Here is a 144,179-nt window from a genome sequence, read left to right as displayed (position 1 = left end):
CTTTAAAAATCCCATCAAAAACTACTGTGTCAATTTTGCCTTCAAACACCTTCCCTAACCGCTCTCTCATGGCTCAGCATCCATTCCCCTTATTATTCTTGTAAAGTGCTTTAAGGCATCTAGTATGCTCATGGAGCTATTTGTTTCCCCTTTTTATTTTCGCTCCTTTCTCTCTCTCTGTATGTCAGTATGGCTGTCTTTAGACTTAGTTTATTATCTGTTTCTTTTTCCTCATCCCTTCGCTCTCTGTCCTTCTGTAAACCTCTACTCTCCATTTTCCACTCTCTCTATGGTTGACACAATTTCTGACTCCTTATCCTGGTATGGCGCTTTCTCTCTTTCTTTCTCGGCTCAAGGCTTTGACACTCTTAATAGCCACAGAATTGCCATTGCCACTTCCTGGGTATAAATAACTGTATGCGAGTTTGGGTTTTGAGCAGGGAGCTCAGGCTCAAAGAGAGTGGGTGCTGGGAGAGGAGAGAGAGCCAGAGCCCAGAAGCACCTCTACTCAAAACAGATGTTCTTTCTGGATCTTGAGCCATTGCCTCACAGTAGTAGTACATTTGGCAGCTCCTACAAAACGTAGGACAAAACAGAAACCAGGAATTGAAAGAGAGCAATAAATTGAATTCTAGGGTGGAAGTGATAAAGAGATAAGGCCATACATAGCTTACTTTGTTTTATTTTGTCATTAAAAATTAAATTTAATCCTCTAAAATTACCCACCAGAAGATCTTAGTTTCAGTACCTCAACATAAAATGCACACTTCTGGTTTGGGCCCAACACTGAGCGTTTGGGACCACCGAAAAAAAAGAAAATCCAGCATGAAAATTTATCACAGAGTAATAACGCAAAACAACAAATTAGCAAACATGTACTTCAACTAAATATTTAGACAAAAGAACCTCAATTCTTCCAATCATATGTGCACAGAACATCTTCTTGGCAAGACTTGACAGTGCAACTAAACTATGATTCCATGTCCAACCCTGTCCCTTCCAATCTTACACCACTAGAATTTCTCCATCAGCTTCCTCGAGTCCTCATCAAGCTTAGCTCCTCTAAGACCCATTCTCAATATCACAATACCATAAAACCCATCCCTTGACTGAACAATGCTTAACGACTTTGTCAGCCACTGTTCCACCGCTCTTCAAAACTGCTGTCATCACCCCCCCTCCTCAAAAATGCCCACTCATAACTGCTCGGTTCTCCCTAAGAATAGCTGTATCTCCAACCTCCCTTTCCCATTTAAGTGTGTTGTCAGCACCCATGTGTTGTCACCACCCATCTCCATGCCCACTTATCCAATCAGCCCCCCTGTACGAACCCCCCAATCTGGCGGTCACCCTTGCCCGCATAACTGAGACAATACTGGTCAAAGTCACTATGGATAATTTTAGTAACTGCCACCATGGCGTGTTACACTTGTCCCCTTGACATCTCCATCGTGTCGACAGGGTTGACCATCAGCTTCTCTCGTCTGTCATTCACATCATCACGCACTTTGTTCCACCCCCAACTAACTTGGCAGCACAACTATTGCAATGGCTTCTTCTCCTACCCCTGCATTAGGAGTTTCTCATCCTGGGCACCATCCTGTTCTTAGTCTATATGGTGCCCCTCGCTGGCACCATGCATTGGCTTTCATATATCTACAGACAACACCCAACTCTACCATTCTATCACCACACAAGACTACATGCCACCGTGATTTTTTGTTGCATAATTTTTTGCATCATTGAGAAACTGTTGCAACTGATGACAACAAATTTTGAATACTCTGCAACATCAAGTGGGAGATGATCCAGAATTTCCTCCAACTTATCAGCAAGACCAAAACAAAGTTTTGGCATCTCCATAAACTCCACATCGCCCCAGACTCTGTGCCTGTCCCTAGCTGTTTGCTCAAGCTGAACGTGATGTTTCACAACCTAGGTGTGAACTGAGCTTCAAACTTTATATCCTATACATCACATACAACACCCATTTCAACATAGGAATTGCTAGACGAAAAAGGACCAAAGTCCATCTATTTCACTTTCTACCATCCTGGTAGTTGCAAGATTCAACGATAATGGAATTGTTGGCTGTTAGCGGATTTCCTGCGGTTACAGTCACAACAAAGGGTTGTTAGTCTGGCAACAATAACCTCCACTTAATTCAGGCCCAAGTGGTTATAAACAACAAACTTTAATATATACTGACTAATAACAGAACCTTTTTTAATACAACTGTTCTACAGTATTAAATGGCGAGCAATTAATAAAACCTGTTTTCTTCACAAAGTCTCGTTCAAGTTGGTCAGACTTCTAACCTTTGTGGATCACCGTTACAGCAAATGGACTTCAGACTGTCCCAAGAGCATTCTAACTTTGAGGAAACAAATCTCATTCTTATATAATTTGGCTACCTTGGGCTGCACCTACGCGTACACATAGGTGCACGTTTGTTGAGGCCACGTATTTAGGTGTTTATCCCACTTCTAATCTTTCGACCTTCAGCTCTGTTCTACACGCTTTGTTTATTGTATTTTAAACGCGTAGGCCAAGTAGCCTTGCAGGCTTTCATATATGGTGCCTTAGCAACTGCCCCCTTATCTCACTTTCGGCTGTCTCTTGACCCGACTGTTTATCATTCTCTGTCTTTTGAGTTTCCAAACTGGCTTTGTTCATATATTTCCCCTTTCCTCCACATTGGCTCTCTGGCTAAAATGCTAAAGCAAAGCATGCTGGGATACTTTGACCATTTAAGCCACTTCAAAATATTCTAACATTGACTAATCATGGCAATCAATCTCTATCAATTAGACTACAACAGATCCAGACATGACACGAGGAAAATCCCTGTGGTGGAACTTTGGGAACCATTGGTCCAGTCACCTGTTCCTCCCAAGCCTGATACATTTACCACACATCGTGCCTCAAATTACACATAAACTGTACCCCAAAATATTATTTTCTGAAAGGAATCTATCTAATTAGCATTTGAATTAATCAATACTGACTGCTTCCACTGTCTCCCTAGGGAGCCTGTTCCATAGATTGATTACACATTCATTAAATATTGTTTCTGCAGAGTACATCTTGATTAACTCTAGGCTTGACTTCTTCAACTGCCTCCTTGATGCCCTCTCATGCTCCAACCTACGTAAACTGTAAATTGTTAAAAACTTAATTGCCCAGATCCTATCCTGCAGCTTCACTCCCCTATCACGCCTTCCCTCATCAACCTCCAACAGATCTGTCACCCAACAGACTGAATTCCTAATTCTTATTTGCAAATCCCTCCAGTTGGCTCAACATGGATTACAAGATATGGTAGGGGTGGGATGGATGAGAGGCAAAGGAATAGGAGGTGGAAAGAACCCAGAGCCCAGGCTGTTCACAGCCCTAGTGAGTTGTAGCATGCTGTTTGTAGAACAATATTGTTGGAGCTAAGTTTGTGCTTTTTTGGGGGAACTTTTCATTTTGTGTTAAATGCAATTTTAAGATTTATACGAAGGTGGAATTGTCATTGTGGGTGTATTCTTGGGTGATTTTATTTGCTAGAATGCAATTGCTTGATTTGTTTTAGTAAAAATGGAAGAGATAATTCAAATTGGGCAGAAGGCTTTTGGGTAATATGACTGGTGAATAACAAAAGTTTGAAAAAAAAGAGAAAAAGACAAGATTAACCAACTAATTAAAAAAACTGATCAAAGGCTCAACAGTCACGGCACAGACAGCAGACAATTTAACATCAAGATGTGGATCTGCATTGAACAGAACAAGCAGTGGGAGTGAGATTAATGATCAAAAAGCAGGAGATAGGGGCCTATGACTACTTATCAGAGGGAGATGAATCAAAACAGGTCACACATTTAAACTGCAGTGTGTGTTGGACTCAAGTCCCAAGTTGTAAATGCAGGGGAGAGATAACAGACAGGGAAATGCTGCAGTGACTGACGCCTCTCTGTGCCTCTGGTTTCATCAGTGCCGATAAGAGTAAAAGGCATGTATATAGACATTATTAAAAGAAACTCTTACCATTCCTATCAATAATACAAGGAGGTTAGTGCAGTAACTTCACTGATACCTCCACCAGCCTGTAACTTCCATCCACAACTGGCAGAAGCTTCGAGAAAAAACAAATTTAAAGAGGCCCAACTCCGGCCCAGGGGCACTCACTTCAACCCGAGGGGCGATTATTATTATTATTTAAATTTTGTCTGAGGAGGAAGGGGAGAGGGGGGGAGCTTCGAGAGTGAGTGCCTGACGGAGACTTAACTCGGAGTAACAGCATCTCCCTGGGAACCGCACTCGGTCTCACCTCCGAGCGGCCATCACCGCACAGCCCCGGCCACTGCGCTTGCGCGGCCGCGCTGCACGCCGGGACTTGTAGTCGGCGGCTGGTTTTTGAATGGACGGAGCGGGTAAGGAGAACTACAATAACCAGCGGCCTGTGTGGGTACAGAATGAGGTTCAGAAACAAGGCAATCTTTGAAGAGGCGGAGCTGTGAAGCAGTTCCAACTCACCCTCTTTTCCTGAACGATCACCTAAATTTAAAAAATATGTATACTTAATTCATTGGTATATTTTTTATCAAACAGAATAAAGGTTCACTGGTATAAATACAAGTTGTTGTTGTTGTTGGTAACACTCTCGGTTCTGGGTCAGAAGGTAGTGGGTTCAAGTCCCACTCCAGAGGCTTGAGCACAAAATCTAGACTGACACCTTAGTGCAGTACTGAGGGAGTGCTGCACTGTCGGAGGTGCTGTCTTTCGGATGAGACGAGACCGAGGACCCTGCCCTCTCAGGTGGACATAGGAACAGGAGTAGGCCATTCAGTCCCTCGAGCCTGTTCTGCCATTCAATGAGATCACGGTTGATCTGCGATCAAACTCCATATACCTTTGTCTTCGGCCAATATCCCTTAATACCTTTGGTTAACAAAAAGTTATCAATCACCGATTTAAAATTAACAATTGGCCTAGCATAAATTGCCGTTTGCGGAAGAGAGGTCCAAACTTCTACCACCCTTTGTGTGTAGAAGTGTTTCCTAATTTCACTCCTGAAAGGTCTGGCTCTAATTTTTAGACTATGCCCCCTAGTCCAAGAATCCCCAACCAGTGGAAATAGTTTCTCTCTATCTACCCTATCTGTTCCCCTTAATATCCTAAAGACTTTGATCAGATCACCTCTTAACCTTCTAAATTCTAGGGAAAACAACCATAATTTGGGTAATCTTTCCTCGTAACTTAACCCTTGACGTCCGGGTATCATTCTGGTAAACCTACCCTGAGCTCCCTCCAAGACCAAAATATCCTTCCTAAGGTGTGGTGCCCAGAACTGCGCACAGTATTCCAGGTGTGGTCTAACCAGGGTTTTGTATAACTGCAGCATATCATGTACACCTTTGTACTCTAGTCCTCTAGATATAAAGGCCAACATTCTATTGGCCTTTTTGATTATTTTCTGTACCTGTTCCTGACATTTTAATGATCTATGTACCTGAACCCCCAAGTCTCTTTGGACATCCACTATTTTTAGCTATTCAACATTTAGAAAGTACCCTGCTCTATCCTTTTTAGGTCCAAAGTGGATGACCTCACATTTGCTTACATTGAAATCCATTTGCCACAGTTATGCCATTCACTTAATCTATCAATATCCCTATGTAATTTTATGCTTTCATCTACACTGCCGACACATAAAAGATACCACGGCACTATTTCGCAGAAGAGCAGGGGAGTTCTCTCCAGTGTTCTGCCAATACTTATACCTCAACCAATATCACAAAAGCAGATTATCTGGTCATTATCACATCACTGTTTGTGGGAGCTTGCTATGCGTAATTTGGCTGCCGCATTTCCTACATTACTACAGTGACAACACTTCAAAAGTACTTCATTGGCTGCAACTCGTTTTGGATTCCCTGAATTTGTGAAAGGTGCTATATAAATGCATGTCTTTCTTTTCACCCTGTTGGTCTGAATTTTTATGTGTTTGTCACACTCTACTTTGTGAGTATAGTATAGTGTGTATGACAACTAGTTTCGTTCTTTGCTTGATGATTTGCTAACGACACAGGCTGAAGAAAGCACATGCACTGTGTACCAGTGACTTCTTGTCAATGTGCTTGGTGGTCTATTTGGTAAACCAAGTTCATAACCTGCTGTCCATTGTATTTAGATAATCTACTTCTGTCTCTAAAATAGTGTCTCCCATTCCATCTGTACCCAGAGAGGAAACACATGACAGAAACCAAAATACAAGAGGCTCAAGACACTGCCCTGTTGCACTTTCATTACACACACTTTTTTGTTGTTGTTTCTATCTCATGTAGGTAGAGGAAGTGGATTTTTCATTTTCTTGAAGTTCAAACACATCACCATGAGTTCCTGCAGCTGTAGAAATTCAGAAAAGGAGGATAACTCAGCACTAATTAGCAATCTGACGCAGGCAAGTGTTGGTGTGGGAAATGGAAAATGTCACACTCTTGCATTAGGGGGTACTGTTCAGAGGTTAAAGTGGAAGGTATGTTGTTGAGGCAAAGTACAGGGAGTTCTATTCTGCATTTTAACCCATGTTATACCCAGTCTGGGAATGTTTGATGTGGAAGAGTATGGAGGACTTTACTTTGCATCAAATCTGTGCTAGACATGAACTGGGGGTGCTTAACAGAACAATACTTATTAACCTCCCATCTTTTTCGGAAGGTACTGAGGTGCAATACCCAAGTGGCCATTCATCAGGTGTGAGCTGAAACAAAAAGTGTTGTCATTTTATTTGACCATAAAGCTCATTGCTGAATCAATCCATAAAACAGCAAATGTCCATACATGTCCATTTTCTCGAAAGGATCACTGGATAGTGATCAATACTGGGCGACCTAACTGATTTCCTTCTTTCTAACCTTGGAGCATTGAGGTCAATTGTAGTGCCCCAGCATCAAGCTAGCTGAGGCCAGCTAACTTAGCAAAGACCAGGGATAGAGAAAGAAAAGAAGGACTTGCATTTATACAGTACCTTTCAAGACCTCAGGACATCCCAAAGCGCTTTACAACCAATGAAGTACTTTTTGAAGTGCTGTCACCGTTATAATGTAGGAAACATGGCAACCAATTTGCACACAGCAAGCTCCTACAAACAGCAATGAGATATTGACCAGATAATCTGATTTAGCGATGTTGGTTGAGGGATAAATATTGGCCAGGGAGAACTTCCCTGCTCTTCTTTGAGAAGGTGCCATGGGATCTTTTACATCCACTTGAGAGGGCAGACGGGGCCTTGGTTCATCTGAAAGACGGCACCTCCTACTGTGCAGCACTCCCTCAGTGCTGTACTGGGGGGTGTCTGCCTGAATTATGTGCTCAAATCTCTGGAGTGGGACTTGAACCCACAAACTTCTGACTCGGAGATGAGAGCTGAGCCACAGCTGAGAGAGCCTGGGACCTTCCAGGGTTGTATGGTTTAGTATGACATTAGGCAGTCATACTAGGCTATGGGCAGAGTCCTTTTGTGGTGAGATATTGTTGACAGTAAAAAAAAAATACATTAAAATTCTATGGGAGAGGCTTGGCAAGATATGCCCTGCCTCCCTCTTCATCTGCAGTTCTGAAAGCTGGCTGGCTTTGCATGCAGCATGTTGGAAAATATTAACTTACATCAAACTAATACTTCAAGGGTGCCCGCAGGCCTGTGGGAATAGACGCTTGTACATGCAGCGTGATGCGGATGCCTTTGATTTATAGATCACACGACGGGCCTCTGCACTGGGTGGGGGGATTTAATTACTTTTGTACGTAATTCCATATCTTCTTTCCAGTAATAAAGATTAAATGAGAAGCATTCTGCAGTGTTGTTGCAAAGAGCTGTGACAAATAAGACTTTTCTGAGGGTGCTGGGCAAACACCTGGAGCTGATAATAACTAAAGAGGGAGACACTAATACCTGAAATGGAACAGAGATTAAATAGCAACACATCTTGCAGTAATGAAGCTTATTTCTCCAGTTCAGAAATGCAGATTATAAATTCATGCTGATTTGAAACAAACATAAAAAAAGACTGCTGACAAAAGCACATTGTTTAATGACATCTTGGCTGTACAAATTTGAAGAGGATAGTATTCCTCAGTGCAGTCTTCTTTTCTTCAGCTGAGGCTTTTTTTCTTCACCTGACCGTGCTAGCTTCAGTGGCGCTATTCAAAGAAAAGCCGGGAGTTCACCCAGTGTCCAACATTCCTCCCTCAACAAAAAAGGTTTGATAGAATAAATGAGGAGAAACTGTTTCCTTATCAGTAACCAGAAGACACAGATTTAAGGTAATTGGCGAAAGAACCGGGGGGATATGAGGAGAATTTGTTTTACATGGTGAGCTGTTGTGATCTGGAACACATTGCCTAAAAGGGTGGTGGAAGTAGATTCAATAGTAACTTTTAAAAGGGAATTGGATATATAATTGAAAGGGAAAAATTGAAGGGCTACAGGAAAAGAGCAGGGGAGTGGGACTAATTGGATGGTGTAAAGTCTGTGGGTTGTATAGCGAAGTAATACACAGACTACAAGAGTAACTTTAACAGGACTTTACTATTCGAAGGTCAGGGTGAATCTGCCCAATAAATTCTGCCACAGCACTTATATACCGGTGTGGTCACCACCGGTATTACAGTATACATCAGCCAACATAAAGTAGTGCAACACCTAAAATAGTTCTCTTAAAGGTGGACGGTTACATACAATAGTTCTCTTAAAGGTAGAACGGTTACATACACTACAATCCTCCCTTTTTAGCTTACAACATACTTATTCTCCATTAAACATACATGTATTCAACTTCATGTAAAACAATTCACAGATATAGTCTCTGTGGAAAACAGTTCACAATTTCAGTCTCTGTGGAAAACAGTTCACAGATTTAGTCTCTGTGGAGGCGTCTCCTGTGCTTCTTAACTCAGTCCGGACAACGCCTCCGTGGGGTAGCAGTTCCCGGTGGTGTAGTCGGTTCACGTTGCTGGAGTGACTCATCCAATAGTCCTTCCCTAAACTTAACAGCTTGAACTTCCGTCACTTCTGAACCAGCATTGCTGACTTTTAAAAACCACTGGATTCCTTGGGAAGTTTTTCTACTTCCAACTGATTTGGCTCCATTCGGAGGGAGCACGTGCGTGGTCTGGTAGAGGTGATAATGGTTCAGATGGTCATTATTTTCTGCTTCGTCTTTTCCTTTTCTGCTTCTTGGAGACTCTCTGGGCTCCACTGTCAGCTGCCAGCTGCCTGCACAGTTCCTCCCGTAGTAGCGCCACCATCTCCCGATGTTCCTTAGACTTTTTGTGATTCATCAAGGTTTCTGCACTTTGGGAGTTTTCATCACAAGCTGGGCAGAATAGGTCCTCGTAATATTCGGTGTCGCTCAACAGGTCATGGTAATATTCGGTGTCGTCCTGAGCTAAGCCAGCGGGAGGGTCTTCTATTTCCTCTCTACCCAGCTGGATGTTAGCCAACTTTTGTTCCAAATCCTGACATCTTTCCTGAAGAGACTTCTTCATGTGTTCAGCTTCATCCCGCTTTCCTGGGCTTCCTGCAAGTCTTTTACTAATGACATCATTTGTGATTTCAATACTTCAACTTCATTCGGAGATTGATTGATCGGACTATTCAATCCCTCTACTGAAGTAGCTGTTTCAGCATTCTGTTGTTCTGCATTGACGTGAGTCAGCGTACTTTCGGCCTCCAAGAGCGGCTCTGCTGCAGTCTTCTCAGTCTGTGTTGCCACCTCAGCTATTTCAATAACTTTTGAGAGTTCCGAACCCCTTTTCTTTGAAGATTGAGGCTCGTGTTCAAGTTTTTCCCATTTCAGGGTCTTGTCCCTCAGCATATGAAGAAGTTGGCTGACTGTTAACTCTTCTGCCATCATCCGTTTCCCATTAGCTGCAGGGCTGTTTATAAACTTGCCCTGGGGCTCCTTTGCTGTTTCTACTTTGCCATCATCCGCAGCCTCCACCATTCGAATTTCCACAAATGAATCGTCCGGTGATGCTGCACCCAACTTCAGTAGGAGCTCGGAAGTCATGTCGACCAAATCAGCCTTTTCTGCCTGCAACCTGCTAACAAGCGCCTTCAGTTGCTGCACATCTTGTTCCACCAGATTAGAGCACGCACCTTCAGAACCCGAATCAGCTTTGATTCGTTTGGCCTCCTCTCGCAGACGGTTTGTGCGCTCCTGCTCCCTTTTCTCCCTCAGCTGCTTCTGTTGTCTTTCCAGATTCTCCCATTCGGTGTCATAGAACTTTTTCATTGCTTTCATCTCTTGTTCGAGACGGCAACTCAATTGCTCTAATTGCTGTCGTAATTTGAAATAAGTTTGAGTTCGAGCTCGGTGTTCCTCAGTAATGTATATGTCTGTAAACTGAACAGACTCAGAATCCTCTGTCAAACTATGTTGTTGCTGTTCAGTGGAGTTCTGTTCTGCAACTTTGTTCTCCTCTGGAGCATAAGCCTTTATGCACACCTTCGTTTTTCCAACCTTAGTCAGCAAGTCCATTTTAGCCTTGTCTTTCATACTTGGGTTGGACTTATCGTCATCCGTTTCAGAGTCTGAGCTGATTGTCTGCACCGAGTCCTCACTCGTTATTGCTTTTAGGTAGTGCCATTCCATGTCTATTTTCTTGATCCACTCCCATCCTAGAAGTGGTGGTCCTCCCTCAGGTAGTACATATAAGTCCATTCCTGGGTGTTCTTTGCCCCTGTCTCTCACCTTGACTCTTATCTTTCCCATGGGGTATACTTTATGCCCCATGTATGTCTGCAATACGAACTTGGTATCTCTCAAGGGTATATGTGAGAATAGCCGGTTGTAATCCCTTCGATTTATGACTGATAGGGCTGATCCAGTGTCCAACTCCATTTTTACTTGGACTCCAGCTATTTTTAGCATGACCCAGATAGTTTGTAGGTCAGCTTCCTTACTCACATTGTGAATTCTCAGACTACCCAGTTCCTGGCCGTTTGGGTCTGAATCCGAATTCTGTTCGTCTGAACTCTTCTCAGCCACCTTGTGTACTTTGTTGTACTTTTCCTGTGATGGCTTTTTTTGGTTGTTGGTCTTCTTTCCTGACCGGCATACTTTAGCTATGTGCCCCAGTTTGCCACATTTTCGACATTCCTGGTTTTTAAACCAGCATTGGTTCTGGTCATGTGTTGTCTTCCCACAACGATAACATTTCGTTGTACCCGAAGTAATTTGATCCACACTGAGTACCGCTGCCTTTAGCTGCATTTCCGCAGTTCCTTTCGCTGCGGCTTCGTGTGATGCTGCAATAAGGACAGCCCTATCAAGTGTAATGTCGTTCTCTTCGAGCAGTCGCTTTTGCGTTCCTTCCTTCGACAACCCGCACACGAACTTGTCTCGCAATGCCTCTGTCAGATTTCCTCCAAACTGGCAGTATTTCGCTAATCTATGCAGTTCGACCAAGTATTCCGCGTTGCTTTCCTCTTTCCGTTGCGTTCTCGCATAAAATTTGAATCGTTCCGCCAACATCAGCGGTGTGGGGTTCAAGTGATCCTTCAGAACAGCAACAATATTAGCGAAGGTCTGATCCGCCGGTTTAGCTGGTGATAGAAGATGCCTCAATAGCCCGTATGTCTTCGCCCCCATTGCGTTTAATAAGGTGAGAGCTTTATCATCATCATCTATTTTATTGGCCTCACAATATATCTCGATACGTTCTACGTACGTGGCCCAATCTTCCACCTCGGCATCGAAGTTGTTGATGTTACCATGCTTAGGCATCTTCACTATCTCTCACTATCTCTCTGCGAAACAACAGAATTTCTCTTTAACTTTTTAACTTTTCCTCTTTTTTTTAAAAAAAATGGCGGTTTCCCGCGCTTGTCTTCTTCCCCGCCTCCGAAAATGGCGGTTTCCCGCGCTTGTCTTCTTCTGGTGGGAGGGTAAGCTTTGCCCTCGGGCGCCGACCGCTGGTTTACGGGGTTTGCGGTCTGTGCGCCGGCTTCAGTTTATTCTGAAGCGCGCGCTAGAAAAGCCGATCGCGTTCCTTGTTCCCCCCCCCTTCTTCTTTTCGGCAGGGGCAACCGGCGCTGGGGACAACCAGTTGGCGTCGGACAGATCCAGCTCCTGGTCCTTCACGGCAGCTGCTGTGAGCCGCTGGCCGGAACCTCGCTCGGTCTCTCTCTCGGGCTCTGTCTCTCCCGCTCGCGCGGCTCTCGCTCGCTCTTTCTCGGGCTCTGTCTCTCCCGCTTGCGCGGCTCTCGCTCGCTCTCTCTCGGGCTCTGTCTCTCCCGCTCGCGCGGCTCTCCCTCAGCAGCTTTAAACGCCTCTCCCAGACCTCCCGCAGTCCGGTCCTTTCCTCCCCGGCTGCGGCTACGTTCTCCGCGGTTTATTTATTTTATATCGTCCCGCGCCTTACGATCCGGTCGCAGCGCTTCGTGGCCTCAATCACTGTCTGGCCTTTTTCACCCCAATCGCGCCTCCCAGCTTCTCGCAGTCCGGTGCTTTCCTCCCCGGCTGCGGCTGAGTTCTCCGTGGCTTATTTATTTTTATATCTTCCCGCGCCTTACGATCCCGGTCGCAGCGCCTCGTGGTCGTGGTAGTTGTCCGGCCTTTTTCGCCGTTGTGGTCTAGCCGTCTCACGACGCTCCCCAGCCCGCTTGTACCGCGGCTTCTGCTCCACGCTGCCCCAGTCTCAGCACCTCTGGGCCCGACTTCTGTCCGGCTCCTTTCCCCCTCGACCGTGGTCGAGTGCACCGCCCTTATCCTCCGTTTATTTGTTTCTATTTTCCCTTTACTCACAGTCACCGTGGCCGACTTGCCTCTCGTGTTGATCGGCTCACTCACCACCGTGGCAGAAGGGACAATCCGTGCCTGTTGCTGATGGAAGACTTCGTGTTTGAAATCTTCCTCCTTTCTTGGTCTGCAGACTCGAGTTTTCTCTCAGCAAAACGACGAGGGTGGGTGCCTCTTCTCGACGCTCGTTTACTTCTTCAGAAGTATTGTTGCCGCAGGGTAAGATCGAACTCGTCGCCACTGTAAAGTCTGTGGGTTGTATAGCGAAGTAATACACAGACTACAAGAGTAACTTTAACAGGACTTTACTATTCGAAGGTCAGGGCGAATCTGCCCAATAAATTCTGCCACAGCACTTATATACCGGTGTGGTCACCACCGGTATTACAGTATACATCAGCCAACATAAAGTAGTGCAACACCTAAAATAGTTCTCTTAAAGGTGGACGGTTACATACAATAGTTCTCTTAAAGGTAGAACGGTTACATACACTACAGATGGCTCTTTCAAAGAGCTGGCATTGGCACGATGGGCCAAATGGCCTCCTTCTGTGCTGTATCGTTCTATGTAACAACACCACCAAAAACAGATGGCAGCAGGATTTTGGGCAACAAGATGCCACTGCCAGGGACCCGAACAAACGGTCCCCAGCAGTCAGGTAAATGTGTAGGAGGGGCTATTCCTCGGATGAGAGGGCATCTCTGTTAATGCAGCACTTCTTCAGTACTGCATTGAAGTATTAGTCCTTGATTATGTGCACTGGTCTCTGGAGTGGGATTTGAACTCACAACCTTCTGACTCAAAGGTGAGAGTGCTACCACAGAGCCAAGGTTGACACCTAAGGTCGCTAGACCAGCTCCCAGTCTGTTGAGCCCCCAGTCTCAGCTGCGAGTAGGTACCAAGCGGAAGTCAGATATGTCCCTTGTGGCATGGGGAAAATTGGAAGGCCTTTATAAAATGTGTGCCGCTCAGCTATTGGCTAAGATCTTTCTCATCCTTGATTTCAAAACCCTCCACGGCCTCTCCCCTCTCTATCTCTGTAACACCCTCCAGCCCTACAACTTTCCGAGATCTCTGCAATCCTCCAATTCTGGCTTCCTGTGCATCGCCGATTTTCATTGCTCCACCATTGGCAGCCGTCTAGGTCCTAAGCTCTGGAATTCCCTCCCTATACTTCTCCACCTCTTTACCTCTCTCTTCCTTGAAGATGCGCCTTAAAACCTACCTCTTTGACCAAGCTTTTTGTCACCTGTCCTGATATCTCCTCATGTGGCTTGGTGTCAAATTTTATCTGATAACGCTCCTGTGAAACAAACACCTTATGACGTTTTACTACGTTAAAGGTGCTATATAAATGCACATTGTTGTTGTAAGAGTTGGTAGCCTTGGATCAGGTGCCAGGGTCCACCTCTCCACCATGGTAGATGTTTGTGCTGAGAAAACCTACAACGGTGCAAATGGAGAGCAAATATAAAAATAAGTCAAGCTGGAGATTAACATAGCCCATGGGAAAGCAAAAAAAAGACATGCATTTTTTACCTTACACTGAATGACAAGTGAAACTAAGCAAGGCAGAACTACTCTGAATCTAGTGCATAATTTTCCATACTGATGAGTTTTTGATGTGATTGCAGCCATTGACATCCTGCAGAGAGGAGTGCGCTAAATTGCTCATAGTAAATCGTGCATCCATATTACATTACTTTTAGTCCCTTTTAGTTATGTACCTTAAATTTGGATTAATATTGAACTAATCACTGAGATTTAATGGACTCTATGTTCTGCTTTCAGATCACTGATTAAACATGTTTGTTTTAAAAATCTGCCTGTGCCTTTAACTATTTGGTTCATAGAATGATACAGCACCGAAGAAGGCCATTCAGCCCGTCATGCCTGTGCCGACTCTTTAAAAGAGCTATCCAATGAGTCCCGCTCCCCTATAGAATCATACAGCACAGAAGGAGGCCTATTCTCATGTTAAAAATGTAAGAAGTCACACGACACCAGGTTATAGTCCAACAGCTTTATTTGAAATCACAAGCTTTCGGAGCGCTGCTCCTTCTTCAGGTGAAGTGGAGAAATGCATAAAGACACAGCTTATATAGTCAGAGGATCATGTCAGATGTTTACAGGTAACCTTTCCAACTGCCATTTATCACACCTCGGCAGAGAGATAATCACAGCAGTCAAAGGTGTGAATGGTGTCCAAACAGGTCAGTCAGGGAAACATTACGTCAAAGAACAATGAGGTGGGGTCACAAGGGGTCAAATATTGCAGATGCTGGGGTCTGTATGAAAAACAAAAAAAGACAAAAAACATTTTTTTTGGCTGGAAATCACAGCAGGTCCGGCCGCATCTGTGTAGAGAGAACAAGCCAATGTCGACTCGAGTCTGGATGACCCTGCATCAGGTGGGGTTACATGTAGCGTGACATGAACCCAAGATCTCGGTTAAGGCCGTCCTCATGGGTGCGGAACTTGGCTATCAGTTTCTGCTCGACGATTTTGCGTTGTCGTGTGTCTCGAAGGCCACCTTGGAGAATGCTTACCCGAAGATCGGAGGCTGAATGTCCTTGACTGCTGAAGTGTTCCCCGACTGGGAGGGAACACTCCTGCCTGGTGATTGTTGCGTGGTGTCCGTTCATCCGTTGTCGCAGTGTCTGCATGGTCTCGCCGATGTACCATGCTCCGGGGCATCCTTTCCTGCAACGTATGAGGTAGACAACGTTGGCTGAGTCACATGAGTATGTACCATGTACCTGGTGGGTGGTGTCCTCACGTGTGATGATGGTATCTGTGTTGATGATCTGGCATGTCTTGCAGTGGTTGCTGTGGCAGGGTTGTGTGGTGTCGTGGTCGCTGTTCTCCTGAAAGCTGGGTAATTTGCTGCGAACGATGGTCTGTTTGAGGTTAGGCGGCTGTTTGAAAGCGAGTAGTGGAGGCGTGGGGATGGCCTTAGCGAGGTGTTCGTCGTCATCGATGACATGTTGAAGGCTGCGAAGAACATGGCGTAGTTTCTCCGCTACGGGGAAGTACTGGACGACGAAGGGTACTCTGTTGGTTGTGTCCCGTGTTTGTCTTCTGAGGAGGTCTATGCGATTTTTCGCTGTGGCCCGTCGGAACTGTCGATCGACGAGTCGAGCGTCATATCCCGTTCTTACAAGGGCGTCTTTCAGTGTCTGTAGGTGTCCATCGCGTTCCTCCTCATCTGAGCAGATGAGGAGGAACGCGATGAACACCTACAGACACTGAAAGACGCCCTTGTAAGAACGGGATATGACGCTCGACTCGTCGATCGACAGTTCCGATGGGCCACAGCGAAAAATCGCATAGACCTCCTCAGAAGACAAACACGGGACACAACCAACAGAGTACCCTTCGTCGTCCAGTACTTCCCCGTAGCGGAGAAACTACGCCATGTTCTTCGCAGCCTTCAACATGTCATCGATGACGACGAACACCTCACTAAGGCCATCCCCACGCCTCCACTACTCGCTTTCAAACAGCCGCCTAACCTCAAACAGACCATCGTTCGCAGCAAATTACCCAGCTTTCAGGAGAACAGCGACCACGACACCACACAACCCTGCCACAGCAACCTCTGCAAGACATGCCAGATCATCAACACAGATACCATCATCACACGTGAGGACACCACCCACCAGGTACATGGTACATACTCATGTGACTCGGCCAACGTTGTCTACCTCATATGTTGCAGGAAAGGATGCCCCGGAGCATGGTACATCGGCGAGACCATGCAGACACTGCGACAACGGATGAACGGACACCGCGCAACAATCACCAGGCAGGAGTGTTCCCTCCCAGTCGGGGAACACTTCAGCAGTCAAGGACATTCAGCCTCCGATCTTCGGGTAAGCATTCTCCAAGGTGGCCTTCGAGACACACGACAACGCAAAATCATCGAGCAGAAACTGATAGCCAAGTTCCGCACCCATGAGGACGGCCTTAACCGAGATCTTGGGTTCATGTCACGCTACATGTAACCCCACCTGATGCAGGGTCATCCAGACTCGAGTCGACATTGGCTTGTTCTCTCTACACAGATGCGGCCGGACCTGCTGTGATTTCCAGCCAAAAAAAATGTTTTTTGTCTGTTTTTTTGTTTTTCATACAGACCCCAGCATCTGCAATATTTGACCCCTTGTGACCCCACCTCATTGTTCTTTGATGTAATGTTTCCCTGACTGACCTGTTTGGACACCATTCACACCTTTGACTGCTGTGATTATCTCTCTGCCGAGGTGTGATAAATGGCAGTTGGAAAGGTTACCTGTAAACATCTGACATGATTCTCTGACTATATAAGCTGTGTCTTTATGCATTTCTCCACTTCACCTGAAGAAGGAGCAGCGCTCCGAAAGCTTGTGATTTCAAATAAAGCTGTTGGACTATAACCTGGTGTCGTGTGACTTCTTACATTTGTCCACCCCAGTCCAACTCCGGCATCTCCACACCATGTTAAAAATAACTGGCTTATTTTAATCGAGTTAATGATAGGGTTAAAACACACCAGACTGGAATTTAACGAATGTAGCACACAGAGCAAATAAAACCCCTTTGTTTCTTTTTACTGTTGTCTGAATTTGTATCAACATTTTACATGAATAAAGATCACAAGATGAGACAATAAAGCCACCTTTTCACGGCTCGACCAGGAATCGGATTATGTGAAGCTCATTAATAGATTACAATTTGGCATTACAATGTGAAATGGTGGACTCAGGCGGACACTCAGGGAAGCTATCAGATCATCAAAATTTAATTGGGTCCCTTGCCTGTGGCCACAGGGCTCTATGATGCAGGTTTGCATGCATAATCCACCAGCCAGTTCAGATGAGTAATCGCACAGGGTTTTGCACTGCTGCTCTATCCACGCTTTAAACTTTGGTTTTTGACATGTCCATAATGAATGCTCATGGGGCTTTGCTCAATAATTAATGGTAGCCGAGAACACACTAGGGCCGATTCTCTGGCTTCCATCGTCATGGCAACACGATGCTGCTCTTCAGGTGCCATTAGCATAGGAGATGTGACCTCTGACGAGTTCAGCTTCATGTAAACATTCAAGCAATCTTCCCCTGGTTCACAGGGAGCGCACTGGCGGCAATGGGTGTCAACCAGTGTGATCATCACTGCAATAAAACTGCTCTACCCATTGACCTGCCAGCAATTTTCTAAAAAATTCTGTTTTTCTATTCTTCCTACCAAAGTGAATAACCTCACATTTTCCCACATTAAACTCCATCTGCCACCTTGAAGGAATTCAGCGACTTGTTGTCCACCACACGGGACGACAGCTTGTTCCAGAGGTCCACTATTCTCTGGGAATAGAACCACCTCCTGACATTGTCCCTAGATCTGGCCTTGTACAACTTAAAATTGTGACACCTGGTCCTCCCTAACCTATTTATTGGAACAAACTGTCAACTGGAACACAATCTATTCTCTTCATCATCTCCCAGCTCTTTTATTTACAAGGCTATGGCCTGCCTGCAGCAAGGGCCTCAAACACCTTACGAAACCCAGGAGTTAAAATCATGGCTGGCAAGAGCATAGTGCCAAGCCGGAGGGCAGGATGCTGCCCCTATTTTAATCCCCACACATCCCGTTCGCATTGGACATGTGGGGGTTAAAATCAGCCTTAATATGTAAACTGTGTTTATTGGCTGCATTTTAAAAAAAAATTATTCTCAGGATATGGGCATCACTAGCAAGGCCAGCATTTATTGCCCATCTCTAGTTGCCCTTGAGAAGGTGGTGGTGGGCCTTCTTCTTGAACCACTGTAGGCTATGTGGTGAAGGTGCTCCCACCGTGTTGTTAGGTAGGGAGTTCCAGGATTTTGACCCTACAATGATGAAAGAATGGTGATATATGTACAAGTCAGAATGGTGTATGATTTGGAGGGTAACGTGGAGGTGTTTGTGCACCCATGCACCTGCTGCCCTTGTCCTTCTAGATGGTGGAGGTCGCAGGCTTGGGAGGTGTTGTTGAAGAAGCCTTGGTGAATGGCTGCAATGTGTACTATAAATAGGACACACTGCAGCCACAGTATGCCGGTTATGGAGGGAATGGATATTATTGAATCATACAGTACAGAAGGAGGCCATTTGGCCCATCATGCCTGTGTCAGCTCTTTGAAAGAGCTATCCAATTAGTCTCACTCTACTGCTCTTTCCCCATAGCCCTTCAATTTTTCCCTTCAAGTATACATCCAATTCCCTTTTGAAAGTTACTATTGAATCTGCTTCCACCACCCTTTCAGGCAGTGCATTCCAGATTGTAACAACTCGCTATGTAAAAAAAAAAATTCTCCTCATAATCACCCCTGGTTCTTTTGCCAATCACCTTAAATCTGAGTCCTCTGGTTACCGACCCTCCTGCCAGTGGAAATATTTACTTCTTATTTACTCTATCAAAACTGTCATCATTTTGAACACCTCCATTAAATCTCCCCTTAACCTTCTCTGCTCTCAGGAGAACAACCCCAGCTTCTCTAGTCTCTCCATATAACTGAGATCCCCCATCCCTGTTGTCATTCTGGTAAATCTCCTCTGCACCCTCTCCAAGGCTCTGTCAAAGACTTTGGAAAGCAGCATGTGGAACAGGAACAATATGATTTTGAATGAAATCCCCTGTGCTTCACTTGTACTCACAGGCAGAACAAATTCATTCTTGTTTGTTTTTGAAGTGTGATGCCTTGGGGAACTTTCAGTGAGGAAGTGGAACCCTTTATTGTTAAAACAGTCATTGTGATCTCTATTTTTATACCGCACATGTGGTTGAGGGAACCATGGAGATGGCCTTAATATTTCCATGTTTACGATGTGATATAAAATGCAAATGTTCTTCTTTAATTATAATATCAATTAGATTTTAAAATGTGTAGTATACCACTTCCAGATGGCCCAATGGGTAAATGCTCCTGATCGCTATCCATTGACTCCTGGTGGGAACTACATATGAATAGACATTGTGCCAGCCAAGGCTCAGTTGGTAGCACTCGTCTGAGTCAGTAGGTTGTGGATTTAAATCCCACTCCAGGGACTTGAGCACAAAACCTAGGCTGACACTCCCAGTGTGGTACTGAGGGAGTGCTGCACGGTTGGAAGTGTCATCTTTCACATGAAACGCTAAACCAAGGCCCCGTCTGCTCTCTCAGGTGGATGTAAAAGATCACATGATACTATTTGAAGAAGAGCAGAGGAGTTCTCCCTGGTGTCCTGGCCAATATTTATTCTTCACCCAACATTGCCAAAAACAGATTGCTGTTATGGGACCGTGCTTTGCTCAAATTGGCTGCCGCGTTTACTTCATTACAACAGTCACTACACTTCAAAAGTACTGCATTAGTTGTAAAGTGATTTTGGGAGCGCTAAGGTCGTGAAAGGCACTATATAAATGAAGTCTTTCTTTCATGTAAACAGGCCACAGCGCACGGGGCCCACTCTATTTACCTCTTCTCCCTCTGTTCCCATATTCCCTTCTCCCTCTTGTATGCATCAAGTCTCTCCTTAATAACATCAATTGACCAGAAACATTAACTCTGTTTCTCTCTCCTGCTGCCTGACATGCTGAGTATTTCCAGAATTTTCTGTTTTTATTCTAGGCTATCTGTGACAGCCATGGTTCAGTGGTAGCACTCTCTCCTCTGAGTCAGAAGGTTGTGGATTCAAGTCTCACTCCAGAGACTTGAGCACAAAATCTAGGCTCCAGTGCAGTACTGAGGGAGTGCTGCACTGTCGGATGTGCTGTCTATTGGGTGAGATGTTAAACTGCGGCACTGTCTGCTCTCTCATATTATGTCCGTGTGTAATTGAGACACGGACTGCAGGAGTTGGTTATAACAGGTCTTTACTGAGTGGAGACAAACTGGAACTAACTATGCAAAGTTACTACACAGGCTTATATACAGGGGTGGTCACTACTGGCACTGCAGTATACAGGGGCTGCAGAATATAGTTCCTTCTGCAAAGTACATACACTACAATTCTCCCCTTTTAGCTAAACAGTACATAACATTCAATTAATAATTAAATAACATATTTACAATTACAGTTGTCATACACATTAGCTGAAGTTAAGCAATTATAAGTTCAGTCTTTGAGGAGGCTTCCTGATTCTGTCTGGATAACGCCTCTTTGGGGTATCAGGTTCTTCTGGCAGAGTTGATTCGGAATCAACGTTGTTGTTGGGTTCGTCTGCTTCCAATATTCCCGATTCTGAGGTAGATGCAATTGGTACTTCGGTTTCATCACCAGGTGTATCGGATCATGGTGTGGAATTGACGTTTTCCAGTGACTCTAGAATCTGGTCAGCATGGCGTCTTACAATGCTCTCTCCAACATCCACGGTATACATTAGAGGTCCTTGCCGTGTACAGATCGTTCCTGGCTGCCATTTCTCTGTGCGGTAGTCCCGGGCCAAAACTGGTTGACCTATCTTAAAACTCCTGGTCGGCCTTTCATTCATATTCTGAAACTGCCCGTTCTCCACATCTCTTCTGATGTTTGGCTTAACCAAATCCAAGTGGCATCGTAGTCTTCGATTGAAGAACATCATGGCTGGAGTTTGGTTGGTAACCGCATGTGTCGCATTCCGGTAGGCAAACAAGAAGTTATCCACCTTGTGTTGTAGGGGTATGTCTTCATTACACATTGCCTTGATAGCCTTCTTGAATGTCTGAACGAACCTCTCAGCCAATCCATTGGTGGCTGGATGATATGGGGCGGATGTGTAATGCTTAACACCATTGTTCTTTAAGAACCTCCGGAACTCTTCAGACACAAACTGTGGTCCATTGTTGGAGCAAATCTGTTCAGGCAGCCCATTTCTGGCGAATATGGTTCGTAAGACTGTGATAGTTTTTTCTGTGGTGGTTGAGGACATTTTTATTACCTCTGGCCACTTTGAATGTGCATCCACCGCAATTAAAAACATCGAGTCCATAAATGGACCAGCAAAATCAATGTGCACCCTTTGCCATGGAGATGAGGGCCACTCCCATGGATGTAGAGGGGCTTGTGGTGGGGCGTTTTGGACCTTTTGGCATCCTGTACAGCTCTTGGTCATCTCTTCGATTTCTCTATCGATTCCCGGCCACCACACAAACGCTCTGGCTAAGTCCTTCATTTTTACCCCTCCCAGATGACCCTCATGAAGCTCATTGAGCACTCTATCCTTCAATTTGGGTGGAATTACTACTCTGGATCCACACATCAAGGTTCCTCTGCACGCTGACAGCTGTTCTCTTCTCGGCGAGAATGCTGGCAACAGTGGTTCGCCATGTGCTGGCCATCCCTTCACCGTTAAATCATAGACCCAGGAGAGTGTCGGGTCATTTCGTGTTTCCTTTTCTATGTTTGCATTCGTCACAGGTAGACATTCGACTATGGTCGAGTGGAATATCTCCACTGGATCCACTGCAGGTGCTTCTTCCACCGTCGGCAACGGTAGGCGCGACAATCCATCAGCATTCCCATGCTGTTTAGTTCCTTTGTACTCGATGTCATATTGGTGTGCCCCTAGGAAAAGGGACCACCTCTGTAGCCGTTGTGCTGTCATTATCGGGACGCCCTTCTGAGGGTTGAAAATGGAGACAAGAGGTTGATGATCAGTTAGTAGAGTAAATTTCTGACCGTGCAGGTAGTGATTGAACTTCTTCACCCCCCACACCAGGCTGAGGGCCTCTCTGTCAATCTGGGCGTAGTTACGCTCAGCTGAAGTTAACGAGCGTGACGCAAAAGCTATCGGCCTCTCTGAACCATCAAGGAATTTATGTGACAGTACCGCTCCAATGCCGTAGGGAGACGCATCACACGCCAGTCTTATCGGTAGTGATGGGTTGTAGTGAGCCAATACTTCTCTTGAAGTGATTAGGTCTTTACTCTTCTGAAAGGCCCGCTTACATTCATCGCTCCATTTCCATGCTACTCCAGTTTGTAGTAGGGCGTTCAGTGGGTGCAGAATTGTGGACAAATTCGGCAAAAACTTATGATAGTAATTCACCAATCCGAGGAATGGCCTCAGTTGCGACACATTTTCAGGTGCTGGAGCCTTAACTGCCACTTCAATTTTGTCAGGGGACTTATGTAACCCCTCTTCATCAATCACGTGGCCACAATACGATATCTGTTTCTTAAAAAACTCGCACTTGGGGCGATTGGCTCGTAGCCCATGTTCTCTTAGTCTAGTGAGCACCTGCTCTAGGTTGGCAAGGTGTTCACTGTCATCTTCACCTGTCACTAGGATGTCGTCCAAGTAACACTGAGTCCCCGGAATCCCTTGCAGGACTTGTTCCATCGCTCTTTGCCATATCGCCGGAGCTGATGCTACTCCGAATACCAGTCGATTATACTGGTAAAGACCTTTGTGAGTGTTTATCGCGAGATACTTCCTAAAGGATTCTTCAACCTCCATCTGCAAATATGCTTGTGCTAGGTCAATTTTTGTAAAACGCTTCCCTCCAGATAGTGAGGCGAAAATATCTTCTATCCTCGGGAGAGGATATTGTACTGTGTGAAGGACTGGGTTCACCGTCACCTTGAAGTCCCCACAGATGCAAACCTTCCTTGGCTCCTCAGACTTATTGTTTAACGTTTTCTTCATGACAGGAACGATGGGTGTCGCCCACTCGCTCCAGTCTACCTTAGATAACACGCCTGCATTCTCCAGATTCTCCAGCTCTGCCTCGACGGCTGGGCGAATTGCATATGGTACCGGTCTTGCTTTGAAAAACTTGGGAATTGCATTCTCTTCTATTTTTATCGAGGCGGTTACGCCTTTAAGCATGCCCAGTTCTTGTTGAAATACCTCTTTGGTGTTAGCTAAGATTTTTGACAATCGTCCAGGTGTGACGTCGTCATCCTTTTTACCAGCCACCGTCAGTGCCTGAATGGAGTGCCAGTCTAAACTTATCTTTCTGATCCATTCACGTCCCAATAACGGTGGTCCACCATCTTGCAGTATGTACAGATACAATTTCTGTATTTCCTTGCCGTTGTATTCGACAGGCACCCTTATTTTCCCTCTGGGGTATACTTTTTGCCCCGTATACGTCTTCAAGACAATGGATGTCTCTTTCAAAGGTATGTGTGAGAATAGCCGCTCGTAGTCTTGTCGATTCATGATGGTCAGGGCTGATCCTGTATCCAATTCCATTTTGACTTGGGACCCTGCTATCGTGAGGGTGACCCAAATGGTTCGGTGATCCTCTTTTGCGATTACGTTGTGAAGTTTGAGACAGCTTAGCCTCTTGTTCCTGGATTCACTATCGCTCATCTGGTCTTCGGAACTACTGTCCGTCATCTTTTGTACTTTCCTGTATTGTTCCTTAGTAGCCTTTTTGTTGTCGTTAGTCTTCTTCCCAGACCTGCAAACTCGTGCAATGTGTCCCATCTTTCCGCATTGCCTGCATATTTTGTCCTTGGACCAGCAGTCCTTCTGGTCATGGGTTGTTCTGCTGCAGCGATAACATTTTTCAAATCCCCGTGTCATTTCGTGGGTGCCGTATTCCTGTGGCTTTTGCTGTATTTCCGCAGCTCCCCTTGCTGCTGCTTCGTTCGATACTGCCACGCTGAAAGCCTTATCTAGCGTCAGCTCTTTTTCTGAGAGGAACCTCTTCTGGGTTGCTTCACTCAGGAGTCCACAGACAAATTTGTCCCGTAGAGTATCTGTCAGTCCTGCTCCGAACTGGCAGTGCTTTGATAGCTTGCGTAGTTCCGTAAGATAATCAGCATTGCTCTCATCTTTATGCTGATTTCTCCTGTGGAATTTAAATCTTTCTGCTATCAGCAGCGGTGTAGGATTTAGGTGTTCCTGTAGGATATCAACAATTTCGTTAAAACTCTTCGCCATCGGTTTGGCTGGAGTGATCAGGTTCCACAATAGGCCGTACGTTCTTGCGCCCATTAAGTTTAGTAGTACCGATGCCTTTTTCTCATCGGCTACTTCGTTTGCCTCGCAATATACTTCGACTCTTTCCACATACGTGGTCCAGTCTTCTATTGCATTATCGAAGGCAGTGATATTGCCAGTCTTCGGCATCTTGGAAATCTAAGATGGTGCCTCCCGCGCTTTCCGTCTTCCCCGCTGCTGCTAGTGCTGTTGCTGGCGTTTTATGCCTTGATGGCGACGCCCTATGGTCTTCGCGCACTTCCCCCCGTGCTGCTGCTAACGCCGCTCTCCGCGGTTCCCGTGGCAAACTGCAGCTCCTCGTGGCTTTCTGCACTTCTAATTTCTTTTATTTCCCCGTCGTCGGAGCAACCCTATGGGACACTTTCCTACCTCTTCTCGGGTCTGTACGCTGCCCGGCTTCGTAGCACCGGCTGCGCCCTGTGTGCTCCACCCTCTCTCTCTCTCTCTCTCTCCTCTTCCCGACAACGCTGCTCGGCCCCGTTGAAAAGCCACCCGATCGAGCTCTAGCCCGCCGCAGCCCAGGAAGGATCAGTGTACTACCTGCCACCAGCCCGCTTAGCTGGAACACCATCGACAGGATAACCAAGCCCTGCTCTTGACAGCCTCTCCTGCAAATCTTCAACTCCGATGAATCAGAGGCGGTTGCCCATGGTCGACGCCCGTTTCTTCTGTTTGTTTTATTTATTTTTTTCTTTCTTCCTTCTGGCCTCGACCTCTGACAACTTCGCTTCAGGGATGGATCCCCATGAGGTGGTGCAGACTGTAGGTAAGTTCGGATCTGCTCGTCGCCAGTATTATGTCCGTGTGTAATTGAGACACGGACTGCAGGAGTTGGTTATAACAGGTCTTTACTGAGTGGTGACAAACTGGAACTAACTATGCAAAGTTACTACACAGGCTTATATACAGGGGTGGTCACTACTGGTACTGCAGTATACAGGGGCTGCAAAATATAGTCCCTTCTGCAAAGTACATACACTACATCTCAGATTAACTAACTATGCTTGTGTAAGAATTCATCACACTTCTTTTCCGAATGTCTATCTTTACAATTTGCAAGAAATTGAATAGAAAAATTTAAAACAAAGGTCCATTTATTGACAATTGTCATCTCACTGTCAATAGTGCCAGACCTGAGCTAACCTTCACCGAGGGCCCTTGGCCCTAATGAAGGCCTCTTGCACAGTCCGGGTCACCAGAGCTGAGGGGATCGGCAGTGGTCTCTCATTACTGCGGGAGCATCGACTTCAGTCGCCGCTGATGAGGCTATCGCCATGGCAACTGGCTGCACAAGTTGAGCAGAGCACGGGAACTGTCGGAATAGCACAGTCGGCAGATCAGTCATTTCTTAATCAAGACTCATTTAGAAGGAGACCTTTGCTCGGGCTAGGTGGACTCTTGGACATGGAGCAGCCCGCTTGCTTCAAGCTGCGCCGTGCTCAGAGGTTACGTGCCTCCAAAGTACCTTGCTGCCTGTTATTTATGCAGATGCCTGGCTTACGCTCATGCCCTTCTGCTGCTACGTTTACAATAAGCAGCAGCTTCGACATATTCGCTGCATCCTATAGACTCCACGAAACAGGTCTGGGTGGCAGAGGTTCAGGACCAGCGAGCCTCAAGTGATGGTAAAAGAGGAGTCTGAATGCATTTCCACCCTGTGGAGTTGTGGACCTGTGAAAAGACTCCAGATAATACAATTAATGCCGTCTCAATAAACACCTTACAAAAGATTAGCAATGGTTTTGAACAAATAGGAGCAGGCATTCTATTTTTTTGAACCCACGCATTACCACTAGTGCTAAAAATAGCGTCATTTGGGAAAATCTAGACTATAGATCGAGGTGTTCCCACCATAAATGGAGGGAAAGCGGGGCATTTCAATTGTGACATCAATGCCTTCATTTAAATTGTTACATCAATGCCTTCATTTAAATTGTGACATCAATACCTTCATTTAAATTGTGACATCAATGTCTTCATTTAAATTGTGACATCAATACCTTCATTTAAATTGTGCCATCAATGTCTTCAATTAAATTGTGACATCACAATGCCCTCATTTAAATTGTGACATCAATGCCTTAATTTAAATTGTGACATCACAATGCCTTCATTTTAATTGTGACATCAATGCCTTCAGTTAAATTGTGACATCAATGCCTTCATTTAAATTGTGACATCAATGCCTTCATTTAAATTGTGACATCATAATACCTTCATTTCAATTGTGACATCAATGCCTTCATTTAAATATTGACAACAATGCTTTCATTTAAATTGTGACATCAATGCCTTCATTTAAATTGTGACATCAATGCCTTCATTTAAATTGTGACATCAATGCCTTCATTTAAATTGTGACATCAATACCTTCATTTAAATTGTGACATCAATGTCTTCAATTAAATTGTGACATCAATGCCTTCATTTAAATTGTGACATCAATGTCTTCAATTAAATTGTGATATCACAATGCCTTCATTTAAATTGTGACATCAATGCCTTCATTTAAATTGTGACATCAATGTCTTCAATTAAATTGTGACATCACAATGCCTTCATTTAAATTGTGACATCAATGCCTTCATTTAAAAATTGTGACATCACAATGCCTTCATTTTAATTGTGACATCAATGCCTTCATTTTAATTGTGACATCAATGCCTTCATTTAAATTCTGACATCAATGCCTTCATTTAAATTGTGACATCAATGCCTTCATTTAAATTGTGACATCATAATACCTTCATTTCAATTGTGACATCAATGCCTTCATTTAAATTGTGACAACAATGCTTTCATTTAAATTGTGACATCAATGCCTTCATTTAAATTGTGACATCAATGCTTTCATTTAAATTGTGACATCACAATGCCTTCATTTAAATTGTGACATCAATGCTTTCATTTAAATTGTGACATCAATGCCTCCCACCTATTAATTGTGATATCACAATGCATGCATTGAATTGTGCCACCACAAGGCCTCCCTCCCCATCGCTCCACCCTGCCCTGCGACAGCCATCCCAGAATCTTTTTTTTTAATTCATTGATGGGATGTGGGCGTCGCTGGCTGGCTAGGCCTGCATTTAGTGCCCATCCCTAATTGCCCTTGAGAAGATGGTGGTGAGCCGCCTTCTTGAACCGCTGCAGTCCATATGGTGTAGGTACACCCACAATGCTGTTAGGAAGGGAGTTCCAGGATTTTGGCCCAGCAACAGTGAAGGAACGGCGATACAGTTCCAAGTCAGGATGTTGTGTGGCGTGGAGGGGAACTTGTAGGTGGTGATGTTCCCATACGTCTGCTGCCCTTGTCCTTCTAAGTGGTAGAGGTCGCGGGTTTGGAAGGTGCTGTTGAAGGAGCTTTGGCGAGTTGCTGCAGTGCATCTTGTAGATGGTACACACTGCAGCCACAGTGCGCCGGTGGTGGAGGGAGTGAATGTTGAAGGTGGTGAATGGAGTGCCAATCAAGCGGGCTGCTTTATCTTGAATGGTGTCGAGCTTCTTGAGTGTTGTTGGAGCTGCACTCATCCAGGCAAGTGGAGAGTATTCCATCACACTCCTGACTTGTGCCTTGTAGATGGTGGAAAGGCTTTGGGGAGTCAGGAGGTGAGACATATAACCTGGTGTATCAGCACCCCAGTCACGTTTGTGGCGAACTTATGGTGGGAGCCCACTGGAACGGTGCTTTTATTTATTGGGATGATTATAAAGAGAATTTTTTTAAATTCATTTTCGGGATGTGGATATCGCTAGCAAGGCTGGCATTTATTTCCTATCCCTTGTTACCCTGAGAAGGTAGTGATGGGCCTCCTTTTAACGGTTTTAATATAACTGAGTGACTTGCTCAACCACTTCAGAGTGACAGTTAAGAGTCAACCACTTTGGTGTGGTACTGGAGTCACATATAGGCTCAGACTAGGTAGGAACGACAGTTTTCCTTTCCTAAATTATTTCCCTATTAATGATATACCCGTTGCATTTGCATGACAATCAGAAAGCTTCATGGTCACTTTTACTAGCTTTCTATTTCCAGATTTTTAAAAATTGAATTCAAATTCTCAACCTGGTAGGGTGGGATTTGAACTCGCACGTTTTACAATTATTAGTCCAGTAACATTACCACTAGACTACAGTACCCATAATTCTTTTTCTTCTTAGGCAGTCCCTCGGAACCGAGGATCACTCGCTTCCACACTAAAAATGAGTTCTCAGGTGACTGATGAGTCCAATGCAGGACCTACAGTCTCTGTCACAGGTGGGGCAGACGGTGGTTGAAGGGGTGGGTGGGTGGGGTGCTTGGGTTGACGTGCCCTCCTTCTGCTGTTTGTGCTTGGCTTCCGCTTGCTCCCGGCGAAGAGACTCGAGGTGTTCGGCACCTTCCCGGATGCTTTTCCTCCACTTTGCGCAGTCTTGGGCCAGGGATTCCCAGGTGTCTGTGGGGATGTTGCACTTTTTCATAGAGGCTTTGAGGGTGAACTTGAAGTGTTTCCTCTGCCCACCTGGGGCTCTCTTGCCGTGTCGGAGCTCTGAGTAGAGGGCTTGTTTTGGAAGTCTCGTATCGGGCATGCGGATGATGTGGCCCGTCCATCGGAGCTGATCGAGCGTGGTCAAAGCTTCGATGCTGGGGACATTAGCCTGAGCGAGAACACTGACGTTGGTACATAGAAATATAGAAGATAGGACCAGGAGTAGGCCATTCGGCCCCTCGAGCCTGCTCCGCCATTCAATGCGATCATGGCTGATCATCCAAATTCAGTACCCTGTCCCTGCTTTCTCCCCATACCCTTTGATCCCTTTAGCCTTAAGAAATATATCCAACTCCTTCTTGAATATATTTAATGAATTGGCCTCTACTGCCTTCTGTGGTAGAGAATTCCACAGGTTCACCACTCCCTGGGTGAAGAAATTCCTCCTCATTTCTGTCCTAAATGGCTTACCCCTTATCTTTAGACTGTGACACCTGGTTCTGGATTCCCCGACCATCGGGAACATCCTTCCTGCATCTAGTCTGTCCAGTCCTGTCAGAATTTTATAAGTTTCAATGAGATCCCCTCTCATTCTTCTAAACTCCAGCGAGTATAAGCCCAATCGACCCAATCTCTCCTCATACGTCATTCCTGCCATCCCAGGTATCAGCCTGGTGAATCTTCGCTGAACTCTTTCCATGGCAAGAACACCCTTCCTCAGATAAGGTGACCAAAACTGCACACAATACTCAAGATGTGGTCTCACCAAGGCCCTGTACAACTGCAGCAAGACATCCTTGTTCCTGTACTCAAACCCCCTCGCTACGAAGGCCAACATATCATTTGCCTTCTTAACCGCCTGCTGCACCTGCATGCTTACCTTCAGCGACTGGTGCACAAGGACACCCAGGTCTCGTTGCACTTCCCCTTCTCCCAATCTATTGCCATTCAGATAATCTGCCTTCCTGTTTTTGCCACCAAAGTGGATAACCTCACATTTATCCACGTTATATTGCATCTGCCATGCTTCTGCCCAATCACCCAACCTGTCCAAATCATCCTGGAGTTTCTCGGCATCCTCCTCACAGCACACACGCCCACCCAGCTTTGTGTCGTCTGCAAACTTGGAGATATTACATCTAGTTCCCTTGTCTAGATCATTAATATATATTGTGAATAGCTGGGGTCCAAGGATCAATCCCTGCGGTACCCCACTAGTCACTGCCTGCCACTTGGAAAAAGACCCGTTTATTCCAACTCTTTGCTTTCTGTCTGCCAACCAGTTCTCTATCCAAGTCAATACCTTGCCCCCAATCCCATGTGCCTTAACTTTACACGCTAATCTCTTATGCGGGACCTTATTGAAAGCCTCTGAAAGTCCAGATACACCACATCCACTAGTTCTCCCTTATCTATTTTACCAGTTACATCCTCAAAAAATTCCAGTAGATTAGTCAAGCACGATTTACCTTTTGTGAATCCATGTTGACTTTGTCCGATCCTGTCACTGTTTTTCAAGTGCTCTGCTATTACATCTTTTATAATAGGCTCTAGCATTTTCCCCACTACCGATGTCAGGCTTACCGGTCTGTAATTCCCCGTTTTCTCTCTACCACCTTTTTTGAATAGTGGGGTTACATTAGCTACCCTCCAATCCATGGGTACTGTTCCAGATTCCATCGAATGTTGGAAGATGATCAGCAATGCATCTACTATTTCCGGGGCCACTTCCTTAAGTACCCTAGGCAATATGAAGGAGCAGTCAACCAAGCAAATGGGGTGCTGAACTATACTGTTAATGCAGTGAAATATAAGTTGGAGGTGTCAGCTGTGGTTCAGTGGTAGCACTCTTGCTTGAGTCAGAAAGTTGTGAGTTCATAGTCCCACTCCAGAGACTTGAGCACAAAATATAGGCTAACACTCCAGTACAGTATTGAGGAAATGCTGCACTGTCGGAGGTGCCATCTTTCAGATTAGACGTTAAACCAAGGCCCGGTCGGCCCTCTCAAGTGGACTTAAAGATCCCACAGCACTATTCAACAAAGAGCAGGGGAGTTCTCCCCGATGTTCTGGTCAATATTTATCTCTCAACCAGCATCACTAAAAAACAGTTAATCTGGTCATTATCACTTTGCTGTTTGTGGAACCTTGTTGTGCGCCAATTGACGTTTCCTACATTACAACAATGACTCAGAAGTACTTAATTCGACACTGCTATCAAGCTGCACTTACTCACCAATAACCTGCTCACTGATGCCCAGTTTGGGTTCCGCCAAGACCACTCGGCTCCCGAACTCATTATAGCTTTGCTCCAAACATGGACAAAAGAGCTGAATTCCAGAGGTGAGATGAGAGTGACTGCCCTTGACATCAAGGCAGCATTTGACTGAGCGTGGCATCAAGGAGCCCTAGTAAAACTGAAGTCAATGGGAATCGGGGGGAAAACACTCCACTGGCTGAAGTCATACCTAGCACAGCCCCAGGACATCGCTGCAGGAGTTCCTCAGGGCGGTGTCCTAGGCCCAACCATCTTCAGCTGCTTCATCAATGACCTTCCCTCTAACATAAGGTCAGAAATGGGGATGGTCGCTGATGACTACATTGTGTTCAGTGCCATTCACAACTCCTCAGATAATGAAGCAGTCCATGCCCGCATGCAACAAAACCTGGACGACATTCAGGCTTGGGCTGATGAGTGGCAGGAAACATTCACGCCACACAAGTGCCAGGCAATGACTATCTCTAACAAGCAAGAGTCTAACCACCTCCTCTTTACATTCAACGGCATTACCATCGCCGAATCCCCCACCATCAACATCTTGGTGGTCACCATTGACCAGAAACTTAACTGGACCAGCCACGTAAATACTGTGGCAACAAGAGCAGGTCAGAAGCTAGGTATTCTGTGTCGAATGTCTCACCTCTTGACTCCCCAAAGCCTTTCCACCATCTACAAGGCACAAGTAAGGAGTGTGATGGAATACTCTCCACTTGCCTGAATGAGTGCAGCTCCAACAACACTCAAGAAGCTCGACACCATCCAGGACAAACCAGCCTGCTTGTTTGGCACCCCATCCAACACCTTAAACATTCACTCCCTCCACCACCGGCGCACCGTAGCTGCAGTGTGTACCATTTACAAGATGCACTACAGCAACTCATCAAGGCTTCTTCGGCAGCATCTCCCAAACCTGCGACCTCTTCCACCTAGAAGGACAAGAGCAGCAGGTGCATGGGAGCACCACCACCCCAAGTTCCCCTCCAAGTCACACACCATCCTTTATCGTTGCTGGGTCAAAATCCTGGAACTCCCTCCCTAACAGCACTGTGGGAATACCTTCACCACACAGACTGCAGCAGTTCAAGAAGGCGGCTTACCACCACCTTCTCAAGGGCAATTAGGGATGGGCAATAAATGCTGGCCTTGCCAGCAACGCCCACATCCCATGAACAAATAAAAAAAAATTGTCTGTTAAGCACTTTGGGATGTGCTGAGGTTATGAAAGGCGCTATAGTTACTGCTCTTCTTAGAATAGTGCCATGGTATCTTTTACATCTACCTGAAAGGGCAAGCAGGGCATTGGTTCAAGGTTTAATCTGAAAGATGACATCTCTGACAATGCTCAGTACTACACTAGTACTCAACTCTCTGGACTGGGACTAGAATGCCCTACCTTCTGATTCAGAGGTGAGAGTGCTATCACTGAGCCCTGGCTGACAGCTAGAAAAGATAGATCTGAAAAATGTCTTCAAACTAAACATAAAAAATAAGAACATAAGAATTAGGAGCCGGAGTAGGCCATACGGCCCCTTGAACCTGCTCCACCATTCAATTAGATCATGGCTGATCTTCAACCTCAACTCCACTTTCCTGCCCTATCCCCTTATTCCTTGATTCCTCTAGAGTCCAAAAATCTATCTATCTCAGCCTTGAATATACTCAACGACTGAGCATTCACTGCCCTCTGGGGCAGAGAATTCCAAAGATTCACAACCCTCTGAGTGAAGAAATTCCTCCTCAGTTTTAAAAGGCTGACCCCTAATCATGAGATTTTGCCCCCTAGTTCTAGTCTCTTCAGCCAGGGGAAGCAATCTCTCAACATCTACCCTGTCAATCCCCCTCGGAATCTTTTATAGAAGAACACAGGTTCAAACTGATAAAGACAAAATTACAATTAATGCCAGGGTTTTCACACAGATATTGCAGTTGGCTGTCTTGTGGGAAGCATCTAATTCCTGATGTAGTATTTGGCTTATGCTGAAGGTTGAGAATAATGGCTGTGAGGTACTGGACCATCCATCTGCTTCTTGTTGATTTATTGCTGTTCGCAGCCATTAGGTGATGATTGCTCATTGACGCCTGGCAGTCCATTGGTGTATGGAGACATCAGGTGGTGTTTGACTCCTGGCAGTCTGTTTGGGAAATAAGACCTTGAGGCCATTTGTATATGTTTGCACAGTGGGAGGGCAAAATTGAACTGGACATTGGGTTTAGAGACTGGTTTGCAAATATACAAATTCTGAATGCCAAAAATTGTAGAAAATCAAACCTTAGTTTTACAACTAGGTGACGCTCAGTTCACTATGATACTCAGATTGTCAGTGATTCACTTACTCAAAAAAAACATAGGGGGTTGAGTGGTGCAGTGAGTTGGGCACTGGCCAGCCATCTGTGGAATGTGGGTCTGAATCGAGCTCCGACTGATGGGACGGGACTGCGCTCTCTTTGCTGGCTGTAAGGGTTCCTAAATGTGTGTTTATCTCACTCAGGGAGGCCACAGGGAAGGCGGGAAGGCTAGCTCTGCAATCGGAAACAGGTTGTACTGGTACACTGATCCTGTGGCTCCCTATTTATGTCTAGCTCACTGTGGCTCAAGTCAGTTTCAAGATGAATGAAGATGCTTTGTATGGAAGTGCTGAGAACTCCCAGTCCAGCCAGCCAGTGTGGAGTGGTAATTGGTCAGGATGGTGCAACTGAGTGCTCGGGGGAGGCGGAGGTACGCAGAAATGACCCGAAACAGATAACCAATATGGATCTGTGAGAAGCGTATATATTAAGGCCTAGAAATTCAGTGGGCTGCGCCACCCATTAGTGCCTTAAGAGGGCGCTAAGTGGGTTGGAAGCCACTGGCCATGCCTCCCGCTAAATTCAGCAGGACGCTAATGGCGGCGCTAGCCGTTAACGCTGTGCCGCTACCGATGACGTCATCGGTGTGCGCAGCACCCCGCTAACACCCCGATCACGATATTTAGATGCGCCCCCTGCTTTAACGCCGGGCGCTATTTGTGACCGGTTCAGGGGGGCCTACCTGCAGCGGTAGAGGCGCTAATTAAAGGAGAGGTGCGGGGCGGCCATTTTTTTTGCTGGCCGCCTGCCAGCACCTCTCCGTGCTGCCGTTCCCGGCCTCCTGAGCACCCCCCCCCCCACCGCGGAGTGCCGACTGCGTTCCAAGAGCCCGGCACTTCTCCTCGGTGCCGGGCTCTTTTGCCAGCACTCGCGATCCTTGATCGCGCTGCACAAGGCCCCTCCCCTTTAAGAAGGGGAGGAAGGCCTGCAGTACCACAGCGCGCCGTGCCGCAGCGTGTGGTGCTGCGGCACGTTGCACAGCGATATTCAGCTGCAGTGCCCCAAGAGGGATGCGGGGCGCCTCCAGTAGCGCCGCGCTTCCCTCTGGGGCGCGCAAACTGAATTTCTGGCGGACGGCCGTGACTGCTTCCAGGGCGCTACTTTTAGCGCCCTGGCGCGGCTGGCGCCCCAAACGGGGCTATAGTGAATTTCTAAGCCTAAAAGTCTACCCCAAATTTTGGAAAATGCATCAAAGTGTAAGAATTGAGATTTTCTGGGACATCCTGAGGTTGTGAAAGGTGCTATATGAACGCAAGTCCTTTTCTCTTGTTTGTTATACTGTCAGCCAGGGCTCAGTTGGTAACGCTCTCTCCTCTGAGTCAGAAGGTTGTCAGTTCACCTCCCACTCCACGGACTTGAGGACAAACTCTAGGTTGATGCTCCATTGTAGCACTGAGGGGGTGCTGCACTGTTGGAGGTTCCGTTTTTTCAGATGAGAAGTCAAACTGAGGCCCCTAAGGTCGACGTAAAAGAACCTACAAGCACTATTCAAAGAAGAGCAGGGGACTTCTTGCGGGTGTCCTGGCTGATAGGTTTTCCTCAAACAACATCACTAAAACAGATGATCTGGTCATTATCACATTGCTGTTTGTGGGAGATTGCTATGTGCAAATTGGCTGCCGCGTTTCTGACATTACAGCAATGACTACACTCCAAAAGTACTTCATTGACTGTAAATCACTTTGGGACGTCCTGAGGTTGTGAAAGGCGCCACATAAATGCAAGTCTTTCTTTCTTACTGGTTAGATAGTTCTGCCGATTGACTTTTAAAAAATTAACGCAGTTAAACAAAATTTATTTCGTGCAATTGGGATTGTGGGTTTTATTTCCCAAATTTTTTTTTAATGGAATTGTTGGGCTGTTGGGAGTTTTGTTTTGGTCTCTAATGACAGTGTGAATGTTGACTTGGTGGGAATGAGAATAAAATCTGTCATGTCAGAAATTTGCAGGGCTATGGGGAAAGAGCAGGGATTGTGAAACTAACTGGATAGCTCTTTCAAAGAGCCGGCACAGGCACAATGGGCCGAATGGCCTCTTTCCGTGCTGTGTGATTCTAGATGATTCATTTTGGCATTACTTTGTTACGTTTTTAAACTGGAGCTTCCTAACTTGGCAACAAGCTTTGATTTAGGGAAAGGGGATAAACGAATGCGATTATAATCCTTGAAGCCTTGCCAACAAGCTGACAATAATGCGGCTTTCTTGGCAGGTCTTGATGAAACGGATAACCTCTAGTGTCACCAAAAGAAACCAACAAAAATTGCAGGGTATAGAGGGAGAAAGCAGAGACATCTGACAGAGACCTATGCGACAGTCTGCAAATGAAATGCATTTATTAATGCAATGCAAGCTGCCGGGGCCCTTCCCAACTCTCAGTGGCACAAAGAGATGCCAATCAAGAGCAAGGGCTGCTACCATTGAATGGAAGACGGAAGGGGTTGCCCAATGCTGGGGGCAGAGGGGAGGGACAATCAAGTGAAGGTCTTTGACTGAGGGAGTGTGAGAATGGAGGAGAGAGGGGGGAAAAAGAGATAGAAGGATTTGAAATAACATCAACAGCTGGCAACGAGTAAGAGGGAAGATCGGTAAAAGCAACTGGAATCTAAAGGGCACAGGTACTGTAATATAACATGTAGCTCATGTTAGCAGATGGAAATCTTCATGTTGGATATTATTGCTTAAACGATCTGGCTTCGTGCTGTTAATTTGAACAAGTTAACAGTTGTTATTGGGAAGGTTTCCTGCACTGCGAATTGTAGGCAGTTCTGATTACTCATTTATATTTTAAATTAACACAGTCTGTGATATTTAGTGCTGGTTTGTAGAGAATAAAATTTACTTTGTGCAACTGGGATTGAAGGTTTTATTTACAGAAAAAAAAAAAAAAAATTAAATCGAATTGTTGGGCTGTTGGGGGGTGGGGGGGGGGGGTGTGATTTAGTCTATGATGGCAGACTTGGTGGAAGGGAGAATAAAATCTGTCAGCTTGAATTGTACTGGAGTCTTTGTCGCTGTACCTGTATCCTGGGAATGCTCAGTGCCAGCAAGAGGCAGGCATCGCTTTCTAATATGCACAAATGGTCCCTTTGGGGCTGCCGATGTGGATCTGACTGATATTACATACATCCTTACAGATGTTAACAGCTGGCCCTGTCACTCAGGAATACGGGCGAGGGAGGGGGAGTCCCATGGTGGGAGGGGTACCACACCGGCGGTTGCATGTCCTCCGTTCCAGCTCTTGCTTTCGCCAGTGCTCTGCGAACTTACTCTATTGTTTCCGACACTCCTACGCTCCCGTTCTTTAATCTCTAACGTTGGCCTGGTGTGGTGGGTGGGGGGTGGGGGCGTCATTTGGCGCTCGCCGTGACATTGGTGCGTGATCGTCACCAGCAGCACTCCTTCAGCCATTAATGGATATGGTTGCCGATCATGTGATTGATTGATGAGCATAATTAAATGTTATCCTCCCTTCCGATAAGTAATCGGTCAGTCTGGGACATTCCCTCAGCATATTTTAACATCTGGAGTAATGCTTCTTTCCATTTAATAGCAATTAAATCTTGGAAATGATTGTTAGTGGATATTGGTGGGCAAGCCTTTGCCTGACATTCCTTTGGCCAACACTTCAATGCAACTATTAACCTAATTAGCCTTTCTGTGAAAGAAGCAGGCAGAGAAATCTCATACAGATGTGTTAAGCTTTCATCTGCTAATAGCACCAGCAATCATTTCTAAGCTTAAGCTTTTCTTAACTTTCTTTATAGAATCATAGAATCATACAGCACAGGAGGAGGCCATTCGGCCCATCGTGTCTGTGCCGGCTCTTTTGAAAGAGCTTTCCAATTAGTCCCACTCCCCCGCTCTTTCCCCACAGCCCTGCAAATCTTTCCTTTTCAAGTATTTATCCAATTCCCTTTTGAAAGTTACTATTGAATCTGCTTCCACCACCCTTTCAGGTCGTGCATTCCAGATCAGAACAACTCGCTGTGTAAAAAAATTCTCCTCATCTCCCCATTGGCTTTTTGGCCACTTATCTTAAATCTGTGTCCTCTGGTTACCGACCCTCCTGCCAGTGGAAACAGTTTCTCTCTATCTATTTTATCAAAACCCTTCATAATTTTGAACACCTATTAAATCTTTATTTATCGAGGTATTTTCTATGGGGTCTTTTTTCCTCATCCATTGGCAGTCAGGAGGTTGAGTACACAGCCTTCAGCCAAGGCCGTTGACAATCTCCCCCCCCATCCACCCCTAGTGGACAGGTACAAAAAATATTATAAGGTCTAATGGAATGTTGGTCTTTATTTCAAGGAAGCTGGAATGCAAAGGGGTGGAAGTTATGCTACAGTTGTATAAAGTTCTGGTTAGACCCCATCTGGAGTATTGTGTTCAGTTCTGGGCACCGCACCTCAGGAAGGATATATTGGCCTTGGAGAGGGTACAGCACAGATTCACCAGAAAGGGTTAAGTTATGAGGACAGGCTGCTGAGACTAAGCTTGTATTTCCTTGAGTATAAAAGATTAAGGGGTGATCTGATCGAGGTGTTTAAGATGATAAAAGGTTTTAATACAGTAGATAGAGAGAAAGGGGGAAAAATTCGGTATCGACCATTTTGGGGTGCTAACTTTAGCGCCCAGTGGTACTTAGCGCCGGCGACCGCGAAATTGAGTTTTAGTGCCCCAAGAGGGAAGCGGACCGCTAAATCAAATGCTCCCCTTCCTTCTTAGGGCACTAACATCGGCGAGCAGGGCGGAGACTTCAACAGCACTGTACAATGGGCCGTGCAGCGCTGCCGCGTTCAAAGGCTCCTTCCCTCTCTTAAAGGGAAGGGCCATCGCTGCAGGCTCTGCAATAGAAAAATTACCTACCTGGACCACCAAGGCAGCCGCGATCCCACACGATCAGCCCGGCACTCAAGCAGAGCGCTGGGCTGATCGATCGCGGGCAGGAACCCGTGAAAAAACTAGAACAGGAAAGGTAAGTTTTTTTTTCAGTTACCTCAACCACCTCGCCTTTAATCATCGCCCCTGAAGTGGCCGGTCGCCCGATGCACAACTCCTGCAGCTGTCGGTGTTTTCGACCGGCACTGCTGCAGGGGGCGGAAGTTAATTTTGGGTCTGGGGCGCTACTGGGGCGATGCGCATGCTGATGACATCACGATCTTCGGGCGAAAGAGAACAGGGCGCAACGCCGTAGCGTCGCTGCAAAACTGCCGGCAAGTATGGCGGGAGCTGATGTCAGCACCGCACCTTGTCGCAAAGCCATTTGTGCCCCGTTAGCGCCCCTGGGGTGCAAAGACACTCAATTTCACCACCAAACTATTTCCTCTGATGGGGGCGGTCCCCCATTATTTGGCACCCCAATAAGTACATAAGAACATAAGACGTAGGAGCAGGAGTAGGTCATTTAGCCCCTCGAGCCTGCTCCGCCATTCAGTAAGATCATAGCTGATCTGACCTTGGCCTCAACTCCACTTTCCTTGCCCGCTCCCCATAACCCTTGACTCCCTTACCTTTCAAAAATCTGTCTATCTCCACCTTAAATATATTCAGTGACTCAGCCTCCACAGCTCTCTGGGGAAGAGAATTCCAAAGATTCACAACCCTCTGAGAGAAGAAATTCCTCCTCATTTCCGATTTAAAAGGGTGCCCCCTTATTCTGAAATTATGCCCCCAGTTCTAGATTCCCCCATGAGGGGAAACATCCTCTCTACATCTACCCTGTCAAGCCCCTTCAGAATCTTATATGTTTCAATAAGATCCCCCCTCATTCTTCTAAACTCCAATGAGTATAGGCCCAACCTGCTCAAACGTTCTTCATAAGACAACCCCTTCATCTCCATTACATTTTAAGCTGAAGAGGGTTTGATTGATCAACATCATCAATGATCAGTAGTGGGCCTTTTACTTTGAGTGTACAGAACTTGGAGTTGAAATAAATTGATTCACTGTTCCTCCCCTTCATAGATTCATAGAATCATAGAAATTTACGGCACAGAAGGAGGCCATTCGGCCCATCGTGTCTGTGCTGACCGAAAAAGAGATATCCAGCCTAATCTCACATTCTTCTCATCCTTTCTGTCTCTCTCTTCTCCCCTTTCTCCTTATTTCTCACTGTTGACTGCTACACGTACAGACATGCAGAGATCAAAGATGATTCTTCACTCATACCCGTAACTTATTCATATCTTGGTGTCAGCCCCTGTGTGTGTATAAACGTGACAGAGAGGAAAAAGCTGGGAAGGGTGGCTCACCTGGAGCAGGCAGACCATTGACTGGGGCATCACTTATATGGTTGGCATGGTGATGTAGTGATTGGGAGTTCTGGTGCACTGAGTTATAGAACAGTTCTGATGGATGACATGTGACCCAGAACTCTGGCAAGCTGGCTCTTGAAGCCCAGGCATCTCAGTCATATATGTGCTTAGATTTCTTATTCACCAGTTTCTCCTGTTTGAATGTGGAGGCCTGGAGGTTTGAAAAGGGGCTGTTCTTATGGCTGTTGCCTCATTGGTGGATAAATCCTAAATCAGATAACCCAAGGTCTGTTAGCACCAGCAACTTGCGATCTAAGCCGATTAATGGAATATGGATTGGAACTTTATGTCTGGCCTCCGAGACCCAATGATATATGGCACACACAAACAAGATTGAACACTCCTGTGATACAATGACTGGATGTAGGCTCGCTTCTTCGATCTCAAACTTGGAGCTATGCTGAATGGAGATCAAGTGCTTGACATGGAATGTAGTTGTGTTTAGTGCAGGGACAAAAATGGTGGGATGGGAACTGGGAAGAAAAACCCTTCTATTATATATATCAGTAATATTCACTTTTCCCTCTTCCTTTTTCTAATCTCATCACTCTTTCACTCGCCACCCTCTCTTCCCCCTCTCTCCTTTTCTCTTACCCTCCCTACTCACTCTCACCTGGTCCCTTCACCCTCTTTCTTTTGCCCCTCTATCTTTCCCTCCCTTTCTCTTACCCTTCCCGATAGCTCATCTACTCTCTCTTTCACTTCCAATCTCTTTTTTTAATTCATTGTCAGGATGTGGGCATCACTGGCAAGGCCGGCATTTATTGCCCATCTCTCGTTCCCCTGAGAAGGTGGTAATGAGCCTTATTCTTGAACCCTTGCATTGCAGCTGGTTTGATACAACTGAGGGGCTTCCTAGGCCACTTCAGAGAACAGTTAAGAGTCAATCACGTGGTGTGGGGACCGGAGTCACATATAGACCAGAACGGGTAAGGATAGCAGGTTTCCTTCCCTAAAAGACATTAGTGAGCCAGTTGGATTTTTTGCAACAGCCCAACAGCTTCATGGTCACTTTTACTGATACCAGTTTTTTATTTCCATATTTTTTAAACAATTCAAATTCTCAAACAGCAATGTCATAGAGTCATAGGGGAAGAAATTCGGTATCGCCCTGTTTGGGGCGCAATTATCAGGCGGGCACAAAGTTTAGCGCCTGGCACTAATTATTGCCTCTGACTGCAAACTTGGCTTCTATTGCCCTTGGAGGTGATTGGAGCGCTAAATCGGGCGCTAAACACCTCTCTTAAGGTGCTAACGCCGAGGAGCAAGGCACTACCTCAGAGCGCTGGCGAAGCTCATGTGATGTCAGTCAGCAATGGAACACAGACACACTGGTGCCGGCCAGTTCTTAAAGGGGAGAGTCGATCTTGCTCTCCATCCACAACCTACTCATTGCATTCTTGAATCTCGGCCTGGAGAGACCTGTACATCAAATCTGCTGGAAAGAACAATGGAGAGGCCCAGGTAAAGAGCTCAGAGTGCAGCCCCCACAGTCTCTTCAAAATCAATGCAAGGAAGTTCAAATCAAAATGAACCTGCAAAGTACTGCTCAGTACCCAAAACTCCTTCACACAGCGTTGAATACCTCCAGAAGTCTCTATCTCTCTCAGAATGCATGGTGCAAAAATGTCGCCGACAAAAAAAGGCAGGAAGCGGTCGCCTTTAAATAACGCTCCCCCAGTCCCTTCACGATTGTAACACGCTCCCCTCAACCTGTCGTTGCTAGCGGCAGGCGGTAAGGCAGGGGGTGCCACTCAATATCCGGTCTGGGGCGCTACCAGGGCGTTGCACGCTCGACTGACGTCATGATCTGTGGGCGCAGGAGATCGTGGCAGTAGTGTTCAGCGCTGCCGCAAAATGTCGGGTCAATTTTGCGAGCGGTGCAAACATCGCCACGCCCGGGTGCTAGTTGCTTTGCACCCCATTGGCGCCCACACTAACAGGAGGCACAAAGCAACCAAATTTTTCCCCCATAGAGTCATAACGGCACAGAAGGAGGCCATTCGGCCCATTGAGTCCATGCTGGCTCTCTGCAGAGCAACCCAGTCAGTCCCATTCCTCCGTTCTATCCCCATAGCCCAGCAAGTTTATTTCCCTCAGGTGCTTATCTCGTCTCCCCTTGAAAACATTGAGGCCTAGAAATTCGGTGGGCTGCGCCACCAATTAGCGCCGAAAGAGGCACTTAGTGGGTTTAGCGCCACTGGCCACGCCTCCCGCGAAATTTAGCGGGGCGCTAATGGCAGTGTTAGCCTGTAGCGCTGCGCCGCTACCGATGACGTCATCGGTGTGCGCAGCACCCCGCTAACACCCCGATCACGATATTTAGATGCGCCCCCTGCTTTAACGCCGGGCGCTATTTGTGACCGGTTCAGGGGGGCCTACCTGCGGCGGTAGTGGCGCTAATTAAAGGGGAGGTGCGGGGCGGCCATTTTTTTTGCTGGCCGCCTGCCAGCACCTCCTCGCTCCGCCGTCCCCGGCCTCCTGAGCCCCCCCGGGCAGTGCCAGCTGTGTCCCAAGAGCCCGGCACTTCTCCTCAGTGCCGGGCTCTTTTGCCGGCACTCGTGATCTCCGATTGCGCTGGTGCAGGCCCCTCCCTTTTAAGAAGGGGAGGAAGGCCTGCAGTACCGCAGCGCACCGTGCTGCAGCGTGTGGCGCTGCGGCACGTTGCGCTGCGATATTCAGTTGCAGCGCCCCAAGAGGGATGTGGGGCGCCTCAAACAGCGCCCTGCTTCCATTTGGGCGCTGAAACTGAATTTCCGGCTGGCGCAAGCGGATCCGTCTGGAGCGGTAATTCCGGTGCCCAGGCAAGCTTGGCGCCCCATGGGCGCCACCGAATTTCTAGGCCTGAGTGTCTCCGCTTCCATCACTTCCGTCGGCAGCAAATTCCAGGACATCACCACTCGCTGCGTACAAAAGTTTCCCCTCACGTCCCCCCTGTATCTCTTGCCCAAAACCTTAAATCTGTGTCCCCTAGTTCTTGTACCATCAACTAGTGGGAACAGCCTTTCCCCGTCTAGCCTATTCAAATCCATCATAATCTTGTATACCTCTATCAAATCACCCCTCAACCTCCTTTGCTCTAATGGAAACAAATCCAGCTTCTTCAACCTGTCCTTGTAGCTAAGATCCCCCATCCCCGGAACCATTCTGGTAAATCTCCTCTGCACCCTCTCAAGGGCCTTCACATCCTTCCTAAAGTGTGGTGACCAGAACTGGACGCAATACTCAAACTGTAGCCTAACCAGCGCTTTATAAAGGTTCAGCATAACTTCCCTACTTTTGTACTCAATACCTCTCTTTATGAAACCCAAGATCCCATATGCTTTGTTAACCACTCTCTCAATATGTCCTTCCACCTTCAGGGATCTATGCACATTAACTCCCAGGTCCCTTTGTCCCTGCACACTCTTTAAAACTGTGCCATTAAGTGTATATTGCCTCTCCCTGTACCTTCTGCCAAAATGCATCACCTCACACTTCTCTGTATTAAATTCCATCTGCCACTTGTCTGCCCATTCTGCTAGCCTTTCTATGTCCTGTTGCAGTCGATTGGTATCATCATCACTGTTTGCCACACCCCCAAGTTTGGTGTCATCAGCAAATTTAGAAATTCTACTCTGTATTCCAATATCCAGGTCATATCAAAAAAAGCACTGACCCTTGGGGAACACCATTGTCTACCATCCTCCAGTCTGAAAAACAGCCATTTACCACAACTCGCTGTTTTCTGTCCTTAAGCCGATTCCTTATCCAAGCTGCCACTGATCCACCTATTCCATGAGCCTCAATTTTATTAACCAGCCTTCCATGTGGCACTTTGTCAAACGCCTTTCGAAAATCCATGTAGACAACATCCATTGCATTCCCTTTATCAATCCTCTCTGTTATTTCATCAAAAAATTCAATTAGATTAGTCAAACACGATCTGCCTTTTGCAAATCCGTATTGGCTCTCCTTAATTAGCTTAAACCTCTCCAAGTGCCAGTTAATTTTTTCCTTGATTATTGTTTCTAAAACTTTACCCACCACTGATGTTAAACTGACTGGCCTGTAGTTACTAGGATTGTCCTTATACCCTTTCTTGAACAATGGTGTCACATTTGCCACTTTCCAATCGTCTCTCTGCTTCTCCTCTCTCCTCCCCTCTATCTCAAACCTTTGCCCTTTTACCCTCACCCTTTCTCTCCATTTTGCTCTCATTCTCTCCTTTCCCCCCCCCGCTGCTCTCTCTCTCACCCTCCTTTCTCTCTTTTTCTCTCACACTATTTCTCATTCCCTCACCTTTCTCTCTCTCTTCTTTCCATAGTTAAGACATTGAGAGTGAAATTCATTTTGGGCAGTAGCGGAAAACTGGCAATAGGGAATTGGCAACCCATTTTACACTGCACCTGATACTCGTTTTCCTAATGGAAAAAAATATTGGGCAGAGTGTAAACAGGCAAATGTAAAGTTGAATTTCACTCCCGTTGAGAGCGGTAGTACATTGATACTTTTGTAGGAATTAACGAATTCCTACGAATAACGGAGATCGACACAAGAGAACAATTAAACAGGTCTTTACTCAACGGAGATGCCACGAGGACTGCCTGGGCAGCCCCGTGGTTTGCAACGTGATGTCATCGTGTTTACCCGTGTTTTCCCGCGCTCTTAAAGGGGCCACGCCCCGTACATGCAAACTCTATATACAAAACACAGTAATGCCTAACACAATGGTACAGGTTTAGGCTGGTGTTAGAACATCGTTAAAGAGAATTATATACAGTTAGCCAGAGTCATTCAGTGGTTCTGCCACATGCGCGCGCCCCCCCCCCCCCCCCCGGGCGGTCGCACTTGGTCTGCCGTAACGATGATGGGTGGCCGACCCCATCTCGGCGGTTGTGCTGTCTCGACGGGGCGGTCGAGGTCTAAATGTGCTGGCTTTAAGCTGTCGACCGAAATGTGGTCCGGTTTACCACCGACATCTACCGTGAAGGTTTTGTCCCCTGCTTCCAACACGGGGAAGGGACCGGTATATGGGGCCTTGAGCGGATCCCTATGTGCGTCATGGCGAATAAAAACGTATTCAGCCTTGTGAAGCTCCGTGGGAACGTGTGACCTCTGCAGCCCGTGGTGCGAAGTGGGCACCGGTGCGAAACATCTGGCCGCCTCTCGGTGACTAGCAAGCTGGGCAGACGCAGACCATGGCTCCGTCGATGTTGGTAGGAAGTCCCCCGGGACTCGCAGCAGCTGACCATACACAAGCTCCGCTGATGAAGAGTGAAGGTCTTCTTTGGGGGCCGTGCGAAGGCCCAACAGGACCCATGGTAGCTTGTCTGCCCATCCAGCGTCCTGGAGGCTGGCCCTCAGGGCGGCTTTCATTGACCGGTGGAAGCGTTCGCAGAGGCCATTCGCCTGTGGGTGGTAGGCTGTGGTGCGGTGCAATTTGACACCGAGTCCTTGGGCCACTGCATTCCAGAGTTTGGAGGAAAACTGCGGTCCCCTGTCTGATGAAATATCTGCGGGCACTCCGAAACGGGCGATCCAGGAGGAAATGAACGCCCTGGCCACGTCCGCCGAAGTAGTGGATGACAGGGGGACCGCCTCCGGCCATCTGGTGGTGCGGTCAACCATGGTCAGGATGTGTGAAAAACCATGGGAGGGTGGGAGTGGTCCTACCAGGTCCACGTTGACATGGTCAAAACGTCGCTCCGGAACTGTGAAGGTGGCCAACGGAGCTTTGATGTGGCGCTGTACCTTGGCCTTTTGGCAGACCACGCAGGTGTTGGCCCAGTCGCGGACATCTTTATGCATGCCATGCCATACAAATTTCGCTGACACCAGTTTCTGAGAGGCCTTCATTCCTGGGTGTGACAACCCATGTATGGCGTCAAACACTTTGCGGCGCCAGACGACCGGCACGACAGGGCGAGGATCCTGTACGGAGACGTCACACAACAGCGTGGTACCTGCTGAATGGAACTTGACGTCGGCCAACTGGAGGCCAGTGATGGCCATTCTGTAAGCTTGGACTTCCGGGTCTGAGGCTTGGTCTGCTGCCATGAGGGCGTAGTCGATGCCCAAATGAACCGTATTGACGATCGCGCGGGAGAGGCAGTCTGCCACCAGGTTGTCCTTACCGGCCACGTGCTGTATATCCGTGGTGAATTCGGATATGTAGGTCAGTTGACGCTGCTGTCGGGCTGACCACGGTTCGGCGGTCTTGGCCATCGCAAAGGTTAGCGGCTTATGGTCCACAAAGGCGGTGAAAGGACGTCCTTCCAGTAGGAACCGAAAATGGCGGATGGCCAGAAAAAGGGCGAGCAACTCCCGGTTGAACGTGCTGTATGCCCTCTCATTCTGCCGTAGTTGATGGCTGAAGAATGCCAATGGCTGCCACATCCCGTTCACCCACTGCTGTTGCATGGCACCGACTGCGTAGTCCGACGCGTCGGTGGTGAGGGCGATGGTGGCTCCTGGCAGCGGGTGCGCCAGCATAGTCGCGTTGGCTAAGGCGCTTTTGGTGTTGGCGAACGCTCGGGCCATGTCATCCGTCCAGTCTACCGGGCTCTTGCCAGTCTTGCCCTTGAGGGCCTCGTACAGGGGCTGCATGAGTCGTGCCGCCTTAGGCACAAAACGGTGGTAAAAGTTTACCATGCCTAGGAATTCCTGCAGGGCCTTTACGTTCTGCGGGCCTGGAAAGGATGTCACCGCCTCTACTTTCGAAGGTAAAGGAACCGCTCCCTCTGAGGTGATGCGATGCCCCAGGAAGTCAATTTGGTGCAGGCCAAACTGACACTTGGCCGGGTTGATAATCAGGCCGTGTTGGCTGAGGCGTCGAAAAAGGGTGCGTAGGTGACAGGTATGTTCTTCCTTAGTAGGACTGGCAATTAGAATATCATCTAGGTAGACGAAGAGGAACTTGAGGGTCCCGCAGCATGGCGTCCATCAGGCGTTGGAAAGCCTGGGCGGTGTTCTTTAACCCAAACGACATTTGTAAAAACTCGAAGAGGCCGAATGGGGTGATGACTGCGGTCTTCTGGACGTCTTGTGGATGAACTGGGACCTGGTGGTAGCCCCGGACGAGGTCGACTTTTGAGAACACGGTGTTCCCTGCCAAATGGGCAGAGAAATCCTGAATGTGGGGGATCGGGTACCAATCAGGCGTGGTGGTGTTGTTTAGGCGTCGATAGTCGCCGCATGGCCGCCATCCGCCGCCAGGCTTCGGGACGATATGGAGGGGTGAAGACCAGGGACTATTTGACCGGCGAATAATCCCTAACTGTTCCATGGTTGCAAACTCCGCCTTTGCGACCGCCAGCTTGTCAGATTCCAGGCGCCGGGCCCGCGCGTAGACTGGGGGGCCGTTGGTGGTGATGTGGTGTTCCACACCATGTTTTGTGGCTGTGGAGGAGAACGTGGGTCTTGTCAGGTTGGGGAATTCGCCGAGCAGGCGAGCGAACTCATCAGGAGTCGGGAACGCACAGGAGACGGTGCGCGACGTAGTGTTACTGCGGTAACATGGAAGAGAATTAAAAGTTGCTGCGTTGATCAGCCGTCGGTTCCTAACGTCGACCAGGAGGCTGTTGGCGCACAGGAAATCCGCGCTGAGGAGGGGCTGGGAAACTTTGGCCGTAACAAACTCCCAGTGAAAACGTTGCCCCCCGAGGCACACCTCCACTCGCCGTCTGCCGAAGGTCTGAATTGTTCCGCCATTGGCCGCTTCAAGGATGGGGCCGAGATTCCCCGTCTGCACATCGAGGGCGGACGCGGGTAAAATGCTGCACTGCGCACCGGTGTTGCACAGAAAACGACGCCCGGAGAGAGTACCAGTGATGAACAGCAATTTTCCCGCGTTGCCGATCGCCATCGCGGCCGCAGGGTGCCCGATAGACCCGTTCCTCGGTGGTCGCAGTGTCAGTTGTTGTTTATTTTGTTGGAGAAAACTGCAGGGAGGGTGGCAACGCTTTGCCTTCGCGCCGAACTGCGCATGGTAGAAACACCGCCCAGCAGGCTGACGAGCTGGGGCGGCGTCTGCGGGGGAATGGGTGCCTCGTGGCGGCGCAGTACTGCCGAGTTACAACGAAAATTTTGTCAGCCTCCGCAGCGAGTGTTGCGCAGTCTTCAATTTCAGATCTGACCAGGGCAGCTTGTACCTGTTCAGGCAGTTGGCTGAGGAAAATTTCGCGGAATAGGAAACATTCCCGTTCTGAGCCCAGGAGTGTGAGCATTTGGCTCATCAACTCTGAAGGCTTGGAGTCCCCGAGCCCGGGCATAGCGAGTAATCGACGGGCACGCTCCGATTTTGTGAGCCCGAAAGCGCGGTTACTGCAGGTTTTCAGGGTTTCATACTTGCGCTCCGTTGGGGGGTTTTCGAGGAGGCTGACGATCCAAGAGGCGGTAGAGCTGTCGAGTGCGGAGACCACATAAAGGTACTTGGTCTGATCCGCATCGATGTTCCTCAGGGCGAACTGGGCCTCAACCTGAATAAACCACGAGGGTGCTTGCTGCTCCCAGAACTGCGGTAGCTTTAGCGAAACGACATTTGCTTCCATGCTGTGCTCTTCTTTTGTGAAAACGTTCACAAAAACGGGGTCACCAATGTAGGAATTAACGAATTCCTACGAATAACGGAGATCGACACAAGAGAACAATTAAACAGGTCTTTACTCAACGGAGATGCCATGAGGACTGCCTGGGCAGCCCCGTGGTTTGCGACGTGACGTCATCGCGTTTACCCGCATTTTCCCGCGCTCTTAAAGGGGCCACGCCCCGTACATGCAAACTCTATATACAAAACACAGTAATGCCTAACACAATGGTACAGGTTTAGGCTGGTGTTAGAACATCGTTAAAGAGAATTATATACAGTTAGCCAGAGTCATTCAGTGGTTCTGCCACACTTTCATGATTGGGATCTGAGTTGGAATCCATCCCAGACTCCCTTGCTTGTGGTATACATCAATTATTTAGACTTCAATGTAGGGGGCACGATTAAGAAGTTTACAGATGATACAAAAATTGGCCGTGTGGTTGGTAGTGAGGAAGGAAGCTGTAGACTGCAGGAAGATATCAATGGACTAGTCAGGTGGGCAGAAATGTGGCAAATGGAATTCAGTCCGGAGAAGTGTGAGGTAATGCATTTGGGGAAGGCTAACAAGGCAAGGGAATACACAATAAATGGTAGGATACTGAGAAGTGTAGAGGAACAGAGGGACCTTGGAGTGTATGCCCTCAGATCTCTGAAGGTAGCAGGACAGGTAGATAAGGTGGTTAAGAAGGCATACGGGATACTTTCCTTTATTAGCCAAGGCATTGAATATAAGAGCAGGAAGGTTATGCTAGAACTGTATAAAACACTAGTTAGGCCACAGCTAGAGTACTGCGTACAGTTCTGGTCACCACATTACAGGAAAGATGTGATTGCACTAGAGGGGGTGCAGAGGAGATTTACGAGGATGTAGCCAGGACTGGAGAATTTTAGCCATGAGGAAAGATTGGATAGTCTGGGGTTTTCTTTGGAACAGAGGAGGCTGAGGGGAGACTTGATTGAGGTGTATAAAATTATGAGGGGCCTAGATAGAGTGGATAGGAAGGTCCTATTTCCCTTAGCAGCGAGGTCAATAACCAGCGGGCTTAGATTTAAAGTAATTGGTAGAAGGATTAGAGGGAAGTTGAGGAGAACTTTTTTCACCCAGAGGGTGGTGGGGATCTGGAACTCACTGCCTGAAAGGGTGGTAAAGGCAGAAACCCTCATCACATTTCAAAAGTACTTGGATATCCGCTTGAGGTGCCGTAAACTGCAAGGCTACGGACCAAGAGTTGGAAAGTGGGATTAGGTTGGATAGCTCTTTTTCAACCGGCGCAGACACGATGGGCCGAATGGCCTCCTTCTGTGCCGTAAATTTCTACGATTCTATTCTAAAGTCTTTTCTCTCTGCTAGCTGGAAACGTCCTATGTAAAAGGTGTTTGGACCTGGGTCACTGGGTGTGTGTCCACAGCATAAAATTGTTTTTAAATCAGCCGCTTGGAACGCAACTGGACTGACTGGATTGAGCATTCAATGTTAGGCCCCTTGCAGTCAGTAGAGAGAGGAGACTTTCATACCATCAGTCCGAACTGGAGTTGGATCCAGCTCACGTGGGTTAATGGCTCGTGGGCGAACTCACTATACATGATGCGGTGTAGCCGAGTCCACAAAAACCACATTCTAACAAACGGCTGTCTTATAACCAAATCCGTATTGTGCTGTTTCTAAAGGTCACGTTTTATAGAGGCCACTTTCAAAGAATATTAGATATTATGGCAGACTGCTGTATTGTGTTGTCTAAAAAGGAAGAAGATTGCCAACATCGCTATTGCAGAACCAGAGCCAACAGCACATTATACATGGGTGTGATCCACTGTGGGTGCAGCAGTTCAATCAGAGCCAGGCTATTAAAGACATCTTGTGTTGCAAATCACCAGCTGAGTGGAAGATCAGTAGCTATAAGGTTTTTGAGTCAGTTTAATCTCAGGAGGTACAGACATACACACTATATTACACATATACACTCTATATTACATATATACATGCTACACCACACATATACACTCTATACCACACATATACATTCTATATCACACACATACACTCTATATTATAAATATACACTCTATATTTCACATATACACTCTACACCACACATATACACTCTATACCACACATATACATTCTATATCACACACATACACTCTATATTATAAATATACACTCTATATTTCACATATACACTCTACACCACACATATACACTCTATATCACACATATACACTCTATATTACACACTCTAAACCCCACATATACATTCTATATCACACACATACACTCTATATTACACATATACATTCTATATTACACATATACACTCTACGCCACACATATATACTCTATATCACACATATACACTCGATATTACACATACACACTCTATACCACACATATACATTCTATATCACACATATACACTCTATATTACACATATACACTCTATATTACACGTATACACTCTATATTACACGTATACACTCTATTACACATATACACTCTACACCACACATATACACTCTATACCACACATATACATTCTATATCACACATATACACTCTATACCACACATATACATTCTATATCACACATATACACTCTATATTACACATATACACTCTATATTTCACATATACACTCTATATTACACATATACACTCTAAACCACACATATACATCCCATACCACACATATACACACTATATTACACATATACACTGAATACCACACATATACACTCTATACCACACATATACACTCTATATGACACATGCACACTCCATATGACACATATACACTCTATGATACATGTACACGCTATATTACACACATACACTCTATATTACACATATACACTCTATACCACATATATGCACTCTACACATATACACTCTATACCACACATACACTCTATATTACGCATATACACTCTATATTACACATAAACACTCTATATTATACATATACACTCCATTTCACACATATACACTCTATAGTACACATATACACTCTATATTACACATATACACTCTATACCACACATATACAATCCATTCCACACATACACTCTATACCACACATATACTTCCCATACCACACATATACACACTATATTACACATATACACTCTATACCACACATATACACTCTATACCATACATATACATTCTATATCACACATATACACTCTATATGAAACATGTACACTCTATATGACACATGTACACTCTATATGACACATATATACTCTATATTACATATATACTCTATACCACATATATGCGCTCTATATTACACATATACACTCTATACCACGCATATACACTCTATATTACACATATACACTCTATATTACACATATACACTCTATATTTCACATATACACTCTATATTACACATATACACTCTAAACCACACATATACATCCCATACCACACATATACACACTATATTACACATATACAATGAATACCACACATATACACTCTATACCACACATATACACTCTATATGACACATGCACACTCTATATGACACATGCACACTCCATATGACACATATACACTCTATGACACATGTACACGCTATATTACACACATACACTCTATATTACACATATACACTCTATACCACATATATGCACTCTACACATATACACTCTATACCACACATACACTCTATATTACGCATATACACTCTATATTACACATAAACACTCTATATTATACATATACACTCCATTTCACACATATACACTCTATAGTACACATATACACTCTATATTACACATATACACTCTATACCACACATATACAATCCATTCCACACATACACTCTATACCACACATATACTTCCCATACCACACATATACACACTATATTACACATATACACTCTATACCACACATATACACTCTATACCATACATATACATTCTATATCACACATATACACTCTATATGAAACATGTACACTCTATATGACACATGTACACTCTATATGACACATATATACTCTATATTACATATATACTCTATACCACATATATGCACTCTATATTACACATATACACTCTATACCACGCATATACACTCTATATTACACATATACACTCTATATTACACATATACATTCTATATCACACATATACGCTCTATATTACACATGTACACTCGATATTACACATATACACTCTATATTAAACATATACACTCTACACCACATATATGCACTCTATATTACACACATACACTCTATACCACACATATACACACTATATTACACATATACACTCTATATTGCACATATACACTCTATATTATACATATACACTCCATTCCACACATACACACTCTATACCACACATATACACTCAGTATTGCACATATACACTCTATACCGCACATTAACACTCTATACCACACATATACACTATATATTGTACATATACACTCTAAACCACACATATACACTCTATATTAGATAACTACACTCTATATTACACGTATACATTCTATACCACACATATACACTCTATGCCACACAGAAGACTCTAAATTACACGTATACACTCTATATTACACATATACATTCTATATTTCACATATACACTCTACACCACACATATATACTCTATATTACACATATACACTCTATACCACACATATACATTCTATATCACACATATACACTTTATATTACACATATACACTCTATATTACACGTATACACTCTATTACACATATACACTCTATATTACACATATACACGCTACACCACACATATACACTCTATACCACACATATACATTCTATATCACACATATACACTCTATACCACACATATACATTCTATATCACACATATACACTCTATATTACACATATACACTCTATATTTCACAGATACACTCTACACCACACATATACACTCTATATTAAACATAGAGGGCTAGATTTTCAGTATAGACAGTTTTGGGGCGCTAACCTTAGCGCCCGCCCGAAGTTAGCGCCCGCCCCAAAGTAGCGCCCCGTTGCCGGAAATTCAGTGGCTTCGCCCTAAGAGGTTGGTGGAGCGCTAAAAGAGGCGTTCCACTACTATCTTTAGGCGCTAAGCCGGCGGTGCAGAGCGCAGCGCCCGAGCTCGGGCGCAGCGCATGGCAGACACTCTGGTGCCAGTGAGCTCTTAAAGGGGAAGAGACGAGGAGGAGGAGGAGGAGGAGGAGGAGGAGGAGGAAAACATAAATACACCGTTCACAACAACACACTGGATCCTTCCACACAACACATGCAGACTGCCGTTTATAGTGCAGGAGGAGTGCCCTTTAATTTGCGCTCCCCAGGGTGTGTTGCGTTCCATTTTACAAACGCTCTGGACGCCAGCCGCACAATGGGGCGGTCCGACTGAAGTTTGGATTCGGGGCGGCCAAAGGGCGTTGCACGAGGATGTGACGTCATTTTCTGCGCGCGCATCCGGGCGGCCGCTAAACTTTGCGCCGGCGCTAACGGGCAACTTAATTTGGGGCGGGGCGCAAACTGCGCTGCGCCCGGGCGCTACACGAATAGCGCCCGAAAATCACTTCTCTTAAGGCGCTAACTGCTGGCGCAAGCAACTGAAAATCTAGCCCAGACACTCTAAACCACACATATACATCCCATACCACACATATACACACTATATTACACATATACACTGAATACCACACATATACACACTATACCACACATATACACTCTACATGACACATGCACACTCCATATGACACATGTACACTCTATATGACACAAGAACACTCTATATTACACATATACACTCTATATTACATATATACACTCTATACCACATATATGCGCTCTATATTACACATATACACTCTATACCACACATATACACTCTATATTACACATATGCACTCTATATTACACATATACACTCTATACCACACATATACACACTATATTACACATATACACTCTATATTGCACATATACACTCTATATTATACATATACACTCCATTCCACACATACACACTCTATACCACACATATACACTCTGTATTGCACATATACACTCTATACCGCACATTTACACTTTCTATTACACATATACACTCTATATTGCACATATACACTCTATACCACACATATACACTCTATATTGTACATATACACTCTAAACCTGACATATACACCCTATATTAGATAACTACACTCTATATTACACATATACATTCTATACCACACATATACACTCTATGCCACACAGAAGACTCTAAATTACACGTATACACTCTATATTACACATATACATTCTATATTGCACATATGCATTCTATACCACACATATACACTCTATATTACACATATACACTCTATACCACCCATATACACTCTATACCACACATATACAATCTATACCACACAGAACACTCTAAATTGCATGTATACACTCTATATTACACATATACATTCTATATTTCACATATACACTCTACACCACACATATACACTCTTTATTACACATATACATTCTAAACCACACACATACATCCCATACCACACATATACATACTACATTACACATATACACTCTATATTACACATATACACTCCATTCCACACATATACACTCTATAATACATATACACTTTATATTACACATATACACTCTATATTACACAAATACAATCAATACCACACATATACACTCTATACCACACATATACACTCTATATTACACATATACACTCTATATTACACGTATACATTCTATACCACACATATGCACTGTATATTACACATATACGCTCTATATTACACAAATACAATCAATACCACACATATACACTCTATACCACACATATACACTCTATATTGCACATATACACTCTATATTACACGTATACATTCTATACCACGCATATGCACTCTATATTACACATATACACTCTATATTACAGATATACATTCAATACCAGACATATAAAGTATATATTACACATATACACTCTATATTACACAGATATATTCTATACCACACATATACACTGTATACCATGCGCGAGGAGGTGCTGGCAGGCGGCCAGCAAAAAAAATGGCCTCCCTGCACCTCCCCTTTAATTAGCGCCACTACCGCCGCAGGTAGGCCTCCCTGAACTGGTCGCAAATTGCGACCGGCGTTACAGCGGGGGGCGCGACCAAATATCGCGATCGGGGCGCTGCGCACACCGATGATGTCATCAGTGGCTGCGCAGCGCTACAAGCTAACGCCACCATTAGCGCCCCGCTAAATTTCACGGGAGGCGTGGCGAGTGGCACTAAACCCACTAAGTGCCCTCTTTGGGCACTAACTGGTGGCGCAGCCCACCGAATTTCTAAGCCATACACTCGACATTACATATATACACTATACTACACATATACACTTTATATTACACATATACATTCTATTCCACACATATACATTTTACACCACACATGTACACTCGATATTACACATATACACTCTACACCACACATATACACTCTATACCACACATATACATTCTATATCACACATATACACTTTATATTACACACATACATTCTATTCCACACATATACATTTTACACCACACATGTACACTCTATATTACACATATACACTCTATATTACACATATACACTCTACACCACACATATAAACTCTTTACCACACATATACATTCTATATCACACATATACACTCTATATTACACAAATACACTCTATACCACAAATGTACATTCTATATCACACACATACACTCTATATTACACATATACACTCTATATTACACATATACACTCTACACCACACATATACATTCTATATCACACATATACACTCTATACCACACATATACACTCTATATTACACATACACACTCCATATGACACATATACACTCTATATTACACATATCCACCCTATATTACACATATACACTCTATACCACATATATGCACTCTATATTACACATATCCACCCTATATTACACATATACACTCTATACCACATATATGCACTCTACATTACACATATACACTCTATACCACACATACACTCTATATTACACATATACCCTCTATATTACACATATACAATCCATTCCACACATATACACTCTATACCACTCATATATATCCCATACCACACATATACACACTATATTACACATATACAATCCATTCCACACATATACACCGTATACCACACATATACACTGTATACCACACATATACATTCTATATGACACATGTATACTCTATATTACACATATACACTCTATATTACACATATACACTCTATATTACACATATACACTCTATATTTCACATATACACTCTATATTTCACATATACACTCCATTCCACACATATACACTCTATACCACACATATACACTCTATCCACACATATACACTCTATACCACACATATGCATTCTATATCACACATATACACTCTATATTACATATGTACACTCGATATTACACATACACTCTATATTACACATATACACTCTATACCACATATATGCACTCTATATTACACATATACACTCGATTGTACATATACACTCCATTCCACAAATATACACTCTATATTACACATATACACTTTATATTACACATACACACTCTATACCACACATATACACTCTATACCACACGTATACACTCTATATTGCACATATATACTCTATACCACACATATACATTCTATATTGCACATATGCATTCTGTACCACACATATACATTCTAAACCACACATATACATCCCATACCACACATATACATACTGTATTACACATATACACTCTATACCACACATATACATTATATGACACATATACACTCCATATGACACATATACACTCTATATTACACATATACACTCTATATTACACATATACACTCTATATTACACATATACACTCTATATTACACATATACACTCCATATTACACACATACACTCTATACCACATATATGCACTCTATATTACACATATACACACTATACCACACATACACACTCTATATTACACATATACACTCTATATTACACATATACACTCCATTCCACACATATACACTCTATATTACCCACATACAATCTATATTACACACATATAGGCCTAGAAATTCAGTTGTTAGCACCAGCCGCTAGCGCCTTAGGAGGAGGAGAAGTGGGGCGCTAAGCGGCTAGTGCGATCTGCGCCTCTCACGAACTTCACTTAAGATTTAGCAGCGGCGCAAAACCGCAGCGCCCGTTCAGCTGCGCGCGCAGATCCTGACATCATTTCATGGTGCAAAGCCCTTGGTGCACCCCGAACCGGAACTTCAGTGGCGCCGCCCTTATGTGCGCCTGGCGCCCCCAGCGACTGGTAGAGGGGAACGGTTCCCAGTCGCTGCGGGGCGCGGTGGGGGGGGCGCTAATTAAAGGGGACTCCTCCTGCAGTATAAGTGGCAGCCATTTTGTTCCATTCCTTCTTTGTGAGAGACGGATCTTTGGAGAGAGACAAAGGTAGAGAGCTTTCTGGTTTGACTCAACGCTCGCACAGGTACTTGTGGCTTCAGGCCAGAGCTTTGCACTTGGATTTAACTTTCAGTGCCATAGCCTTGATTCGAAACATATAATGGGAGCTGCAATGGGTGGAAACGTTGGCTTACTGCATTGCATTCGAAGGGCTCAGAGACGCCGTGAGAGAGTGCCAGTCATGGCCAGACGGAGAAGGGCCAACAGGCGTTGGCACAGGAGGCCTTACCCACCCAGGGTATACTTCCAGCAGTTCTCATATCTGAACATGTCTGAGGAGCAGTGTGTTCGGAGGCTGCGATTCAGAAGGGAGGTGGTCAATGAGATCTGCCACCTGCTTCACAGAGATCTGCAGCCACAGCTGAGGAGCAGGACGTCTCTGTTGGTGGCAGTGAAGGTGACGGTGGCTCTCAACTTCTATGCCACCGGCTCATTCCAATCCGCTACTGGGGACATTGCCAACATCTCCCAGTTCGCAGTACATTGCTGCATCCGCCAGGTGACCAATGCCCTTTTCAGAAGGAGACGTCAGTTCATCTCCTTCCCCATGACCCTGGACAAGCAGCAAGAGCGTGCAATGGGATTTGCAGCATTAGCGGGCTTCCCCATGGTGCAGGGCACCATTGACTGCACACATGTGGCTTTGTGGGCACCTCTACAGAATGCCAAGGATTACCGCAACCGGAAGGGCTACCTTTCGCTCAACGTGCAGTTGGTGTGTGACCACAGGCAGTTCATACTAGCTGTCAATGCCCGCTTTCCAGGCAGCAGCCACGATGCCTTCATCCTGCGCCAGACTTCTGTGGCAGACATTTTCAAAGCCCAGCCTCACCCACGAGGATGGCTTCTCGGGGACAAAGGCTATCCTTTGTGCACCTGGCTGATGACCCCACTCCGTGCACCCAGCACCCCTGCTGAAGAGCGATACAATGACAGCCATCAAGCAACCAGGAACATCATTGCGCACACAATCGGCGTGCTCAAGCAACGGTTCCGCTGTCTGGATCGTTCCGGGGGAGTCCTACAGTACTCGCCTGAGCGAGTCTCCCATTTCGTTGTAGTGTGCTGCATGCTGCACAACCTGGCTATCCGCAGAACTCAGCCACTGCCAGGAGACATTGGAGGACCACCAGAGGAGGAAGAGGAGGAGGAGGAGCAGCAGCACGGGAGGGAGGCACAAAGTGCAAGGGCCGTCCATCGGTGGCTTATTGCAACTCGGTTCTAGGCCCCCTCTCAGGGAATGGCTTGTGCCAATGGAAGAAGATGAATGTAGCCGCTCTGCAAGCCCTCAGCCGGTCAAGGCAACAAATACTTCCAAAAGCAAACATGGACAATGCGATTAAAGAAAATTTTTTACTGTGCAAACTCTGTGCCTTTCCCACATGACAAACTAGTTCAGAGAAACCCCCCAAAAAACAGTCAGAGACATAACTGGCTCTCACAACCTTCAGAAAATGCAAAAAACAGTTGAACAAAAATGACCATGATCCTCGGCGTTTATAAAAGCAAACACAACAGTCTCGGCCTTCATATATAAAATAAAAGAACACAACAGTCTCGGCCTTCATATATAAAAGAACACAACAGTCTCGGCCTTCATATATAAAAGAACACAACAGTCTCGGCCTTCATATATAAAAGAACACAGCAGTCTCGGCCTTCATATATAAAAAACCCTCTCGGCCTCATATATAAAAAAATCATTTGGCCACACCTTCTACTTTTTCCCCTGTGAGGGTGATCCATCTCGCTTCCGCGAGTGGCCCCTTCCCGCCCTGCAGCTCCTCCTCAATGGGACCCCAGTGGCTGCAGCAGGGCTGGGGGAAGGCTGCTGAGGGTCAGATGGTGAGACAGCAGATGCCCTTGGGGGTCGGCCTGGACCAGCTCTGGGCCTGGAGGGGCCGGCTGCTGACTGCTCCAACTCTGCTTGGGCGGCAGCAGTCTGTCCTATGGGTGGCGGCAGCTGCAGTGGAGGAGTGACAGTGTTGGCTGCAGGAATGCTGCCAACCTGACAGAGCATAGGCACTCCCTGGTCGGCTGATACACTGGCACTCGCACGGGCCAGCACTGCAGCATGCGCAGCAATCTGCTGAAGCACAGACTGCTGGGCTGCTGCGGCGCGGCGAGTGCCCCGGCGATGCCTGGCCGATCCAGCGAGGGTGGCAGCAGTTAGTGCCCGTGTGGCCCTGGTCTGTGTCTGCATCACACCAGCCAGTGAATGCACGGCACGACTGAGCACTTGGCTGGAAGCCGGCTGTGATGCAGCGAAGTCCTGCTGACTCCTAGCCTGTGCTGCCGCGAAGTCCTGCAGACTCCTGGCCTGTGCTGCACTGAATTCTTGCAGACTCCTGGCCTGTGCTGCCCTGAATTCCTGTACACTCCTTGCCAGTGACTCTATGCAGTCAGGCATCCTTGCCACTGCAGCCATGAGCTCAGTGTGCCTGTGCTCAGCCTGGGCGCCCATTTCAGCAAGGAGCTGCACCTCCTCTGCGCTCACCATAGCAGGACTGGAGGCCACACTCACCCTCCAGGGAGAAGGCCGCCGAGCTTCCCCACCCCTCCTGCGTTGCTGCAGCCCGCTGGGCCCCGGAGCTTCACTCTCCTCCGACCCTTCCCCCCTGCTCCCCTCCAGGGAAGACGTGTCCCCATCATGGCCATGAGCTGCCTCGGCTGAGGGTGTCACTGATGGGCCGGCTTCCTCTTCCTCCTCCTCGATTTCCGATTCAGACACTGTGCCAGCTTGAGGGCCCGCCTCCTCACCTGGCGATTCACCATCTGAAAGCAGGGAGGCACAAGAGTTGCTTTAGAGTGAGGACAGGGCGGCAGCGAGGGAGGCATGAGTGCTGCTATGCACTGCATTGGTTCAATAGTGGCAAAGGATGCTGGTGTGAGGCGCAAGTGGAAAGAGAGAGGTCAAAAAGGTGATGCCCTTACCACTGTGGCCAAGAACAGGGTCGGCATCTCCACTGGCAACGGGGCCAATCAGCCGGCCTGCCATTATGCGCTCCACATGCTGCTCCAGGTCACTGAGCTGTTTGAGGTCAGGAAGGCCTCCCCCGGTCTGTCGCTGCTGCCTTCGGTTGTGGGCCAGCTTGCCCTGCAAGAGAAAGGATGGCCTCTAAGTAGTGTCAAGCCCTGATTTTGCCTGCACTGCCTCCCATGGTGGAATAGCCCTGATAGTGTGAAGCCCTGATCTTGCCTGCACTGCCTCCCATGGTGGAATAGCCCTGACAGTGTGAAGCCCTGATCTTGCCTGCACTACCTCCCATGGTGGAATAGCCCTGACAGTGTGAAGCCCTCATCTTGCCTGCACTGCCTCCCATGGCGGAATAGCCCTGACAATGTGAAGCCCTCATTTTGCCTGCACTGCCTCCCATGGTGGAATAGACCTGACAGTGTGTAAAGTCCTGAATGTGCAAGTGATTTTCATGACAGTCCCATAGCTGCTGGATGAGGGCTGGGCATTAGGGCTTTCAGGTCCCTTTGGCCATTAAGTGAGGTGCACATGCAGGGATGAGGAGGATACTGGAAAGGGTACTCACCCTGACAACCCGAGTGAGGTCGTTGAACTTTTTTCTGCATTGAAGTGGAGTCCTGCCAACCATGCTGTTGGAGGTCACCCTGTTTGCCACCTCCCTCCAGGCTTTTCGATACTCGTTGGGCAGCGGCCTCCTGCCAGTTTCAGGGAAGATGACAAGGCGCCTGCGTTCCACTGCGCCAACCAGTACCCTCAGGTCACCCTCGCTGAAGTGCTGCACTCTCTCCCTGGCCTTCTCCATTGTCCTGGGCATTGAGCTGCTGAAGCAGCAATGGTCAGGCCTTGATTCAGGGCTGCAGTGTTCAGGGCGTGGCAGCCAAACAAATCCACCCTCCCCCTTTAAGAGCTGACCGGCACCAGCGTGTCTGCCTTCAATCAGCAACTCGCCGCACCTGCGCTGCACCCGCCCTCGGTGGTAGCGCCCCGGCTCGCCGGCTTAGCGCCTTATGATAGTCGTGCATCGCCTGCTTTAGCGCAGCAGCAACCTTTTGGGGCGATGCAACTGAATATCGGCGAAGGTGGCGCTAAGTTGCGCCGGGTGCACAATTTAGCGAATGCCCGGCTGTAGCGCCCCAAACGTGGCTATACTGAATTTCTAGGCCATACACTCTATAACACACATATACACTCTATATTACACAAATACACTCTATACCACACATATACACTCTATATAACACATGTACACTCTATATTACGCGTATATGTTCTATACCACACATATACAGTCTATATTACACATATACAGTCAATACCACAAATATACAGTATATATTACACATATACACTCTATATTACACACATTCTATACCACACGTATACACTCTATATTACACATATACATTCCATACCACACATATATACTCTATACCACACATATATACTCTATACCACACATATACACTCTATATTACACATATGCACTCTATACCAGACACATACATTCTATGCCACACATATACACTAATATTACACATATACATTCTATACCACACATATACACTCTCTACCACACATATATTCTATACCACACATATACACTCTATATTACACATATACATTCCATACCACGCATATACACACTATATTACACATATATACTCTATATTACAAATATACACTCCATACAACATATATACACTCTATATTACATATATCACTCTATATTACACAAATACACCCTATGCTACACATATACATGCTATATTACACATATACACTCTATATTATTCAAACACACTCTATGTCACACATAAACATTCTATATTATGTCTACACACTCTATATTACACATATACACTCTATATTGCACATATATACACTATATACCACACATATATGCTCTATACTACATATATACATTCGACATTACACATTTAAATGCTATATTACACATATACACTTTATATTACACAAATACATTCTATACCACACATATACATTCTATATTACACATATACATTCTATACCACACATATACACTCAATAGCACACATATACACTCTAAATTACACATATGCATTCTATGCCACAGATATACACTCTATGTTACACATATACATGCTATATTACACATATACAATCTATATTACACATATACATTCTATTCCACACATATACACTGTATTTCACACATATACACACTATGTTACACACATGCACTCTATATTACACATATACACTCAAAATACACATGTACATTCTATACCACACATATACACTCTATACCATACACATACACTCTATACCACACATATATATTTGATACCACACATATACACTCTATATTACACTCTATACCACACATATACATTCTATACCACACATATACACTAATATTACACATAAACATTCTATACCACACATATACACTCTGGCCTAGAAATTGAGTTTTGGCGCTGCCAGGGCTTTAGCGCCGGAAGTTAGTGCCGGAGCTAAGTCGCGCTGGTCGGGCCCAAAATTCACTGGTTCTGCGCCCAAATGGCTGCCGGCGCTGCTGAAAGCTGTTAGTGCCTGAAAACTGGCGCTATGCGCTGAATTTTGGCGCTATTCCGGCGCTGCGGCGCCCGCTGCGGTGCGGCAGGTTCGGGAAGTGCAGGCCTCCTCCTTCCCTTAAGGAGGAGCTGCCTGCACCCGGCCGCGGCCCGCGACAATCTTATTAAAAATGAGCCCGGCACCTCGGACAAGTGCCGGGCTTGCTTCTGTTCCGGGGGGGGGGGGGGGAAGTCCGGGGAGGGAGCTGCGGCCAGGCGGGCGGCGGGAAAGCGGCCGGCCGCCGCGGGGCCTTTAATGCGCCGGCGCAAACTTGTGCAAGGCACCTCTGCCAGAACGTTGCTTGCGGCTGCCACGGGTGAGGCGGCCGCAAGTCAATTTCGGCGCTGGGGCCCGTCACCACGGCAACCGGGACGCTGCGCACACCGATGACGTCATCGGTGCCGGCGCAGCGCTACCGGTCTACCGCGGCGGAAGGGCCCCAGGCAATTTAGGCGCCGGTGCCAATTGCAGCGCTCGGCCCTCTAGCGCCGCAAAATCGGCGCTAAGGGCACTGAATTTCTAGGCCTCTGTACCACACATATATTCTATACCACACACACACACTCTATATTACACATATACATTCCATACCACGCATATACACTCTATATTACACATATACACTCTTGTGGCAAAGCCACCAAGAGACTCTTGCAGTAATGTATATAATTGCCTTTAACAGGGGTTTGTTACCTTTAAATGTTTGCTCTGTATAAATAGCGCGGGTTCGGTAAAATGTTGATCCAGCGCGATGACGTCATCACACAGGTCACGTGACGTTCCCAACGGCGGGAAACGTGATGACATCATGACGTCAGAGGGGAGAGGCGTGTCCTTTCAGTCCTCATGGAACCAAGTATTGTACAGACCTGTTTAGAGTTTCTCCTGCATTTTTGTTTGTAACTTTTACCAGTGCATTAAACCACATTTGGTTAACTGCTAGTTTCAATCTCAGTACTTTCGTTAGGAGTTGAGAACTCCTACATTGGTAACTCCGAATCCTCGCGGACGTTTTTCGCGGCGGAAACGGAACGCAGGCCATGATGGAAGCCAACGCAGTGGCTTTGAAGCTCCCCCAATTTTGGGAACAACAGGCGGCCTCCTGGTTCGTACAAGCGGAGGCGCAGTTCGAGCTCCGCAATGTCGTGCAGGATCAGACCCGTTATCTTTACGTGGTCTCCGCACTCGACAGCTCGACGGCGTCGATGATCACCAGCCTACTGGAAAACCCCCCCGCTACCGACAAGTACGTCGCCATTAAGGCTCGGCTCATGCAGGTATTCGGCCTTACGAAGGCAGAGCGCGTACGCCGCCTACTCACGCTGCCCGGGTTGGGTGACTCCAAACCTTCGGAGTTGATGAGCCAGATGCTCACTCACCTGGGGTCGGAGCCGCAATGTTTCCTGTTCCGCGAACTGTTCCTCACTCAACTGCCCGAACAGGTGCAGGCGGCCCTTGCCAGATCGGATGCCGGGGATTGTATAGCGCTCGCCGAAGAGGCGGATAAAATATACGCGGTCCGACTCCTACACTCTATATTACACATATACACTCCATACAACATATATAGGCCTAGAAATTGGGTTTTGGCTTAGCCAGGGCTTTAGCGCCGGAAATTAGTGCCGGCGCTAAGTCCCCTGCGCGCGCCAAAAATTCAGTGGCGCCGCGCCCAAACGGCTGCCGGCGCTACTGAAGGGTCTTAGCGCCTGGAAAAGGGCGCTAACTGCCGTTTCGCGCCGCAATTCCGGCGCTGCGGCACCCGATGCGGTGCGGCAGGCTGGGGAAGTGCAGGCCTCCTCCTTCCGTTAAGGAGGAGCTGCCTGCACCCGGCCGCGGCCCGCGCAAATCTGCTTAAAAATGAGCCCGGCACCTCGGACAAGTGCCGGGCTTGCATCTGTTCCGGGGGGGGGGGGGAGGGGGGGGGGAGAGAAGTCCGGGGAGGGAGCTGCGGGCAGGCGGCCGGCGGGGAAAGCGGCCGGCCGCCGCGGGGCCTTTAATGCGCCGGCGCTAACTGCAGTAAGGCACCTCTGACAAAACGCTGGTTGCGGCTGCCACGGGCGAGGCGGCCGCAACTCAATTTCGGAGTTCGGGCGGGTTACCACGGCAACCGGGACGCTGCGCACACCGATGACGTCATCGGTGCCGGCGCAGCGCTACCGGAGCAACGCCGATTTAGGGCCCCAGGGAATTTCACTACTGGCCATAACTCCGGCGCAAGGCCCTCTAGCACCTCAAATGAGGCGCTAAGGCTACTGAATTTTCAGCCGATACACTCTATATTACATATGTTCACTCTATATTACACATATACACTCTATACTACACATATACATGCTGTATTACACATACACACTCTATATTACTTAAACACACTCTGTCACACATATACATTCTATATTACACACATAGGCCTAGAAATTCAGTTGCGTTCGCCAGCCGTTAGCGCCATAAGAGGGGTAGATTTCGAGCGCTAGGCACTTAGCGCCCGGGCGCAGACCGATCTGCGCCTACGCCCAACTTCAGTTGACATTTAGCGCCGGCGCAAAGTGTTTGCGCGCGCTCAGCTGCGCGCGCAGCTTATGACGTCATTTCATCGTGCAACGCCGTTTGTGCGCCCCAAACTGGAACTTCAGTGGCGCCCGCCCAATGTGGGCGTGGCGCTGTTAAGAACTGTGAAGTGGAACGCAGCAGAGGCCCTGCGGGCCTCGGGGAGCGCTAATTAAAGGGCACTTAGACTGAACTATAAAGGCCAGCCATTTTGCTGCAATGACTTTAGTGCTACGGATTTCTGGACAGAGACCAAGGAAGAGACCTTACTGAATTGGGCCAACATAGGAGAGGTATTTTTGGCTTCTGGCCAGAGCTTGCAAATTTGTCTCATTGTGATTTCACTGTTTGCAAGTATATTATGGGGGCTGCATGGGGTTCCAACCCTCAGTTCCAGCATTATGTGCGAAGGGCTCGCAGACGCTGTGTGAGAGGGGCAGCCATGCCTAGACGCAGAGGGGCCATCAGGCGTCGGCAACGTAGGCCTTACCCACTCAGGGAATACCGCCAGCAGGTGTCCTATCTCACCATGACTGCTGCGCAGTGTGTTAAGAGGCTGCGCTTCAGAAGGGAGGTGGTTGCAGAGATCTGCCAGCTGCTTCACAGAGATCTGCGTCCACAGCTGATGTGCAGGACGTCTCTGTCGGTGGAAGTGAAGGTCACGGTGGCTCTGAACTTTTATGCAAGCGGCTCCTTCCAAGCCGCTGCTGGGGACATAGCGAACATCTCCCAGTTCGCCGTGCATCGCTGCATCCGGCAGGTCGCCGATGCCCTTTTCGCAAGGAGACACCAATTCATCTCCTTCCCCATGACCCTAGAGAGGCAGGAGCAGCGTGCAGTCGGATTTGCGAGGATCGCCGACTTCCCCATGGTGCAGGGCGCCATTGACTGCACGCATGTGGCTATGCGGGCACCTATCGACAATGCCGAGGATTACCGCAACCGGAAGGGCTACCATTCCCTCAATGTACAGCTGGTGTGTGACCACAGGCAGCGCATCCTAGCTGTCAATGCCCGCTTTCCAGGAAGCAGCCACGATGCATTTATCCTGCGCCAGACTACTGTGGCTGACATGTTCCAGGCACAGCCTCCCCCAAGAGGATGGCTTATCGGGGACAAAGGCTATCCTTTGTGTACATGGCTCATGACCCCGCTCCGCGCGCCCAGGACCCCTGCTGAGGAGGCATACAATGAAAGCCATCAAGCCACAAGGAACATCATAGAGCAAACGATTGGCGTCCTCAAGCAACGGTTCCGCTGCCTGGATCGTTCCGGCGGATCTCTACAGTATTCGCCGGATAGAGTCTCCCAGTTCGTCGTCGTTTGCTGCATGCTGCACAACCTGGCTATCCGCAGGACTCAGGCACTACCACCTCACGTTGGACCACCACCTCAGGAGGACCATGAGGAGGAGGAGGAGGAGGAGGAGTACCAGCCCAGGAGGGAGCCACAAGGTCCAAGGGCCGTCCGTCGGCGGCTTATTGAACGACACTTCTAGGCCCCCTGTCAGGGAATGGCTTGTGGCAATGAACGCACCTGAATGCAGCCGCTCCGCAAGCCCTCAGCCGGTTAACGCAACAACCACTTGAAACATCACACATGGACAAGCTGAATAAATAAAAAGCTTTATTGAACAAACTCAGGGCCCTTCCCACATGAAACCCAAAAACAGACAAGACCCCCAAAAAACAGTCAAAAACATATCTCACTCCCACAACCTGGGGAGGAATACCAAAACTTGTCCATCCAAATGGCCTTCATCCTCGGCCTTACCAAGACAAACCCCCCCATAGAGAACACAAACACCCCCATATAAAAAAACATTTGGCAACACACTCTACTTTGTGTGCCGAGAGGGCGAGTCCTTGTCCAGGCTTTTCCGGCCCCTGGCCGACCTGCTGCTCCGCCTCAACCTGGGCCCTGTGGGTGTTGCAAGGCTGGGGGAAGGCTCCTGAGGGGCACAATGCGTGACAGCAGATGCCCTTGGGGGTCGGCCTAGACGAGCTCCGGCCCTGGAGGGGCCGGCTGCTGACTGCTGCAGCTGTGGCTGGGCAGCATCAGTCTCTCCAGCAGCTCGTCGCAGCTTTGCTGGGGGAGTGGCAGTGGCGGCTGCAGCAATGGGGGCAAGCTGGCTGATGCCAGGCGCTCGCTGGTCACCAGAGACACTGGCAGTCGGCCGGGCTGGCACTGCAGCAAGCGCAGCAATCTGGTGAAGGCCAGACCGCTGTGCTGCAGCAGCGCGGCGGGTGCCCTGGCGATGCGTGCGTGACACAGCGAGTGTGACAGCAGTGAGTGCCCGTACTGCCCTGGTCTGTGCCCGCATCAGACCAGCCAGTGACTGCACGGCACCACTCATCAACTCTGCACTCGCTGCCTGTGCTGCCCTGAAATCGGCCCGACTCGCGTCCTGTGATGCCCTGAATTCTTCGTGACCCCTGGCCTGTGCTGCCCCGAATTGTTCGTGACCCCTGGCCTGTGCTGCCGCGAGTTCTTCTAAACCCCTGGCCTGTGAGGCCCCAAAATCGGCCACACTATGAGCCAGGGACTCAATGGCCTCAGGCAACCGTGCCACAACCCCCATGAACTCGGTGTGCCGACGATCCGAGTCTGCAGACATTTGATCAAGGAGGCGCACCTCCTGGGCGAGGACCGTCTCCGGACTGGAGGCCGGACTCTCCCTCTGGGGAGAAGGCCGCCGAGCTGCCCGACCCTTCCCACGTGGCTGGACGCCACTGGGCCCAGCAACTGCACTCCCCTGCAACACTTCCCCCCTCTGGGGAGAAGGCCGCCGAGCTGGCCGACCCTTCCCGCGTGGCAGGATGCCACTGGGCACAGGAGCTACACTCCCCTGCAACACTTCCCCCCTCTGGGGAGAAGGCAGCCGTGCTGCCCGACCCTTCCCGCGTGGCTGGATGCCACTGGGCACAGGAGCTACACCCCCCTGCAACACTTCCCCCTGGCTCTCCTCCAGGCAAGACGTGTCCCCTCCATTGCCATCCCCTGGCGCGGATGAGGGTTCCCCCGATGTGCCGCCTTCCTCTTGCTCCTCGTCGTCCTCCTCTTCCGAGGGACTGACACTCGCAGCCTCAGGGACCTCCTCCTCACCAGCTGAAAGCAGGAAGGCACAAGAGTAGCTTTAGAGTGAGGACAGGGCGTCAGCAAGGGAGGCATGAGTGGTGGCATTATGCGCATTGGTCGGACAGTGGCAAAGGATGTAGATCTGAAGCGCAAGGGGAACGAGAGAGGTCCAAACGCTCATGTCCTTACCATTGGGGCCCAGCACAGGGTCGGCATCTCCAATTGCAACGGGGCCAATCACCCGGGCACCCATGAGTCGACCCACGCGCTCCTCCAGGTCACTGAGCTCCTGGAACTGGGCACGGCCTCCCCCGGTGACAGTCCGGCTCTTCAGATTCTGGGCCAGCTTGGCCTGCAAGAGAAAGGACGGCCTCTAAGTACACTGTGGTGCCCTGTTGTTGTGTGCACTGCCTCCCATGGTGGAATAGCTTGGCCAGTGTGGTGCCCTGTTGTTGTGTGCACTGCCTCCCATGGTGGAATAGCTTGGCCAGTGTGGTGCCCTGTTGTTGTGTGCACTGCCTCCCATGGTGGAATAGCTTGGCCAGTGTGGTGCCCTGTTGTTGTGTGCACTGCCTCCCATGGTGGAATAGCTTGGCCAGTGTGTAAAGTGCAGAAAGTGCTATTGATGTTCATGCCAGTGCCATAGCTGCTGGAGGAGGGCTGGCCATTAGGCCTTTGAGGTCCCTTTGCCCATAATGTGAGGTGCACATGCAAGGATGAGGAGGACAATGGAAAGGGTACTCACCCTGACCAACCGAGTGAGATCGTTAAACTTTTTCCGGCATTGGTCACCAGTCCTGGGGACATCGCTGTTGGCTGTGACCCTCTGGGCGATTTCCCTCCAGGCTCTCCTGTACAGCCTCTTGGGAGCCTTCTTGCCACTGTCCGGGCACAAGATATCTCTTCTCTTCTCCAAACCCCTAAGCAGCACCTTCAAATCATGGGCAGAGAAGCGCTGCGCTCGCTCACGGGCCCTCTGCATCGTTGCTGGCGCTATTTCTCTCCAGCAGCAGTGTTTAGGCCTAGCTGGAGGGCTGCAGTATCCAGGGCGTGGCAGCAGACCAAGTCGACCCTTCCCCCTTTAAGAGCTGGCCGGCGCCAGGGTGTCTGCTGTCAATCAAAACATGACCGCACCTGCGCTGCGCCCGGCCTCGGCGGTATCAGTCTGCACCGCCGGCTTAGCGCCTAAAGATAGGGGTGCAACGCCAGTTTTAGCGCTCGAGCAAACTCCTTGGCCAAAGCTACTGAATATCGGCGAAGTGACCTCCACTTTCCGGCGGGCGCAAACTTTAGCGCCCGCCCGACGTTACCGCCCCAAAAGTGGCTATACTGAATTTCTAGGCCAGACGCTCTATACCACACATATAGGCCTAGAAATTCAGCTGTTTGCGCCAGCTGTTAGCGCCAGATTTCCGGCGCTAGCCACTTAGCGCCCGGGCACCGCCGGATCTGCGCCTACGCCAAAATTCAGGTGGGATTTAGCGCCGGCGCAAAGTGTTAGCGCCCGCTCAGCTGCGCGCGCATCTTATGACGTCATTTCGTCGTGCAACGCCGTTTGTGCGCCCCAAACCGGAAATTCAGTGGCGCCCGGCCGATGTGGGCGTGGCGCTGCTAAGAACTGTGAAATGGAACTCAACAGAGGCCCTGTGGGATTCGGGGAGCGCTAATTAAAGGGCACATCCACTCACCCATAAAAGCCAGCCATTTCGCTGCAATGACTTTACTGCTTTGGATTTCTGCACAGAGAGCAAGGCACAGAGATTACTGATTTCGGACACCATAGGAGAGGTATTTTTGGCTTCTAGCCAGTGCTTTGACATTTGCATCCTTGTGATTTTGCTGTTTGGAACTTTGTAATGGGGGCTGCATGGGGGGCCAACCCTCAGTTGCTACATTTTGTGCGAAGGGCTCGCAGACGCTTTGAGAGAGGGCCAGGCATGCCTAGACGCAGAGGGGCCATTAGGCGTCGCCAACGTAGGCCTTACCCAGTCAGGCAATACCGAGAGCAGGTCTCATATCTCACCATGACTGCGGCGCATTGTGTTAAGAGGCTGCGCTTCAGAAGGGAGGTGGTTGGAGAGATCTGCCAGCTGCTTCACGCAGATTTGCAGCCACAGCTCATGTCCAGGACGTCTCTCTCGGTGGAAGTGAAGGTCACGGTGGCTCTCAGCGTTTATGCAAGTGGCTCCTTCCAAGCCGCTGCTGGGGACATTGCGAACATCTCCCAGTTCGCCGCGCATCGCTGCATCCGACAGGTCACCGAAGCACTTTTCGCGAGGAGGCACTAATTCATCTCCTTCCCCATGACCCAACACAAGCAGGAGCAGCGTGCAGTCGGATTTGCCAGGATCGCGGCCTTCCCCATGGTGCAGGGCGCCATTGACTGCACGCATGTGGCTATGCGGGCACCTATCCACAATGCCGAGCAATACCGCAACCGGAAGGGCTACCATTCCCTAAATGTGCAGCTGGTGTGTGACCACAGGCAGCGCATCCTAGCTGTCAATGCCCGCTTCCCAGGAAGCGGCCACGATGCCTTTATCCTGCGCCAGACTACTGTGGCTGACATGTTCCAGGCACAGCCTCCACCAAGGGGATGGCTTATCGGGGACAAGGGCTACCCTTTGTGCACATGGCTCATGACCCCGCTCCGCGCGCCCAGGACCCCAGCGGAGCTGGCATACAACGAAAGCCATCAAGCCACAAGGAACCTAATAGAGCAAACGATAGGCGTCCTCAAGCAACGGTTCCGTTGCCTGGATCGTTCGGGCGGGTCTCTTCAGTATTCGCCGGATAGAGTCTCCCAGTTCGTCGTGGTGGGCTGCATGCTCCACAACCTGGCTATCCGCAGGACTCAGGCACTGCCACCTGACATTGCCCCACCACCTCAGGAGGACGAGCAGGAGGACCCTGAGGAGGAGGAGCACCAGGCCAGGAGGGAGCGACAAGGTCCAAGGGCCGTCCGCCGGGGGCTTATTGCTCGACACTTCTAGGCCCCCTGTCAGGGAATGGCCTGGGCCACTGAACGCAGCTGAAGGCAGCCGCTCCGCAAGCCCTCAGCCGGTTAACCCAACAACCACTTGAAACATGACACCTGCACATGGTGAATAAATAAACATCTTTATTTCAAAAACTCAGGGCCCTTCCCACATGGAAGAGCAAAACAGAGAAGACCCCCAAAAAACAGTCACAAACTTCTGTCACTCCCAAAACCTGGGGAGGACTAACAAAACATCAACATCCAAATGGCCTTCCTCACTGGCCTAACAAAAACAAGCCCCCCCCACAACACAAACACCCCCATAAAACCAAACAACATAATGCCCCCCAGAACAGAAGCCCCCGCATCACCCAAACCCTCGCTCACCACACTCTATTCGGTGTGGCGAGAGGGCGAGTCCGTCGACAGCCGTCTTTTGCCCCGGCCCGTCCTGCTGCTGCGCCTCAAGCTGGGCCGTGAGGCTGTGGCGAGGCTGGGGGAAGGATCTTCAGGGCGACAAGGCGTCTCGCCAGATGCCCTTGGGGGTCGGCCTACACGAGGGCGGGCCCGGGAGGGGCCGGCTGGTGACTGCTGCAGCTGTGGGTGGCCCTCTTCACTGCCTGCAGCAGCTCCTTGCACCCTGGCTGGGGGAGTGGCAGGCTCGCCTGCACCAATGGGGACAAGGTGGGTGATGCCAGGCGCGCGCTGCTCGCCAGACACACGTGCACTCGGGCGGCCTGGCCGGGGAGCAAGCGCGCCAAACTGTTGGTCGCCAGACCGGTGTGCGGCAGCAGGGCGGCGGCTGGCCTGGCGACGCCTCCGCGCCAGTGCGAGGGTGGCAGAAGTCAGTGCCCCAACTGCGCCGGCATGTGCCTGCATCTGCAGTGCCATTGTCTGCCCAGCACCTCTCAGCTGGCGACTGGCGTGCTGCGCTGCCTCGAGTTGTTGCACCCCCCTCTCATGCGCTGCCACAAGGAGGTCCACCCCCCTGGCGTGCGCTGCTGCGATTTGCTCCAGCCCCCTGGCCTGGGATTGGCCGAAAGCCACCACACTTTGTGCGAGGCTTTCGATGGCGTGAGGCAGCTGTGCCACCACCTCCATGAATTCGACGTGCCGCCGCTCCGACGCCGCCGACATCTCGTCCAGGAGGCGCACCTCCTGGGCGACGTCCGAGTCCGGACTGGAGGGCGCCTCCCCCCTCTGGGCAGAAGGCTGGCGTGCCGCCGGAGCCTTGCCGCGTGCGGCCACGCCACTGGGAGCAGGTTCTGCCCTCCCCTCCACCGCCTCCCCCCTCTGGGCAGAAGGCTGGCGTGCCGCCGGAGCCTTGCCGCGTGCGTCCATGCCACTGGGACCAGGTTCGGGGCTCCCCTCCCCCGACTCCCCCTGGCTCTCCGGCACGCCAGACGTCTCCCCTTCATTGCCATCTCCTGGAGCGGAGGAGGGTTCTGCCGAGGTGGCGCCTTCCTGCTGCTCCTCGACGTCCTCCTCCTCCGAGGGCCTGGCTTTGTGGGCTTCAGGGAGCACCTCCTCCTCACCAGCTGAAAGCAGGAAGGCACAAGTGTAGCTTTAGAGTGAGGACAGGCCGACAGCGAGGGAGGCCGCACTGGTGCATTATGCGCATTTTTCGGCCAGTGGGGAAGGATGTAGATCTGATGCGCGAGGGCAAGGAGAGAGGTGCACCCGGTCCTGTCCTTACCAGTGGGTTCCAGTATAGGGTCTGCGTCGCCGAGCGCCACAGGCCCAGTCACCGGGTGACGCAGGAGTCGGGCCACCCTCTCTTCCAGAACCGTTAGCTCCTGGTAATCGCGAGGGCCTCCACCAGTGACACGCAGGCTCCTGGCGTTCCTCGCCAGCTTGGCCTGCAAGAGAAAGGAGGGCGTCTAAGTACAGTGTGGTGCCCCGTTGGTGTGTGTGAGTCTTCCCATGGTGGAATAGCTTGGACAGTGTGGTGCCCTGTTGCTGTGTGTGAGGCCTCCCATGGTGGAATAGCTTGGACAGTGTGGTGCCCTGTTGCTGTGTGTGAGTCCTCCCATGGTGGAATAGCTTGGACAGTGTGGTGCCCTGTTGCTGTGTGTGAGGCCTCCCATGGTGGAATAGCTTGGACAGTGTGGTGCCCTGTTGCTGTGTGTGAGTCCTCCCATGGTGGAATAGCTTGGACAGTGTGGTGCCCTGTTGCTGTGTGTGAGGCCTCCCATGGTGGAATAGCTTGGACAGTGTGGTGCCCTGTTGCTGTGTGTGAGGCCTCCCATGGTGGAATAGCTTGGACAGTGTGGTGCCCTGTTGCTGTGTGTGAGGCCTCCCATGGTGGAATAGCTTGGACAGTGTGGTGCCCTGTTGCTGTGTGTGAGGCCTCCCATGGTGGAATAGCTTGGACAGTGTGATAAGTGCAGAAAGAGCTATTGATTAACATGCAAGTGCCATTGCAGCGGGAGGAGGGCTGGGCATTAGACCTTCGATGTCCCTTTGGCCCTAATGGGAGGTGCACATGCAAGGATGAGGGGGACACTGGAAAGGGTACTCACCTTGACCAGCGGACATAGGTCATTGTATTTCTTGCGGCACTGGTCCGCACTCCTGGGAACATCGGAGTTGGAGGAGACCCTCCGGGCAATTTTGGTCCAGGCCTCCCTGAACTTGCTCCTGGGAGCCTTCCTGCCACTAGCCGGGCACACGACCCGTCTTCTCTTGCGTACCCCATGAAGGAGCACACCCAGCGCATGGTCAGAGAACCGCTGGGCTCTTTCACGGGCCCTCTCCATTACCTCCAGGCGTTGATTTGGGACACAACCAGTGCTGAGGCCTAGTTGCAGGGCTACAGCATGCAGGGCGTGGCTGCAGTCAAAGTTGACCCTTCCCCCTTTAAGAGCTGGCCGGCGTCAGGGTGTCTGCTGACACTCAGCACATGATCGCACCTGCGCTGCGCCCGGAATCGGCGTTATCAGGCCGCATCGCCGGATTAGCGCCTGAACACAGGGTTCCAACGCCTATTGCAGCGCTCGGCCAAAAAGTTGGCCAAATCTACTGAATTTCGGCGAGGTCGCCTGCACTTTCCGGCAGCCGCTAAATTTGCCGAGCCCCCGACTTTAGCGCCGCAAGAGCGTCCGAACTGAATTTCTAGGCCATACACTCTATATTACACATAAACATTCTATACCACACATTATCATTCTATACCACACATATACACTCTAAATTACACATATGCATTCTATGCCACAGATATACACTCTATATTACACATATACACCCTATATTACACATATACACTCTATATTACACATATACACTCTATATTACACATATACACTCTATATTACAAATATACACGCTATATTATACATATATACCCTCTATACCTCACATTTACATTCTATACCACATATATACACCCTATGGGGGAAAAATTTGGTTGGTTGCACCACCCATTAGCGCCTAATGAGGTCGAGAAGTGGGGCGCTAACCAACTAGCGCCCGGGCGCAGCGAACCCGGTGCCTCTTCCCAAATTGAGCGGACATTTAGCGCCGGCGCTAAACCGTAGGGCCCGCTCACCGGCGCACGCAGATCATGACGTAATTTCAGTGTGCAACGCCCTTGGGGCGCTCCGGAACGGAAATTCAGTGGCGCCCCCCTCCATTCCGCCTGTCGCTACCAACGACAGGTTACCTGGAACGTTTCCCAGTCACTGTCGGGCTGGGGGGGCGCTATTTAAAGGGGACTCTTCCTGGATTATTAGTGGTAGCCATTTTTGGACCACATCTTCTGTGAGAGAGAGAGAGAGTTGCTCAGAGACAAACGGAGAGTCATTTCTGCAGTGAGCCAGCGCTGGCTGAGGAACTTTAGCCTTCTGAACATAACTTTGCAGTTGGTAAGCTTCTCAACCGGCATAACTTTCAGTGTGCACTTACTATGGGGGCTGCATTGGATGGGAACATCGTCCTTCTCAATCATATTGACAGGGCACAGAGACGCAGGGATAGAGTGGCAGGCATGGCCAGATGGAGGAGGGCCAACAGACATCGGCACACGAGACCTTACGCTGCCAGGGTTTTCCGCCAACAGTTTTAGTATATCAACATGTCGGAGGAGCAGTGTTTCCGAAGGCTGCACTTCAGTAAGGAGGTGATCACTGAGCTCTGCCACCTGCTTCAGCCACATCTGCAGCCTCAATTAAGGTGCAGGACATCTCTGTCGGTGGCTGTGAAGATCCGTTTTGGCGCGAAGGCCAGAAATTGCCATCTGCCCTGCAGTTTCTCACCAAAAAAAAAACCTACCTCGAACCAGCGGTTTCTGAGAAGATCAATAAGGCCTAAGGGACGCGCCGGAGTTGCGATGGCCGTCGGGTCCGCAGGGAAACTCCTATACATTACAGACTCCCTGTCAGGGCGACGTTTTCTCTGTGATACTGGCTCCCAGTGCGGTATCCTACCAGCGTCGAAGCTAGATCTTCAATCCGGCGGTCAAGGTCCCCCCCTCGAGGCAGCCAATGGTGCGGCCATTCGCACGTTCGGAAAGCGTAGGGTCCAGTTGAGTTTTGGCGGCCAACGTTTTGTTTGGGAGTTCATCACAGCGAAAGTCTCACAGGCCATCCTGGGGGCAGATTTCTTCTGCGCAAACGGGTTTCTCGTCGATGTCCGACACTGCCGGCTAATCAGTACCTCCACTTTTCACTCGGTCCCCTGCCACCGAAGCACCGCGATGTCTTGGCCAGTTGCCTGTGCAGTCCCATCTCCAAATGAGTTCTCTCGTCTTCTCAGTGAGTTCCCTGAGCTCACCAGGCCCACATTTTCTTCTTCAGTCGCGAGGCACGGTGTGGTGCACCACATTACCATGACAGGATCCCCCGTTTATGCGAGAGCTCGAAGGCTGGAACCCGGTAAACTCGCGGCCGCCAAGGCGGAGTTCCATACAATGGAACGCCTGGGTATTATTCGAGGTTCGAATAGTCCTTGGTCCTCGCCATTACACATTGTTCCTAAGCCGGGCAGCGGATGGCGACCATGCGGCGACTACAGACGCCTGAATGAGGCTACCACACCGGATCGGTACCCAATTCCTCACATTCAGGATTTTTCGGCCCATCTGGCAGGGAATTCCATCTTTTCCAAAGTAGACCTCGTCCAAGGCTATCATCAAGTGCCCGTGCATCCTCAAGACGTCCCCAAAACTGCCGTCATCACACCTTTCGAGATCTTTGAGTTCCTTCATATGCCGTTTGGGCTGAAGAATGCAACACAAGCCTTCCAACGTCTCATGGATTCTGTGTTGCGCGATCTGCCGTTCATCTTCGTCTACCTAGACGACATCCTTATTGCCAGTAACAGCACAAAAGAACACATTACGCACTTGCGTACCCTTTTTTCTCGTCTCAGCCAACATGGCCTTATTATCAACCCGGCCAAGTGCCAGTTTGGGTTGCACAGCATTGATTTCCTGGGACACAGAATCACCTCAGAAGGTGCCGTCCCACTGGCCACGAAGGTGGAAGCAGTCACCTCGTTCCCTCTTCCTCAGACCGTCAGGGCCCTCCAGGAATTTCAGGGAATGGTCAATTTTTATCATCGGTTCGTCCCCAAGGCGGCATTGTTGATGCAACCTTTGTACGAGGCCCTCAGAGGTAAATCGGGCAAAGACCCGATCGATTGGACACCCCAGATGGACCAGGCTTTCCTCGACACTAAGAACGCTTTGGCTGCTGCGACCATGTTGGCACATCCCCTTCCGGGCGCAACCATTGCCCTTACCACCGACGCATCTGATTATGCCATCGGGGCAGTACAGGAGCAGTGGGTCGATGGCACATGGCAACCACTGGCTTTCTTCAGCTGCCAATTGCGGAAGAACGAACGCAAGTATAGTACTTTTGATAGGGAGTTGTTGGCATTGTTTCTGGCCAGCCGCCATTTTCGCTTCCTACTGGAAGGACGCCCATTCACGGCTTTTGTAGACCACAAGCCACTTACTTTTGCGATGGCCAAGACAACGGAACCATGGTCGGCACGGCAACAACGTCATCTTACGTACATATCTGAATTTACAACCGACATACAACATGTCTCGGGCAAAGACAACCTGGTGGCAGATTGTCTCTCCGGCGCCCAGCTCCACGCAGTACACCTGGGAGTCGACTATGTTGGTTTGGCAAAAGAACAGAAGGCAGACCCTGAAGTGCAGGCATACCGGACCGCACCTTCCAGCTTACAAGTGGCTGATGTCAGTTTCCAGGCCGCAGGGACCACACCCCTGTGTGACATCTCGATGGGCGTCCCACGTCCAATTGTTCCAGTCGAATGGCGCAGGAGAATTTTCGACACTATCCACGGGTTGTCACACCCTGGCATGAGAGCGTCACAACGACTCATGGCAAAGAAATTCGTCTGGAAGGGCATGCATCTCGACGTCCGTGACTGGACCAATGCCTGCGTGAGTTGCCAGAAGTCCAAGATACAACGCCATGTTAAGGCCACAGTCGCCACTTTTCTGGTTCCGGAGCGTCGATTCGACCATGTGCACGTGGACCTGGTTGGTCCTCTCCCTTCCTCTCGCGGGTACACTCACCTCCTCACCGTGGTAGACCGCACCACCAGGTGGCCAGAGGCAATTCCTTTGGTTGCCACCACAGCGGCAGACGTCTCCAGAGCCTTCATCTCATCGTGGGTAGCTTGGTTCGGGGTACCGGCTGACATCTCCTCCGACCTGGGGCCTCAATTTACCTCTGAGCTTTGGAACGCCGTAGCTCAAGGTTTGGGCACCAAGCTTCATCGTACCACCGCCTACCATCCACAGGCGAACGGTCTGTGTGAAAGATTCCACAGGTCCCTTAAAGCCGCACTGCGTGTTAGTCTCCATGGGCCTAGTTGGGTGGACAGGCTCCCTTGGGTGCTGCTAGGTCTTCGCACGGCGCCTAAGGATGACCTGTATTCTTCTTCAGCAGAGCTGGTTTACGGCCAACCACTCAGAGTGCCTGGCGATTTTCTTCCTCCTCACTCTGAACCCTGGTCCCCAGCTCAGCAGCTCGTCAGCCACCAGGAAGCGGCTAGGAATTTCATCCCAGTGCTTACGTCGCATCATGACCTGCAGTGCTCCCATGTCCCGGTGGATCTTAAGAATGCAGAATACGTGTTCATTTGGCAGGATGCTCGCAAAAACCCGCTCAAACCACCTTACACAGGTCCGTTCCGCGTCATCTCGTCAGGTGACAAGTCCTTCACAGTCGACGTCGGCAGTAAACCTGACCACATCTCCATCGACCGGTTGAAACCGGCGCATCTGGATCTGAGCGAACCAGTCGTCACCGCTCAGCCGCCTTGTCGTGGTCGTCCACCGTCGACTGCCGGTCCAGTACAGCCACAGTCATCCGCCGAGTCGCCAGTGCCCGCCTCACCGGGTCGACCACATCCGGCCTCCTCTTCTCCTCCGCCTGCGGCGTCATCCCAGCCACAGCCAACGGCCAGTTCATCTTCTAGCGCTCTGTTCCAGCTGCCGGGGTATCGCGGTTGGTCGGACAGACTCGTCAGACCCCCTTCTCGCCTTACCTTCTCTGTTAAAAGCAATTCTGGGGGGGCGCATGTGGCAGAACCACCAGAGGATTACGGACAATTGTATATAATTCCTTTTACAGCAATGTAGTACAGCTGGGGGCTGCACCTTTAATGTATCTGTTAACTGTACTAGGGCTTCTTTCCTGTACTCCGCGTGATGACGTCATGCCATCCGTCACGTGATCTCTCAACGGCGGGAAGAATGTGATGACGTCATGACGTCAGAGCTCAGAACCTTCTAGCAGTAGAGCTCGGAACCTTCTAGCAGTTGAGCTCGGAACCTGCTAGCAGTTGAGCTCGGAACCTGCTAGCAGTTGAGCTCGGAACCTGCTAGCGGTTTCCAGAGAGGCTTTCAAGCAGACCAGACCTATTTGCATTGTATCCTACAGTTTCCTGTACAGCTTCGTTTGTTCATTAAATTTTATTGTTTTTGATTTTCTGAGTCGATCTCAATTCTTCGGCTAGGAACCCCAGTTCCTACACACTCTTTATTACACATATACATTATATACCACACATATACATTCTATACCACACATATACATTCTATACTACACATATACACTCTATATTACACATATACATTCCATTCCACACATATGCAATCTACACCACACATATACACTCGATATTAAATATATACACTATATGCCACACATATACACTCTATACCACACATATACATTCTATAGCACACATATACACTCTATAAGTGTCGTGATACATGTTGGTACCAACGACGTAGCTAAAAAAAGGGAAGAGGTCCTACAAGTAGAATTTAGGGAGTTAGGAGCCAAGCTAAAAAGTAGGACCTCGAAGGTAGTAATCTCTGGATTACTACCAGTGCCACGTGCTAGTAAGAGTACAGAGAACAGGATAGTTAGGCTAAATACGTGGCTTGAGCAGTGGTGTAAGAGGGAGGGTTTTAAATTTTTGAGGCATTGGAACCAGTTTTGTGGTAGGTGTGACCTATACAAAAGGGACGGTCTACACCTGTGCAGAGATGGAACTGATGTTCTCGGGGTAATTTTTGATAAAGCAGTTCGGGAGCATTTAAACTAGTATGGCAGGGGGCTAGAAACCTATGTAGTGAAATAGAGGAAAGTGAAAGGCAGACAGAAATAAATGGTAAAAGGGTGAGGAACAAAAAACAAAGGGCCAAACTAATTCATAAAAAATGTGAGCATAAAAAAAGCCTGAGGGTTTTATACCTTAATGCGAGAAGCATCAGGAACAAGGTAGATGAATTAGCTGTGGAAATAGAGGTTAATAATTATGATCTAATTGGGATTACGGAAACATGGTTGCAGGGTGAGCAGGGCTGGGAGCTTAACATACAGGGGTATTCAGTATTTAGGAAGGATCGACAAAAAAGAAAGGGAGGAGGGGTAGCATTGCTAGTAAAAGAGGGGATAAATGCAATTGAAAGGAAGGATATTAACTCAGTTAATACAGAATCTATATGGGTGGAGCTAAGAAATAGCGAGGGGCGAAAAACATTAATAGGAGTGGTATATAGGCCTCCAAATAGTAAAATAGAGGTTAGGGAGGGCATCACGAGGGAAATTAGAGAAGCGTGCAATAAGAGCACAGCTGTCATCATAGGTGACTTTAACTTACATATAGATTGGACTAGCCTAATCAGTAAAAATAATGAGGAGGAGGAATTCCTTGAGTGTTTAAGGGATGGTTATCTGGATCAATATGTCGAGGAACCAACTCGGGAACAGGCTATATTGGACTGGGTACTGTGCAATGAGAAGGGACTAATCAGTAATCTTGTTGTACGGGGACCCTTGGGTCAGAGCGATCATAACATGATCGATTTCTCACTCGAAATGGAGAGCGAAGAAATTGACTCAGAGACTAAGGTCCTGAATTTAAACAAGGGGAATTATGATGCCATGAGACGGGAACTGAGTAGGTCTGATTGGACAACGTTCCTGAGAGGACTGGAGGTAGATAAACAATGGCAAACATTTAAAGATAGAATGACAAAATTGCAAAAATTGTTTATACCAATCTGGCATAAAAGGAAATCTAAAAAGGTGACTCAACCGTGGATAACAGGGGAAATTAGAGACAGCATAAAATCCAAAGATAGGGCGTATAAAATAGCCAAAAAAAGCGCCAGAGCGGAAGATTGGGAACAGTTTAAGATAGAGCAAAGGAGGGCAAAGGGCATGATCAAGAGGGGCAAAATAGCTTACGAAAACAAGCTGGCGGAAAATATAAAAACTAACTCCAAAAGCTTTTATAAATATATCAAAAGGAAAAGACTGGTGAAAACCAAAGTTGGTCCATTGCAGTCAGATACGGGGGAATATATAATGGGAAATAAGGAAATGGCAGATCAACTAAATGCATACTTTGGGTCAGTCTTTACGAAGGAAGACACAAAAAACCTCCCTGGGATATCGGGAAAAATAGGGACATTGGCAAAGGAGGAACTGACGCAAATCAATATCTCTAAGGATATGGTGTTAAGGAAGCTAAAGGGATTGAAGGTGGACAAATCCCCAGGGCCTGATAACATGCATCCTAGGGTACTGAAGGAGGTGGCCCTAGAGATAGCGGATGCACTAAGGATGATTTTTCAGAATTCATTAGACTCGGGAACAGTGCCGATGGATTGGAGGGTAGCTAACGTTACCCCACTATTCAAAAAGGGGGGTAGGGAAAAAGCAGGTAATTACAGACCTGTAAGCCTTACATCAGTTGTGGGCAAAATGCTGGAGTCCATCATTAAGGATGAAATAGCGGAGCACTTAGCAAATGGGGACAGGATAGGACAGAGTCAACATGGATTTACAAAGGGTAAATCGTGCTTGACTAATCTATTGGAATTTTTTGAGGGAGTAACTGGTAGAATAGATGGGGGAGAGCCAGTAGATGTGGTGTACCTGGACTTCCAAAAGGCCTTCGATAAGGTCCCACATAAAAGATTAGCATGGAAAATTGAGGCTCATGGGATAAAGGGGAAAGTTTTGGCGTGGATAGGGAACTGGCTGTCAGATAGAAAACAGAGAGTTGGAATAAACGGCTCATTTTCTGAATGGCAGGCAGTAACAAGTGGGGTACCACAGGGATCTGTCCTGGGCCCCCAGCTGTTCACAATTTACATTAATGACCTGGATCAGGGAGTCGGATGCAGCATTTCCAAATTTGCAGACGACACTAAACTAGGAGGTGGGGTGGGCTCAGAGGAAGAGACCAGGAAGCTCCAGAGCGATTTGGACAGACTGGGCGATTGGGCGGATAAATGGCAGATGCACTATAATGTGGACAAGTGCGAAGTTATCCACCTTGGGTGCAGGAACGGGAGGGCAAATTATTATTTAAATGGCAATAGATTGGGAGAGGGGGAAGTACAGAGAGACCTGGGTGTTCTTGTACACCAGTCACTGAAGGCGAGCATGCAGGTGCAACAGGCGGTCAAGAAGGCAAACGGTATGCTGGCCTTCATAGCAAAAGGGTTAGAATACAGGAACAGGGATACCTTGCTGCAGCTGTACAGGGCACTGGTGAGACCACACCTCGAGTACTGTGTACAGTTTTGGTCGCCTCATCTGAGGAAGGATGTTCTTGCCATGGAGGGGGTGCAGCGGCGATTCACCAGGCTGATACCAGGAATGGCGGGAATGACCTATGAGGAGAGACTATGTAGTTTAGGGATGTACACACTGGAGTTTAGAAGATTGAGAGGGGACCTCATAGAAGTGTATAAAATTCTGACAGGTCTAGACAGACTGGATGCAGAAGGAATGTTTCCCTTGGCGGGTGAGAACAGAACTAGAGGACATAATTTAAGGATAAGGGCTAAACCATTTAGGACAGAGATGAGGGGGAATTTCTTCACTCAGAGAGTGGTGAACCTGTGGAACTCATTGCCACAGAGGGCAGTGTACGCCAGCTCATTAAATATATTTAAGAGGGAATTAGATATATTTCTACGGGCAAAAGGGGTTAAGGGTTACGGAGAGAAGGCGGGGACGGGATACTGAATTAAAGGATCAGCCATGATCTCATTAAATGGCGGAGCAGGCACGAAGGGCCGAATGGCCTACTCCTGCTCCTATCTTCTATGTATCTATGTATCTATGTATAATACACATATACACTCTATATTACACATATACATTCTATACCACACATATACACTCTATATTACACATATACATTCTATTCCACACATATACACTCTATATTACAGATATACACTCTATACCACACATATACACTCTACATTACACATATACATTCTGTACCATACATATACACTCTACATTACACATATACACTTTATACCACACATGTATACTCTATATTACACATATACATTCTATACCACACATATACACTCCATAGTACACATATTCCACTCTATACCACACATATATATGGTTTACCACACATATACACTTTATATTACACATATACAATCTATACCACACATACACTATACCACTCATTTTCACTCTATACCACACACTGCACTCTAAATTACACATATACATTATATACCACACATATACACTATATTACACATATACACTCTATATTACACATAAACACTCTATATTACACATATACATGCTATACCACAATATACACTCTATATTACACTTATACAATCTATACCACACATATACATTCTATTCCACACATATACACTCTATATTACAGATATACACTCCATACCACACATATACACTCTATATTACACATGTACATTCTATACCACACATGTACACTCCATATTACACATATACATGGTTTACCACACACATACATTGTATATTACACATATACAATCTATACCACACATACACACTCTATACCACACATATGCACTCTATACCACACACATACACTCTAAATTACATATACATTCTATACCACACATATACACTATATTACACATATACACTCTATATTACACAAACACTCTATATTACACATATACATTATATACCACAATATACACTCTATATTACACTTATACAATCTATACCACACATATACACTCATACATTCTATGCCACATATATACATTCTATACCAATCATATACACTCTCTACTACACATATACACTCTATACCACACATATACATTCTATACCACACATATACAATCTATATTACATATACATTCTATTCCACACAGACACTCTATATTACACATGTTCCACTCTATACCACACATATACATGGTTTACCACACACATACACTTTATATTACACATATACAATCTATACCACACATATACACTTCTATTACACATACGTTCTATACCATATATATACATTCTATACCACTCTATATTACACATATACAATCTATAACACACATATACACTCTATATTACACATATACATTCTATACCACACATAAACACTCCATATTACACATATTCCGCTCTATACCACACATATACATGGGTCACCACACACATACACTTTATATTACACATATACAATCTATACCACACATACACACTCTTTACCACACATATGCACTCTATACCACACACATACACTCTAAATTAAACATATGCATTCTATACCACACATACACTATATTACACATATACACTCTATATTACACATTAACACTCTATATTACACATACACATTATATACCACAATATACATTCTATATTACACTTATACAATCTATACCACACATATGCACTCTTTATTACACATATACATTCTATGCCACACATATACATTCTACACCAATCATATACACTCTATACTACACATATACACTCTATACCACACATATACATTCTATACCACACACATACAATCTATATTACACATATACATTCTATATCACACATATACATTCTATTCTATACCACACATATACACTGTATTTCACACATATACACTCCATATTACACATATACACTCTATATTACACATATACAATCTATACCAGGCATATATACTCTATATTACATATTCTATACCACACATATAAACTCTATATTACACATATACACTCTATATTACACATATACATTCTACACCACACATATACACTCTATACTACACATATACATTTTATATTACACATATACATTCTATACCACACATATACACTCTATACCACACATGTACATTCTATATTACACACTTACGTTCTGTACCACACATATACACTCTATACCACACATATACACTCTATACTACACTGATACACTCTATATTATACATATACATTCTACACCACACACATACACTCTATATTAAACATATTGGGGGGGAAATTCAGTTGTTTGCACCTCCAATTAGCACCTTAAGAGGGCGCCAATTGGGGCGCAAAGCAACTAGAGGGCTGGGCGCGGTGATGTTTGTGCCTCTCGCGAAATTAACTAGATATTTTGCAGCGGCGCTAAACACTACCACCACGATCTCCTGCGCCGTCAGAGTGTGACGTCAGTCGAGTGCGCAATGCCCCGTTAGCGCCCCGGACCGGATATTGAGTGGCGCCCCCTGCCTTACCGCCTGCTGCTAACAACAACAGGTTGAGGAGAGCATTATGCTGTCAGAAAGGGACTAGGGGAGCGCTATTTAAAGGCGACCGCTTCCTGCCTTTTTTTGTCGGTGACATTTTTGCACCACACAGTCTGAGAGAGAGAGAGAGAGAGAGAGACTTCTGGTGCGATTCAACGCTGTGTGAAGGAGTTTTGAGTACTGAGCAGCACTTTGCAGGTTTATTTTGATTTGCCCTTGATGCGCTATCAATCACTCAAAAGACTGAGGTTAAGCGAGTAACTAACAGGCTTTTATTAACAAGAGAATGAAGGTGTGCCTCGAGTGGTTGACCAGTCCAGAATACAGAGGGACTGTGGAGCAGTCACCTTTACACCTGGACTCGTGGGAGGAGTCAGCCAAGGCATGTACAGACATGTACACAGTGGAATACAAACAGTGGTTTACCACAGCCCTTCCTTGTTTCGCCAGCACTCTGAGGTAGCGCCTCACTCCTCGGCGTTTGCGTCTTAAGACAGGTGTGAAGTGCCTGATTTAGCACTCCAATCACCTCCAGGGGAGATAAAAGCTAAGTTTGCTGTCAGAGGCGATAATTAGCTGAACTTTGCGCACAGCCGATAACGGCGCCCCAAATGGGGCGATACCGAATTTTTCCCCCATACACTCTATACTACACATATACATTCTATTCCACACATATACACTCTATATTACAGATATACACTCTATACCACACATATACATGCTATAGCACACATATACACTATGTCACACATATACACTCTATATTACACATATACCCTCTATATTACACATGTACATTCTATACCACACATAAACACTCTATATTACACATATACACACTATATTACACAATATATGTTCTATATTAAACATATACACTCTATATTACACATATACATTCTATACCACATATATACACTCTATATTACACATATACATCTACCACACATCTACACTCTATATTACACACATATATTCTGTACCACTCATATGCACTCTATATCACACCTATACATTCTACCCCACACATATACACTCTATATTACACATATACATTCTATACCACACATATACACTCTATACCACACATGTACACTCTATATTACACACATATATTCTGTACCACACATATACACTCTATACCACACATATACATTCTATACCACATATATACACACTCGATATTACACATATACACTATATTACACATACACACTCTTTATATATACACACTCTGTTACGCATATACCCTCTATATTACACATATACACTCTATATTACAGATACACACTCTTTATTACACATATACACTCTATATTACACATATACACTCTATTTTACACATACACGCTCTATATTACACATAAATGCTGTATACCTCACATTTACATTGTATACCACACATATACACTCTATATTACACATATACACATTCGGGGGGCTAAATTTCATAGCTCCCAAAAACGGATGCAGGGCTTGCCATGTGTGATTAGCCCATGCCCATTCAGGCTGATGTAAGCAGCCCGTAAATTCCGTGCTACCTGCTAATTTTAATGATAGCAGCACACAGTGCTAATCATGCTTTTGAGTGGCTGTATGCCTCAGCAGGGGGCCCACGTTCATGCGAGGTGAGCATCACTTAAAGCTAGCCTGCACTATTTAAAGCCCGCCTGCATGTCTTAAAGGGGAGGTGCTGAAAGTGGCTGGGGAAGACATTCTGAGCAGAAGAATACATCCTAATGGCACAACAGCGGGGTCCAAGATTTTATGACCCAAACTGGAGGCCTTGCTGCAGGAGGTAGACTGGAGGAGAGAGGTCCTCTATCCACAGGAGGCCAGGAGGCCCTCCAGATAGATTGTGAGAAGACAATGGGAGCAGATAGCCATTGCCAGCAGTGTAGCCACAAGGACCTAGATGCAGAGCCACAAGAAGTTTAATGGCCTTACACGATCAGTGAAATCATCTTCAAATGCCATATCCTTACAACTGAACCACTTAGCTCACACAATGCCTAATTCACCACCCCCTTTACTCACCTACCAACAATCTCGACTCGTACCTCACATTCATAGCTTTATTTCAACCTCACACACTTAGCGCTGCTGCAAGCTTCACACCCACATCTCACAGCTTGCACACACTGCCAGCTATTCAACCATGACAGGCACATCACCCAAACACATTGCACCACACTTACTGACACGCTTCCCACTCTCTTGCAGGACAAGGGGGATACAAACTACTGCACCCATGTCTGGGAGCAACTGGTCTGAGCAGAAGCCTTGAAGTAACCTGCCACACCACTCCCTGGAGACTTCAGCAACTTCAAATAAGATTCAAAAACCACGAAACACTTCTACAAACCCACCAAGAGCCAGTAGAAATCAATCAGCAACTAACCTGAAAGCAGTTGATGATCCATTTAAATAGCACTGGTGGGGGGTTCTTTCCTGCTCCTGAATGCGTGTTCAGCTGTGTGTCTTTAAGAGAGGGCGTTAGCTGCAGCGTTGAGGTCGAAAATGGCAGGGCTGGCATCAAACTGACTGACATCGCAATCTGCCTACTTTGCATATTTCCGACGCATGCGCCCAGCACCTGCACTAATGACCTCACTGTTATGTTCATTAATAACTAGTCATTTTCATTATGAACAGCTAGCTTGAAGCTAGTCACTTTATTCATGCCATGTGGACTTCTACAGGCATCCATCTTGACTACTGCCTTCTGGGTAGCCTAGTGCATCGTGGGTAGTCCCACTCTTATATACATACAGCTAAACATACAGCAACATACAGCTCCACCTAGTGTACCATTCTAGAATGACATGTTACTGATCATTACATCCCCCTTTCTTTGAGGTTAAACAAAATCAATATCAATCAACTTTCAAGAAAAACGATAAAGATGATATCAGTAACACTTTCGTTAGTGCTCTATAAACATAAACATTTTCACAACAGTCAACACATTTTCAATATAGTTTTCTTTGTACTCAAAGATGAAGTCAATCAGGCTTTTTTACTTCACGTGTGGATCTTCTCAGCACAGGTAAGTCTGATGTGTTTTCATGAGAGCCTGTATGTGTGTTTGTGTTAGATTGTTCTGGTGGTGAGCGATAAGATTCAGTTTCGGCATTGTCATCGATTTGCTCTTGGATAGTTTCTTGTGTTTTTAGGAGGGAACGGCGGTTCCTCCTGAGAATCTGTCCTTCCTCAGTTCTAACAGTGTATGGCCTTGGTCCTACTTCCTCAAGAACTGTAGCTTTCCTGTTCCATGCATCTGGATCCTCAATCCTGACAACATCATCCCTTGTCAATGGTTTCAGAGTTTTGGATGACTTGTCATAGTATGATTTCTGTTTTAGCTTTAACAGTTGAAGTCTCTGTCTCAGTTCCTTACTCTGCTTTTCTTTTGCACAGCAGGGTAGCGTTGTGCGCAACTTGCGACCCATTAGGAGTTCAGCAGGTGAAGAACCAGAGTCTAAAGGTGAGGCTCGGTAGCTCAGCAGGGCGAGATAAGGATCAAACTTGCTTTCTGTCACTTTCTTCAGTAGCTGCTTGAGAACTTGAACACCTTTTTCTGCCTTACCATTCGACTGAGCATACAAAGGACTGGATGTGATGTGCTGAAAGTCATACTGTGCTGCAAACTGTTGCCACTCCTTACAGTTGAAGCACGGACCATTGTCGCTAACGGCAATCCTGGGAATTCCATGTCTGGCGAAGATGGATTTCACATGCATTATGACACTGCTTGCTGATGTGCTTGAGAGCAGCGCCATCTCAGGATAGTTAGAATAGTAGTCAATCACTATTAGATAGTCTTTACCATTCAAATGAAAAAGGTCCAGACCAACCTTTTGCCATGGTGCTGTTGGTAAGTCAGCTACTATCATTGGTTTCTTTGCTTGTTTGGTTTGGTGTTTCTGACATGTCTCACATTTGCCTATCATGTTCTCAATGTCCTTATTTATGCCAGGCCAATAAACAGTGTCTCTTGCTCTCCTTTTGCATTTTTCAATTCCGAGGTGTCCCTCATGAATCCTTTTGAGCATGTCTCGACGTAGAGCCTGTGGAATGACTATTCTGTTCTGTTTTAGTAATAGTCTACTTGTGACACTCAACTCTGACCTGATGTGATAGTACTTTGGACAGGAACCTTTTTGCCAACCATGATGAATGTTCTCTATTACTGTTTGTAACACTATCTTTTACTGTTTCTTCTGCTATTTGCTTTGATTTCGTGTCTGACACGGGCAGTGCAGCAGTGACCATACTCACATGAACATCCACGTCTTCTTCAGTAGAGCTCACATGACTCATTGTGGGTGCTCGGGATAGTGCATCTGCTAACACTATGTGTTTGCCTGGTGTGTAGATCAGTTCAAAGTCATATCTTTGCAGCTTCATCATGAGTCATTGTATCCTTGGAGACATCTCATTCAGATTTTTTTTTACGATGGCAACCAGTGGGCAGTGGTCTGTCTCAACTGTGAAGGTGGGAAGTCCATATATGTAGTCATGGAACTTTTCTAGTCCAACTACCAAGCCTAGACATTCCTTTTCAATCTGGGCGTATCGACACTCAGAATCAGTCATAGACCTGGAGGCATAGGCAACAGGCTTCCAATCTTCACCCTCTGCTTGTAGCAAGACCGCACCTAGGCCATCTTTTGATGCATCCATTGACACTTTGATTCTCTTTGTTGGGTCAAAGAAGGTGAGTACAGGTGTGGTTGTCAGCACTGTTTTGAGGTTCATCCACTCTTGTTCATGTCTTTCTGTCCATGCAAACTCATTTGTTTTACGTAGCAGGTCTCGCAGACAGGCTGTCTTGGCTGACAAGTTAGGAATGAACTTTCCAATGAAATTTATCATCCCCATGAGGCGTAGCACTCATTTTTTGTCAGTGTGTCGGGGCATGTTGAGTATGGCGTTTACTTTTTCCATATCTGGCTCTATTCCTTTACCAGATAGATTATCTCCTAGGAAAGTGACTTCCTGGATGCCAAACTGACACTTGGCTTTGTTGAGCTTCAGTCCATTCCGGCGTATGCTCTGTAGCACTTTAGTCAGTCTCTCATTGTGTTCTTTCAGTGTGGAGCACCAGATGCTGATGTCATCAACATAGACCCGAACTCCTTCCAGACCTTCAATTATGTGTTCCATCGCTCTATGAAAGATTTCAGATGCAGATATTATCGCAAAAGGCATTCTGAGGAAACAATACCTGCCAAATGGTGTGTTGAAGGTACAGTATTTGGTGCTCTCTTCATCCAGTTTTAGTTGCCAAAATCCTTGTGAGGCATCGAGCTTTGTGAAGTATCTGGCACCTGACATTTCACTGGTGATTTCTTCTCGCTTGGGAATCTGGTAGTGTTCACATTTTATGTTTGCATTTAAGTCCTTTGGATCCATGCATATTCTTCGATCATTGTTCTTTTTCTTTACACATACCATGGAGTTAACCCAGTCTGTTGGCTCTTCGACTTTCCTGATGACTCCTAGTGTGGTCATTCTGTCCAGTTCTTTCTTGAGCCGGTCACGCAGGGGTGCTGGAACTCTTCGTGGAGCATGTACCACTGGCTGAGCATCCTCTAGCTGGATCTTGTAAGTGAATGGTAGAACTCCAAATCCTTTGAACACATCCTGGAAATTACTCACTACAGAATCCACTGAGTCATCTGGTCTGCTTATGGCACAGTTTATACGGTAGACTCTCTTGACCAGTTCTAAGTCCTCACAAGCTTTGTCACCTAGTAGTGAATCAAGTCCTTCAGCCACAACAGAAAACATGAGATGATGCACTTTGTCTTTGACTGTCACTTTAAGTCTGCATACACCTAAGCTATCTATTTTCTGTCCATTATAGTTCTTCAGTAGTACTGACTTTTTCTGTATTTTGGGCTTTTCTTTCATATTTTTAATGTCACTCATACTGATTAAGTTTGCTTTTGCCCCAGTGTCTAGTTTCAGTGTAACTAATGCTCCATTTACCTGCAGTGGCATCATCCCTTTGTCCTCTTTTACTGCATTAACTTTATGTTCAGCATTGTCCATTCCTGAGGGCTGCACATTTTCTGTATCCTTTTTGATATTGTCACATGACACCGTTCATACAAAAAATGTCTCACTTAAATCAGTGTCCTCAATTATATTGACTTGGACTTGTTGCCCTTTCTTTGTTTTTACTTTTGAAAAGCATTGTTTGGCAAAGTGATTCTTTCCATGACATTTTGTGCACATTTTTCCAAATGCTGGGCATTGTTTTGACTGGTGTTTATAACCACAGCGTTTACAATTAAAAATTCCTTCCTCTGATTGCTTTTCATTTCTGTTCTGCCCATGTTTCTTTCCTTTGTAGGACACAGCACCGACAGCAGCACTATCACTTACTACAATCGCATTATTATTAATTTCACTGAAAGTCTTCGCGTGCTTTTGAGCTAGCTGACTGGCTTGGCATATTTTCACAGCATTTTCCAATGTTAGTTCGGTTTCTCTCAACAGACGTTGCCTGACCTTTTTATCATGAATACCAAACACAATCTGGTCACGAATCATGGATAATTTCATTTCAGAGAAATTACATGTCTGTGCTTTCAGTTTCAGATCGGTCACAAAGCTATCAAAAGTCTCATTTTGCTGCTGTGTCCTTGAATGGAACACGTACCTCTCATAGGTTTCGTTCTTTTTGGGAGAACAATGTGTATCAAATTTCTTTAGCACATCATCCAATTTTTTTCTGTCCTGCTCTTGATCAAATACAAATGTATTAAATACCTCTATCGCCTGTGGGCCTGCAACCATAAGCAGCAACGCTACTTTCCTTGCGTCTGGCTTCGTATCGAATCCGATGGCAGCAATGTAGAGTTCGAATTGTTGTTCGAAAGGCCGCCAATTGCAGTCAACATTCCCCATGAGTTTCAAACCCTCCGGTGGCCTCAAAGTCTCCATGTCGTGTTTCACAATTTTCAGCAGATTTCACCAATCCTGGCACCATGTCATGTTCATTAATAACTAGTCGTTTTCATTATGAACAGCTAGCTTGAAGCTAGTCACTTTATTCATGCTATGTGGACTTCTACAGGCATCCATCTTGACTACTGCCTTCTGTGTAGCCTAGTGCATCGTGGGTAGTCCCACTCTTATATACATACAGCTAAACATACAGCGACATACAGCTCCACTTAGTGTACCATTCTAGAATGACATGTTTCTGATCATTACACTCACCAAAATGGCGTCTGGTGTGACCCGCACCGGAAGTATGTGCGCTCGGCACAGATGTCATTTTGGACCCAAATTCACACCTGTAGCCCTGAAAATCCAGGTGCTACGGAGCCAATTTTTGCGGCCATGTACTTTATACCACATCTATGCACATATACATTCCATACCACACCTGTACAAATATGCATTCATTACCACACCTGTACACATATACATTCTACATCATACCTGTAGACATTTACACCGTATAGAATCAGAGAATCATAGAATGGTTACTGCACAGAAGGAGGCCATTCGGCATGTTGAGTCTGTGCCGACTCTCTGCAACAGCACTTCAGCTGGTCCCACTCCCCCGCCCTTTCCCCTTAGCCCTGCAATTTTTGTTCCTTAAGGTACTTATCCAACTCCCTTTTGAAAGCCATGATTGAGTCTGCCTCCACCACCCTTTCAAGCAGTGCATTCCAGATTGTAACCACTCGCTGCATAAAAAGGTTTTTCCTCATGTAACCTTTAGTTCTTTTGCCAATCACCTTAAATCTGGTTCTTGACCCTTCCGCCAATGGGAACAGTTTCTCTCTATCTACTCTGTCTAGACCTCTCATGATTTTGAACACCTCTATCAAATCTCCTCTCAACCTTCTCTGCTCTAAGGAGAACAACCCCAGCTTCTCTAGTCTATCCATCTAACTGAAGTCCCTCATCCCTGGAATCATTCTCGTAAATCTTTTCTGCACCTTCTTTAAGGCCTTCACATCCTTCCTAAAGTGCGGTGCCCAGAATTCGACACAGTACTCCAGTTGAGGCCGAACCAGTGTTTTATAAAGGTTCATCATAACTTCCTTGCTTTTGCAAAGTACTCATTTAGTACCTCATCCATGCCTCTGCCTCCATGCGTAGATCTGTTTTTTGGTCCCTAATCGGCCCCACCCCTCCTCTTACTACCCGTTTATTATTTATATGCCTATAGAAGACTTTTGAATTCCCTTTTATATTAGCTGCCAATCTATTCTCATACTCTCTCTTTGCTCCTCTTATTTTATTTTTCACTTCCCCTCTGAACTTGTCTCACTTGTATTCTCAACTGACATCTGTCATACGCGCTCTTTTTCTGCTTCATCTTACTCTCTGGGGGAGAAATTCGGCGGGCTGCGCCACCAGTTAGCAGCTAAAGAGGGCACTCAGTGGCTTTAGCGCCACTGGCCACGCCTCCCGTGATATTTAGCTGGGGCGCTAATGGCGGCGTTAGCCTGTTGCGCTGCGCCGCCACCGATGACATCATCGGTGTGCACAGCGCCCCGCTACCGCCCCGATCGCGATATTTGGCAGCAACCGCCTCTGTAGCGCCGCTCACTAATCGCGCCCGGTTCACGGGGGCCTACCTGTGGCGGCAGTGGCGCAAATTAAGGTGGAGGTGCGGGGCGGCCGTTTTTTTTCGGCGGCCGCCTGCCAGCACCTCCGTCCCCGGCCTCCTGTTCTCCCCCTGCGGCATTGCCGGCTGTTTTCCGAGAGCCCGGCACTTCTCCTCGGTGCCAGGCTCTTTTGCCGGCACTCGCGATTGCTCATCGCATTGGTGCAGGCCCCTCCCCCTTAAGAAGGCCTGCAGTACCGCAGCGCGCTGTGCCGCAGCATGTGGCGCTGTGGCAAGTTGCGCTGCAATATTCAGTTTCAGCGCCCTAAGAGGGACGTGGAGCGCCTCGAGCCTCGCCCCGTGTCCCTCTTGGGGTGCTCAAGCTGAATTTCCGGCAATCGCTGCTGCTCCGATCGCAGCGCAAAATCTGGCGCCCAGGCGAGCTTGGCGCCCTGTTTACGGCTCAACCCAATTTCTCCCCCTCTATCTCTTTCGTCATCCAGGGAGCTCTGGCTTTTGTTGCCCTACCTTTCCCCCTCGTGAGAATGTACCTCAACTGCACCGGAACCATCTCCTCTTTAAAGGCAGCCCATTGTTCGATTACAATTTGCCTGCCAATCTTTGATTCCAACTTACCCGGGCCAGATCCGTTCTCAACCCACTGAAATTGGCCTTCCTCCAACTAAGTATTTTTACTGTAGATTGCTCCCTGTCCTTTTCCATAGCTAATCTAAACCTTATGATACTATGACCACTGTTCCCTAAATGTTGCCCTACTGACACATGCTCCACGTGACCCACCTCATTCCCAGAACCAGATCTAGCAATGCCTCCTTCCTCGTTGGACCGGAAACGTACTGATCAAGAAAGTTCTCCTGAACTCACTTCATAAAATGTTCCCCCTCTCTGCCCTTTACACTATTACTATCCCATACCTGTACACACATTTACTGTATACCATATCTGTACACACATAGGGCTCGATTATCATTGAGCCATGGAGTCGGGCTTGGAGGCGTGCGGGGGGTTAAAAATCGCAAAAACTGGCGGGCGGGACCCCCCCCGCCGCCACCGCCTGGTTCCCGACTCTGAGCAATTTTAACTCAGGCGTGTCTGATGGTCCCGACTCCGTCCGGCATCCAACAGGCAGGACTGGTCTTTAAGGCCCTTAATAACCAGTAAATGGCCCCTATAATCATATTTTAACAGGCCCTTGCAAATTTAACCCTTTCCCCACGTAAAACACGCCTGGTGGGAAACACAAATGTGAAACCTGGCGGGAGCACTATTGGATTGCTGACTACCAACTGCAGGTCAACCATTAAAGAGGAGATTTGATCAGCCATCATTTGCAGGTGGCAGGACTTAGTGGTCTCAGGTCTGGGGCAAATTTTAGAAGGCTTAACCACACCTGTGGAAGGTTGGAGCCTCACACCCATCTCCAGTGTGGCCTCCTGGGAAACCCCTCTCGCCACCTTCACTCAGCGCTTCCTCAACGGAGGCATATACCAGAAGCATGGGAGCCATTTATTTCCTTCCCATCTGGGCATTAGAGGAGCTCGAGCACCAGCCGCGGCACCAGCAGAACCAGGAACAACAGCAGCACCAGCAACAGCAGCAGCAGCAGGAGCGCCAGGCTGCTGCTCACCCACCTGAGGTTGCACAGGCCAGAAGGGGCCAGTACCTGGAAGCCCGTCGGCGCAGGAGATACCCCCCCAAAAAGGGTCTACAGATGCAGGGTCCCCTTTCTCAACATGTCTGAGCAGCAGTGCCAAAGGCGGCTCCGACTTTCGCGAGAGGTAGTGACTGACATCCGCGCAATGCTACAGCAAGACCTGCTGCTCAAAGGACCAGGTGGACAAGCATTACCAGTGGCCGTCAAAGTCAACACCACACTCAACTTTTTTGCCTCAGGCTCATTCCAGGGATCAGCAGCAGACATCAGCGGCATCTCCCAGGCGGCTGCACACACTTGCATCACGCAGGTAACCGATGCCCTCTTTGCCCTCGCACACAATCACATCCATTTCACCAAGGATCGAGCAAGTGTCACGGCGCGAGCGGTTGGATTAGCTCAATTGGCAGGCTTTCCAAGGGTGCAGGACGTCATTGACTGCACACATGTGGCCCTTACGGCACCCCATCGCAATCCAGGTATTTTTGTCAACCGCAAGGGCTTCCACTCTCTTAACGTTCAGCTGGCGTGTGACCACAAGAAGGAAATTTTGCATGTTTGTGCCATGTACCCTGGCAGTTGCCATGACTCCTTCATACTGTGCCAGTGTAGTGTGCCTCCACTATTCAGTCCGCCAGACCAACTTAACGGATGGCTACTTGGAGACAAGGGCTATCCCCTGAGGACGTGGCTGATGACGCCGTTGAGGAGCCCATCCAACGAAGCTGAGGAGAGCTACAACTCCAGCCACATGTCCACCAGAGCCATAATCGAGCAAACCATCGGTTTGCTGAAGATGCGCTTCAGATGCCTGGATAGATCAGGTGGAGCCCTGCAGTACTCAGCAGCCAGGGTCTCCAGAATCGTCATGGTTTGCTGTGCACTTCACAACATGGCACAGCGTCATGGCTTGCAGATTCCTGAGGACCAAGTGGCTCCTCACATATCCTCCTCAGATGAGGAGGAGGAGGAGGAGGGCGAAAACGAACATCCTGCAGAGGCCCATCAACCAGCGGCAGCATTACGCGAGAACATTGCTGCCCGGGATGCAAGGAACGCACTCATCCTGGTCAGATTTGCTTAGCCTAGTCAATCAAACACTTTTGCCTCGCAGCTTCTTAGCAGAGCATTGACAATGGTCAAGAACCAGAGGATTCCTAGCACTCCGACCACCATACTGACAGTTGCAAGTACTCCTAAGGCCTCAATGTGGAAGTCCCAATAGCGAAATGACAGATGCCACAACTGCGACATTTGCCATCAGAATTTTTATGTACAATTACGACGTGATAGCATTTTTACACGAAACACAAAATTCCACCCAAGTGACTACCCTTGTGACTACTTGTGCTTTATCTTCCTCTTACGCGTGCTCCTACGTAGTGCTTCCCCTGTGGCTTCAGCAGATGTGGAGGCCCCTTGCTCACTTTCCTGCTGCTCCTGTCTCGACACCTTTGGCGGGCGTCCTCTGGGGTTGCAAGCCTGTGAGGGCTCGTCAACAGTCTACTGCTCCTGCAGCTGTGCAGGGGTTGAGACGTCTATCTCACTTGGGTGTGGACTCTGGTGGGGCTCTGACTGAGGGCTCTGCAGTGGCATGGAAGTGTGAGCGCTTGGAGAGGAGCCCCCACTTCCTTGAGGTATGCCACCAACCTCCCTCTCATGGGTCAGGTCCCCCTCAGCGCCTGCAAGTAGCTGGAGAGCACCTTGCTGCACATCAGGGGGCCATGGGGACCCGTATCTGCAATGGCAGTCCTACTCAGAAGGACTTCCATGAAGGTCTGGCTTCTCTGTTCAATAGATGCCCATCGCTCCTCAAGAGATGTCATTCTATTCTGAACAATGACCATGTTTTCCATACCCTGGTGACTAAGCTCCTCCATGGCAATAGCCCTCCTCTCCTCTCCTCTACCGTAGCCATTCTCTCCTGTATGGTAGCCAGCCTTACCACGGAGGTAGCAATCTTTTCCACGGAGGTAGCCATCCTTTCCGTGGTGATGCGTTCATGCACCAATGACTCCACAAAGGCTCTGCTCATGTTCGCTATGGACTCCTCCATTCGCTCCACACTTGCAGCGACCCTAGAGACAAAACCTGCCAGAGACTCCTGCATCTGTGCCTGGAGTTCCATCACCTCCGATCTTATGGATGGACTCAGAGGCAGAGGGTCGACATGCTGCTGAGCTGAGCTGGCAGAGTCCTACGCCCTCCGACTAGGACTCTCCACTGCTGTCCCTGTCTCCACAATCTGCTGATGCTCACTTGTGAGCTGTGATACACCAGGTGACAACACTACTCTATGTCCCGAAGGTCCCACCGAGGTGTGAGTGTCTGCGCTGGTGCTGGGTGCGCTGAATTCTGCTGACGATACGCCCTCAGAGGTTGCAGCTTCCTCTGGGGAGTCTGGCTGCTCAGCCTCTACTCCCCCATAGGACCATCACAAGCATCCGTCCCCCCTAGCCAGGAAGAAAAGGAAAGAGTCAGAGATGTGATGCAAAGGCTACATGCACATAGCTTTTTGCAGATGCTCATAAGTCCATCTGTTACAGCTTCACAATCATTATCAGCGACTCATGCAATGTCAAAGAGAGAGATGGGAAACTTTTCTGTCACCAGCTTGCTGTGTTGCACCCATCTGTCCGTCCCCCATGCGCGAATCATCCTCAATGTCCATGATTTCCAGGACGGCCTCCTCCCAGGGGGTCAGGTGGGCTAATGAGGCTGTCTCTCCTCCTGTCCTGGCTCGCTCTCTTTTGTTGTGAGCTCTCTTTTCCTGCAATGAGGGAGACAAGTGGAGGTTGAGTGAGAATGAAGGAGTGAGTGTAGAGATTGCATAGCATAGATACTTAGAAGGAGACAAAGATGGAGTGAGGTTGCAAGACCAAGGGCCCTCCCTGTGTGTTGTCAGTTGTGTTCAAAGCATCAGAGTAATAGGGAGTGTGAGGGCTGCATGGTGGAATAGTTATGTGAATGTGAGCATAGAGAGAGGGAATGGGTAAGGGTGCATGGATGCCAGTGTCAAGTGGGATGTGGAGGAAGAGATTGCTAAAGTTGAGTGCTGGTGAGGAAAGGCAATGGGGATCAGATTGAGGGTGATGGGAAATTCATACTCACTTTTCCAGTGCGCTGAAGGTCATGAAATCTTTTCCGGCACTGTATCCAGGTTCTGCGGGTGACTCCCAAGGCCTCCTCAGTCACCTGCATCCACACTGCCTTGGTCTGAGTGGGAGGCCTCTTCCTCCCTGATGAAGGGAACAGCACCTCCCTGTTGGCCCTAGCCCCATCGACTAATGCCTGCAGTGCTGCCTCGTCAAAGCGAGGAGCTGATCTTGCCCTCCCGCTTGTCATCTTTCCTGCAGGTCCCTCTGACACTAAATGGAGAAAGCTTGGAAGCCTGCAGAAGAAGCAAGGCTTGCTGTGGACCTTAAATGCAGCAGCAATGATGATGTCATCGGAGGGGACTTTCAGTCATGAAAAACCCATTTGCAAAGGCTTCCCACATGTTGGAAATCAATTGGCCAATTGAGTTAAAATTGCATCAATCTCCCACATCCATTTAGATTCGTGTGGGAAACACGAAATTCGGATAATACGACAACAGCCCACACCTGAGTTAAAATCCAGTCCATACACTCTATAGCAACAACAGAAAATGCTGGAAACACTCAGCAGGTCAGGCAGCAATGTGGAGAGAGAAACAGAGTTAACGTTTCGGGTCGATGACCCTTCGTCAGAACTGGAAAATGTTGGAGAAGTAACAGATTTTGAAGTAAGCATGGGGCAGGGAAAGATAGGAGGTGAGGAAAGAACAAAGGGAAGGTCTGTGATAGGATGGAAGGCAGGAGAGATTAAAAGACAAAAGGGATGATGGTGCAAGGCAAAAGGAGATGGTAATGGGACAAGTTAAGAAACAAAAGATGATTCTAGATGAGGTGTAAATGACAATGGCAGAATCATCAACAGCTGCCATGTGAGAGAAAAAAGAAAAGATTGGGGCTGAGGTTATAGTCTGAAATTGTTGAACTCGATGTTGAGTCCAGAAGGCTGTAAAAGTGCCTAATCGAAAGATGAGGTGTTGTTCCTCGAGCTTACATTGAGCTTCGTTGAAACAGTGTAAGAGGCCGAGGATGGAGAGGTCAGAGTGGGAGTGGAGCGGAGAATTAAAGTGACAGACGATCGGAGGCTCGGGGTCATGCTTACGGACTGAATGGAGGTGTTCCGCAAACAGGTCAGCCAATCTGCGTTTGGTCTCTCCAATGTAGAGGAGACTGCTTCATGAACATCGAATACAGTATACTAAATTGCAAGAAGTACAAGTAAATCGCTGTTTCAGCTGGAAGGAGTGTTTGGGGCCCTGGACAGTGGGAAGGGAAGAGGTAAAAGGGCAGGTGTTGCATCTCCTGGGCTTGCACGGGAAGGTGCCATGGGATGGGGAAGGGGTGTTGGGGTGATTGAGGAGTGAACCAGGGTGTCGTGGAGGGGTGCGGTCCCTTCGGAATGCTGAAAGGGGAAGATGTGTTTGGTGGTGGGATCATGCTGGAGGTGGCGGAAATGGCGGTGGATGATCCGTTGAATGTGGAGGCTGGTGGGGTGAAAGGTGAGGACAAAGGGAACCCTATCATGGTTCTGGGAGGGAGGGGAAGGGGTGAGAGCAGTCGTGCGGGAAATGGAAAGACACGGTCGAGGGCCCTGTGAACCACGGTAGAAGGGAATCCTCAGTTGAGGAAAAAGGAAGACAGAGCGGAAGCACAAGTATGGAAGGTGGCATTGACAGAACAGATGCGGCGGAGACGGAGAAACTATTGCTATTGTACACTCTATAGCATATCTGCCTAGAAATTCATTGGCACCCTCCCCATTTTTTGGGTGCTAAACAGGCGCCCAAGCCTCCAATATGGCAGGCAGGAAGCGTATGTTCATTATGAGCCTGTCATATTGCTATAGGCCAAAAAATCGGCATCCAGGGCCCGCGCCTGAAACAGGCATTAGACCCTTTGCATATGCAAATAAGGGGCCTAGCGCCTGCATAAGGCCCCCTCTGGAAAAATTGGGTTGCCCTGAGGCAGCCAGTGCTGCCTGTGTTCAGGAAAACCAGGTCCACATGCGGCCTAACTGGTTATCATTAAAGGCTGCCACCAAAATGTTAGTGCTCCTCCTGGCTCCACATTAAAACCGCACGGCCCGATCATGACCTTGACCCACCCCATGCCGACAGGGGCAAGAGTGCTGATGGCAGAGTAGAGAGCATTACATTTTTCTTCCTCCAGAGAGGGAGAACTCCCTTATTTAGTTCTAATTCTGGGTTGCCCAGAGTGCCCATGTGGACAGCATGATGAACATGTTGAGCCATATCTAATCAGTGCCTCTGTCTGTCTCTCAAAAAAAGAAGACAGAACATTGCTCTAAACCTTTCAGCGTATTCTCATCAACATTCACAGTGCTACGCAGGCACAAGGTTATGTCTTCATTCTCCCCATTCTTCTTCTTCTTAGGCAGCCCCTCGGAACCGAGGATGACTTGCTTCCACATTAAAAATGAGCTCGCATGTGGCTGATTAGTCCAATGCGGGACCTACAGTCTCTGTCACAGGTGAGGCAGACGGTGGTTGAAGGGGCGGGTGGGGTGCTTTGGTTGACGTGCACTCCTTGCGCTGCCTGCGCTTGGCTGGGGACATGGCCGACATAACCAGGTGTTGTGTCAGCTGTGGCTCAGTGGGTAGCACTCTTGCATCTGAGTCTGTAGATCAAGGGCTCAAGCCCCACTCCAGAGACTTGTGCACAAAATCTAGGCTGACACTCAGTGCAGTACTGAGGGAGTGCTGCACTGTCAGAGATGCCATCTTTTAGATGAGACGTTAAACTGAGGCCCCGTCCGCCCTCTCAGGTGGACTTAAAAGATCTCATGGCACTATTTCAAAGAAGAGCAGGGAAGTTATCCCCAGTGTCCTGGCCAATATTTATCTCTCTAAAACAGATTATTTGGTCATTATCACATTCCTGTTTGTGGGAGCTTGCTGTGCACAAACTGGCTGTCGCGTTTCCTACATTACAACAGTGACTACACTTCACAAAGTACTTCATTGGCTGTAAAGAGCTTTGGAATGTCCTGAGATTGTGAAAGGTGCTATATAAATGTAAGTCTTTTTTTGTTACAACTGGGAGCCTTCATCCGATCCCATTGTTGGAAGCCAACAAATCTGAACGCAGGTGCGAGTATGATACCTGTCGCAAGCTCTGTATAATTAGCCCCCTGACTGCGTCCCGAACCTATCCCTCCCAGCTCTGAAGCTCGAGTTCTCCCAGAAGTAATATGAACACATGTGAGTTCAAAGGCCAGTTGAGATTGGGATTCAATTCCCAGCCCTTCCGGGTCTGAGAGTCCAATGCTTTATTGTAGCAGCTGCTAGCCCATTGCTTCTAACTCCTGAATCTGTACATTGAAGCTTGCTTTACAGCAAACATAGTGTGGCAGATACACCTTCGGTAACAGTGTATCCGGTGTAGAGTGGAAATAGAGTGCTCTCCCTCGGCGGCCAGATTTACCTTGGACTGAATATGGAAGGGGTGGAGGGGAGGGGAGGAATCCAATAAACCCTCCAGAGACTATGTTTGAAATCCGCAGCCAGTAACCAGGCAACGTGGGTCATCAGTTCATTGACATCCCTTGTGTAAGCTATGCTTCCTACTTTGTTCCTCTGTAGCATTGTTGATGTGGCAGAGATTGGATCCGAAGTGAAGTGTAACTGTTTGGAGTTATGCCTGAACACACACACACACATATATATATGCACAAATACATGCACACACATATACATAAACACACACACACACAAATACATACAGACACATCATACACACTGAAACACACACAGTACAATCATCATACAGCTCCAGAATAGTAACAACCTACTCTATGACTCCCAAATAATGCACCCACCCTGTCTCCTTTTTCTCATCATAATGCATATGTACAGCTCTGATTAATTGCAATCCATTGGTTAATGTAGTAAACAGTAAGGAGGATAGTAGCAGACTTCAGGAGGACACAGACTGACTAGAGAAATGGGAAGACACATGCCAGATGAAATTTAATGCAGGGAGGTGTAAAGTGATTCATCTTGCTAGGAAGAAAGGGGAGAGGAAATATAAACGAAATGATACAATTTTAAAGGAGGGAGTGCAGGAACAGGGAGACCTGGGGGTGTATGTATCTTTGAAGATGGCAAGACAAGTTGAGAAGGTTGTTTAAAAAAAGGAAATAACAACAGAAAACGCTGGAAAAACTCGGCAGGCCAGGCAGCATCCGTGGAGAGAGAAACAGAGTCAACGTTTCAGCTCTGGGACCCTTCATCAGAACTGGAAAAAAATGGATATGTTGTTGGAGTCGCTTAAATCAACAGGCTCTGAGACTTTTGTTGCAGCAAAGGCAAAACGCGTGTTACTTTATTCGCTCTCCATGAGGACTGAGGGTCTCAGCCTCGTTGCAGGGCTATGACGTCATCACGCTACCGACGCATGATGTCATCACGCTACTGACGCTCTTAAAGGGACCCTGCCCCGATAACCCAACCAAGTACGTATATATAACAACATTGGCTATACATAGTGAATTGTGTTTAGGTACATATAACAACATTGGCTATACATTGTGAATTGTGTTATTGTCCCTATGTGGTCTCCGCCACAATGTAACAGATATTAAGCAGGAATAACAACAGAAAATGCTGGAAATACTCAGCAGGCCAAGCAGCATCTGTGGATATTAAGCAGGTGCAGAGACAGGAGGGGAGGAAGGAATTGAAGGAATATACTGTGCTTTTGTAAGAGGCAGGAAAGATCAAATGTTGCAAATGGGAATGGCAAAATCATACAGCATGAAAAATGGGGGCAGGGGTTATAATTTCAAATTGTTGAACTCAATGTTGAGGCCAGAAGGCTTTAAAGTGCCTAATCGAAAGATGGGGTGCTGTTCCTCGAGCTTACGTTGAGCTACATTGGATCAATGTAATAGGCTGAAGACGGTGAGGTCTGAGTGGGAGTGGAGCGGAGAATTAAAGTGAGCGCAGAAGTGCGGGAAATGGAACGGACACGGTCAAGGGCCGTGTCAACCACAGTAGAGGGGAATCCTTGGTTGAAGAAAAAGGAAGACATGTCGGAAGCACTGGTATGGAAGGTGGCATCGTCAGAACAGACGTGGCGGAGACGGAGAAACTGTGAGATTGGAATAGAGACCTTACAGGAAGCGGGGTGGGAGGAAGTGTAGTCCAGCTAGCTGTGGGAGTCAGTGGGCTTGTAGTGGATGTTTGTCGAAAGCCGATCGCCAGAAATGAAGACGGAGAAGTCAAGGAAGGGAAGAGAAGAGTCAAAGATGGACCATGTGAAGGTGAGGGAAGGGTGGAAATTGGAAGTAAAGTGAATGAACTTATCAAGTTCAGGGCGAGAGCAGGAGACGGCACCGATACAGCCATCAATGTACCCGAAAAAGAGGTGAGGGAGGGGACCTGAGTAGGACTGGAACAAAGAATGTTCCACATATTCCATGATAAGGCAGGCATAGCTAGGACCCATGCGGGTTCCCATAGCAACACCTTTAATTTGGAGGAAGTGAATGGAATCACATTGTCTCACATTGAACAACTTCTCCTCTGACTCCACTCACTTCCTCCAAATTAAAGGTGTTGCTATGGGAACCCGCATGGGTCCTAGCTATGCCTGCCTTTTCATGGAATATGTGGAACATTCTTTGTTCCAGTCCTACTCAGGGCACCTCCCTCACCTCTTTTTCCAGTACATCGATGACTGTATCAGTGCCATCTCCTGCTCTCGCCCTGAACTTGGTAAGTTCATTCACTTTACTTCCAATTTCCACCCTTCCCTCACCTTCACATGGTCCATCTCCGACTCTTCTCTTCCCTTCCTTGACTTCTCCGTCTCCATTTCTGGCGATCAGCTTTCGACAAACATCCACTACAAGCCCACCGACTCCCACAGCTAGCTGGACTACACTTCCTCCCACCCCGCTTCCTGTAAGGACTCTATTCCATTCTCCCAGTTTCTCCGTCTCTGCCGCGTCTGTTCTGACGATGCCACCTTCCATACCAGTGCTTCCGACATGTCTTCCTTTTTCCTCAACTGAGGATCCCCCTCTACTGTGGTTGACATGGCCCTTGACCGTGTCCGTTCCATTTCCCGCACTTCTGCGCTCACCCCTTCCCCTCCCTCCCAGAACCATGATAGGGTTCCCCTTGTCCTCACCTTTCACCCCACCAGCCTCCACATTCAACGGATCATGCTCCGCCATTTCCACCACCTCCAACGTGATCCCACCACCAAACACATCTTCCCCTCACCTCCCCTTTCAGCATTCCAAAGGGACCGCTCCCTCCGCGACACTCTGGTCCACTCCTCAATCACCCCTAACAGCCCTTCCCTTTCGCCTGGCACCTTCCCGTGCAAGTGCAGGAGGTGCAACACATGCCCTTTTACCTCCTCCCTTCCCACTGTCCAGGGCCCCAAACACCCCTTCCAGATGAAACAGCGATTTACTTGTACTTCTTGCAATTTAGTATACTGTATTCGCTGCTCACGATGCGGTCTCCTCTACATTGGGGAGACCAAACGCAGATTGGGCGACCGCTTTGCGGAACACCTCCGTTCAATCCGTAAGGGTGATCCTGAGCTTCCGGTCGCCTGTCACTTTAATTCACCGCTTCACTCCCACTCTGATCTCTCTGTCCTCGGCCTATTACATTGTTCCAATGTAGCTCACCGTAAGCTCGAGGAACAGCACCTCATCTTTCAATTAGGCACTTTAAAGCCTTTTGGCCTCAACATTGAGTTCAACAATTTGAAACTATAACCCCTGCCCCCATTTTTCATGCTGTATGATTTTGCCATTCCCATTTGCAACATTTTATCTTTCCTGCCTCTTACAAAAGAACAGTATGTTCCTTCAATTCCTTCCTCCCCTCCTATCTCTGCACCTGCTTAATATCTGTTACATATCCAGCTTTTTCCAGTTCTGATGAAGGGTCCCAGACCTGAAACGTTGACTCTGTTTCTCTCTCCGCAGATGCTGCCTGGCCTGCTGAGTTTTTCCAGCGTTTTCTGTTGTTATTTCAGATTTCCAGCATCCGCAGTATTTTGCTATTATGTTAAAAAAAGGATATGAGATCCTTGGCTTTATTAATAGAGTACAAAAGCAAGGAAGTTATGCTAAACCTTTATAAAACACTGGTTAGGCCGCAGCTGGAGTATTGTGTTCAATTCTGGGCACATAAGAACATAACATAAGAAATAGGAGCAGGAGTAGGCCATACGGCCCCTCAAGCCTGCTCCAACATTCAATAAGATCATGGCTGTTCTTCTACCTCAACTCCACTTTCCCGCCCTATCCCCATATCCCTTGATTCCCCTGGAGTCCAAAAATCTATTGATCGTAGTCTTGAATATACTCAACGACTGAGCATCCACAGCCCTCTTTAAGATGAATGTCAAGGCCTTGGAGAGGGTGCAGAGGAGACTTACTAGATTAGATTGCTACCAGGGATGAGGGACTTCAGGTATATTGTAAGGGGTGGTGTGTGGGGTCAGCTTCACCTCTGACATGAGCGGTTCGAATCGCTCCTACTCCCTTGGTTCTAGACCTTGGACTTCTTTGGGGGTTGTGATAAAAGTGCAGCAAACAACTGATTTTGGTGCAAGAATTTTGATCTTTATTTGAGAAAGAAAATACAACACAATAATAACTCTAATAAAATGGGGAAAACACTTCGACATACACGAGGGAAAAATTACAGTAGACAAATATCTCACCCCTACCAATCCCACCTTACTAGCTAAGTTAGGCTCTGAAAGGACCAGGGATAATGCTCACCAAAATGACTCCTTGACAGTTTGTAGAGTGGAAAAACTTGCGAATCTTCGGTTTTCTTCCGAGTTGGTTTTCTTTGGTCGCGGTGGCCCAATATTACCTGGTTGGCTGATGGTAATGTTCGGTTGGTTGTTTCGTAAGGCCCTTGTTGCCGCGAGGTGTCTGATGATCACTGAAACTGTTGCTCCGGTTTCTTCTTGTGTTTGAACTGCTCCAGAGAGAGAGAACTTCTGCGAGACTCCTTCGAACTGCAGAGAGTACTGAACTCGAACTTGGAACTCTCTGTACTTCTTGAACTCCCACCTTGCTGAACCGTTTTCAACTGTTTGAACTGTTCTGCTGAAACCTTCCTGACGAGTCTTTCGAACTTCTTGACTTCTCTGTCTTTAGAAAACAGGCTTTCAATTATACTAAATTGGGGCCTCCTAATCTGATTAAGTTGTTTAAAGTGGTTTCGGGATGGTTCCTGAGCTGTTGAGGTCTTATCTAATTGTATTGAATTGTCCTCAAGCTTTTGAATTTCCTGTGGGGCCTGAGATTCTTTGTAGGTTGGCTAAACAATTTGGTTTATGCATGATTTTGATGGGTTCTGTGAGGCTGTTCTTTCGTGGGTCTATTGTCAGCATGTAAATGTCTTGATAGGGGCTGAGTGACGTTTACAGTTTCCCCCAGACAGTTTGATTACCTCGAATACTCAAACTGGCTACTGCATAGGTAGATCCCAAATTCTTTGTTGCAGCCTGTTTCCCAAACATGCCTGAACATGTCCCTTTTAAAATGCCAAGCCTGGTTTTTGACCTTGAATCTCCTTGCTAAGCCCAACATGCCTTTTATCCTCCTGTAGTTTTTAGCAAGGGTCCAAAATCACTTTAATATGGTTTTACTTTTACTTTCGTAATGGGGGATCTGTAAATTTTGAAAATCCTACACTATGGAGAGACTAGAGAAGCTGGGATTGCTCTCCTTAGGGCAGAGATTATGGTGAGATTTAATAGAGGTGTTCAAAATTATGAAGGATTGTGATAGAGTATATAGGGAGAAACTGTTTCCACTGGCAGGAGAGTCGGTAACAAGAGGACACAGATTTAAGGTCATTGACAGAAGAACCAGAGGGAGATGAGGAGAATTTTTTTTACATGGCAAGCTGTTATGATCTGGAATGCACTGCCTGAAAGGGTGGGGGAAGCAGATTCAATAACAACTTTTAAAAGGGAATTGGATAAATAGTCAAAAAGGATAAATTTGCAGGGCTGTGGAAAAAGAGCAGGGGATTGGGATTAATTGGCTAGCTCATTCAAAGAGCCTGCACAAGCATGGTGGGCCAAATGGCCTCCTTCTATACTGTAGAATTCTATTATTCTATGAATCGACCCCGATTCCAGCATTACCTGAGCCACTGAAGCCTTGAAATGACACCGGGGGGAGATGTTAATTTCAACTTTTATCGCCGGGCAGAAATCTGGGCGACAGTGAATCGGACGTCCGTTTTACACTCCGCCCGATTTTCTTTCCATTTTAGTTAATAGTCCCGAGTTTAACTGGTGGCCGAGGGATGATTGTGGGGCTGGCTGGGTGAGTGTTAGGCTTACCCCAACTCGCCAACGTGAGCCCCGGGCCATTTTAACTCACTTAAATATACCAGGCCCCACCCCTGCCCGTACCCAGCATCAATGATGTACCAGAGGGTGGGAATCTGCGAGCACGGCAGGAGCTTGTTGCCGGGAACCCATGTTAACGCTGCTTGGCAAAGATAAGTCTGGGTGGGAGTGGGGGGGGTTCTGGAGGCGATGGTGGTGGGGTGGTAGCAAGGAGAGGAACCTTGAGAAACTAAAAAAGCATTAGCCTCCTAGGCTTTCTTCTGGGTATGCGGCTTCTTGACACCCAGTTTCCGTGGCGATGTCGGCACCGGGTGCCGAGCTGGCTGAAAACAAGATAAAATGGCATCAGGGCCTGATTGACATCATTGGAACTCGACTTTTGAATCTCAACGAGGCCAAAACATGCCTGTCGGGGCTAAAAGGGTTAAATTGTGAGGACAGGTTGTATAGACTAGGCTTGTATTCCCTTGATTGCAGAAGATTGAGGGTGATGTGATCATGATGTTTAAGATGATTAAAGGATTTGATAGGGTAGATAGCGAGAAACTATTTCCTTTGGTGGCGGTGTCCTGAACAAGGGGGCATAACCTTAAAATTAGAGGTGGTTAAAATCAGCCCTAATGGAAAAGAAAATCAGGTGAGGTGTAAAACGGGTGTCCGATTCGGCTTTCACCCGGTTACCCCCGCTACAATATTAGTCTCTGAATGCTTAACGGGATCCCATGAAATTCCCCTTTCGTCTCCTGTTGTAGCATAGTCGTCATCCCCTTCAAGACAAACTGGCTAATGCCTCCGTTAAGGGAGCAGTGAATGAATTTCACGCAAATTTACCAATTATAACGTCAGGGAATGGGTTATTATAAGATTGCTAAGCAGCTGTCCGTGCCTTACTGTAAACTGGTGCTCATTCAGTTCCTCTCTTAAGAAAAGTGGCTTAGAATCGCCGTTAAGGTCCTGACCAATATTTATCCTTCAACCAGCATCACTAAAAAACAGATAATCTGATCATTTATCTCATTGTTGTTTGTGGGACCTTGCTGTGCGCAAATTAGCTGCTGCGTTTCCTACACTATAACAGTGACTGCAGTTCAAAAGCACTTCATTGGCTGTAAGCATTTGGGGACATCCTGAGGTGGTGAAAAGTACTTTATAAATGCAAGTCTTTCTTTCTTTCTTTTCTTTCTCTGCACTCTTTGTTAGTGCTGCCTATTTGTATGCAGATATCGCCCAGCATCACTTCAAGATCCACGCTGCCGAGAGCATTAACTGGATTCTAGCCGACTCCAATCTCCTCTCCCAAAAGTCGCCCCACTAGCAATGGAATAAAAAAAAATAGACAGAGAAAGGAATTCAGAACAGGGCATAAGGATTCCTGAATCCTGAATAAATCAAGCCTTGCTACTGAATTTATTGCAGATGACCCAGATTGGGTTACAATAGGAGTTAAAATCAGCTTTGTGCTTTGTGCTCCGACATGGAACTGAACAAAATAAGTCTGTCATCCTGTTGAGTGTCATTTTCCAGCATATGTTACGCAGTGCGCATTACACGATGAGCTGTGACTTTTATTCCTGTATTACCAGCTAGTGTTAGCCCATTAAACAACCTCAATTTGCTAATCTTAACGCCAGGGAATGGGCTATTATAAGATTGCTAAGCAACTGTCCAGGGCTCACTGTAAACTGGCACTCATTCAGTTCCTCTCTTAAGAAAAGTGGCTTAGAATCTACCATTAATGTACCCTCTGTACTCCTGCTAGTGTCTGCCAACAAAGATTGCAGCTTTCACCAAGCCTCATTTCAGTGACAACCCGAAGAAGAGACATTTAAAATTTGTTGATGTCTATAAATTAAAAAAAATTCTCTCCTCCTCTCTTGAATGTACCGATCCTTGCTGTGCTACGAGCGTACTGGTGACAGTCATAGGAACAGGAATAGGCCATTCAGCCCCTTGAGCCTGTTCCGCCATTCAGTGGCTGATCTGTATCTCAACTCCATTTACCCGCCTTGACATCCATACCCAACAAAAATCTAACAATCTCAGTTTTGAAATTTTCAATTGACCCCTCCAGCCTCAACAGCTTTTTGGTACATCTGGTACCTTATCCAAGTGAGTGTTCTTCATGTGCCAGCCAAGGCAGTGATTGCCAGCTATTCGGCATAACTGAGCCTGATCCAGTTCTTACCTGATTTTTCAACATCCAGGAGATGTGTAACGGCCTTATATATGTAACTAAACAGAATACGCTTATGACTTTGTTACATTTTGGGGCACCAGAATAATTGGTTCCCCATTTATCTTTTCTCACTATCCACAATTTGTGCACTGAGGATACTGAGAACAGGGTGTTGTGTTTAGAAAGAATTTTCATTTATATAGCACCTTTCACCTACTCAGGACGTCCCAAAGTACTTTACAGCCAATGCAGTACTTTTTCTGATGTAATGTAGGAAGAGCAACAGTCAATTTGCACACAGAAAGGTCCCACAAGCAGCAATGTGATAATGACCAGATACTCTGTTTTAGTAATGTTGGTTGAGGGATAAATATTGGCTAGGACTGCCCTGCTGTTCTTCAAAATATTGCCATGGGACTTTTTACATCCACCTGAGAGAGCAGGCAGGGCCTCGGTTTAACATGTCATCCAACAGATGGCAGTGCAGTGCCCCCTCAGTACTGTACTGGAGTGTCAGCCTAGACCATGTGGTCAAGTCTCTGGAGTGGGACTTGAATCCACAACCTTATGACTCAGAGGTGAGATAGTGCTACCACTCATTCTTCTTCTTAGGCAGTCCCTCGGAACCGAGGATGATTTGCTTCCACATTAAAAATGAGTTCGCAGGTGACTGATGAGTCCAATGCGGGACCTACAGTCTCTGTCACAAGTGGGGCAGACGGTGGTTGAAGGGGCGGGTGGGTGGGATGCTTGGGTTGACGTGCACTCCTTGCGCTGCCTGCGCTTGGCTTCCGCTTGCTCCCGGCGAAGAGACTCGAGGTGTTCGGCGCCTTCCCGGATGCTTCTCCTCCACTTTGTGCGGTCTTGGGCCAGGGATTCCCAGGTGTCGGTGGGGATGTTACACTTTTTCAAGGAGGCTTTGAGGGTGTCCTTGAAGCATTTCCTCTGCCCACCTGGGGCTCTCTTGCCTTGCCGGAGCTCCGAATAGAGTGCTTGTTTTGGGAGTCTCATATCGGGCATGCGGACAATGTGACCCGTCCATCGGAGCTGATTGAGCGTGGTCAAAGCTTCGATGCTGGGGATGTTGGCCTGAGCGAGAACAATGACGTTGGTGCGTCTATCCTGCCAATGGATTTGCAGGATCTTGCAGAGGCAGCGTTGGTGGTACCTCTCCAGTGCTTTGAGGTGCCTGCTGTACATGGTCCATGTCTCTGAGGCATACAGCAGGGCAGGTATCACTGCTGCCCTGTAGACCATGAGCTTGGTGCCGGGTTTGAGGTCCTGGTCTTCAAACACTCTCTTCCTCAGGCGACCGAAGGCTGCACTGGCACACTGAAGGCGGTGTTGGACTTCGTCGTCGACGTCTGCCCTTGTTGACAGTAGGCTCCCGAGGTATGGAAAGTAGTCCACGTTGTCCAAGGCCTTGTCGTGGATTTTGATAATCGGGGGGCAGCACTGTGTGGCGGGGGCAGGTTGGTAGAGGACCTTTGTCTTACGGATATTTAGTGTAAGGCCTATGCTCTCGTATGCTTCGGTGAAGGTGTTTACGATGGTTTGGAGTTCGACTGAACCACTGAACCACGGCTGACACCACACTGAAAAGATCAACAGTAATTTACAGTTGTTAGAGATCATCTGGAACTGTGGGGAAAAAAGGGAACCTAACTTTCTACTGTCTTCAGGACTCATGGGGGCAATTACCCCTTCAGGGTTAGAGTACATACATACACAGGACCGACCCCCACCCTCCCCCAATCATCTCTGGATGACTCTGTGGTTAACTACACTGCTCCACGTGGTACTAAGCTTGGGATCACTCCTGAGTCAGAAGGTTGTGGGGTTCAAACACCACACCAGCACTTGAAGGCATATCTAGGGTGACGCTCTAGTGCAGTACTACTGAGGAAGTATTACTGAGAGTGTGTCAGCTGTAGAGATGTCAGCCGTGGCTCAGTGGGTAGCACTCTTGCCTCTGAGTCAGAGGTAGTTGTGGGTTCGAAATCCCACTCCAGAGAATTGATCCACAAAATCTAGGCTGTCACTCCCTGACAGAAGCGCTGTCCTTCAGGTGAGATGTTAAACTAAGGATCTGTCTGCCCTCTCAGGTGGATGTAAAAGATCCCATGGCACTATTTTGATGAAGAACAGGGAGTTCTCCCCAGTGTCCTGGCCAATATTTATCCTGTAACCAACACAATAAAAAATAGATTATCTGGTCATTATCACATTGCTGTTTGTGGGAGCTTGCTGTGCACAAATTGGCTGCCACGTTTCCTACATTACAACAGTGACTATACTTCAAAAAACGTACTTCATTGGCTGTAAAATGCGTTGGGACATCCCGAGGTCATGAAAGGCGATATATTTTTCTTTCTTGCTGCATTGTTGAGGTGTTGTAGGAATCGATCTATCCCTAACTGAAGCACTGAAGTCGAGTCAGTTCAATAATTCAATTGAATTTAATCAAACAAGTGAACAAAACAAAAACATGCAGGAGCAACAGCAAACAGGTCTTTTCAGCAGCTTGTTACACGAGGTCTGGGCTTAGAACCTCCCACTCTCTGATGTCATGACATCATCATGTTTCCTGCCGTTCGGGGCATCACGTGACCAACGTGACGACATCACCACGTTGTTTCAGGGCTTTTGCAGAAAGCTTATTTACACTCAGCCAACAAACACAGATGCTGTCGCATTGGGTTAAAGACAGTTATGCATTTTTACAGAAGATCATTGGTGGTTTTGCCACATGCGCCCCCCCAGAAGTGTCTTTAATCACAAAGGTCAATCGCAGAGGAGGTCGGACAATCCTGTCGGAGCGACTCCGATATTCCCGGAGAAGAGTGGATGGTGCAGGAGATGAGCTGGGTTGCGGGGCCAACGGGCCAGGCGCGGCGCTCGCGGGCGGTCGGCCACGACGTGGCGGCTGCGCTGCCTCGACTGGCTGCTCAAGATCCAGGTGTGCAGCCTTGAGGCGGTCCACGGAAATGTGGTCGGGTTTACCTCCGACGTCCGCTAGAAAACTCTTGGCGCCCGCCTGCAGCACTCGGAAAGGGCCTGTATATGGAGGCATGAGAGGACTACGGTGGGCATCCTGTCGGACAAAAACAAATTTAGCCCTCATAAGCTCCAGCGGAACATGTGACGTGGGCAGTCCGTGCTGTGAAGTCGGAATGGGCCGGAAAGAGTGCGCTGCGGCCCGGTGAGCCTCCAGTTGTTCAGCTGCTGACCACGGACGCGTCGGTGACGGAAGCAAGTCGCTGGGCACCCTGAGCGGCTGGCCATAAACTAGTTCAGCGGCCGGTGCCTGCAGGTCCTCTTTAGGCACTGTGCGCAACCCGAGCATCACCCATGGCAACCTATCCACCCATGCGGTCCCTTGGAGGGTGGCCCGCAGCGACGCCTTCAAAGAGCGGTGAAAGCGTTCGCATAACCCGTTGGCCTGCGGATAGTAAGCTGTGGTCCGATGGAGCTTGGTGCCCAAACCTGAAGCCACGGTGTTCCACAAAGCAGACGAAAACTGCGGCTCGCGGTCCGACGAAATGTCCGATGGAACGCCGAAACGAGCAACCCAGGACGAAAGAAAAGCTCGGGCGACATCCGCGGAGGTGGTGGACGTTAAAGGAATGGCCTCCGGCCACCTGGTGGTACGGTCGACGATTGTCAGAAGATGCGTAAACCCTTGTGACGGCGGTAGTGGGCCCATGAGGTCGACATGAACGTGATCGAATCGCCGCTCCGGTACCTCGAAAACGGTGACAGGAGCTTTGACATGGCGCTGTACCTTCGCCCTCTGGCACACAATGCAGGTCTTGGCCCAGTCGCGCACATCTTTTCGCATTCCCCTCCAGACAAATTTGGACGTTAACAATTTCTGTGAAGCCCGCACGTCCGGGTGTGCAAGTCCGTGAACGACATCGAATACTTTCCTGCGCCAGGACAACGGAACGATCGGACGTGGGTCTCCCAGGGAGACGTCGCAGAGCAAGGAGGTGCCGGCCGAATGGAAAGGCACATCTGTTGGCTGCAGGCAGGACGAATCAGAGCAGAAAGCTTGCGTTTCCGGGTCAGTCACTTGGTCAGATGCCATGAGCGAATAATCGAGCTCCAGTTGGATGGGCTGGACGGTCGCACGTGAGAGGCAGTCGGCAACCACGTTGTCCTTCCCAGCCACGTGCCGGATGTCGGTGGTAAACTCAGAAATGAAGGTGAGTTGTCGTTGCTGCCGGGCTGACCATGGCTCAGTTGTCTTGGCCATGGCAAACGTCAGGGGCTTGTGATCTACAAACGCGGTGAATTGGCGTCCTTCCAATAAAAAGCGAAAGTGGCGGATGGCCAGGAACAACGCCAACAGCTCCCGGTCGAACGTGCTGTAGCTACGTTCATTACTACGCAGCTGGCGACTAAAAAACGCCAGCGGTTGCCATGTCCCATCGACCCATTGCTCTTGCACGGCGCCAACGTAGTCCGACGCATCCGTCGTGAGCGCGATGGTGGCGCCAGGCAGCGGGTGCGCCAACATGGTCGCATTGGCGAGGGCCTCCTTCGTATCCCCAAAAGTGCAGTCCATCTCCGGCGTCCAAGACACAGGTTCTTTCTCCGGCTTCCCTCGGAGAGCCTCGTAGAGCGGCCGCATGAGCTGTGTGGCCCGGGGGACAAATCGATGGTTAAAATTTACCATGCCGAGGAATTCTTGGAGCGCTTTGACGGATTGTGGCCGTGGAAATGCAGCGATGGCTGCCACTTTCGCCCGGAGTGGCAGTGCCCCTTCTGCCATGATGCGGTGGCCCAAAAAATCGATCTGCCTCAGTCCGAATTGACACTTGTGTGGATTAATTATAAGGCCATGCTCCTGGAGGCGGCGGAAAAGGATGCGCAGGTGTCGTAGATGCTCCTCCTTTGAAGCGCTGGTGACGAGGATGTCATCAAGGTACACGAAAAGGAATTTGAGGACCCATAGCACCGAATCCATGAGGCACTGGAACGCCTGCGCTGCATGTTTGAGACCGAAAGGCATTCGTAAGAATTCGAAAAGTCCAAACGGGGTAATGATCGCCGTCTTCTGGACGTCCTGGGGGTGCACGGGCACCTGGTGGTACCCCCGGATGAGGTCGATCTTGGAAAAAAATGAATTGCCTGCTAAATGAGCGGAAAAATCCTGGATGTACGGTATCGGGTACCGGTCCGGAGTCGTGACGTCACTGAGGCGCCGATAATCGCCGCAGGGCCGCCACCCACCGCCTGGCTTTGGCACGATATGCAGCGGAGACGACCAGGGACTATCGGACCGGCGAACGATGCCCAACCGCTCCATGGTAGCGAATTCCGCCTTCGCGGCCTCGAGTTTACTGGCCTCCAAACGTCGAGCGCGGGCATAAACTGGGGGGCCGGTTGTCGCGATGTGGTGCTCAACATCATGTTTGGCGGTCGTCGCCGAGAAGGTGGGTCGAGTGAGCTCCGGAAATTCCTTGAGCAGGCGGGTGAAGTCGTCGGGTGTCGACTCGGCGCAGGCAAGCGCGGGGGCCGCGCCTGAGCCCCAAAAACAGGGGATGGGGGCCCATGAGGCGGCGTGAACCAGGCGGCGATTACGTACGTCGACCAGTAGGTTATTAGTACAGAAAAAGTCAGCACCGAGGATTGCTAGTGGTATTTTGGTGGTTATAAACTCCCAGTGGAAGAGTTGCCCGCCGAGACACAACCGGATTCGTCGCATCCCAAACGTACGGATAGCGCTGCCATTGGCAGCCCGTAGTGGTGTACCATGCCTCCCGGACCCGACGTCGAGGGGCGAAGCGGGGAGGATGCTGCACTGGGCGCCCGTGTCGCACAAGAACCGCCGGCCCGAAATGGAGTCGGTGATATGCAACAATTTCCCGGAATCACCAACCGTCATTGTGGACCAGAACCCGACCTCGGTGTCGTTCTTCCTTTCTCGCGCATGGTTTTGCTGCTTTCTCGGTGCCGGTGGCACGAAACTACATGGGGGTCGGCAGTATCTGGCTTTCGGACCGAACCGGGCGTGGTAGTAACAGAGGCCGGTCTGTGGAGGCGCCAAGGCGGGGTTCCTCGAGGCGGGACGCTTCGAAGTGGCACAGTACTGTTGCATCACTGCGCGAATGGTGTCGGCTTCGGCCGCGAGCGCTACGCCGTCCGTAGCCTCCGACCTGGCGAGGGCTGCTTGTACCTGCTCGGGGAGCTAGCTCAGGAACAGTTCCCAAAACAGAAAACACTGTGGCTCAGACCCGAGGAGTGTGAGCATTTGGCTCATCAACTCGGAAGGCTTAGCATCACCTAACCCAGAGAGTGCGAGCAAACGTTGTGCGCGCTCCGCTTTCGTGAGACCGAATATTTGCATAAGGCGCGCCTTAAGCGTTTCATACTTGTCATCCACGGGCGGGTTCTCCAGCAGGCTGATGATTCGGGAAGCTGTCGAGCTGTCCAGTGCGGAGACCACGTAAAGATAATGGGTCTGATCCAGCACGATGTTCCGAAGTTGGAACTGAGCCTCCGTTTGCACGAACCAGGAGGCTGCCTGTCGTTCCCAAAATTGAGGGAGCTTCAAACTCGCTGCGTTCACATCCATCTTGTTCTCGAACTTTCCTCCGCGAAAATCGTCTGCAAAGCTTCGGGGTCACCGATGTAGGAATCGATCTATCCCTAACTGAAGCACTGAAGTCGAGTCAGTTCAATAATTCAACTGAATTTAATCAAACAAGTGAACAAAACAAAAACATGCAGGAGCAACAGCAAACAGGTCTTTTCAGCAGCTTGTTACACGAGGTCTGGGCTTAGAACCTCCCACTCTCTGACGTCATGACGTCATCACGTTTCCCGCCGTTCGGGGCATCACGTGACCAACGTGATGACGTCATCATGTTGTTTCAGGGCTTATGCAGAAAGCTTATTTACACTCAGCCAACAAACACAGATGCTGTAGCATTGGGTTAAAGACAGTTATGCATTTGTACAGAAGATCATTGGTGGTTTTGCCACAGTGTCATACATCAGATGAGACATTAAACCGAGTTTGCCTTTTCACCTGGATTTTTAAAGATCCCATGACTATTCACTCGCAGCAGCGAATTCTCATTGGCCAACATTCTTCCCTCAACCAATGCCACCAGTAACAGATTAACTGGCTATTTGTGGATGTAGCTGATACAAAATGGCTGCCAATATGGCAATCACTGCATCCAAAGTAATCGAACTGTGAAATATTTTCTTCCTAAGCTCTGGAATTCCCACCCTAAACCTCTCCGCCTCTCTACCTCTCTTTCCTCCATTAAGACTGTTGAGTCTGTGCTTTCAAATGTAGTTATGCTGAATAACTGGACACAGACTACAGAATACTTAAACAGGTCTTTAGTAACTGAGGGTCAGGGCTGAACTGAAATACACTTTGCTCCACAGGGTTTATATACCGGTGTTGTCACCACCGGTACTACAATGTACAGGAGCCATCAGAAAGTAGTCCATCACCTTAAGGTATCCTCTTAAGGTGGTACAGGTTACATACACTGTAAAGTCTGTGGGTTGTTTAGTTAATTAATACACAGACTACCAGAGTAACTTAAAACAGGACTTTACTATTCGAAGGTCAGGGCGAATCTGCCCAATAAATCCTGACACAGCACTTATATACCGGTGTGGTCACCGTCGGTATTACAGTATACAGAAGCCAACAAAGTAGTGCAACACCTAAAGTAGTTCTCTTAAAGGTGGACGGTTACATACAATAGTTCTCTTAAAGGTAGACGGGTACATACACTACAATCCTCCCTTTTTAGCTTACAACATACTGATTCCCCATTAAACATACATTATAACATATATACAACTTTATGCAAGACAGTTCACAGATTCAGTCTCTCTGGAGGTTTCCGGACTCTGTCCGGATAACGCCTCGGTGGTGTTGTAACTTCCGGCGGGGTAGCAGGTGCTTCTGGCAAGGTCGATTCGGCTTGAAGGACAGTGTCAGGTTCATCTGATTCCAGTATTACCAGATCGGAGGTAGGTGTTCTGGGTATCTCTGTCTCAACATTAACCGTGTAAGGTGGTGGAGTAGGTTGGTCATTTGTGGCTGACCCTATGATCTGGTCAACATGGCGCCTTATTATACTGTCCCCAATGTCCACCGTATACATCAACGGCCCTAGCCTTTTTCCAATAGTTCCAGGCTGCCATTTCTCGGTACGGTAGTCCCGAGCCAAAACTTGTTGACCTATCTGAAAAGATCTAGTTGGCCTTTCATTCATGCCCTGGAATTGCCGGTTCTCTACGTCCCTTCTGACGTTTGGCTTAAGCAAATCCAGCCGGCATCTTAGTCGTCTATTAAAAAACATCATGGCGGGAGTTTGATTTGTGACCGCATGTGTTGCATTCCTGTACGCCAACAAGAAGCTATCCACCTTATGTTGTAAGTTAATGGCTTCATTACCCATGGCCTTTATGGCCTTCTTGAAGGTCTGGACAAACCTTTCAGCCAATCCATTGGAGGCGGGATGGTATGGGGCTGACGTGTAGTGCTTAACCCCATTGCTCTTTAAGAATTTCTTGAATTCTTCGGACACAAATTGCGGTCCATTATCAGAACAGATCTGTTCCGGCAGCCCATTCCTAGCAAACATGGTCCTTAACACTGTGATGGTTTTTTCCGTGGTGGTGGTGGACATCTTTATTACCTCCGGCCACTTGGAGTGTGCATCCACCGCTATTAGAAACATTGAGTCCCTAAATGGACCAGCAAAGTCGATGTGTACCCTTTGCCAAGGAGATGAGGGCCACTCCCATGGATGCAGAGGAGCCTGTGGTGGCGTGTTTTGGACCTTCTGGCATCCTAGACAGCTCTTAGTGATTTCTTCGATGTCCCCATCAATGCCTGGCCACCACACGAACGCTCTTGCTAGGTTCTTCATTTTCACTCCACCCAGATGTCCCTCGTGCAGCTCCTTTAACACCTTCTGTTGAAGTTTGGGTGGAATCACCACTCTAGATCCACACATCAGGGTTCCTCGACACACTGACAGCTGTTCTTTTCTCTGCGAAAGTGCTGGCAGCGTTGGTTCGCCCTGTGCTGGCCATCCCTCCACCGTTAAATCATAGACTCGTGAGAGAGTCAGGTCATTTCTTGTTTCGTTTTCGATCATCGAATTTGTTACTGGTAGACATTCCACTATGGATGAGTGGAACATCTCTACCGGGTCCACTGTAGTCGCTTCTTCTACTATCGGCAATGGCAAGCGCGATAACCCATCAGCATTTCCATGCTGTTTGGACCTTTTGTATTCAATGTCATATTGGTGTGCCCCAAGTAACACGGACCACCTCTGTAACCTTTGTGCTGTCATGGTGGAAACGGCCTTGTTAGGGTTGAATATGGACACCAACGGCTGGTGGTCTGTCAGTAATGTGAACTTCTTGCCCTGCAGGTAATGATTGAATTTCTTTACGCCCCACACAAGGCTGAGGGCCTCCCTATCTATTTGAGCATAATTTCGCTCCGCGGAGGTCAATGATCGGGACGCGAATGCCACTGGCCTTTCCGAGCCATTTGGTAACTTGTGTGAAAGTACTGCTCCAATTCCATAGGGGGAAGCATCACAAGCTAGACGAAGAGGTAACGTTGGGTTGAAATGAGCCAACACTTCTTCAGAGGTAATCAACGCCTTGCTTCTGCGAAAGGCCTTTTTACATTCCTCACTCCACTTCCATGGTACTTCTTTCCGCAACAGAGCATTCAGCGGATGCAGCACCATGGATAGATTCGGCAGAAACTTGTGATAATAATTAATCAACCCCAAGAATGATCTTAACTGTGATACGTTTTCCGGAGCGGGGGCCTTCACGACAGCTTCTATCTTGTCAGGTGACTTGTGCAGCCCCTCTCGGTCAATGACATGACCGCAGTACGAGATCCGTTTTTGGAAGAACTCACATTTCTTGCGATTAACTCGAAGGCCATATTCCTTCAACCTAGTGAGCACCAGTTTCAAATTTGTGAGGTGTTCTTCCTCGTCTTCTCCCGTAATCAGGATATCGTCTAAGTAACACTGCGTGCTTGGAATTCCTTGTAATACCTGCTCCATGGCCCTCTGCCAAATTGCTGGAGCCGAAGCTACCCCAAAAACCAGTCTATTATAACGATACAAGCCTCTGTGTGTGTTGATGGTGAGGTACTGACGCGACTCTTCCTCGACTTCCATTTGTAAGTATGCCTGTGCCAGGTCTATCTTGGTGAAGTGTTTCCCTCCAGCCAACGAAGCAAAGATATCTTCAATCCGCAGAAGCGGGTATTGTACCGTGTGAAGCACCGGATTCACTGTGATCTTGAAGTCTCCGCAGATGCGGACCTTCCCCGGTCCCCCTGGCTTGTTACTTGGTGAAGACTTCATGACAGGAACAATGGGCGTGGCCCACTCACTCCAGTCCACTTTTGACAGTACCCCTGATCGTTCAAGTTCTTCCAGTTCTGCCTCCACAGCAGGTCGTATCGCGTAAGGTACCGATCTGGCTTTGAAAAATTTTGGGCTTGCATGTTCTGCAATCTTAACCTTTGCTTTAATTCCTCGCAGTGTTCCCAGTCCTTGCTGGAATACCTCTTTAGCTTCGTCCAATATTCTGGACAACCGTTCAGGTTTGACATCTTCCTTTCCGGAATCTACCGTCATGGTGTTTAGTGAATGCCAGTCTATCTTTATTTTCCTGATCCACTCCCGTCCCAGAAGTGGTGGACCTCCCTCAGGCAACACATACAGGTCCATCCTTTGGTGATCTTTGTCCTTGTATCTCACCTTGACTTCTATCTTTCCGATGGGGTATACTTTGTGCCCCGTGTATGTCTGCAATACTAGTTCCGTATCCCGTAGGGGAATACGCTTGAATAACTTTTTATAATCATGCTTATTCATGACCGTCAACGCCGATCCGGTGTCCACTTCCATTTTCACTTGGACTTTTGCAATCTGTAGTGTGATCCAGATGGCTTGTCGGTCAGCTTCATTACTCACATTGTGAATTCTCAGACTAACCAGTTCCTTGCAGTTGGAGTGTGAGTCCGAATTCTGTTCTTCCGGACTCTTCCTAGTCACCTCATGTACCTTTCTGTACCTCTTTTGTGGTGACTCATTATTGTTGGTCTTCTTTCCTGACCGGCATACCTTAGCTATGTGACCGAGCTTGCCACATTTCCTACATTCCTGGTTTTTAAACCAGCATTTGTTCTGGTCGTGTGTTGTCTTCCCACAACGATAGCATTTCGTTGTACCCAAAGTAATTTGCTGCACACTGAGTACCGCCGCCTTTAGCTGCATTTCCGCCGTTCCTTTCGCTGCGGCTTCGTTCGATGCAGCAATAAGGACAGCCTTATCAAGTGTAAGATCGTTCTCTTCGAGCAGTCGTTTTTGTGTTTCTTCCTTCGACATTCCGCACACGAATTTGTCTCTGAGTGCCTCTGCCAGATTTTCCCTAAACTGACAGTGTTTCGCTAGCCTACGCAGTTCAATCAGGTACTCCGCGTTGCTTTCCTCTTTCCGTTGCGTTCTCGCGTAAAATTTGGATCGTTCCACTAACATCAGTGGCGCGGGGTTAAAATGATCCTTCAGGACAGCAACAATATCATCGAAAGTCTGATCCGCCGGTTTAGCTGGTGCTAGTAGATGCTTCAAGAGCCCGTATGTCTTCGCGCCCATCGAGTTTAGCAAGGTTATAGCTTTGTCATCTTCTTCTATTTTATTGGCCTCACCATAGATCTCAATGCGTTCCACATACGTGGCCCAGTCTTCTACCTCGGAATTAAAATCGTTGATGTTACCACGCTTAGGCATCTTCCTCTCTTCCTGATAACACCACGGATTATTTCTTTAAATTTTCTTTTTTTTTCTTCAAGATGGCGGTTCCCGCGCTTATCTTCTCTCCCCGCCCACTTCAATGGCGGTTCCCCACTTCTGTCTTCTTCTCCGCCTAATGGCGGCTTCCCGCGTTTCTTCCCCTGGCGGGAGGGGTACACTTTCCCCACGGGCGACGGCCGCTGGCTTTCAGGTTCACAGCCTGCGCGTCGGCTTCAGTGCTTTCCCTTTTCTCGGCAGGGCAACCGGCGCTGGGTACACCCCGTTGACGGCGAACAGTTTCAGCCGCTGGGCTGGCTCTCGCTCAGTTCCCCTTGCTCGGGCTCTGTCTCTCTCCCGCTCGCTCGGCTCTACCGGCGCTGGGTACACCCCGTTGACGGCGAACAGTTTCAGCCGCTGGACTGGCTCTCGCTCAGCCTCCCTTGGTCGGCTCTGCCTCTCCCGCTCGCTCGGCTCCCAATCGCGCCTCCCAGCCCTCTCGCAGTCCGGTGCTTCCCTCCCCGGCTGCGGCTGAGTTTTTATATCTTCCTGCGCCTACGCTCCCGGTCGCAGCGCTTTGTGGCTTCGGTCGCTGCCCGGCCTTTTTCGCCGGTCGCGGTCTAACTGTCTCACGACGCCGTTGCGTCCCCAGCCTGTCTGTACCGCGGCTTCCTTGCTCCACGCTGCCCCAGTCTCAGCACCTCTGGGCCCGACTTCTGTCCGGCTCCTTTCCCCCTCGACCGTGGTCGAGTGCACCGCCCTTATCCTCCGGTTATTCTTTTTACTTTTCCCTTACTCACAGTCACCGTGGCCGGCTTGCTTCTCGTGCTGATCGGCTCACTCCTCACCGTGGCAGAAGGGACAGTCAGTGCCTGTTGCTGATGGAAGTCGTTGTCTCTGAATTCTTCCTCCTTTCCAGCTCTGCAGACTCGAGTTTTCTCCCAGCACAATGACGAGGGCGGTTGCCTCTTCTCGACGCTCGTTAACTGCTTCGGAAGTATTGTTGCCGCAGGGTACGATCGGACTCGTCGCCACTGTAAAGTCTGTGGGTTGTTCAGTTAATTAATACACAGACTACCAGAGTAACTTAAAACAGGACTTTACTATTCGAAGGTCAGGGCGAATCTGCCCAATAAATCCTGACACAGCACTTATATACCGGTGTGGTCACCGTCGGTATTACAGTATACAGAAGCCAACAAAGTAGTGCAACACCTAAAGTAGTTCTCTTAAAGGTGGACGGTTACATACAATAGTTCTCTTAAAGGTAGACGGGTACATACACTACGGCCTAGAAATTCAGCTGTTTGCGCCAGTCGTTAGCGCCAGATTTCCGGCGCTAGCCACTTAGCGCCCGGGCACCGCCGGATCTGCGCCTACGCCAAAATTCAGGTGGGATTTAGCGCTGGTGCAAAGTGTTAGCGCCCGCTCAGCTGCGCGCGCATCTTATGACATCATTTCGTCGTGCAACGCCGTTTGTGCGCCCCAAACCGGAAATTCAGTGGCGCCCGGCCGATGTGGGCGTGGCGCTGCTAAGAACTGTGAAATGGAACTCAACAGAGGCCCTGTGGGATTCGGGGAGCGCTAATTAAAGGGCACATCCACTCACCCATAAAAGCCAGCCATTTCGCTGCAATGACTTTACTGCTTTGGATTTCTGCACAGAGAGCAAGGCACAGAGATTACTGATTTCGGACACCATAGGAGAGGTATTTTTGGCTTCTAGCCAGTGCTTTGACATTTGCATCCTTGTGATTTTGCTGTTTGGAACTTTGTAATGGGGGCTGCATGGGGGGCCAACCCTCAGTTGCTACATTTTGTGCGAAGGGCTCGCAGACGCTTTGAGAGAGGGCCAGGCATGCCTAGACGCAGAGGGGCCATTAGGCGTCGCCAACGTAGGCCTTACCCAGTCAGGCAATACCGGGAGCAGGTCTCATATCTCACCATGACTGCGGCGCATTGTGTTAAGAGGCTGCGCTTCAGAAGGGAGGTGGTTGGAGAGATCTGCCAGCTGCTTCACGCAGATTTGCAGCCACAGCTCATGTCCAGGACGTCTCTCTCGGTGGAAGTGAAGGTCACGGTGGCTCTCAGCGTTTATGCAAGCGGCTCCTTCCAAGCCGCTGCTGGGGACATTGCGAACATCTCCCAGTTCGCCGCGCATCGCTGCATCCGACAGGTCACCGAAGCACTTTTCGCGAGGAGGTACCAATTCATCTCCTTCCCCATGACCCAACACAAGCAGGAGCAGCGTGCAGTCGGATTTGCCAGGATCGCGGCCTTCCCCATGGTGCAGGGCGCCATTGACTGCACGCATGTGGCTATGCGGGCACCTATCCACAATGCCGAGCAATACCGCAACCGGAAGGGCTACCATTCCCTAAATGTGCAGCTGGTGTGTGACCACAGGCAGCGCATCCTAGCTGTCAATGCCCGCTTCCCAGGAAGCAGCCACGATGCCTTTATCCTGCGCCAGACTACTGTGGCTGACATGTTCCAGGCACAGCTTCCACCAAGGGGATGGCTTATCGGGGACAAGGGCTACCCTTTGTGCACATGGCTCATGACCCCGCTCCGCGCGCCCAGGACCCCAGCGGAGCTGGCATACAACGAAAGCCATCAAGCCACAAGGAACCTAATAGAGCAAACGATAGGCGTCCTCAAGCAACGGTTCCGTTGCCTGGATCGTTCGGGCGGGTCTCTTCAGTATTCGCCGGGTAGAGTCTCCCAGTTCGTCGTGGTGTGCTGCATGCTCCACAACCTGGCTATCCGCAGGACTCAGGCACTGCCACCTGACATTGCCCCACCACCTCAGGAGGACGAGCAGGAGGACCCTGAGGAGGAGGAGCACCAGGCCAGGAGGGAGCGACAAGGTCCAAGGGCCGTCCGCCGGGGGCTTATTGCTCGACACTTCTAGGCCCCCTGTCAGGGAATGGCCTGGGCCACTGAACCCAGCTGAAGGCAGCCGCTCCGCAAGCCCTCAGCCGGTTAACCCAACAACCACTTGAAACATGACACCTGCACATGGTGAATAAATAAACATCTTTATTTCAAAAACTCAGGGCCCTTCCCACATGGAAGAGCAAAACAGAGAAGACCCCCAAAAAACAGTCACAAACTTCTGTCACTCCCAAAACCTGGGGAGGACTAACAAAACATCAACATCCAAATGGCCTTCCTCACTGGCCTAACAAAAATAAGCCCCCCCCACAACACAAACACCCCCATAAAACCAAACAACATAATGCCCCCCAGAACAGAAGCCCCCGCATCACCCAAACCCTCGCTCACCACACTCTATTCGGTGTGGCGAGAGGGCGAGTCCGTCGACAGCCGTCTTTTGCCCCGGCCCGTCCTGCTGCTGCGCCTCAAGCTGGGCCGTGAGGCTGTGGCGAGGCTGGGGGAAGGATCTTCAGGGCGACAAGGCGTCTCGCCAGATGCCCTTGGGGGTCGGCCTACACGAGGGCGGGCCCGGGAGGGGCCGGCTGGTGGCTGCTGCAGCTGTGGGTGGCCCTCTTCACTGCCTGCAGCAGCTCCTTGCACCCTGGCTGGGGGAGTGGCAGGCTCGCCTGCACCAATGGGGACAAGGTGGGTGATGCCAGGCGCGCGCTGCTCGCCAGACACACGTGCACTTGGGCGGCCTGGCCGGGGAGCAAGAGCGCCAAACTGTTGGTCGCCAGACCGGTGTGCGGCAGCAGGGCGGCGGCTGGCTTGGCGACGCCTCCGCGCCAGTGCGAGGGTGGCAGAAGTCAGTGCCCCAACTGCGCCGGCATGTGCCCGCATCTGCAGTGCCATTGTCTGCCCAGCACCTCTCGACTGGCGTGCTGCGCTGCCTCGAGTTGTTGCACCCCCCTCTCATGCGCTGCCACAAGGAGGTCCACCCCCCTGGCGTGCGCTGCTGCGATTTGCTCCAGCCCCCTGGCCTGGGATTGGCCGAAAGCCACCACACTTTGTGCGAGGCTTTCGATGGCGTGAGGCATCTGTGCCACCACCTCCATGAATTCGACGTGCCGCCGCTCCGACGCCGCCGACATCTCGTCCAGGAGGCGCACCTCCTGGGCGACGTCCGAGTCCGGACTGGAGGGCGCCTCCCCCCTCTGGGCAGAAGGCTGGCGTGCCGCCGGAGCCTTGCCGCGTGCGGCCACACCACTGGGAGCAGGTTCTGCCCTCCCCTCCACCGCCTCCCCCCTCTGGGCAGAAGGCTGGCGTGCCGCCGGAGCCTTGCCGCGTGCGTCCATGCCACTGGGACCAGGTTCGGGGCTCCCCTCCCCCGCCTCCCCCTGGCTCTCCGGCACGCCAGACGTCTCCCCTTCATTGCCATCTCCTGGAGTGGAGGAGGGTTCCCCCGAGGTGGCGCCTTCCTGCTGCTCCTCGACGTCCTCCTCCTCCGAGGGCCTGGCTGTGTGGGCTTCAGGGAGCACCTCCTCCTCACCAGCTGAAAGCAGGAAGGCACAAGTGTAGCTTTAGAGTGAGGACAGGCCGACAGCGAGGGAGGCCGCACTGGTGCATTATGCGCATTTTTCGGCCAGTGGGGAAGGATGTAGATCTGATGCGCGAGGGCAAGGAGAGAGGTGCACCCGGTCCTGTCCTTACCAGTGGGTTCCAGTATAGGGTCTGCGTCGCCGAGCGCCACAGGCCCAGTCACCGGGTGACGCAGGAGTCGGGCCACCCTCTCTTCCAGAACCGTTAGCTCCTGGTAATCGCGAGGGCCTCCACCAGTGACACGCAGGCTCCTGGCGTTCCTCGCCAGCTTGGCCTGCAAGAGAAAGGAGGGCGTCTAAGTACAGTGTGGTGCCCCGTTGGTGTGTGTGAGTCCTCCCATGGTGGAATAGCTTGGACAGTGTGGTGCCCTGTTGCTGTGTGTGAGGCCTCCCATGGTGGAATAGCTTGGACAGTGTGGTGCCCTGTTGCTGTGTGTGAGGCCTCCCATGGTGGAATAGCTTGGACAGTGTGGTGCCCTGTTGCTGTGTGTGAGGCCTCCCATGGTGGAATAGCTTGGACAGTGTGATAAGTGCAGAAAGAGCTATTGATTAACATGCAAGTGCCATTGCAGCGGGAGGAGGGCTGGGCATTAGACCTTTGATGTCCCTTTGGCCCTAATGGGAGGTGCACATGCAAGGATGAGGGGGACACTGGAAAGGGTACTCACCTTGACCAGCCGACATAGGTCATTGTATTTCTTGCGGCACTGGTCCGCACTCCTGGGAACATCGGAGTTGGAGGAGACCCTCCGGGCAATTTTGGTCCAGGCCTCCCTGAACTTGCTCCTGGGAGCCTTCCTGCCACTAGCCGGGCACACGACCCGTCTTCTCTTGCGTACCCCATGAAGGAGCACACCCAGCGCATGGTCAGAGAACCGCTGGGCTCTTTCACGGGCCCTCTCCATTACCTCCAGGCGTTGATTGGGGACACAACCAGTGCTGAGGCCTAGTTGCAGGGCTACAGCATGCAGGGCGTGGCTGCAGTCAAAGTTGACCCTTCCCCCTTTAAGAGCTGGCCGGCGTCAGGGTGTCTGCTGACACTCAGCACATGATCGCACCTGCGCTGCGCCCGGAATCGGCGTTATCAGGCCGCATCGCCGGATTAGCGCCTGAACACAGGGTTCCAACGCCTATTGCAGCGCTCGGCCAAAAAGTTGGCCAAATCTACTGAATTTCGACGAGGTCGCCTGCACTTTCCGGCGGCCGCTAAATTTGCCGAGCGCCCGACTTTAGCGCCGCAAGAGCGTCCGAACTGAATTTCTAGGCCTACATACACTACAAAGACTCCCCTTAAAACCTACCTCTTTGACCAAGCTTTTGGTCAGCTGACCATAACAGCTCCTTATTGAACACGTCACTTAATAAGCAGCATGCTGTGCTGAATTAATTTGTAATGATGGTGTTTGATGAATCTCAAGTAAACCCAGGCCACACATAACCTCTGTTTTAACTATGGAGTCTCTATTACCACAATGTAAGTGATTTAACCAAACACAGAGGTTAATTAAACTGAAGATGTTTCCCTCTTTTCTGGCTTTATTTATGTCTTACAGAACAATATTACAAGTTAATTAAAGCAGGCCTGGATGAAAGCTGCAGCTGCCACACGTCCAGCCTGTGTGTGTGCTGTTGGTTTTTGCACACTAACAGCCAGTTTGGTTGATTCAGTGCTGCTTGTAAACTTCAAATAAAAAAAATGTCAATACATTGAGTGAGATGTGTCCTTTCACCCCAGTAAGAATTCAGCCCAAGGCACCAAGGACCACATTCTCCTCAGAAGGGCTAGGTGATGCTGTTTGGGAAATTTGGTGAGGTTACTCTCCCAGTACAGAGCCTCACTCAACAGGAGCACCGATCAGAGAATCGGGTTAGTGCACTTGATTTGAGGTGCTCCTAATTTTTTCATGATGGGAATATCAGGAGCACTGCAAACTGGACACGCTAGACCCCTCCCCCTCTCCCGTGCCCGATTCTCCAACCAGCTCTCCTGCCGAGTGAAGCTTTGCTCTGGGAGCTTTGTTTTGCTGAATTTAGCCTAAGATCCCTTCTCCTCCGAGGCCTGGGTTACAACCTAGCCTAGAGAGAGAGTGGATGAAGGCCTCCTCTCCCCGGTAGACTGGTGGTCACCAGCCCCTTGCTTCTGGATGTAAAACCAGCCTAGTCAGAGAGATGAAGGCCTCCTTTCTTTGACAGAGGACAGGCAATACAATGGATGAGAGCACTGTCCATTCACCCCTGCGACCTGAACATTCATAACATAATACGAAAGAAGAGGAAATTTCCATGGAGCAGCAAGGTTGATGCAATTTTCAGCCTAAAAAAAGTTATTTTAAGCCCTGATGTGGTACTATAGAGCACGAGAATAGCAGTGAACTTAAGTCAGTAATTTGATCTCACAGTTCTGCTGATGCTCATAAATCTCTTGAGTTTTACTCTATTGGTTTACAAGAGCTACTCGATTGAATCATCACTGTGTAACTCACTGCTTGCCGTGCTTTATCCTCCTCGGTAATTTAACTTGGGCAGCATTCGAACGGCAAGCGGAAGGAAATATTTTTTCCTAAGCTCTGGAATTCAGCTCCAGCAGCCACAGGCAGCCGAGCCAATAATACACAGGCGAGGCCCGGCCAGCAGAAGGTGTTGGAGAGGTTGCAAAAATGATTTACAAGGATTTGCAAGCTCTGGAATTCCTTCCCTAAATCTCTCTGCCTCGCTACCTTTCTCTCCTCATTTAAGGAGATTTAATATCTCCTTATGTGGCTTGGTGTCAAATTTTGTTTGATAATGCTTCTGTGCAGTGCCTTGGGATGTTTTACTACGTTAAAGGTGTTATATAAATACAAGTTGTTGTTGTTGTTGATACCAGAACGGAGGGGTTATAACTATCAGGAAAGATTGAACAGGCTGGGGCTCTTTCCTCTGGAAAAGAGGAGGCTGAGGGGTGACTCAATAGAGGTCTTTAAAATTATGAAGGGGTTTGATAGGGTAGACGTAGAGGAAACGTTTCCACTTGTGGGGGAGTCTGAAACTAGGGGCCATAAATATAAGATAGTCACTAATAAAATCCAAAAGGGAATTCAGCAGAAACTTCTTTACCCAGAGAGTGGTAAGAATGTGGAACTCGCTACCAACTGGAGTAGTTGAGGCAAATAGCATAGAAACATTTAAGGGGAAACTACATGAGGGAGAAAGGAATAGAAGGATATGCTGATAGGGTGGGATGAAGTGGGATGGGAGGAGGCGCATGTGGAGGATAGACACCGGCATAGACCAGTTGTGCTGAATGGCCTGTTTCTGTGCTGTATGTTCTATGTAATTCTATGGAAAGAGGGAACAACTGTCAGCGTAATCTTTCTTCTCATTATCCTATTACTTTCCTTTAGTCCACAGGGTTTCTTCTGGAGCTTGAAGCTGGCCCTTGACTGCATTGGTTGCTGTTGGAATGGACAATCTATTTTAATGGGTGGTGCTGAGACGTCCTCACCATGTTGCAGATAGTCTTGACATGGCTCCGGTTTAAGATTGCACAGTCCGTGGCCTTGGGTGGTCTTCTGCTGCTGTTCTCTTTGCTTCAAGCGGCCACCACCTCGTGTCCCAGAAGCTGCCAGTGTTTCGATAAGAATGGGAAGTTTGTGCGCTGTGCTGGCAAGAACCTGAAAGAAATCCCCAAGGACCTCCCTGCTGATACTGTGTCCTTACACCTCAACTCTAACAGGATAACCAAAATACCCAACAATGCCTTCAAGGACCTCTACCTACTCAAGGAACTGGATTTATCCAAAAATGCCATTGAGTCAATAGATATTGGAGCATTTAAAGGACTCCCCGAGGGCCTCAAGATGCTTGATCTGTCAAGCAATAACATCCAGAGTGTACCAAAGGAGGTCTTTGGTAAAATTAAAGCAAAGGTCCGACTCTCCAACAACCCATGGCACTGTGAATGTACGCTGCAGCAGATCATCAAGGAGTTAACCCTTGACCCGGAAACGGTCAACGACTTCATCTGCCAGTCGTCGGTGCAGGAGGAGTACACGGGCAAGCCGCTCATCCAGATCCTCGATTCAGGTATCAACTTCTGCAACATTCACCAGAAGACGACCGACATCGCCATGTTCATCACCATGTTCGGCTGGTTCACCATGGTCATCTCCTACATCGTGTACTACGTGCGCCAGAATCAGGAAGATGCAAGGCGCCACCTCGAGTACCTTAAGTCCCTTCCCAGCACACAGATCACCAAGGAGTTTGATACAATCAGTACTGTTCTGTGAGGTGGATTACCCTCCGTAGTGTGACACCTATTCAACCTTAAAACTGGATGAGTCAGCAACACGCCTGGCTCAACCGCAAGTGCCTCGTTTGCTAATTAGAGATTGTATGCTCTTTGACTTTTTTTAATGATTATTTTGTGCGTTGAAGTTCCTAATAAAGCTGTCGGAACAAACTACTGCGGTGACTTTGGTATATGATAGAACATTACCGTCTTGTCCCCGAGCCTTGGCTCCCATCCAAGCCAGACTCATACAATGAAGGAGGTCTCTCTGAAAGTTGGAATCATAGGCCCTGATAATAACGGGGAGGCGGGTTCTGTTCGCAATCGGGGGAAGGGTCTATCCGGGATCGAGGCTGGGGGGGGTTGTCTGTCTGCAATTGGAGTCAGGCGTGGCGGTGGGGGGGGGGGGGAATCTGTTTGCAATCAGGGCCGAGCGCGGGTGGGGTCTTTCTATGATCGGGGGAAGGGCCTGTCCGGGATCGGGGCTGGGTGGGGGTGGGGGGGTAGTGGTTTGTCCCAGATCAGAGGTGGAGGGGCGCATGGTATTGCTGCAATCAGGGTCAGGCACGGGGGGGGGGGATCTTGCTACAATCGGGGGGGGAGGGGGTCTTGTTGTGATCGGGACTGGAGGAGGTGGGGGTCTTGCTGCGATTGGGGGGGGAGGGGGGTCTTGTTGTGATCGGGACCGGAGGAGGTGGGGGGTCTTGCTGTGATCGGGGGTGTAGATTGGTGCAAGGGAGGCCCAAGGCTTCCTTGCGAGGCCCCGAGGACAATCTGAAAAATTAATTTTAAACTTAGCTTCCGGGCCTCTTCTGGCCCAGGATTGGGCCCCTGGCAGGTTTTGCGCTGATGGGGGAGCTGACACTGCCCCCCGCTCAGGCCTGTGGTTGATATTGTAGATCGGGTCCGAATGACAAAAGGGATGATGGTGCAAGGCAGAAGGGGATGGTAATGGGACAGGATGTTAGATCCAACGTAGCTACTCTCATCTCCTCTGCACAGGAGAGCCATCTTAAGAGAACAACGTTTAGTGAAAAGCCAGTGATCGAGCTGGAACGGCGGACTGAGCGACATTCTCCCAATTGCAAACAGGAGATGGATCCAGAGGAGGTGTAAATGGTAACAGCATAATAGCAGAGAGGGGGGGAAGCTTGGAAAATCTGGCAAAGCAGAGAGGGTTTCCGTGGTCCAGGAATGTGACAGAGAAAAGTGGGTAGAATCCCAGGGTGCAGACCACCCCGCTGGCTGTGTACGGATGGAGGATCCCCATCCCAAGCACCAGCCCGCACTTCCTCAACTCCCAGTGGCTCTGATGCAGCCATCCTCCATTACCAGCACCCACTGTCTGAAAAGTAAAGAAAGAAAGACTTACATTTATATAGCGCCATTCACAACCTCAGGACATCCCAAAGTGCTTTATAGCCAATGATGTACTTTTGAAGTGTAGTCACTGTTGTAATGTAGGAAACGCGGCAGCCAATTTGCGCACAGCAAGCTCCCACAGACAGCAATGTGATAATGACCAGATAATCTGTTTTAGTGATGTTGGTTGAGGGATAAATATTGGCCAGGACACTGGGGAGAATGCCCCTGCTCTTCGAAATAGTGCCATGGGATTTTTTATTTCCACCGGAAAAAGCAGTCGGGGTCTTAGTTCAACATCTCATCCAAGAGAGAATAGGAGCAGTGGTTAAGATCTAAAGTTGTTAAACTCGATTGTTAAGACTGGAAAGCTGTAAAGTGCCTAGCAGTAAGATGAGGTGCTGTTCCTTGAGCTTGCTTCATTGGAACAGTGTTTCCAGCATCCATAGTATTTTGCTTTTGTACATAGTGGAGGTGGGTTCAGGTTCGCTCTAAGTCAAGTCAAGGGCTAACTAAAGGCTACTGTTCTGTCAGGCAGTTTTTGGTTTGTGTGTAATCTCCAAATCAGCTAGGGCTATTTTTAGTAATGACAGTATCTGATTGATGTTACCGAAAGCAGACGTGCTTGAGGCATCATACATGGTCCATGACTTTACAGCTTACAAGCGAAAAAATTAGGTGATGTAAGAATTGTCCGGCATCCCAAGTATCAGGCTGTCCCAGTCCAGGTCCACAGCACAAGACTGCCATCGCAACACAGTAAACTGTGTGGAAAATATTTGACAATGAGCCAACCAGAAAGAGGGTAAGGACAGAGAAGATTTATAGTAGTGATTCCGTTTATACCCTACCACACCTCAGGCTGGTCGTATGAGGAAAAACTGAGAATTTGATTAAGGGGTAATTTAAATTTACATTTCCAATTAAATATTCAGGACAAAACAAAGATCCGACTGTCAGCTAATTTAAAAGAAGCAAATTATATAGCATCTAATGATGTCTTGGATAACATTCACCCTTCAACCAACATCGCTAAAATGCAGATTATCTGGTCATTATCACATTGCTTTTTTGTGGGATCTTGCTGTGCTCAAAATAGCTGCCGTGTTTCCTACATTGCAACACTGACTACACTTCAAAAGTACATCATTGGGTGTAAAGCCCTTTGGGATGTCCTGAGTTTTGAAAGGCGCTATATAAATGCAAATTCTTCCTTTTTCTTTTAATCACATTGCAGTCTCACCATAGAATGAATCACTTGGAAATGCAATGACTCGGTTGAGCAAACTTATCGTTGGTGAACAAAGCAGCTATCTTGTGCATCATCTGCTTTTCACTGAGGGAGGAATGTTTTCCCAGACACTGGCAGAATTCTCTGGCCTAGAAATTCGGGGGTTTAGCGTCACCCATCACCACCAGATTCGGGCAAAAAAATGGCGGCCGTCGCGGCGGATGCCATTTTTGGATGGCCGGCAGCGCTGCCGATGTCCCCGCTCGCTGGGGATATGTAGATTATGCAGATCGTGATGTCAGTGAGTGTGCAACATTCACTTGACGCCCGATCTGTGAGTTTCGACTTCGCCGCTCTGCTTACCGGCATGCCTTAACTGCGACCAGCTGAGCAAACATTGACAAGCAGGAAGGAGGCTCCAGCAGCGTTATTTAAAGGGATCATCAGCAACAACTTGCACCTGACAGTTTTCTGCAGTTTCCGCAACTCCAGCAGCTTTATTAATTTGTTTCAAAGTTCGAAGGTAACAGGGAGTGTTGTTGCAAGTGGGAAACGCCTTAATTCTTATTTAAAGGCTTCTGCTCACACCACTTGCTCACAGTCATGGGGGCTCTACTGGCAGTCCCCCTCGCGTTCGAGTATCTTAGGGAGAGGAAGCAGATGCAGCGAAGAAGATGAGAAGATGTGCACAAAGAGAGGAGAGGGGCCAGGAGGGCTCTCAACAGGAGGCCTTACCCACCTAGGGTCTTCCAAGAGCACTTCTCTTATCTCCATTTAAGCCAAGGGCAGTGTATTAGGGGGCTCCACTTCACCAAGGAGGTGGTCACATGAACTCTGCCACCCCCTGCAACCAGACCTGCAGCCTGAGAGCAGGGTGACTACAGCTCTCCCAGTGGCCGTCAAGGTCACCATGGCCCTCAATTTCTTCGCCAGCGGATCCTTCCAGTTTGCAGTAGGAGACACAGCTTGCACTGTTTGCCATCCATTGCTGCATCCGGGAGGTCACAGAGACTCTCTACGCCAGGAGAAGGGATTACGTTTACTTCTCTCTGAGCAGAGGGAAGCAGGGCGAGCGCACATGTGGCTTTGCCAGGATAGCAGGCTTCCCCATGGTGCAGGGCGCCATCGACTGCACACGTGTGGCTTTAGGGGCGCTGCATAACAATCCTGAGATGTTCCGTAAACACAAAGGCTACCACTCACTTAATGTGCAGTTACTGTGCGACCACGCCCGGTGATTCCTGCTGGTTAATGCCCACTATACTGGCAGCAGCCATGATGCCTCATCCTGCGTCAGCCATCAGGTGAATCTCGAGGGTGGCTGCTCTGAGACAAGGGCTATCCGCTCTGCACTTGGTTGATGACTCCCCTCCGCAACCCCACCACTCATGCCCAGCACGCATATAATGAGAGCCATGCTGCCACCAGGAACATCATCGAGCAGACCATCGGGCTACTGAAGCAGCGGTTCCGCTGCCTTGACCGCTTGGGAGGAGCCCTCCAGTACTTGGCGGAGCGGGTGTCCCATTTCGTGGTGGTCTGCTGCACGCTTCACAACTTGGCCATCATGAGGTCGTAGCCCTTACCACCATGGATAGCGAGACCACCTCAGGAGGAGGACAAGGGAGAGGAGGACGAGGAAGAGAAGGACAAGGAGGAGGAAGAGGAAGATGAGCAAGAGTAAAAGGAAGAGGACAAGGAGGAAAGGAGGAAGAAGGCAGCCAATCCACCTTCCAGGCGGGCTGTCTGTGAACACCTCACCAGACTCCGATTCCAATGAATGAAACCCCAGATCCCGGTTGCTCACCACATCCCCATCATACCATCTCTCTGTCACGGAATATCACAGCATCCTCCTGGGCACAAAGCTGAAATGAGAGCCACCACAAGAGAATCCAAACAAAATTAATAAATTTATGCCAAAACAATTGACACATATTCACACTTACGATATGAACTAATCACACTTGTGTAATCCCTTAGCGCCTGTCGTTTGGGTGCCCTTTCCTGATTCAGTGCTCCTACGAAGTGCTCCCCCAGTATAGCTGGTGGAAGGTGTTATGTTCATTAATAACTAGACATTCTTTTTATGAACACAGCTAGCTTCTAGCTAGTCATTTATTCAGTACACATTCTCTAGGTACAGCATCTGTAGAGATTCCGCATGTGTGCTCCTGTGTGCAGGCTGCCATCTTGACTACTGCCTTCTGGGTAGCCTAGTGCCTCGTGGGTAATGTAGTCATATATATATATAGACATACAGCAATATACAGCTCTACACAGCTCTACGGCTCCACCTAGTGTCCACTATAGAATGACATGTTATTGATCATTACATCCCCCTTTGAGGTTAAACAAAATCAATGTCAATCAACTTTCAAGAAAAACAATAAAGATGATATCAGTAACACTTTTGTTAGTGCTCTATAAACATAAACATTTTCACAACAGTCAACACATTTTCAAAGCTTTACATTCTACTCAAAGATTAAGTCTATCAGGCTTTTTTACTTCACGTGTGGATCTTCTCAACACGGGTAAGTCTGATGTGTCTTCATGAGATTGTTCTGGTGGTGATTGACAAGATGCAGTTGCGGCATTGTCATCGATCTGCTCTTGTATAGTCTCTTGTGTTTTTAGTGTGGAGCCCCAGATGATAATGTCATCAACATAAACCCGGACTCCTTCCAGACCTTCAATTTCGCTCTATGAAAGATTTCAGATGCAGATATTATCCCGAAAGGCATTCTGAGGAAACAATACCTGCCAAATGGTGTGTTGAAGGTACAGTATTTGGTGCTCTCTTCATCCAGTTTTAGTTGCCAAAATCCTTGTGAGGCATCGAGCTCTGTAAAGTATCTGACACCTGACATTTCACTGGTGATTTCTTCTCGCTTGGGAATCTGGTAGCGTTCACGTTTTATGTTTGCATTTAAGTCCTTTGGATCCATGCATATTCTTAGGTCATTGTTCTTTTTCTTTACACATACCATGGAGTTAACCCAATCTGTTGGCTCTTCGACTTTCCTGATGACTCCTAGTGTGGTCATTCTGTCCAGTTCTTTCTTGAGCCGGTCACGCAGGGGTGCTGGAACTCTTCGTGGAGCATGTACCACTGGCTGAGCATCCTCTAGCTGGATCTTGTAAATGAATGGTAGAACTCCAAATCCTTTGAACACATCCTAGAAATTATTCACTACAGAATCCACCAAGTCATCTGGTCTGCTTATGGCACAGTTTATACGGTAGACTCTCTTGACCAGTTCTAAGTCCTCACAAGCTTTGTCACCCAGTAGTGAATCAAGTCCTTCAGCCACAACAGAAAACATGAGATGATGCACTTTGTCTTTGACTGTCACTTTAAGTCTGCATACACCTAAGCTATCTATTTTCTGACCATTATAGTTCTTCAGTAGTACTGACTTTTTCTGTATTTTGGGCTTTTCTTTCATGTTTTTAATGTCACTCATACTGATTAAGTTTGCTTTTGCCCCAGTGTCTAGTTTCAATGTAACTAATGCTCCATTTACCTGCAGTGGGATCATCCATTTGTCCACTTTTACTGCATTGACTTTATGTTCAGCATTGTCCATTTCTGAGGGCTGCACATTTTCTGTATCCTTTTTGATATTGTCACATGACACCATTCCTACAAAAAATGTCTCACTTAAATCAGTGTCCTCAATCACATTGACTTGGACTTGTTGACCTTTGTTTTTACTTTTGAAAAGCATTGTTTGGCAAAGTGATTCTTTCCATGACATTTTGTGCATATTTTTCCAAACGCTGGGCATTGTTTTAACTGGTGTTTGTAACCACAGCGTTTACAATTAAAAATTCCTTCCTCCGATTGCTTTTCATTTCTGTTCTGCCCATGTTTCTTCCCTTTGTAGGACACAGCACCGACAGCAGCACTTAATACAATCACATTATTATTGATTTCACTGAAAGTCTTCGCATGCTTTTGAGCTAGCTCGCTGGCTTGGCGTATTTTCACAGCAATTTTCAATGTTAGTTCGGTTTTTCTCAACAGACATTCCCTGACTTTTTTATCATGAATACCAAACACAATCTGGTCATGAATCATGGATGCTTTCAGCTCAGAGAAATTACATGTCTGTGCTTTCAGTTTCAGATCAGTCAAAAAGCTATCAAAAGTCTCATTTTGCTGCTGTGTCTGAGAATGGAAGATGTACCTCTCATAGGTTTCATTCTTTTTGGGAGAACAATGTGTATCAAACTTCTTTAGCACATCGTCTAATTTTTCCCTGTTCTCCTCTGGATTAAATACAAATGTATTAAATACCTCTATTGCCTGTGGGCCTGCAACCGTGAGCAGCAATGCTATTTTCCTTGCGCCTGGCTTCATACCGTACCCGATGGCAGCAATGTAGAGTTCAAATTGTTGTTTAAAAATCCGCCAATTGTAGTCGACATTTCCCATGAGTTTCAAATGCTCTGGTGGCTTCAAATTCTCCATGTCGCTTTTCACAATTTTTTTTAGCAGATACTTACAACTCCTGGTACCATGATATGTTCATTAATAACTAGACATTCTTATTATGAACACAGCTAGCTTCTAGCTAGTCATTTATTCAGTACACGTTCTCTAGGTACAGCATCTGTAGAGATTCCGCATGTGTGCTCTTGTGTGCAGGCTGCCATCTTGACTACTGCCTTCTGGGTAGCCTAGTGCCTTGTGGGTAATGTAGTCATATATATATATATAGACATACAGCAATATACAGCTCTACGGCTCCACCTAGTGTCCACTATAGAATGACATGTTATTGATCATTACAGAAGGCTGCTGAGTTTCCATGGGGGAGATTGCAGATGGCCTTGCAGGAGGACCTCGAGTAGTTCTGGGCCTAGAAGGCCCGGCTGCAGACTGCACCACCTCAGCGTGGGCAGCAGCAATGTGGGCTGGCTGGCTGACAGGCAGTGGCAAGGACAATGGTGGAGTGGCAGTGGTGGGAATAGGAATGCTGTCATCCTGAGAGAGGACAGCAGGGTCCTGCTCCACTGACCCACTCTCACTCCCCTGGGGTGGGGCCTCAGCATTCCTAGCAATCTGTTGGAGCACAGATTGCTGGGCTGCTGCGACACCCTGCAAGCCCTGGTTGACAGTGGTAAACCCAGCCACGATGGCAGCAGTCTGAGCGTGGGTGTCATCAAGCTGAGACTTCATGAGAGCAGCCTGCGCTTCAGCCTGTGCTGCAATGGCAGCTGTGACATCACCCATTAGTCCCAGCATCATGTCTGGGTTGGCACGGTCTCTTTGGGAGTTTTCCATCATTTCTAGCCTGGAAATCCTGGGCTCCAAGCTCTGCGCAAAGCCTCGTGCAATGTTGGAGGCAGACTCCTCCATGCTCCTTGACATTGCCAAGAAACTCTTTGGTAGGCTTGCCATTGCACCTAGCAATTTGGTGCACCTGTTCATCACCCATCTTCTGAAGCCCGCCCCATCCAGGTCATCATCTGAGTCCTGTGCAGCAATATTCGCCCTCGGGGAGCTGGCCCCCGAGCTACCCTTTCCCTCTGGCCTTGCTGCAGCCCACTCGTGCTCGGTGCCTCACCCTGTGCTGGTGTCTGTGAGTGACAGATGCTGTGTCTTCTTGTTTTTCTTCTCCCCCCTCGCTTTCCCGCATCGCCATGGGGACAGGCTGCTCGGGTACTTGTTCTTGATTAGAACATAAGAACATAAGAAATAAGAGCAGGAGTAGACCATACGGCCCCTTGAGCCTGCTCCGCCATTCAATAAGATCATGGCTGATCATCAACCTCAACTCCACTTTCCCGCCCGATCTCCATATTCCTTGATCCCCCTAGAGTCCAAAAATCTATCTATCTCAGCCTTGAATATACTCAAAGACTCAGCATTCACAGCCCTCTGGGGCAGAGAATTCCAAAGATTCACAACACTCTGAGTGAAGAAATTCCTCTTCATCTCAGTCTTAAATGACCTACCCCTTATCCTGAGACTATGCCCCCTAGTTTTAGACACTCCAGCATCTACCCTGTCAATCCCCCTCAGAATCTTGTATGTTTCAATGAGATCACCTCTCATTCTTCTAAACTCCAGAGAGTATAGGCCCATTCTACACAATCTCTCATCATAGGACAGCCCTCTCATCCCAGGAATCAATCTAGTGAACCTTTGTTGCACCGCCTCCAAGGCAAGTATATCCTTCCTTAGATAAGGAGACCAAAATTGTGCATAGTACTCCAGGTGTGGTCTCACCAAGGCCCTGTACAATTGTAGCAAGACTTCTGTACTCTTATACTCCAACCCCCTTGCAATAAAGGCCAACATGCCATTAGCTGAAAGCATAAAGGCACAAGAGACGGGTTATGGTGAGGGGAGCGGAATGGGGGGAGGAAGCAAGATAATGCTTGCATACAGCATCAGCAGCTTGAAAGTGAGAAGAGATTGTGGGATGTGAGAAGAAGGATTAGGAATGAGCATACTGTTGTTGTCTCCAAGGGGTTCAACCTTGCCGGTTGTCACGGCCTTCATAATCTGCCGCCCAATGATCTCCAGCACTCTCTCCTCCAGGTCGGTGAGGCCCTGGATGGCAGTTTGCGCCCCCCGCCTGTCTGCCACTGCTCCCTTCTGCTATGCTTGACCTTGGCCTGCAAGAGAAAGGGAAGTGTGTGAGTGAGTATGGTGCAATGTGTTGAATAGCTGTCAGTATGTGCAAGGTGTGAGATGTCGGTGTGAGTGTTTCAGCAGTGGTAAGGTTGTGAGGGTGAAGTGATGCTTTGATCGTGAGGTCTGAGTGGTGATAGGTACAGATTGTTGGTAGGTGAGTGCTGGGGGTGTAATGCATTGAGCAGTGTATGAGGCTTGTGGTGCAGATGATGGGATATGGCATTGGCTGAAGCCTCCACTCAACTTGACCTGCCACATGAGGTCATTAAATTTCTTTTGGCACTGGATGGCTGACTTTGGGACCACAGTGCTGGCCATCACATAGGTGGCTATCTCCTGCCAGAGCCTTCGAGATGTGTATGGCGAGGGCTTCCTACCAGTCTGCGGGAAGAGGACAGCCCGCCTCCTCTCCACGGCCACAACCAGTGCCGCAAGAGTCATGTCTGAGAATCTGCTCTCTCCCTGTGCTAAGGCTCAGCCATGTATTTCCACTGCCGTCTTCTTCCAGGTGAAGTTGTAAGTGGTTTGACAATGAAGTGCTGTAGCATCAATGCACCTCCCCTTTAAGTACTGAATGAAGCCTGTGCCAAACATGACCGGGCATTAGACTGGACCTGATATTGGCCCACCTGTTGAGCGGTAAGCCAATGAGCAGTGGTTTCAGCGCTGAGAACAAGACTACAATCATGTTAATGAGGACTGAGCACAAATTTTGTGTGCTACCTAGACCATTTTGACCCGGCACAGCTTAACATCATTGGGCCTTAACACTGCCCGTTTTGAGGCCATATCCAATTTCTAGGCCTCTTTGAATAGTGCCTAACATCCAGCAGACTACAGCTTAGTTTAATCAATCATTTTCTACAAAAGCAGCACTCCATTATTCCTGTATTGGAGTGCCAGCCAAGGTCATGTACTAGAATGAGACTTGAACCACCACCTTCTGACTCGGAAGTGAGAGTGCTACCCACTGAGCCAAGCTAACACTCATTGGCCTAGAAATTCGGTAGGTTTAGCGCCGCTTTTGAGGCGCTAGAGGGCCTAGCGCCGGAGTTATGGCCAGTTTGGAAATTGAGTGGGTCCCTAAATCGGCGTTAGGCCGTTAGCGCTGCGCCGGCACCGATGACGTCATCGGTGTGCGCAGCGTCCCGGTTGCCATGGTAACCCGCCCGAACTCCGAAATTGACTTGCGGCCGCCTCGCCCGTGGCAGCCGCAAGCAACGTTCTGGCAGAGGTGCCTTACTGGACTTTGCGCCGGCGCATTAAAGGCCCCGCGGCGGCCGGCTGCTTTCCCGCCGGCCGCCTGGCCGCAGCTCCCTCCCCGGACTTCTCCCCCCCCCCCCCGGGACAGATGCAAGCCCGGCACTTGTCCGAGGTGCCGGGCTCATTTTTACAATGATTTTCGCGGGCCGCGGCCGGGTGCAGGCAGCTCCTCCTTAAGGGAAGGAGGAGGCCTGCACTTCCCGAACCTGCCGCACCGCAGCGGGCGCCGCAGCGCCGGAATAGCGCCGCAATTCAGCGCGTAGCGCCAGTTTTCAGGCGCAAACAGCTTTCAGCAGCGCCGGCAGCCGTTTGGGCGCAGAACTAGTGAATTTTTGGCCCGGCCAGCGTGACTTAGCTCCGGCACTAACTTCCGGCGCTAAAGCCATCGCTGCGCCAAAACCCAATTTCTAGGCCATTAAGTTGTTGTAGGCAACAGTGGTTGACTGTGGAATCTAACTCAGCACAACATTATGATATCAGTCTGCATCACAGAATGGCAGTAATTTTGAATGTGCGATGGTGTAAAGTGGGTGGTAGCAAATCAATAGCCCGATTTACATCGCCCTCAATTTTTATTTCCATTGACTGCCGATTCGTTATCACCCATTTTACACTATCACACAAAGTCAAAATAACCCCCTAAATGTGTTTAAAATCAGATTCATGGAGTATTTTACATATTAAATAGAATTACATAGAATTTACAGCACAGAAACAGGCCATTCGGCCCAACTGGTCCATGCCAGTGTTTATGCTCCACACGAGCCTCCTCCCACCCCGCTTCATCTAATGCTATCAGCATATCCTTCTATTCCTTTCTCCCTCATTTAATTACCTAGCTTCCCCTTGAATGCATCTATGTTATTCACCTCAACCACTTCTTGTTCCACATTCTAACCACTCTCAGGGTAAAAGAGTTTCTCCTGAATTCTCTATTGGATTTGTTAGTAACTATCTTCAGTAATGCCAACCCCACCATCTCATAATTCATGAGACAAACTCTTAAAAATCATGAGTTACTATTTTTTTCAAACATAAACCAATTGACAGTTCGTTTATAAACTTAATTAGTGGTTTTATTTAATCTCTAACAGGTCACAGCTCTTTACAAAAACTATATTACTGCATCTGAATGGCCTCCTCCTGTTCCTATGTAAGAAGTTTGAGGGGCTGAATGGCCTCCTCCTGTTCCTATGTAACAGGTTTGAGGGGCTGAATGGCCTCCTCCTGTTCCTATGTAACAGGTTTGAGGGGCTGAATGGCCTCCTCCTGTTCCTATGTAACAGGTTTGAGGGGCTGAATGGCCTCCTCCTGTTCCTATGACCCTAGAAAAGCAGATTGTCAGTTCAGCTGGCAAAGTACAACAGTGGCAATCTGATCGATCCTGGACAGGTGGTGCGGTGGGTTTGGTGGTGACACATGTTCTGTGCCTGGTTCTGAGAGAGTTCTCTAATGACTAACCAATTCTGTTCCTTGAATCGGTGGGGATAATTTTTGCATTCATTGCTTGTTTGGTTCAATAAATACACTCTTTGAATAAATGCTTTAATTCAATGAGCTGATGACTGCGATTAATTAATAATGATATTGTTTGATGTATTCATCCACCTCTAGCCAAGCTGTTCCAGTATAGCTACAACACTGGCATCTATCCGACAAAAATAGAAAACTACCCAGGTATGTCCT

At 48.1% G+C, this 144,179-nt stretch overlaps 2 protein-coding genes across 3 annotated transcripts in view; one reads left to right on the top strand and one right to left on the bottom strand.

Moving 5' to 3' along the window:
* usp40 (ubiquitin specific peptidase 40) overlaps nucleotides 1-4,351 on the bottom strand; it is a 142,391-nt gene extending 138,040 nt beyond the window's left edge. Inside the window, exon 1 of the mRNA XM_085984190.1 lies at nucleotides 4,030-4,351. The gene's annotated coding sequence lies outside the window, so the exon portion shown is untranslated. The remainder of the gene's footprint in view (nucleotides 1-4,029) is intronic.
* Nucleotides 4,352-36,285: 31,934 nt separating this feature from the next.
* lrrc3 (leucine rich repeat containing 3) lies at nucleotides 36,286-132,153 on the top strand. 2 transcript variants are annotated; one of them, XM_085985487.1, is made up of 2 exons: nucleotides 36,286-36,438; nucleotides 131,093-132,153. In XM_085985487.1, exon 2 carries the CDS (start codon nucleotides 131,195-131,197, stop codon nucleotides 131,978-131,980), a length of 786 nt encoding a protein of 261 aa, XP_085841613.1. In that variant the 5' UTR covers nucleotides 36,286-36,438; nucleotides 131,093-131,194; the 3' UTR covers nucleotides 131,981-132,153. The 2 variants fall into 2 exon arrangements, with proteins under 2 accessions (XP_085841613.1, XP_085841614.1); XM_085985488.1 differs by lacking the exon at nucleotides 36,286-36,438 and adding an exon at nucleotides 102,752-104,335.
* Nucleotides 132,154-144,179: the final 12,026 nt, after the last annotated feature.

Source organism: Somniosus microcephalus, chromosome 4, assembly GCF_052327205.1.
Source record: "Somniosus microcephalus isolate GS21.2 chromosome 4, FLI_Smic_1.0, whole genome shotgun sequence".
NCBI lineage: Eukaryota > Metazoa > Chordata > Chondrichthyes > Squaliformes > Somniosidae > Somniosus > Somniosus microcephalus.
The sequence above is the reverse complement of the archived record's forward strand: the minus strand, read 5'-3'. Positions and strand labels throughout refer to the sequence as shown.

Excerpts from the sequence above, each read along its gene's own strand:
- lrrc3 (XM_085985487.1), top strand. The coding sequence starts at position 131,195 with ATGTTGCAGATAGTCTTGACATGGCTCCGGTTTAAGATTGCACAGTCC.